Source organism: Rosa rugosa, chromosome 1 (assembly GCF_958449725.1).
Source record: "Rosa rugosa chromosome 1, drRosRugo1.1, whole genome shotgun sequence".
Lineage (NCBI taxonomy): Eukaryota > Viridiplantae > Streptophyta > Magnoliopsida > Rosales > Rosaceae > Rosa > Rosa rugosa.
In genome coordinates, this window is record NC_084820.1 from 59,250,201 (window position 1) to 59,393,558 (window position 143,358).

The window sequence follows — 143,358 nt, forward strand, 5'->3', positions numbered from 1 at the left end:
ATCGCGTGCATATGTGGAACGCAATATTCGGAGTTCGTATGAATAAGTTATGAATATTTAAAAATTGGGATTTTTCTATAAATAGGTGGAAAATCTGATTTATTTCGGAAGGACGAAAGTTTCTCAAAATTGCATTTTGGTCCCTGAAACTCTCCGTTCTCTCTCCTCCCTACGCAGCCGACCCGACTGACCCGACCCGGACCCATCTCCCTCCTCCGGCGTTCTCCGGCCACGACCCGGCCATCCCTGGCTTCGCCGTGAGCCGTCCAGTCTCCTGGTGCCATCGCCTTGCATCGACGCTGCCCCCAGACGTGGATCGAAGCCCCCCCCGAGCCTAGCTTTTGACCCGATCGGATCTTGGCCGTGCCGGCGTTGCACGGGCCGATCCTCCCCATTTTCGTGATCTCCTCCTCCCCCTGATCATCCCCATATAAGCCTTGCATGACGATTTTGGGTGTAGAGCGCTTGATCAAGGTTTGACTTTTTTCGACGGCTCTGATTCAATCTGGAATCAGATCAGACGCTCTGGATTAATCCAACTTCAACGCTTGATCTAGGACGATCTAGGCCGAACCAGGCTTAGCTCCAGGTATGGAAGTCGATCACCCTTTCATTTTGAACCAGTTTGTAGTTGGTCGCTTTGCCATCGGAGGTGGTTGACCCGGAGTTGACCGCCGCGTTGACCGCCCACTGACCACCGCTTGTGGCGGAGCGTCAGACCATATTTCGAGTTTTCATTATCTAGGCGATGATCTATGCATCCATACGAGCGTTTTGATATATAACTTGGTCATGTTAGAAAAAGTTGATAAATAGTGGATTTACGTTTTTACGTTACTATTTACAGTTTTTACGTTTTATCTTCGGTTTACGATCTGCGAAGATCAGACCATCGGTTTTACTTCAAATTTTAATATGTTGATCGTATGACTGTCCCGGTGACTTTGTGAGGTCACGGGCGAAGATCCGACCGTTGGATCTTCGTATAATTGAGAAATAGTGATTCGGAAAGCGATTCGTGAGAATCCGACCGTCGGATTTTCATATAATTTTGTGGAGATGTTAGTAAGGGCGATTCAGGAAGATCTGACCGTTGGATCTTCGTGATAATTTTGGAGGATGATCCTAAAGGCGATCCGTGAGGATCCGACCGTTGGATCATCATTAAATTCAGATCCAACCGTTGGATCATCGTTTAATTTGAATCTGACCGTTGGATCGTCGTTTAATTACATTTATGAGTTGTTGGCTAAGTTAAGATCATTATTGGATTAGGTTATCGACGGATTGATTTGGCGGACAATTCGGGAAAATTGTTGTTTTAGCTGTTAAGAAGACGCAGCTGGATTAGAGGTGAGTAAACCTCACGTGGTTCATATTACGAACCGAATAAATTTAATTACTTTATTTTTGTCGCAATTGTGTGAAAATATTTGTGGAATAAATATTTGTTTTCAATCATATGGACTTGATCAACTACGGTCCATAGGTAAGTAAAATGATTTTATTATACAAATGAATTTCACGGTTTTTATGCTTGAACTATAGTTGGTATTAGTGGTCATCCCTGAGCGGATGATTACGTATATATATATTTACGTGGAATATATATATTGGTTGACGTGTGATTGGTGTGATGAAATAATTGAGAATGAATTGGATATTATTCAAGCTATTAATCTCGCATTTAATTGTTGAATAATGAAATGTTGATCATGTGGTGTGAAAGCTATTTTATATGCCCAATGGTGAATATGTGGAAATTATTTTAAGAAATAAAGATTTGTCTTGAAATAATATGTCTCTTTATGTGGGTGTACATATACATATATATGATCTATAAATCATAAAGATTGTATTTTGGTGATTTTGATTATGTCTGAGAAGTACAATTGTGAAGTCGGGTGTTATCTACTACCCCGTGCTTAAGTGAATTACTGGTAAATGTGTTTTGGTGATATGTGGAAGTTAGCCTTGGGCCCTAGTCCCTACAGATAGTGCACTATTATACTCTTAGGAAGGTTGCTTACTTTGAGTATACATACTTGGGTATAGTACGTTGGACCCTAGTATGCTGCGGCTTTCCCGTACTTTGGGTATAGTACGTTGGACCCTAGTACGTGGATTTATGATTTGTTACCAGTCAACCTGGCTTACTCGTGCTTTGGGTATAGTACGTTGGACCCTAGCACTTGTATTTATGATTTGTTACCAGTTAATCCGAAAATTCACTAAAAAGAAAAGTGTACTTATATTATTTTGATCAAATATCTATTTGTGATATATTGTTAATATGTGAAGGTGTTAGTGGAAAGAGAATCAAGCATGCTTTGCTTTAATGTTATTTCACATATTAATGTTGCAATATTTGTTGGTGGTGATCAGTCAAATGCTGAGTTTTAAAAGAAGTATCGAGAATAAATATGCTTATATATGTTTCTGTGATTTTTGGAATTACATTGTGAGTGCGTCGATTGTTTACTTGAGTTATAATAAATATAATTGAATAAATCAACAGTTCTTTCTTGTTTACTCATACGGGCTGTCAAAAGCTCACCGGGTTTTGTGTTGTTGCAACTCCCGGTACACTATTCAAATTGTGTAGCGGGTAGTCTTACAGGTCAGGAGAATCAGGGCAGTGATCGTGCGGTTTAGAATATTAGTATTACATTTATAGCATTTGTTTTGTGAGGAGAATTGTGCTCTCTTGAGCTTTATAATTTGTTTTGGTGAGAGTGTACTGTAATAAGTAGCTTGAGGATTTGGTTTATGTAATTATCGAGAGGTGTAATGTGCAGTTGATTTTGAGAAAAAAATTCTGAGATTATAAACAGGGTATTTGAGGTTCATGCTTCGAATATGAATTACTTAAATTCAGAATTCGGGGTGTGACATCCAGCTGCTGCCATCAAATGGTGTCCAGCAAACCATGTCATCCTACAACCATTTCCCATGCAGATCACATTATTAGTTTACAACACATATCACATTATTGCTATTAACATGATCGATCAAGTGGTGACTAGAACAATTAACTTTTCCATATATTCTTGTATGATTAACATGGTGAATGTCCATTTAATTAAGCTTGTAAATGAACCATAAAGTCATCCAGAAGGAGAGATGGCTAGACATATGTACTAACATATCATCCCCACAGACCATACTCATGGTTCTCTTTTCTATTAATAATTATTAGGCACATAACAATTATCATCATACAATAATTCATTGCCTAACTCTCAATCTCTTATATACAGAAGAGCGTACTAAAAGTGTCATCAGATCCGTGGGTCACAACTTCCATATATCGTATAGTTGTGAAGCACCAATATCTGCTAGCTTTTATATACATGTGGTGTTTATTCTATAAATGAAGAAGCTAATCCAATCGACAAAAACATGGGAGGGACAACAATGGTAGACCAACCCCAATGTGGGTCGAAGAATATATAGATGAGAAGTATGCGTGGTGCCAATAAAAACAGCAGGTATATGAACTTTCTACTCCTCAAAGCATATAAATCATTAGGAAGGTCCACTGATATGCAGGTATATGAACTTTCCCACATGTGACACAATTCAAAGCATATAAATCATTAGGAAGGTCCACTGGATGACTTATTGTAAGCATATAATTCACAATTGTAAGAGCCAACCCAACTTTGACAGCATGAATAAGTGGAAAATGCACCCAAAGCAAGCAAGCAAAGATCACAATAAACCGGAAAATGCACCCAAGCAAGCACACAAGCACAAAACAAAGTTTAAAATGAACCTAGCAAGCACACCTTTAGAAGTAGATGTTGCTGTCCTTGCAGCCTTTGGGACCCTAGGATGCTTTGGAGGCTTTGAAGTTGCCACAGCGGGAATTGGGGCTCTATTTTGATAATCTGCAGGTTAATTGGCAGAATGTTATGAACCAGAAAACAGTCCAAATATTGAACAAAAAAGAGGGAGAGTTGTACCTTTCTCAATATCTTCATACAAGTTCATCTCCTCGATGGTTGGAACATACTCTAGACCCATTATTTCATCACTCTTAAGCCAGTTTTGCAAGCATATAAGGGCTTCAACACTTCTAGGAGTTAAGGAACATCTATGAGGATCAATTACTCGCTTGCCTGTGCTAAAGCATGACTCGGAAGCTACTGTGGAAACTTGAATAGCTAGCACATCCCTTGCCACAGCTTGCAAGTTAGGATATTTCGATCCATTGAGCCTCCACCAAGTTAAGATATCGAAGTCATCCCCTTCTTTTGGCTTTTCAAATGGATCAAGAATGTATCGATCAACTTCACTCTCCACAACAATTTTGTTTGAGTCCTCGGCTTTTCAAATGGATCAAGAATGTATCGATCAATTATCCATCATCTCGGCCATTTTTCCACTTCTTCCTTTCATAGCAGATGGCTTTTTACTCTTGACACAGTCTTGTTTTTTAGTTGAACTCACCGTAGATGATTGTGCATAGATATCAGTCAAAGCAACAAGCAGATCTTTCACTTTTGCTTCCTTTTGTCTAACCAAATACTCATCCATCTCCAACATTTCCCTCATAACATGGCCGACATTGCGAAGTTTATACCTAGGATCAAGAACTAAAGCAACTAGAAGAAGTTGATTGACATCATCAACGTTGCCAAAGTATTTCTTAAACTTATTTCTCATCCTCACCGCCATCCGAGCCATTAAAGCTTCTATTTCACTTTCATAGTTCATTTCCGGCTTCAAAAACAGCGCGTTAATCTCACACTCTATCGACACAATGTCATGGAAAGCTGAAGCTGCAGTAGACTTCGTTGTTGCGCTGATCCTCAATGTAACCTCGTAAAAAACTCGTAAAAACCTAATAAAAATAGCAGCCTTTTCCCAATCTTCATCTGTAGGTGGTCCGATCTAGGGGTGGGCATTTTAGCCCGAAAACCCGGGCCGGGCTTTGAGGAAAAAATAGACAAAAAAAAAAAAGCCCGGACCATGACATTTTAAACGGGCCGGTCCCGGGCCCTGGTGTCCATAATCTCCAAAGCCCGAAGATAAGCCCAATATTAATAACCTAATTTCAGCCTCTCTTTGTGCCTTTGTGGTGACTTCAGGTCTTCAGTCAACATTCACTCATTCAGACACAAACTTTCCCAACCATCCCCGAGACATCGACCCTTTCCCAAACACGACCCTTTCCCTCAGTTCTTCGAACCCAGTCGAATCCAGTCGATCCCAATCAAAGCCAGTCGCAATCACTCGAACCCAGTCGCAAAGACTCGAACCCAGTCGCAATCACTCGAACCCAGTCGATCCCAATCAAAGCCTCGAAGCCTCGAACCCAGTCGCAATCAGTCGAAGCCAGTCGATCCCAATCAAAGCCTCGAAGCCTCGAACCCAGTCGCAATCACTCAAACCCAGTCGCAATCAGTCGAAGTCTCGAACCCAGTCGAATCCCTCATCAGTCAATTGATTTCTACTCCTTCTAACTTTCCAGATTTCGAATTGGATCGAGAAATCTAATTTTCATAAACCCAGCAACAATCGACATCAAATCCGGGTCCAATCGACAATGCTCTAGTACGGTGGTACCTCCCCAAAAGTCTCAGTAAGTCTCTCTCTCTCTCAAACTGGGTAGCTTCTGATCTGGGTCGTAATTGATTTGACCATTTGGGGTTATCTGATTCCAATTTGTTGTTTCTGGCATGGGTACAAGGATTCAAGATTCAAGCTATGATGTTTTGATTTTATTCTCTTCATTTAGTAGCTTAGTTTGTGATTCACTGATTTGTATGATTTTATTTTGTTTCTAGGTACAAGGATTAAAGAATCAATTTTGATAATGCCCGAAGTAGCAATGGAACCCGAAGCAGCTGCAGTTATTGGGGCTGAGTTGGTGGTGGCTTCCAGCCAGTCGGAGGCCGGTGATGATAGTGAGCTGGCAGGTGGTGCGAATGGCACAAAGAGGAAGAGAGAGTCTGGGAGCAGTAGCAACAGTCGTTGCAGGTCACAAGTCTGGGAGCATTTTGATAAATTTGATGTTCCAATTAAAGCAACTAAAGATGGGGAGGAGGTTGAAGTCGGCCACACCAGCAAAGCTCGCTGTAAGTATTGTGAAACAGAGATTGGTGCCGATTCGGGCTATAGTGGTACTAGTACTCTTAGGCGTCATATTGAAAATGTTTGCAAGAAATATCCCGGTAGAGTAGATTTGGAAGATGGGCAGAAGGTGTTGACTAGTGATGGGAACAAAGGTGTAGTTATGAGACAATGGTGTCCAGATGCTTGTACAGAAGCTTGTGTTGTGATGATAGTTCTCGACGAACTACCATTTAGTCAAGTAGAAAAGGCTGGGTTTCAGTACTTCTGTTCGGTTGCCATCCCTCGATGGGAAATTCCAAGCAGAAGGCTAATTGTACGGAGATTTTTGGAGATGTATGATGCTAAGAAAGAGGAGCTTAGGGGTGAGTTGGCCAAACACAGAGTGTGCTTGACTACCGACACTTGGACTTCGATGCAGAATGTCAATTACATGGTGGTGACAGCGCATTTCATCGATATGGGCTGGAATTTGCACAAGAGGATATTGAACTTTTGTGTGATTCCCAATCATAACGGCACCACCATTGGGAAGATTTTAGAAACATGCTTGGTGCAATGGAAGATTGATAAAGTGATGACTGTTTCAGTTGATAATGCTGCTGCCAACAAGCATGCAGTGGAGTATCTTAGGAAGAAGATGATGAATTGGTCAGTTCCCCCTGTTTTGGACGGACATTATATGCATGTGAGGTGCTTGGCTCACATTTTAAACCTTATCGTTAGATCCGGCTTGCATATTTTGGACAAGTCAGTTGCAGCTATTAGAAATGCAGTGAGGTATGTGAGGTCTTCTGCTTCAAGGTTGGATGAGTTTAAGATGTGTGTTGAGAAGGAGAAGTTGGATGTTAACAAAATATGCATTCTTGATGTTCCAACTCGATGGAACTCTACATTTCTAATGTTAGATACAGCGATGCAGTTGAGAAAGGGGTTTGATCGGTTAGCTGAAGAGGAAGATAGCAAATACTCGGGTTATTTTGGTGAAGATGAGGATTTGATAGAGGAAAATTTAGAAGTGATAGAGATTCAAGAGGATGCTAAGTCAAAAACTCGTAGGAATAGGGTATTCTAATCTCATATGTGTTCTAATAAGAAGAAAATAAAAAGGCCTGCAGCTGCCACGTCGACTAGCTATACTTTTTTGTTTGTTTGTTTTTTTTTTTTTTTTAGGTTTTATATCAAAAAAGACTCAAAATTATGGAACATGACCAACAAAAGAAAGAAAAATCTTCGTTGAAAAACTTAGGAAATATAAGAAATGAAAAAACATTGGAAAAAAATTAGAAAGACACAAGAATCAAAATATACAAGAATCAAGAGTTTTTTTTTTCCATATTAATAGATAGCATTTAATACGGTCAAACATAAATAAGGGTAAAACATGGAATGAAATTAGCTGTTTTTTTTTTAAGGTAGTAAATACGTAGATTGTAATTATAAATGAATTCACATGGTAGAAGATAAGTGGGGAATGTAGAAAGGGAAAAGTTAGAAGGGAAAGTTGGTAGTATTCCTCAGTAGTAGCAGTTGAAGTGGTAGAAAGTCTAACTTATTGTGATATTTCATTAAATGAAGTGGCTGTGAGCAGTAATTTCAAATAAATACAAAAACATGATGATTGGCGCTTTCACGATTTCATTTCCAACAATAATTACAAACTTATAATTTCATTTTAACTTCTTTTAAATTCTAATTAGAGAAAATGACTGGATTTAATGTTTGTCACTTTAATTGTTGACCAGGTTCGAACCCTAAGATTAATGAATATTTCTTTGTACACATCGATCATTATAAGTTTTGATGCTAGTATAAGTAATTTTAGTAGGGAGTTTGGCCGTAATTTTTGTTCTTTCACTCTAATATTTTATCATTTTGGACTTTCTCCAGTCACGACTTTAATGGAACTCAATACTTTCAGATATTAGTTTTTGTAAAGCTTCTCTGGTAGCAATAATATTTACTTTTTCGATGCAAAGATCTAGCTAATTAAGTTAAATGATGGATACTCAAACTGCAGGGAGACTCAGTTCAAACACAAGGCAAACAGGGGAGATCCTAATCAATGGACATAAACAAGCACTGGCTATTCTACAATTTGGTGTCAGCCTACACACAAAAAAGAGAAAAAAGAACGCGCCTCACGCGCCTGGTTTTCCTGACAGAGAGTGATGCTCCGTCCGGCGGCGCGTCCTTGGGACGTCGTCGTCGGACGGGTCTGTGTTGATTTTACGCATTCCGGAGGGGGGCTCAGGCGAAGACGTGGCCGTGGGAAGGTGGCAGGTTGTGGTCGGTCTGTGAGTTCTCGATCTGCACTTCGCAGCTGGTGGACGTCTGCAGGTGTGGAGCGGAGGAGCGGCGCTGTTGAGCGGCGGCATGATCTGGTGTCATCTTTGCTTCTGAGTTCTGGGCGTGGGCGGCGATTTGGTGTTCTGGGCAGAGTCGATCCAGATCTGGATCTATTCTTTCTGAGGATCAGGATGCTGTTGCCGATCAGACTCAAGCCGGGGTGGCGCGATGCTTTGCGGCGCAGCTGTGTGGCGTCTCGGTGGTGGGATGGGTGGACTCACGGTGATCGGAGGGCTGAGAGAGACGGTGCTCCTCGCAGGCGGATTCATGCCAGTCGGACGGTGTGGATCTGGCTTGCAGGACGGCGGCGTGCGGCTTGCAGTCTGAGCCCCTCTTTGGTTGGGCTATGTGCGTTTTGGGCCTGGGCTCTGGGCCCAAATTCGCTTTATTGTTTTAAGTTTTATTGTTGTTTGTCTTTTTCAGGTAATGGTGGCTTTATGCCGGTAATAAGTCCCTACCGAGTTGTGGTAGGGCGACGTGGGCTTGGTCCCGGACTGCACCCTTTGTGTGCCTGGTCTGTCCTAGGTAGGCAGCGAGTTCCTTGCGTTAGCAAATGGTCGCTGTCTTCTAGTGGCAGTAATGTTTCTGCTCTAGCTAGGCGGCGAGTTCCTTGCGTTAGCAAATGGTCGCTGTCTTCTAGTGGCAGTAAAGTTTCTGCTCTAGGTAGGCGGCGAGTTCCTTGCTTGGTCAAATGGTCGCTGCCTCCTAGTGGCAGGGTGAAACTGCGTGTCGTAGGAGTTCTCTCCCGACGGCAACATATCAGAAAAGCTGTGCCTATGGTAATTATGCTTCGTAGTCATCGAGTTATCTTTCTGTTATGTCACCGCAATGTTAAAGCAAATGGAGAAGCCAGTAGTGCGCTCTTTGCTAGTTGGTGCTTATTTGAATACATGTTTTTTGTAGAGTTTCCTGATATCAGTTCGGGTCGTACTCTTTATGCCTATTGTAATCAGGGGTTTAGGCTAAATGTCCCCCCCATGTATTCGACAGTTTCATTATTCAAGGCGTGAGGGCAGCCGCACCGGCCCTTTTCAAAAAAAAAAAAAAACAAGCACTGGCTTATGGAACTTCTGTACGTACAAAAATGACAAAAACTCCTCTTTTTTCTTACATACGCTTAGGGCTAATAATGAATAAAACAAAATAAACAGGCATATGTGACACAAGATGATACTCTAATCACAACATTAACAGTCGAAGAAGCCGTATACTACTCAGCTCAGCTGCAATTACCAGACTCCATGTCCAAGTCGGAAAAGAAAGAGAGAGCACAGGTAACGATAAGAGAGATGGGTTTGCAAGATGCCATGAACACGAGGATCGGAGGTTGGGGAGCCAAAGGCCTCAGTGGCGGCCAAAAGAGAAGAGTCAGCATTTGCATTGAGCTTCTTACGCGACCAAAGCTTCTCTTCTTGGACGAGCCAACAAGCGGGCTTGACAGCGCGGCGTCTTATTATGTGATGAGCCGAATTGCAAATCTTGGTTGTCATAAATCCTCGCAGAGGACTATTGTTGCTTCCATCCATCAGCCTAGCTCTGAAGTCTTTCAACTCTTTGACAATCTTTGTCTTCTGTCTTCGGGTAGAACTGTGTATTTCGGTCCTGCTTCTGCAGCCAATGAGGTGAGTTTGTCAAAGCTTTCAGAATTAATGATGTAGAGTTTTCAGAATTGATCGAGTAGTTAGTAACTAATTTTACTACTGCTGCTCCCTATCTTCAATGGAAAACAGTTTTTTGCTTCAAGTGGTTTCCCATGCCCAACTCTTCAAAATCCATCAGATCACTTCCTGAAGACCATAAACAAAGATTTTGAGCAGGTAAGCCATCTCGTAGTGTTTTCAAAAATGGTTTTAGCACGTACCATACTCTAATTAATTGTACATACAGGACATTGAGAAAGGCATGGCTGGAACCACACCCGCAGAGGAAGCCATTGATACTCTAATAAAGTCTTACAAATCATCCGAAAATTATCACCAACTTCAAAGACATATAGCTGAACTACATAAGAAGGTATAAGCTGAGAACATAATGCAATCAAATTCACCATACCTATAAAATCGTCAATTGCAGCTAACAGAATGATTTGATTTACATGAAATGAATATAGAATTGTGAAGCATTAGAAAGAAGAAGCCATGCTGGCTTTCTTACACAATCTTTCGTGCTTACAAGAAGATCGTTCGTGAACATGTACAGAGATCGAGGGTACTACTGGTTGCGCCTTGTTATCTACACCGGCATAGCTGTAGGCTTAGGCGTCATCTATCATGATCTTGGACATACTTATAGATCGATCCAGGTAAGAAATTGATCGAGAGAGAGATATCTATCTGTGTGCGCGTGTTATGGAAGTGATTTTGGGACCTCATATTTCTTCATATTTGGAAAAATGCACTCCATTTTTAACTACTAGCAAAGTTAGATTTGTCCAAAAATAAAAAATAAATAACTATTTACAGAGTTAGAGGTGAAGTGCAACTGTGAAATTTGAGTACCAAAATCACCCTACAAAAATTAATGACGCCATGCATCTTATTATCTTAAGTAGAAGAATTTGATTCATTTCACGGTGGCAAATTATTTACTCTCTTTTTTTTTCAGGCAAGAGGCTCGATGCTCTCGTTTATAGCTTCATTTTTAACTTTCATGGCCATTGGTGGATTTCCTTCCTTTGTGGAAGACATGAAGGTATTCGTTTTCGCATTTAGCACAATTCAAATGTGATGCAAATCAACTTAATTAAATGGAATATTAATTCGGTGTAGGAACATTCATAAGTTCTCTTGTATTTGAACCCTTTGATTGTAAATTTAGGAGTAGGTTTGACTCATACTCTTGTGCATGTCAGGTATTTGAACGCGAGAGACTAAACGGGCACTATGGTGTTAGTGCATTTGTTTTCGGCAACACATTTTCCTCGGTCCCTTTCTTGATGTTAATTTCACTGATTCCTGGAGCAACAGCATATTACCTTGCCAGGCTTCACAGTGGATTCGAACACTTCTTCTACTTTGCTTCTGCACTATTTGCTTGCATAATGCTGGTTGAGAGCCTAATGATGATAATTGCGAGCATCGTGCCAAACTACCTGATGGGCATAATAGCTGGTGCTGGTATCCAAGGTGTAATGATTTTATGCGGTGGATTCTTCCAGCTGCCAAATGATCTCCCGGATGTTTTGTTCAAGTACCCATTATATCACATTGCTTTCCACAAGTATGCATTCCAGGGAATGTTTAAGAATGAATTTTCACGAACAAGATTTCCAAACGACAATCTTCTCGGAATGAGTTCCTCTAAATGGCTCAGTGGTGAACGCATTTTGAAAGATAAATGGCAGGTGGAAATGGGTTACTCCAAATGGGTTGATCTTGCTATCTTGTTAGGAATGGTAGTTCTGTATCGAATTTTGTTCTTCGTTATCATCAAGACCACTGAGAAAGTGAAGACTATTACCTCAGCTCTTCTGTCCGTGGCTCCCAAGCGAAGCATGCAAGTACTGGTGAATCCCTCCTCTACTCCACTGCATGGATAGTACTGTTTGAAGTAATGCTCATTGGAGTGTTCTAAATTGTTCTCAAGTTAACTAGATTAGTCTAGAATTATCTTGTAATTGAGAAGTTGTAGAAAAGTCTAGAACGTGGTTTGACCACAAATGAAGGTCGGTGGTACTAGTAACTTAAGTCGGTGGAGGTGGAGATAATTATATGTTAGGTCGGTGAACAAGTTGTTTAAATATGTAACCAGCCTTGTTCATTAATGTATGAATAAACCATCAAGCATCAAAAGCTCCTCTCTGTTTTTCCTTTCATACAGCCTGCCTCCTCTGTTTTAAACTCTAACCATCTCCTCTGTTTTTAACTTCCAAGCTCTTACTCAAACACTTTGTCCTAACAATCTTACACACATTGTCCTAAGAACTAATCTTCTTTACCTTCTAAAAAACCATCAGAATTTATCAGAGCAACAAATTCTAACAGTGGTATTAGAGTTTGCTTCGATCAAATTTGGGGTGTTGATTTGTGTCTTTCACCATGTCTACCTCCATGTCTAACACTCTAACCAAACATCTATTCCTCTTCCCATCTTCTAAGGGAGAAAACTACGATTTTTGGAGTATCAAGATGAGAACCTTCTTCATGTCTCAAGATCTGCGGGACATAGTAGAGAAAAGATTCTCAACTCCAGAAAATCCGATGGTGGAGCAGTTGAGGCAAGAAAAGAAAGAAAAACTAAGAGATGCTAGTGCTCTCTGTCATTCAACAAGCGTTGGACGATACAAAGTTTTCAAGAATCAAGAAGAAAGTTAGTCAAGTGAAGTAAGCTACTAAGCAACCTTTCCTCCTCTATATTTCCGTCTCCTCTATTTCAAAGTTACTGTCCTACAAAACTCCTTCTCCCAAACTCTTGCTCCTAAAACTAAAGTTCGAAACACATTGTCCTATCCCACTACTATCAAAAGCTTCCGCACCAAGTTCCAACAATGGTATTAAAGCCACAAATTCTAACAGAGGGAGCCATTAGAGTGGTTACAACGTAATAGCTTATAACAATGCACTAGAAGAAAATTGGAAATAATTGGTTCATCTTAAAATTCTGTCTTTAGAATCTTGCAATAACAATCAAGTTTGTAGCTAGAAGAAGTTCTCACCTTGCCAAGTTTGCTCTAGAACTTGTAATGTTTCTTCTCCCGAAGTTGTCGAAGTGTGTGTTGGTCGTCAAGCTTGCTATTTGACACTTCAATATGGTCTCTCTCCGGTTATGTATGAATCAAATTCTCTCATGTTGGTTTAACATACTGAATTAGTCGTGGAACAGACATTGTTGCTAGGCAAAGTGTAAAACACCAGATGGAACAATGTCTCTAAGTTTTTGAGAGACAAGCAAGATCTTGTAATTCAAGCTACATAAATAAGAGGAACACAAAAGTTACTGACGCAGTGTAAACCTCACTACTGAGGAAACATCACTGGGTGGCTTTTAACGTAGCCAACACGAGGAACAAATCCAATATTAAATCAAATTGTTACAAATTACAAGTCGTAGTATTCAACACAACTACGTTACTAGCAGCACAGCTAACTTGCATACAATTTGAAACGCCTGCACTACGATTTAATCGTTCCCTTCCTCTTTGTATCAAGAACTCACTGATCTTAAGAATGATATGTGAGAAAGGTTGCTGTGAAAATGAACCAGTAGATATGAAGAAGAGTTTTTCAGAAATCGGTTTGTGCAACACATGAAAACATGAAACAAAGAACAAAGTATTCAACGCTGAAAAAAGCTCTCATTCTCAATGCAGTTTTAAAAGACCTTTTATAGAGGAGTACAACTCCCCCTCAATCAAATCTTCTCTTGTCACCAAAAATAAGATTAACACAGAAAGGTTTTTAAAACTGTTTTAAATATGCAATCGATTCTTTCCTAACCAATATCAGTCAATAACTCAAATTGATATGCATGTAGAAAACTCATTAATGCAGATGAGAATATTGAATCATTCTAGCCGATATGCATATCAATTAAAATCATGCAGAATGATTTGAAATGAATACCATATTTAACTTAAGATCAGTGAGGTGATTTTCCTTGATCTTCTCTTCATGATCTGATTCTGCAATCTTCCTCTTTGTTTCTTTGAGTCACCGAGAAGGCAGGAGAATAAAAATCTCCAATTCACTGCATCTTTTGTTTTCCTTGTGACCATGGGAAATCATGTGTTGAATGGTAACTACACAATATACTTACAATCTCCCCCTTTGGGCATTCCCATTCAACACATGATTTTTTCTTCTTTTTACCCTGCATGTTAGTTTTCACAGATAGACACTTATTACTAACCAAGGGGTGCTACTTGGATATAGAAATCAGTTTCCATCCTTTTCCAAACCCAAGCAACCAAGAAACAAAAATCACATAGTACTAATAAGTATTAAATAAGCATCCCATCAGTTTGTGCTTATGCACTTACAATTCAAAAACAAAAATAAATATTGTCCATCAAAGTTTAAAATGCAGAAGAAAAAAAATTAAAAAGATGAAAAGAAAAAAATGTTACTTCTCCCCCTTTGAATGGGAAGGCGCAAATTCGTCCAACAGCTTGGTCACGGTATCTTGTAACTCCTCGCTATCCATGGAAGCAGTGTTGTCCTCCGGTGCATCTGCCTCCTTAGCATCAGTGGACGGACCAGGAGCGTCAAACCCGGGAGGGTGGCGCTGCATGTTCCGGATCTCCTTAGTGAGGTTGGTCAGGGCATGATGAGTACGAACAAGAAGAGAGTGCATGTCGTCCATGTCGGTAGTGAGGCTTGCAATCCGCCAGTCAGCCACTAGAATGAGGTCACGAAGACAGTCCAGAGAGACAGGAGGGGAAGGGACATCAGTAGGTGCACCAGAAGAGGATGGACGAAGAGGAGGACTCCGACTTCGGTCACGTTGCATGCCGGGATGGAGAACGCCATCTCCAGCAGCGGCCTGACGGCCCTCCTCTAGAGGAGGAAAGCGCCGGTGTCCACCAAGGCGAGTGGTTTTCTTTGTGCGAACCATGGTGAGAGAAATAGGATGAGAAAGAAAAACCTACACACTTAGACAAACCAGAGTGAAATCCGAAAGATAAAGCACATGATATATATAACGAACCAGTAGGGTTAGGGAAGACTCAAGAGACACATCGATTGGAGATAGCGTCTCCAAAGGGAAGAGAATTTATGACAAGGTATAAGTCTGAGATTAAGTCCATGTATGACAATCAAGTGTGGGAATTAGTTGAACCAGTTAAGAACCACAAACCAATTGGCTGCAAATGGGTATTTAAAACCAAGAGATGTGCAGATGGCTCAATAGAGAGACATAAGGCCAGACTTGTAGCCAAAGGATTCACCCAAAAAGAGGGAATAGATTTTAATGAAACATTTTCCCCAGTTTCTACAAAGGATGCTTTTAGGATCATAATGGCTCTAGTAGCTCATTACGACCTGGAATTGCATCAAATGGACGTTAAAACAACATTTCTAAATGGTGATTTGGATGAGGAAATTTATATGAAGCAACCAGAGGGTTTTGTGGAACCTGGGACTGAACACTTAGTATGCAAATTGAACAAATCAATCTATGGTTTGAAACAGGCTTCAAGGCAGTGGTATCTTAAGTTTGACGCAGTTATAAGTTCTTTTGGTTTCACAGAAAATGTAGTAGATGAATGCGTTTACATGAAAACAAGTGGCAGCAACTTTATTTTTCTTGTTCTCTATGTTGATGACATTTTGTTGGCTAGCACTGATTATGGATTGCTGCATGATACTAAAATATTTCTATCAAATCACTTTGATATGAAAGATTTGGGGGAAGCATCATACGTTTTGGGGATTGAAATACATAGAGATAGAACCAAGCATCTCTTAGGATTATCTCAGCAAAGTTATATCTCTAAAGTTTTAAAGAGGTTTGATATGCATAGCTGTTCACCAGGACATGTTCCAATGTCCAAAGGTGATAAATTAAACAAAATTCAGTGTCCTAGAAACAAGCTTGAGGAAGAAGATATGAAAAACAAGCCATATTCTAGACTTGTAGGCAGCTTGATGTACGCTCAAGTTTGTACAAGGCCTGATTTCGCTTATGCAGTGAGCATCCTAGCTAGATTTCAATCCAATCCAGGTCATGAGCACTGGATTGCTGGAAAGAAGGTATTAAGATACTTGCAGAAAACCAAAAATTATTGTTTGGTTTATCGAAGGGTGAATGAGCTTGAAGTAGAAGGCTACTCAGATGCAGATTTTGCAGGGCAATATTCTGATTCTGGAAAGTCTACCTCTGGATATGTATTCATGTTAGCTGGAGGTGCTATAGCCTGGAAGAGTGTAAAACAAAATCGAACTGCTACTTCTACTATGATGGCAGAATATATTGCAATCTATGAAGCGACTTGTCAAGGTCTATGGTTGAAGAACTTTCTGCAGCAAACTAAGTTAGTTGATTCTATAATTTCTAGACCTTTGAAAATACATTGTGATAACTCTGCTGCAGTGTATTTTACAAAGAATAATAAGAGGTCAACTAACTCTAAACATATAGACTTGAAGTACTATAGTGTTAGGGAAAGAGTGAAGCATAAAGAGTTGGAGATTGCTAAAATTCATACACTGGAGCAACTTGCAGACCCTTTCACAAAACCCCTAACTGTAGTAGCTTTTCAAACTCATACTGAAAAGATTGGCATCCTCCCAACCTTGGATTCTGAAGTTTAGTAGGAGATTTGCATTTTTAAGTGGGAGCCATTTTTCATTCCAGTAAAGCTGAATTTTCTTTAAAGTTTAAACTTTCTTTTGTTTTAGTTCTGTTTTCTCAGAACTATTTTGATGTAATCTTCAGTTGATTTTATTAATAAATCATTCGTATTTTCTGATCAATTTTGTTAATGCAGTACCTTTTGTTTGTTGTTTCTTTTGATCCTTATGACATTTACAATTCACGTATACATTCTGGTAATTGGTCATATTGAATCAAATATTTATGAGATGTTGTTTATATGTTTAAATAACAAATTGATGAGGTTCTGGCACATTGAACCATTCTGTGGATCATATGTAATGCATTAACAGTTGATTCTTTTTATATTGGCATTACATATATTAAGTGATGTTTAGTGTCTCATGTAATGTATAACTATAGAGTCTGTAATTGCAGAGTAATCAAAATTTTCAAATTTGAAATTTTCTGTAGTTCTTCTTTATAGTGCTGCATTGATAGAGATTTGATTAGATTTTTGGAGCTTGTTTTGTCTCAGTGCACACTTCAGTGATTGTTGTTTCTGATTAAGATGATATCGTTGTCAAAGTAAATTGTATGAATGTTCAAGTGGGAGATTGTAAGAATAGAGTTTAAACAAAAATACAATTTGCATTATGATTGATAACTTATCATAGATTGCAAAAATAATTAATCCGAGACAGAACACTTTTCGTAGTCCTTGTATAATTATGTTGTGATAAGAATCACACTTCATAATAGGAGATCTAAATATCTTGGAAATCAAGTAATAAACATCGGATATAATTGTAGTAGATCAGTTTCGATAGAATTCATATGCCTCTTATGGGGAGGACTCTATTTACATTGATCACTATATAAACAAGGTCCCTGTGACCTCTCTATTCACGAGCTTTCAGAAATCTAGCCCCATAGATAGTTGCAAGTAAACAGAGAGAGGATCACAGAAGTTCTTGTTTCTTAAGCAATGGCCTCCTTTTCATCGTCTACTGGTACGAGTCATTCTGCAAGTTATGAAGGCTCATGGGACATGTTTTATATATATGCTGCACTCTGTTTGTAATGATATGTTTGTTGTGTTTATTCAATATGCAATTATGTGTGCTTTAGTGTTTTTAATCTTTCACCGTCTTCTACAACAGATCCGGCATCAGACCAGATCACCGTCAGGTTTGTCGTTGCCCAGACCCGTCGTTCACTTCCTCAGCTCAGGCCGACGTTGTTCCTTGGTTTCTTGAGAGAGAAAGAAGAGGAGAAGAAAAGAAGAGGACGCAGGGTGTGGGACGAAGCAAAAGCCATAAGCAACAAGTTTATACCGATTCACTTACCACCCCAATCTGCAACGCATTCTCCTCGGTATTTGCACGTGGCTGCTTCACCTCCTTAAAGCAAGTTCACCCGTTGGGTCACCAGGTCACCTACTATTCACTGCTTTTTAGTGTTAATTTCACCATCTGGGTCACGAGCACAGTGTATTTCGTGCCCTGGGTCACCCTGTACAGTGTTTTGGGTCACCATGGTGACCTGCACAGTGTATTTCTTGCCCTGGGTCACGGGCACAGTGTATTTCGTGACCCAGAGAATGAAAATATACACTAAAAAGCAGTGAATAGTAGGTGACCCAACGGGTGAACTTGCTCTTAGCACTAGAGCACGCCTGCTGCACTTCCAGACCATCCTGCACTTCCAGCCAAAAAGAAACAGAAAAGCTGCACTTTTCTTGTACCCACAGTCAAGTGCACCCCTTTTAGTCCTTCTTTATCCTTTCTCCATCCAATACCACTTGACAACCCACTTTCCACCTCCATTTTTTTTTTAATACCCCACACATCCTTTTTTCTTTTACCACCAGATCGTCCCTTCACTTTCTTTTTATTTTATTTTCTTGTCTACTTTGCTTTATCTCAAATAAAAACAAATCCTTTCTCCATCCAATACCACGTGACAACCCACTTTCCACCTCCATTTTTTTTTAATACCCACACATCCTTTTTTCTTTTACCACCAGATCAAATAGGAACAAAAAGTTCGCAAGAAAAAAAAAATCAGAACAAAAGGTGGTAGCAATTCCACCAAAAAAAAAAAACCTATTATTATTGAACGATCTGTTATTGTTATTCCGCTGCATACTCTGTGATTGTGTGTTTTTTGCTATGGCAATGGGTGGTGATGACAGTGAAGGTCAGAGTTCCATGATTCATGAGGTCCAGAAGATTGAGGTTTCTGTCCCACAAGGCTTCACCAACCGCCTTCGTCCTCAATGCTCTTATTGCAATGACCTTGGACATGTTTGAGAGACTTGTTGGAAACTGAATGGGTACCCTAAAGAGAAGGGTTATCGTCCTAAAGCGAAGGCAGTTGCGGTTCAGCTAGTCCACAAACCAAACTTCTATGGTGTGGCCAGACAGGATCATCGTACGACAGGTGGGGCTACTCCTACAGCCTCTATAGCTGGTAGTGGTACGATTAGTATGGCTTTAAAGGTTTCTAACTTTGTTGGTTCTGATACATGGATTATTGATTCTGGTGCCTCCGATCATATGACTTATGATAAATCGTATTTTACTGACTTATCTTCCCCACCAGTGTCCTATGTCACCAATGTCAATGGTGAGACTTTTCATGTATTAGGGTTAGGGTCAGTGCGTATTACTCCCACTTTAGAGCTTCATAATGTGTTATATGTATCTGACTTGTCTCATCTCTTGATATCTGTTCCACAGTTGAATACTGAGTCTAAATGCTCCGTAACCTTTTATCCTTTGTATGTGATTTTTCAGGATCTTCTCACCAGGGAGATAGTAGGTCGGGGGTATATGAGGGGCAGGTTGTTCCATCTGGATCAGACATACGCAAGAGAGAAACCAAGAGCACAGTCCCGAGTCGCTTTGACTTCGAATTCTGATAAATGAAGTGAAATTTGGTTGTGGCATCGTCGTTTAGGGCATCCTTCTTTTAGACTTATGAAAACAACCATGCCTACTCTGTTTATTGGTGTGAATGAGTCTGCTTTACGTTGTGAAACATGTGTTTTGGCCAAGAGTCATCGTGCTACTTATTCTCCCAAAGTGTCTAATAAAAGTGTTATTCCTTTTGAGTTGATTCATTCTGATGTTTGGGGACCTTCTAGAGAGCCCACTGTATCGGGTATGAGATATTTTGTGTTGTTTATTGATGATTGTACGAGATTGTCATGGGTTGCCCTTCTTAAAACCAAAGATGAAGTCTTTCCAGCTTTCCAAACTTTTCGTACTCTTGTTCAAACACAGTACCATAGCACCATTAAAGTCCTTCGTTCTGACAATGGGGTGGGAATATGTTAATCATGTTTTCCAAGAGTTTTTTCACACCCATGGGATTGTTCACCAAACCATATGTCCACAAACACCTGAACAAAATGGAGTGTCTGAAAGGAAAAATCGTCATTTACTTGATATGGCTCGTGCCCTTCTCTTTAGTGCCCATATGCCTAAGTATCTTTGGGGCGATGCTGTATATGCTTCCTCCCATCTTATCAATCGTCTTCCCTCTAGTTTCCTTCAGGGAAAAATTCCATTTGAGGTTCTTGCATCTCATGTCTCCTTACCTTCATTTCATAATCTTCCAGCTCGTGTCTTTGGTTGTGTTGCTTTTGTCCATGCTCCTAAGAACCAGAGGTCAAAATTGGATGCCCGGGCACTTAAGTGTGTGTTTGTTGGCTACGGAGGGTATCAGAAAGGGTACAAGTGCTTTTATCCACCTACCAGGAAGTACTATGTCACTATGGATGTTACTTTCTTTGAGGACATGAGTTATTTTTCCTCTTCAGATACAGCTCTTCAGGGGGAGAATTCATTTTTTGAAGAGCTGTATCATGGAGAGGGGGAGGAATCAGAAGGAGGAGAAGAAGCAGGTGGAGCAGGTGGTTTTTTTACGGATCCAGTTGAGACCATTAGCTCGCCGCCTCTAGAAGCAGAAGCTCCAAACATCCAAGTACCAGTTTCTATGGCAGAAAATGATGTTGAAGACACAACTGTCCCTCTTACCATTGCTTCTACCCCTGACCCACAGCTTCCTGGTACTGAAGATAACTCATTTGAGGTATGTCCACCCACTAGTACTAGTAGTAATGAGTCTAATGTTGGGCAATATGTGTTACCAAATAGGACCACTCGGGGTCAATCAGCCAAACGATATGAACCTACTCTTACTGCCAAATCAAAATACCCAGTAGCCAATTATATGTCAACTAGGAGGTTGTCTAAGTCATATGAATCTTTTGTGAATCAAATATCTGCTGTATCAGTACCTAACAAAGTGTAGGATGCATTGGGAGATCCAAAGTGGAGGAAGGCAATGGAGGAAGAGATGGAGGCGTTGCAAAAGAGCAATACTTGGCAACTTGTGCCTCTACCACAAGGCAAGAAGGCTGTAGGTTGTCGTTGGGTGTTTACCGTGAAGCATAATGCAGATGGATCAGTGAATCAATACAAAGCACGCCTTGTAGCAAAGGGGTTTACTCAGACGTATGGTATAGACTACGATGAAACGTTTGCTCCTGTTGCCAAGATGAACACTATTCGGGTTCTGCTCTCATTCACTGCTAATTTAAACTGGCCACTCCGACAGTTTGATGTCAAGAATGCATTTCTTCATGGAGAGTTAGCCGAGGAAGTGTACATGAGCCTTCCACCTGGGTATGTAGTTACTTCTCCTAGTGATTTTGTATGCAAATTGAGAAAGTCTCTGTATGGTCTTAAACAATCGCCTCGTGCTTGGTTTGGGAGATTTTCACAATTCATGTGGAAGGTTGGTTACAAACAGAGCAACTCAGATCATACCTTGTTCCTCAAGCATCAACAAGGGAAGGTAACAGCTCTAATTATTTATGTGGATGATATGGTAATCACCGGCAATGATACTATTGAGATGGATAGACTGCAGAGACAGCTAGCTTCTGAGTTTGAGATGAAGGACTTGGGTGAACTTAAGTACTTCTTAGGAATTGAGGTAGCCAGGGGGAGAGAAGGGATCTACATGTGCCAGAGGAAGTACGTTCTTGACTTGCTAACAGAAACAGGTTTGTTGGATTGTAGACCTATTGATACTCCTATTGAGCAAAATCATTGTTTAGCTGAGTATCCAGATCAGGTACCTACTGATCGAGCTCGCTATCAGAGGTTAGTTGGGCGCTTGATTTATTTGGCTCATTCTAGACCAGATGTTGCATATGCAGTGAGTGTGGTGAGTCAGTTCATGCATAACCCAAGTGAGAGTCACATGGATGCTGTTATGAGAATTTTAAAGTACCTAAAGTCAGCTCCAGGAAGGGGAGTATTGTTTTCTAAACACAACAACATCCTTGAGGTTTGTGGCTATACATATGCAGATTGGCCTGGAAATATTACAGACATGAGGTCAACATCAAGTTACTTTACCTTTGTGGGAGGTAATTTGGTTACATGGAAGAGTAAGAAACAGAAAGTTGTGGCACGATCTAGTGCTGAGGCCGAGTATAGAGGTATGGCTCACGGAGTGTGTGAATTACTGTGGCTAAGCAATCTGTTACGTGATCTGGGTTTCAAACTCAAAAGTTCTATGCAGTTGTATTGTGACAGCAAGGCAGCCATTGACATATCCCAGAATCCAGTACAACATGATCGTACTAAGCATGTGGAGGTTGATGCCAAAATTATTAACTTTCCTTTTGTTCCTACTGAAGAGCAACTTGCAGATATACTCACCAAAGGAGTTTCCAGGAAGGCGTTTTATGACTCACTAAGCAAGTTGGGCATGGTTGATGTGTATGCGCCAACTTGAGGGGGAGTGTCGTGAGTGGTAGATATCATTAGTATAGTTAGCACTATCATTAGTAGAATTAGCACTATCATTAGTATAGTTAGGTTGTAATGGTAGCATCATTAGTGTAGCACTTGGAAGAGTTTTATATTTCTGTAATCTTCTGTAAACCTTCTATATAAACATATGAAAAACATATGAATATATCATCAGACAATTAAGTCTCAATCTTGTTATTCTTGACTGATGACGCGATGTGTGACCTTATGCTGCCAGTTTATAGGAAACGTAAAGAAAATTGCCCATTGCCCTCATTATTATTACCTCAAGGTTGTTGAAGTAGAAGGGTATATATCGGGGTAGACCATGTGTTAAGCATGTCATATATGTGATCAATAATGCCGTTGCATTGGAGAACCTAGATATTCTGGATCTGCCTAAAGTGGAGAGGGAAAAAAAAGAAGTTGAGGCAAGAAATCATGCTATGCAACGCATTCAAGGAAAAATGCCTTCATCTATTGAATTTGTATGCATATAGTAATTGTGGTGCTTATATTATTTAGGATTAAATGTAATTTTCCTCATGTATTCTAAGAGCATTTTCAATTACATAACTTTTATATTTTGTCAAAATTTAAGTTTTTAGCTTCTTTTAGGGTTTAGTGTTTAAACTTAGCCTAATTTTGGTAATATATAATTGAAAGTTGTTAGTGCTGTTTTTGTCCGTTTTAGTTATGTTCGCTTCATTATTAAAGTTGAAGCTCTTTTTTTTTCTTTTTTCTTGAGAAAAAAAATTACAAATAAGAACTTCTGCTACAACCGATTTGAAGCGAATCAAGGTTGTAGGCAGAGGAAGCCCTCGAAGGGATCATACCAAACCAAATCCTAGTGTTCATGAACTCATGGCCTAAGTTAGCTAAGGCATCAGACACATCATTGGCTTCTCTAAATACATGTTTGAAAGAAACAAAATCAAAGATTGCAATGAGAGACTTTATATTATCTATAGTAGTAGTCTTGATTCTCCAGGGAAGGGGGAAAGTGATTGTGTTGTCGTTAGCATATTTGCTAGTAGACTGATGTATTTTTGATACAACATTGAAGATGAAGTTGTTTGTACACACCCGCTTGGTACTGTTAAGGAGCTCAGGGGGTATGTTCTAGAGGTCTTCGTCAACAGGCTGAGGAGATACTTAGACTTTTTGCCCGTCCACACTCAGGAAGAGAAAATTAATTACTCCCATAAACCAAATAGTTCGTGGGAAACCATTTAATTTTGTGACATTTCATTTATGAAAGGAAAGCTAATGCCAGACAACACTTGATTTTTTTGATGATTATATTATTATAAATATTCATGATATGCATTAATTAGAACCATATGCTCACTTGACCTCATATATGAATGAAAGAAAAACTTGGTAGTGTGAAAGAGCTAAGGGGGTACGTTGTATATATAGGTCTTCGTCAACAGGTTTGGGAGGTACTTAGACTTTTTGCCTGTCCACACTTATGAATAGCGCCCATAGACCAAATGGTTCGTGGACAACCCCTTAATAATCAAATTGTGACATTTCATTTATGAAAGGAAAGCTAATACCAATAGAGTGAGTAGACCAAATTATCATAGACAACACTTGATTTTTTGGTGATTATATTATTATAAGTATTCATGATATGGATTAATTAGAACCATATGCACTTGACCTTGTATGTATGAAAGCAAAACTTGATAGTGTGGTTCAGGGGGTATGTTGTAGAGGTCTTCGTCAACGGTCTTGGGAGGCACAAGTGTTGTAGAAGAATGTGAGCTGAATCAAACTAAGTTCTGTGTTTGAAGGAAAAAAACAAATTCACTAATCAATTTTATGACATTTCCTTGATGAAAAAATAAATTAGATCTTATATTAGAATTCAATGCTAGACTCTTAATTGAAAAAATGATAAAATTGGAGAATTCATTTATTTTGTTTTGGTCTGATAGAGAAGTCTATGTTAGATGAACCGGAAATGACTAAATACACAAGGAAAGAAAAAACTAAGAAAAAAATCTCAAAAGATAACTAGAGATCAAGAATAGAAGAAAATGAATTAGAGATGAGAGAGAGGGAAAGACCTTTAAGGGATATTGGCGAAAGACTATTTTATAACCTATACCATTCATGGCTGCATATATTTCTCTCAAAAATGGGGTGGGCTACAGCACACCTCAGCCACCCCCTGGTTCCGTGCTTGGATCCTTGTTCGATTTAGGATGCTATTCTCAAAACTTTTTAACATGAAACATTATAGTTTTTAATTTTTTATTAAATAACAAAACGTATGTTTGGTATAATTCTAGTCACTAATAATATATACAATTTATAAATGTTGCAATTGAATTATTTGTAATGTACCAAGTTGACTAAATTGTACCAAGCAGATATATGATCAAAAGATTGAAACTATCAAGTTTCTCTTTACAAATTTTGAAAATTAGAGACTTGTATCTAAAACTTTTTTTCTTTCTTTTTTAATTTTATTCGAAAAAGTAACTGTTTTAAAGATACTCTCATGTATGGCACCATACATCGGCTCCCTATATATGTACGTACATATCATATATACATAAATACATATATATGCGCAGCTTCAAAACATCATTACCTGCTAAAGCATCAAGAAGAGTAGATTTGCCACAACCAGAAGGACCCATTATAGCCAAGAGCTGCCCTGGTTTGGCATAGCCAGTTACCCGTCGGAGGATTGATCTGCAGCTTCTTCCATCACTACTATGCTTTTCTCCCTCATTTAAATTTGAGGCTACACTCTCACCCACAAATCTTCCCATGTCAAGAAAAGACCCTTATCATTTTCGATTAGTGGAACCTTTATATGGTTTCGGTTTTGAATGGAGTCTTCCTTCACTGCGGCATCTCCTTTAGCAACTGTTTCAACCTCCGCAACTGCTGTGGGACTACTGGGATGGTAACCATTTTCACTTTCATGATCGAATAGCACTAATAATAAGCTTAACATTAGAATGAGATGTAATTGAAGCCATAAGCTGAGCTAGACAGTGCGTAATTAATGAGCTCGATAGACGCACATATATAGTAGGGAATACCGTCCAAAGTTAATCCAAATACAACTGCTTTTTTTGTTAACCTGGTTTCCTTCCCGTTCTCACCAATTCCCAAAGGAACAATAGCGTAGGGAGCAAAGGCGGACTGTTAGTGCTTGTTCTGAGCCTTACCCTTGGACAAAAGCCTAAGAAACTTCAATGAAGATTCTCTATTGGAACTTAGGCTGTGTTTGTTTCACAGATTTTGGGCATTGGAAACCTGTGTTTGGGAGTGACAATGGAAGGGAAAATGCTTCCCAATGGAAAGGAAAAAGAGGTGGAAAATGATTCCCCCCAACCCACCCCAGGATCCACTTTCCCAATGGAAAGGAAAATGATTCATTTCCTTTCCACAAACCAAACAGAGCCTAAGGGGCATTGGAAACTCCGATACTTGCTCCGTATTGGCTAATGTTTGTCATCAGTATAAGTCTGACTTTGAACCCATGGTGGCTTTTGACTCTATTACAGCTGCATATTGGGCTTCTCTCAATCTCCGTTTAGTTTCTCTAAATAATCGAGGTGATCTAATTCCTAATATATGGCTTCTCTCGAAAGATACCTGCATATTTGGAGCGAGTTGTTGGATATTCGCCCTCGGACACAGGTGCCTTGGATCAGGTACTTATACTTTTTGCCCTTCCACACTTATGAAGAGTAGATTTAATTACGCCCATATGGTTTGTGGGCAACCCTTAATAATTATTGTGACGTTTCATTTATGAAAGGAAAGCTAATACTAGGAGAGCGAGTAGACCAAATGATCATAGACAACACTTGATTGGTGATTATATTATTATAAATATTCATGATTTGCATTGATTAGAACCATATGCTCACTTGACCTCGTATGTATGAAAGAAAAACTTATATTTGTAGATCAAATGGTCATGAGCACACTTCATTTTTCTGTGGCTTGATTCATGAATCAAAACCATCTGCGCATTTGACCTCGTATTTATGAGTGTGGCTAAATTTATAATGGGAATTGAAGTGAAATTCACACTCATTCTTATCTTTTTTTTATTGAAATTCTTATGAAAAGACAAAATTAAGTTACTAAAAAATGAAACATAAAGTGTGGATTGCAACTTAATGTTGTCTTTATATAAGAATTTCGATAAAAAAAGAAACTAGTGGTTTAGTAGGCCAGTACCATTTGGTCTAGTGGCATAAGTCTCCCATTTATAGGGGCCGTGACCACTTACCCATTTTCAGCTTAAAAATTGCCCACTTACTCCACTAAGGGCACGTTTACTTACTTGGAATGGAATGGAATGTAATGGAATGATTACGGAGTAAAAGTACCTCTGTGTTTACTAACACATAAAGGAATCATAATGATTCCAGGTAAAAGAATTCATGTGTTTACTAACACATGAAGGAATGAGAATTGGTGTAGGTCCCACCTATTTATCAGGAATCGATTCCTGAATACTCAGGAATTCGATTACGAAGGGGGGAGATGGGTTTAGGAATCATTCCTCCGGAATCAATACCGATTCCTTTCTTCTCCCATTCCACTTGTCTCCGATTCATGATTATTTTCCATTCCAAGTAAGTAAACGTGCCATAAGAGTTTTTTAACCCCATTTACCAAATCTAAAATCCATTAACAGTGTTGCCCCTATCTTAATTAATAAATTACATCTCTTCTCAGACTCTCTCTCAGATCTATTTTCTCTCTCTCTCTCTCTCTCTCTCTCTCTCTCTCTCTCTCTCTCTCTCTCTCTCTCTCTCTCTCTCTCTCTCTCTCTCTCTCTCTCTCTCTCTCTCTCTCTCTCTCCATGTATGTGTCCCATTACCACTAGTACACATCGGAGCTCGCCGACCCACCTCAAATCCTCCATGTATACAACACCGTTTTCCATGGCTTCTCTGCAACTCTCACCTCTGACCAAGTTGCCTCCCTCAGCCAACACCCTGCTGTTCTCCACGTTTTCGAAGACCGCCGCCGCCAGCTCCACACCACCCTCTCGCCGCAGTTCCTGGGCCTGAGAAACCAGAAGGGGCTGTGGTCGGAATCGGACTACGGCTCCGATGTCATCGTCAGGGTTTTCGATACTGGAGTTTGGCCGGAGCGTTGGAGCTTTTCCAATAGGAATGTCGGTCCGGTTCCAAAGCGGTGGAGAGGGGTCTGTGAGACCGGAGTTAAATTTACAGTTGGGAATTGCAATAAGAAGCGGCTGACGAGGTCGACAATTGGGCCTCGACGAAGAAGCCTATATAGTCAATCGATTCCGGTCGATGATCTTCCTGGGTGCCCAGATGGGTGCCCAAATCATTTTTTTTTCATTGTATGTTTACAATTCAGCTTGCATTGTATATGTGTTGGCAATAATACGATTATTGGGGGGCATTAACACGGTTATTGAGGGCAATAATATGATTACTGGATATTATTATGGGCAATAATATGACTATTGGGGGGCAATAATATGATTACTGGGTATTATTAGGGGGCAATAAAATCGGCCGCCGTAATCCGGTCACTGGTTCGGTAACTGGATTCGGGATTCCGGTCGCCGGAGTCCGGCAAGGTCTCCAATGACTTCTCTCACTAAGTGACAAAGAAGGAGAGGGCAAAATTGTCCCAAAAAAAATTTAAAAAAATAAATAAAAATACATAATTGGGTAATAGGGAAATGATATTTTAGAGTGTTTGGGTAAGTATGCAATCTATAAGAGTGTTTGGGTAAGTGAGCAATTTTTAAACTAAAATTAGGTAAATGATCATTTCCCGGTTTATAAGTGGGAGGTCGTGAGTTCGACTCAGAATAGACTAGTTGTTGTTTATGTGATAAAATAAAAAATAAAAATAAAAATAAAAAAAAGGGTGAATTTCACTTCCTTTATAATATGTATTAATTAATTAGAACCATATACTTAAATTTGTGACCTAACATTGATGAAGGGAATTATGAAATGATAATGGTGACATCTACACATTTTTTAACAGTAATACTATTCTTTGATTTCTTTCTAATTCTCAACAAAAAAAACTTAACACTATTCTTTCTTATAGTTTTAAAATTCAAAGATAAATTATATTTTAATTATAAAAAATTGTTTAAAATCTAAAAACTATAAGTTTGATTAATAAAATATGTAATTTAAAAAAAAATGATCTTCTTTAGTATACAAACATATTGATCTTTCCGTAACCTTATTCTAATTTTTTACTTTTATTAAAATTTTGATATATTTTAAGTTTCAATTTTTTTTTTTTAAACTTTCGAGTGCTCCACTTAAAATCAATTTCTGGCTCTGCAACTGATGATGTCGACAATGACACCTACACTTTTTGGAGGCTAGCTTAATATAAATGTTCATCGTCTAGAATCATCCGAACATGGGAAGAGAGAGATACATAGAAACAGCAGAAGCTCTCCTTTTTGGATACGGTTTGGCAAGGTGCAGTTACTTCGTAATTGGTTGAGAAGTAAGTAAACCTTATATATTCGCTCTGTTTGAAGTTAATTCAGTGGAGTAATACCTGGCAAAACTAAAGGAGATCGATGGTAACCCAACTGTCGTTGCTCTCCCTGCTCTTTTTTTTGTTCCTTTAATTCAGCATTTGTTTAAATTAGTAAGTTAATCATTTTAAATAAGCTTGAAATATTTTATGATTTTTATTTTTTAATTTTTTTCTAGCTCTCCCCACTGAGTCGATCGATCTCCACTACCTACACTTATGGCTTCTGTAACAGTCGAATCAGTCATTGTGTTATTTTTCCTTCCACTTGGTGTGATCGGAAATGCGACTGGACAGGAGGCCGGACAGCCGTATTATGACTACCTGCAATTTGTACTGCAATATCCCAGAACAGTGAATCCAATATCAAAATTAGACAAGGTTTTCACCATTCATGGCCTATGGCCTGCCAATTGAACCAATCCTTATGTTATAGATTGTGGTCCAAATATCAGCGAGGCTACACTTTTTTTTTCTTTTTTTTTTAACAAGGGCCGGTGCGGCTGCCCTTAAGCCTTCATAAATGAAACCAGAGAATACAAGGGGGGGGCATTGAGCCTAAACCCCAGATTACAATCTGCAACTAGAGTACATCCAGAAAATAATTCATGAGACGACTCTACTAAATACTTGTACTCCAATCCACACCAGCTAGCAAAGAACGCGCTCCTGACGGTTCTATTTGCTTTCCAGCGGTGACACAACGGAAAGATTACTCGATCTGCAACTTTAATGCAGCAAAGCGTAATTTCCGTTCTACCAGCTTTCCTATCATGTTGCCACTGGAATTTACATCCAGTGGCATGAAGTCTCACACTGCCACTAAGAGGCAGCGACCATTTGACAAAGCAAGGAACTCGCCGCCAACCTAGAGCAGACAAGGCACTTTGAGTGCACCCACAGGCAAAAAGCCCGACAATCCCTACACAACGAATGCAGGGACTTATTGCTCGCAAATTGCGCAAAACAAACCAATGACAACAAACAACAAAATAACCCAAACAACAACAAGCCAAAACACAGAGGCCCGGCCCAACAAAAGCAACAACAGAAAACAAACAAACAACAAAAGCAAAAGCAACTATAAACATGAGCCCGTCCAAGCAGTAAGGCCCAATCACTGAGGCCCGGTCCATCTTCCACCTCCAGCAAGGAACCAGTGCCGCCCTCCGCCATTCTTGCTGCCAGCGCCCACCCTCGTCACCACCTCTCCGGCTTGCACCGCCACGACGCCGCAACGCATCTCCACGCCACGGGATCGCCGCACCACAAAATCGGCCACCCCTAACCTGGACGAAGTCTGCAACTGAACCCCAGAAAGGGGCGAGCCAACAAACAAGCTCGTCACCGCCCTGGGAGCGAAGTCTCACCCTTCGCCGAGCACCGTGACGCCACGATCTGTCGCCGGCGAGCACCCGAACGCTGATCCTTGCCAGATCTCACCCATGACCGACTAGAAGGAGATCTAACACGATCTGCCCCTTCCGTCGACAAATCTTCTGCCACCATCCCTGAGCCAAGCCTCCGCCAGAGAACCAAGCCGCAAGCCCGAGCAATCCTCCTCTCCCGGGCCGGAACGCAGCGGCAGGGAGCCGGCGGCGTTCGGCGGGGAGAGGTCACACTCGAATACTCTCTCTCCTTTTCGCCGTGCGTGAGGCGCGTTCTAAAATTTAGGGGAAACGCATCCTGACATACGTTTTCTTTAGCTTTCTTGCTCCGTTGCGAGGCTACACTTTTAAAGCAGGTGAGTTTATTGGTTTTCCATTTTTTTTCTATTAATTGATGCATTTTTTTTTAACTAATTAATTTCTTCCATTTTTTGTTATTAGCTGAGCGACGACCTGAAAAAGAATCTCCGTAACTCTTGGCCCAATGTAAAGACTCCAAACAATTGGAAGTGGTTTTGGAGCCGGAGACTCTCCACCTGGTGAGGGTCACCTGCTGTCTGTTAACAATGGCATCTCCTCCAATTCTCGCCGGCGCAGGAGGCCCGGGCCATGTCCGCCGTTCTCCTCCGCAAGCAACTCACCCGCGACGACTCCTATCTCTGGCCCAGGCTCTCCCTGACGATGCAGTCCAGCCTCAAATCGATTCTCCTGTCCTGTATTCAACGCGAGTAGGTCAAATCGATTTCCAAGAAGCTCTGCGACACCATCTCCGAGCTCGCCTCAGGAATCTTGCTGGACAACGGCTGGCCGGAGCTCCTCCCGTTCATGTTCCAATGCGTCTCCTCCGATTCGCCGAAGCTTCAAGAATCGGCGTTCTTGATATTCGATCAGCTTTCTCAGTACATCGGCGACTCCTTGGTTCCGTTCATCAAGGAATTGCACACCGTCTTCTTGTACTGCTTGAGCTCCTCCACCAACTCTGACGTTAAGATCGCCTTCACCAAACCCGTGTGTAAGCAGACGGTAACCGCGGCTGGAGTCAGATTGGGTCGGACCGGACCCTACAACTACCAATTCGGCCTATGTCGTTCTACCACGTCACCAGGTGACCCTCACCTAGGTGGATAGCAGAATTTTCGGTTTTGGAGCTACCAATACAACAAGGACGGCACCTGCACCAACCTTACATTCGCAGGGCCGCAGGTTTACTTTAAAAAAGCAGATGACTTGTATCGCACAAATTTCTTTGATTTCTTCACCCGCATCAACATCTCCGCGGGAAAGCTAGTCGACAGGGGAATATTTATGGAACACGTAAAAAAGGCAATTGGAGAGAAGCTTCCACGACTGTGGTGCAATGAAACCAATGAAACCCTACTGCAGGAAGTAATTATTTGTTACGATAAAAATGCAATTAATGTGACTGATTGTGGTTCAGAAGTAGAGCGGACGCGGAATTGTGGGAGGAAAATATCATATCCAACAGGAATAGCCTTGGGGCAGAGAAGTGTGGAAGCAGAAGAAGCCAGAAGGGGTCCGAGCTATATGGTATCCATGGTATTGTTGTTTAGTTTAGCCTTGGGGCTAATTATCTATAAATATGGTCCAAGCTATATTAAATCTAAGCTAGCTTGATATGTATGTGGTAAACTGGGTCGGGGAGGCTTTGCTCTTTCCAATCCTGTTTTAATTACCCTAAATAAAAAAAAGCTTAGAAGTGTGTTTGTATGAAAACATTTGAATTGTACGTGCATTGAAATCTCTATCAGTGATTGTATTGTAGCTCATTAACACGTATAATCAAGGTTCTAAAAAACGCTAGGCGCTAGTCGGGCGGTGACCCAGGGACTAGCGCCTAGGGGCCTAGGCGGTTTTTTTTTTTTTAATTTTAAATTATTTTTATGACATATAATAATATAAATAACAATATTTAAAGTCTAAAAATTAATTATAAATATAAAAAAAGTCCAAATATAGAATAAATTAGGGTTTACGACCGCCTAGGCCCCGCCTAGTCCCCGCCTAGCCCGCCTAGTAGCCCAGCGCCTAAGGGAAACGCCTAGGCCAAAATCGGAGCGGTTCCTTGCCGCCTAGCGCCTAGGCGCCGCCTAGGCCGTTTTTTAGAACATTGCGTATAATAATGTTACTAGGCTACTGTGGTGAAAGTCTAGCTTGTTGCAAACATTTCTGTGGTTTTGGGGAAAATACAATTATCTCCCAAACTAAGAACTACAATCGAGCTAGTGAGCTCGAGAGCCGTATAGAGTGCATAATTCTTGAAAAAAAAAAAAAAACCGTGTTTTTAATTTCTTTCCCTGATCGATCACTATAATTAGCTACTTGTACAACACAAGACAGAAGAATATTCAACCCATACTGTTTGGGAGAAACGACATCCCTACTATGTAGCTCCATTGCAGTGTCAAAGAAGAAATTTTGGGGTAAGGCATGATGAACAATATACAACCCCCACTACAACAAAAAACCTCATTTGCGAGAAACAAATTCCTCGCTAAAAACAGACATTTCGTCGCGGAAGTACTTCCGCGAGGAAATTCTTTTCGTCTTCAATTCGTCGGAGAATGCTCGTCAAGAAAAGGTTCAGCGACGAAAAAACAATGTCCTCGTCAAACCCTTTCCGTGATGAAATCTATTTGTCTCGCTGTTATTCTATAGCGACAATTTCTTTCCTCACTCAAACCCATACTTTTTTCTCGTTAAAAAAGTTCAACGATTAGAAAATAGTCGTTAAATATATTTTCCGACATACTAGATTTCGTCGCGAAATTAATTATTTCCTCGCCAATGATAACTAAAATAAAAAAATGTAAATAAATAAAATATTTAAACTACTTTTTCTACGACGAATTTTCGTCGTTATAAGCTTTGGGTGAGGAAGCTTTTTCTCGATGTAAACTTTTTTTAGCGAGGATATTTTGTTTCATTGTACCATGTATTCTTTCAGCGAGAAAAAGTTTTCTCGTTAAAGATACTTAACAACGAGGAATATGTTTTCCATCGGCGTTGGAACTACAGTTTTTGGGACGAAAATATTTTCGTCGTTATAAATAGCTTTGGGCGACCAAGTTTTTCTTCGCTATAAACTATTTTCAGCGAGGAAATTTTGTTTCTTCATAAAATGTATCTTTTCAATGAGAAAAGGTTTTCTCGATAAAGATACTCAACAATGAGGAATGTGTTTTTCGTCGGTGTAGGGACTACAGTTTTTGGGACAAAAATATTTTCGTCGTTATAAATAGCTTTGGGCGAGGAAGTTTTTCCTCTCTATAAACTGATTTCAGCGAGGAAATTTTGTTTCATCGTAATATGTATCTTTTTCAAGAAGAAAAAGTTTTCTCGATAAAGATACTCAACGAGGAATGTGTTTTCCGTCAGTGTAGGATCTACAGTCTATAGTGAGAAAATTTATTTTTGTCGTTATTGATTTTAATCTATAGCGAGGAAATTTATTTTTGTCATTATTGATTTTAATCTATAGCGAGGAAATTTATTTTGGTTGCAATTGTCTTCTTATTACGATACGACCTGCCAGCGATACATATTATTTTATTCTAAAAAGAGGATTCTTATTCAAAACTAGTTAAACAATAAACAAAATAATAATTCATAATGTTGTCTACCATAACTACTAATTGGAATAGTCTAAAGTCAATACTGAACTAAAAATGATCCAAAAATCAATGAACTTGTTTAACTGATACTAAATCCTAGATACGCATAACTAACTTGATGCTTGTTGGTTCATAAAGGTTGCCATGAACTGCTCAAACTTTTTGCCTTGCTCCTGCAATTCTTGGATCAGCACGTTTTGTGCATCAATCTTTTCTTGTTGAGCCTTTATAGTATCTTGGGTCTCTTCAAGTTTATCTTCTAACTCTTTATTCTTCTCAGACATTTCATCTAGTGATGATCGAGAAGTGCTAGATGGTGGAGGCCTAGGGCCGAAACCACAACCCTTGATGTAGCCTGATTTTACTCCAAGAACCTTTGCACATATTTCATCATCATTCATAGTTCGATTCCCATCAGGAAGGGTTGTCTCAGTTCGCATCTTAACCATTTGATCCTGCAAATAAAAGAAAATACATGCAAGTGTGTATGCTTAGTTCCTAGTAAATCAAAATAATCTCTTGTAATCTATAGGTATATTCATCATCTTAATCTATGTAATCGTTTTTTATATAAATACATATCTACGTATGAATATGCATATATAGTTATACATCTATAATTCAAGTTATATTATATACATCAATAGGTCACTTACCCATAATTCTTTCGCTCCCAAGTCCCAACCTTTTTTAATGCTTTTGTACTCCATTTCAAAGCGTTCAATTGCACCTAGCATCTCCCCTGATTGTGCAGCCTATTGCATTAAACAAAAAAATGTTGTTGAATTTGGCGGGTTTTACATAATTTTCCGCCAAACAAATAATGACGAAATCTTTATTTTCTCGCTAATTGCTTCTTTTGACGAGGAAATAGTTGATCGTAAAACATGGACTTTTAGCGAAGAAACCATAATTTCGTCGTCGTTGAATTTGGCGGGTTTTACATAATTTTCCGCCAAACTAATAACGACAAAATTGTTAATTTCTCGTTGAATGTCTTTTTCGCGATGAAAAAATTCCTCACTGAAGTCTCCTATTTCCTCGGTAATAACATGATGACTTAGGAGACCAATTTATGGTCACCTTTAGTGATGAACTGAAATATTCGTCGTAAAAAGTGGTATATAGTGAGGAAAATATGTTTATCGCAGAAACCTACTGACATTTAGTGAGGAATCAACATATTCCTCGTAAAAAGTGATATTTACTGAGGAAAATAAATTCCTCGCAAAAAAATTGGTCGCTAAAAAGACTTTCTGTTGTAGTGCCCATAATATCCACGAAAGAAGCGGTTGAAGCTATTACTTGACAGCAAACATAGGGAGACAAGCATTTGGTTATAAAGCTATCAATCTGCACGCGGCAACCAGCACTACTAGAAATTTCCCCAATAGGGACTAACTAGTAGCCACTAAAACTAGTTCAGTGGGAAATGGAAATAGTAAGTGAGGAAATGCCACTGATGTGAATTATTGGTGGGATGAGTCCAAGTTCACACTGTACATCAGTGGGTAAGTGAGGAAATGCATATATTTGTGATTAATTCATAATTAAACCCACTGATATCAGTGTCAAACACGGTAGTGGAGCTGACGTGTGTCAGTTATCGGTTTTGACAATCATTTTTAGCCGTCGGATTAGTGATGGAAGAGCTGATCGAACGATGAGGGAAAACTTTCTTCAATATAACCCCTTCACCCCTTCAGAGTCCAAAACTTCAAACCAAATCTAGATCTGGAGGTTTCTCCCATCATCTCTCTCTCTCTCTCTCTCCGTCTCCATACCTAAACAAGATCTACTTTTTTTCTCCCGTTCTAATTTTCGATCTCTCTCCAAACTATTTAGTGTTTTCAATCCTCTGGGTGACTGTTGCAGTAAGGATAAGATCGTCTCCCATCACTTGTCAGCCAGGGATGGCCGATTCGTCGTCGTTTTGGAGAAACCGTGCTATATTCAGTTCGAGTACTTGGTGTACTACGAGACCCGCATCACCGGAAAGCTGAGCTACGGCGCGATCACGGATCTGAAGGGCATTCAGGTACAAAGTTTGTTCTTTTGGTTCGACCTGGATGAGATCAGGGTCGATTTGCCGCCGTCCGATAGTATTTACTTCACCGTTGGGATCATGAACAAAAGCTCGATGTCGATCAGTTCCAGAATGTTCATTCTTGCCGGGACGGGCTTTCGGGTACGGGTTCGGTTTCTTGCCTCGGGTTGTTGAAACAGGTCATTCTGCTTTGATTAAAGTTTGATGCTTTTTGATATTTATGGTTAAATTTGGATCTTTATTTTTCTGGGTTTTGGATTGTTAATATGCATTTTGGATTAATATCCTTCTGCATTGTGAAAATGAATCAAACTTTTCTTTGTGCATGTAAATGTTGAAGCTTGTTCTGCTTGAAGCTTCCTCTGCCTCGGTTTCGTCGATTCTTTCGATATATATAAACATCAAGGTAATTCACTCGTACCAAGTATCATCTCTAATATCATCAAAACAGATTCTTGATTCATTTTGCATTGGATTCTGGGCCTTTTGATAACTGGGTTTCTCTCTGATTTTGCTAAGGAGGTTTGTTCTTTTTCATTTTTGACTTTGATTAGAATGTGATTGAACATTGAAAATGGAATAAAGGAGAGATCTTTCAATGTTCCTTTTTAAAAGCAAATATTGGGTTCCTTAAACATGGTCCTGTTATTACTATTTTTTTTTGTGATTTATGATTGTGATGCATGAGGTTGACGAACATGTTTATCTGAGATGTATTAGCTTGTTGTTTCCCTTAGCAATGTATAAGTTTGTGGGTTGTTGGGAAAATTGTATGATTAACATTCATCTAATGTGGGATTTGACTTACACACATTTGAAGGGATAAAAGTCATTGAGAGAGAAATGTTATTATTCCCCAAAGCTTTGATCATTTGTATATTACAAGTTTCTTTGTTCCCATTTGTGTAATCGTTGTACTTTTGTTATTTACTTGGGATATTTATGATTGTTCAGAACGGCTACTGCTGTGTTTCACCAATCCATTGGAACTCACCAGTCCCATGGACATCTGTAGAACTCTGGCATGTTTATTTTTCATGGGAAGGGGATTGCAATGCAGGAAGTTTTATGTTTGATATCTTAATCAGTTAGCATCTTTACTCATTAGAGAGTACCTGCATTTCATTTGTCAGGTTGAGGATGCTCAAGGCCATGAAGCACTAATAGAAGGGCTTACTGATTCAATAGCTGGATCTTTTGTATACAGTATAATGACTCTCAGCTACAATATTTGCTTTTTGGTATGTGGTGATTTTTCTTTCACGTAATACAAGTGTTTACAAAAATGTCATTATGGTGAACTTGAAGTTTTGGATAATTGTAAATGTCAACAGAAACAAAGGGAGGTGGAATCATAAAGGATAGAGAAGATGTCGGAGGAACATGCAGCCGTGAACCTGCTTTCTAACTGTGCTCGAGGCTCGACATGGTAAAATATTCCATCTACTAACTTTGATTTTCCCTTTTGTCTGCATGCCGTCAATTTCAATTTGTCTGCATGACTGTTGTTAATACTTGTAAACATGTGCAGTGCATTTGCTGTTGCATATGTGCTTAAAATGTGTCTGACATGGTTAATATGAGGCTTATTTTTAGGCAAGTAATTGAACACCACCACTTAAAGTAATGCTTTGTTGTTTTTATGCATGCAGAACATCACTGGCAGATTCATTGGCAGATATGGTATGATTGCAGAAAAGAATACATCTACCTTTGTTTTCTTTAAGGTACTAACTTCTACATATAAATATGTGTTGGGATAGTGATTTAGACTGTTGCTTGAAAGTGGCTATTAGTTGTCGATTGTTTGGTTTGGGGCTGGTATATTATTCTGAGTATCTTGTTTTGCTATCAATGTGGAGTTTTATAATCCTCCTGTACAAGAACTCATTGTTTTCCTTCTTGGACAATTTTTGTTATGTGTTGTTAAGATGTTAAATTTTGGATACTGATTGAATTGAATAAATTTGCTATGTTGGCTGCTTTATATCTCAGTTTCATTCTTGTGTATGTTGCGAGTATTTTATTGAGCTCTTCATTTGTTTGACAGAAATTATATGAAAGTTGCTGCAGGAGAGGTAGCATATGCAGCTATGGGGAGGAACATGAAGAGATTTATGTTTTTTTATGTTGTATTTTATTTGAAGTTATATATGGATTGTACAGTATATTTTAGAATTATATGAAGAGATTTATGTTTTTTTATGTTGTATTTTATTTGAAGTTGTATATGGATTGTACAGTATATTTTAGAATTATATAGTACATTTTGGTGGGCCAAATTGTAATTTTTTTTTATATATTCACCAAATTTTGCCACTGATGTTGGTGGCATTGAGAAAACACACTGATACAATAACAGTGGGAGAGAAAAAGGTTATATGCTGCATTGGATTTTGGTATGCCACTGTTGTTTTAACAGTGTGCACTGTCCCAATAGCACCTGCAATAGAGGGCACTGATATCTCATTAGTGGCTGCATAGTGGCTAATGGCATTAGCCACTATTATCAGTGTGATTTGTCCCAATAGGGACTAATTCAAATCAGTGTGCTTTGGGGAAATTTCTAGTAGTGCAGAAACTAAAGCCTGAGTTCTCACGAATAAGTGGCGGTCGTTCAACGTTAGAAATGTCTATTTGTTCCATCGACTTTGATAAGTCATCAATTGAAAATGGAATGCTGCAGTATAAAATGATTATCAAAGGTTGGTGTCAGTTACTTAAGTAACAACAAAGAAAACTAACTGAAATAGGATAGGAGAAAGGCCAAGTCACAGCATGTAGCATATTCAAAGTGTTGTCATAAGGGTGTTCCGTTTAGATAGCCCATCACTCCATTAATCACATTTGAGTTCTCAATTTGTATGCCAGGTTGAGCATCATTCAAAACTAAACTTGCATTATGCTCATTTCCTTCTTCACTAGAAATCTGCAACAATCTTTCTCCACTTGATCCCCTTCACGCTCTGTTGAAGGAACTTTCCTGATCTTTCTGACTTCTGAAAGTGCAGCTCAGCAAAGGGGACTAGGAGATGGGGAATCTATTTAGAGCTCTCTCTCTCTCTCTCTCTCTCTCTCTCTCTCTCTCTAATTCAAAGAGAGAAACTTATTCAATTTGTTGATTGGAGAAAGCAGCGATTGTTGGTATTCAAATGAGGGGAAAAAAAAATTAGTAATGCTAGGTGAACCACCTTTTGGGAAACTACCTAGAGCCCATCTTAGGTGGCAGCTTATGTGGCGTATCCATATCATTAAAGCATATATAATTTCTTATTTTTATATTTCTATGTTTTCTTAATTACAAAAATTCCTTTTTTTTTCTTTCTTTTTTAATTTCTTGATTTTATCTTTTAAACCCTATTTTTTTTCTTTGTGATATTATCTGGGCAACGTCTTCTCTACCAGACGTTGTTTTCTTTTCTCCTCCTCTCACCCCTCCTCAACCCTCTCACCTCTTCTTCAATTGATCAACGCCTTCTCAATTTCATCTCGGTTTCCTCGCAAGTATCGTCAACAAACCCTCTGCCTAAACATGGTTATTTTTTTTTTTCTTCCTGAGTATGAGACACAAATAGCATAGCTTGTTTGAAATTAGGGTTTAGGGGAGGAGTGGATTTGAATAGACAAAATTACTTAAACCCTAATTTCAAACAAGCTATGCTATTCGTGTTTCATACTCAGGAGAAAAAGAAAAAGAAAAGGAAAAAAAAACTAACCACTTTTAGGTAGAGGGTTTGTTGACGATACTTGCGAGGAAACCGAGATCAAATTGAGAAGCCGTTGATCAATTGAAGAAGAGGTGAGAGGGTTGAGGAGGGGTGAGAGGAGGAGAAAAGAAAACGTCTGATAGAGAAGACGTTGCCCAGATAATATCACAAAGAAAAACATAGGGTTTAAAAGATAAAATCAAGAAAGTAAAAAAGAAAAAAAGAATTTTTGTAATTAAGAAAACATAAAAATATAAAAATCAGAAATTATGATACGCCACATAAGCTGCTACCTAAGGTGGGCTATATGTGGTTCCCCAAAAGGTGGTTCACCTAGCATTACTAAAAAAAAAAAACTGGGTTTAAATTGGATAAATCTGAAATTAGCAATATTAATTACTGAAATAAACCCACTATGAAAAGAATCTTATCCTTTTCTTTGAAACCTCATTTCAATTCTTATCACCCGTCTTCTTTTTTCCATCCTCTCCACTCCTGACCTCAAATCTTTCATTTTTTTTTCCGTCTTTTTGTTTTGTTATCAAGTGTATCCATTCATGGAAGCTAAAAGAATTTGTCCATGACTATCAAGTGTATCCTCTCCAGTCTTGGATTTGAATGGAAATGCAACAGTATACAAAGGGAAGAGAGAGAGAGAGAGAGGTAAAGAGAAGAAGAGAATATGAGAGGAGAGAGATTGTTTTTGGTTTTCAAAGTACAGATGAGAGTTATTCAAAAAAAAAAAAATACAGATGAGAGAGAAGCTGCTAACTGCTGAGTTTCTCAATTCGAGGGTTGAAGATAAGGGTAAGATCGGAAAGAATGAAATAATGAAGTACTTATAGACCATTGGATTTAATAATATCCACGTGTCATCATCTCCTTTGAAGCTCAGGTAGGTCAGGTGAAAACTAAGCTCAAGAGAGGATCCTCTCCCCATGAAAAGACTAAAACATTTTTAGGTCAATGCTCTTAAATGCGTACCTTACGTACACTTCTTTACCTCCAGGCCTTACATGTTTTTTCTGCTTTCGATTTTGACACATCACGTTTATCACATGGCCCGAAAGGGAGATGTCTGGAATACGCAGGCTGCAAGTTAAAGCCCAACGTTGACCGCATTGTTGGAGCAAGTATGGCCACCAGTTTCTCTGAGATGGGGCTATTCAGTAATTGCAGTAAGACGGAGCCGTTATCAGTAAAAACTTAGAGCCTTTATGATAAAAATAGGAGGGTTTTATGATATTCAGATATTTCCTACAAACTGACAAAAGTCAGTCTTGTACTCGAGAATGGAACCTGCCTTTACCTTGTGATGGACTAGCTTGTTCTGGTATTGAAGCATTCAGCTCATGTAGGCGTAAAGCAAAATAACTCAAGGATTTGATCATTCAGTTCATGTAGACGTGAAGTATTCAAGGCATTGATGAAACGGAGTCCGGCAAGACCATTTGCCGGTCGACGACGAGATGAAACGGCTCTACGTATTAAATTTGAACCAATCTGGACTATGAGTAGTTATAAACTTTGTGTTGCTCTGAGTTTCATCTGGTAAAATGGAATTTAGGATTCCAGTGATGCCAATTTTTCATATTCTAATTTTCTTTAATTCAATTCCCAGAAAAGAATGGTAATAGATCCGTAAATGGTGTCCACACCTAGTTGTTTGATGCTTACATTATCATAATCTCGGAACCATAATGCTATTAAATATATAAATCTGAGTTGGAAGCAAATAAGAATATAATGGACCCAGTAGAACATTCAAATTATGATGAGTTAGAAACGAAGACTGAAGGGTTGAGGCCTTTGATAGCTACATTCAATTAACTAAGCCAAGACAAATTGACTCAACCCACAATTTAGAGATGAAGGGGAATTGGAATGGCAAACCAAGCACTTTGAATTTGAGGGAAATTACCTTATGCAGAAACCAATATTATGAACCAACGAGGAATAGATGAGTAATTGAAGAATGAAGATGATCTACTGTTTGTCATGTGAGAGAGGTTTCCCCAGTGAAAATCTATTTACCATATTAACGTTCTCTGTCGTTTAGCGCCATAGAAATGTCCAAATCGACCCGGACGTTAACGTCTGTCTAAACTGTAAGTTACATCATGCGCATTCCAGCCTCCTCCGGCCGGAAAGTTAGAAATGTCGTGATGCATGCAGGGAAGAGGACTGTTGAGGGACATGCATTAAATTTTGAACGTTAAGGCCACCGAATCTTTAGTACTATGTTTTCATTCATTGATTCATATATATACCTGCTACGGTCCTATACGTACCTAATATCTTAAATTGATCTCCACATAAGTCAATTATTATATACAAATTCAACCAAAATTATTGTTTGCTGGCATGAGTATTTCCACAAAGAAGTGAAATGTGTTTTAAAACACATGTCCCGGCCACCTGATGTCTACCCTATAAATACCGAACATGTGGACATTTTTGGGAACCCAACTAAAACCAAATAGTTTCCCTTCCCGCTTACTCCCTCTCCAGAGTCTAGATCTTGCTTATAGTCTTCCATGGCTTCTGGTAGATTCCATTCAAATGTCCGACACATCGATGCTACGTTTGAAAATGAATATGACACCAGTAATCCCACAGGATTACTGGAGATTGAAACAGTTGCTAGAGGAGCTTCCTTCCTGGAGATTGAAACAGTTGCTGGAGGAGCTTCATTCCGAAAACAAAACCGAAACCATGTAGTTCCATTAACTGTAGGTGATGTGGGTGTTTCCTTGACATGGCAAGATTTGTGGGTGAGAGTACAAGGAAGAAGCTGTAGATCAATCCTCCAAGGGCTAACTGGTTATGCCAAACCAGGACAACTCTTGGCTATAATGGGTCCTTCTGGTTGTGGCAAGTCTACTCTTCTTGATGCTTTGGCAGGTAATTTAATTAATCATATATTTCATAATTTTTTTTATTTTTTATTTTTAATTAAAGAGGATTAAAGGATTTCATTCCTATCCCCATGGTGACTCGAACCCAGTGGCGGAGCCAGAAATTAAACTCAAGTGGGGCACCTAGAAATCTTCGAATTTTTTTTTGCATATATCAAGTAATCAAACTCTAACCACGTGGTGTGGTGTGCTGGTCGAGCGGCCTAGTCTGGAACCCCCAGGTCTAGCGTTCGATTCTCAGCTTCATCTCGTGGCCATCAGATTTGAGGGACCTTTCTTTGTTAACACGAGGGTTTGTGAGTCTGCGGTGCAGTGATTAGTCTGGCAAAGCTGGGATACACTGCATGAGGGTGCGTGTGTGGTTCTATTGACGTCTTCCCTAAGGCTAAAAAAACAAGAAACTAATCTAATACTGCAAAAGGACTCGAACCTGAGACCTACTGCTACACTAGTAGCTAGAAAACAAGGGACTACCACTGCACCAACTCGACACTTACTTACCAATTGGAAACTCTATAATACTTATTCTCGAAAAATCCCAGTGGGGCACGGGACCCACTAGGCCCCAACGTGGCTCCGCCCCTGCTCGAACCCAGAACCTTGATTTTAGATAGTGGGCGCTCTAACCACTGAGCTAACACCACTTCGTCGCATATATTCCATAATATCAATTCAGTGCTATATCAATAGATGAAATCATTATTAAACCAAATAAATTTAGAAAAAAAATTAGTAATACTAGGTGAACCACATTTTTAGGGATCACTTCAGGCCCAAGAGCAACTTGGGTATTTAACCTTATTCAATGTAACCCAAAAAAAAAAAGACAAGTTTTTACTTCCCCTTTTTACCCTTATTTAATTTCACATGAATTTAATTAAGTAATTGATTATAGTTTCTCTCATTTTTTTTTGTGTGAATCCTTTTTATTTGCAATATATATTACTCTTGTGGACTTACAGTTGGAATTTTACATAAGAAATACGTACATATATATATATATATATATATATATATATATATATATATATATATATATAAGAACACAATTCAAATTTTTTCCAAAGAAAAGAAACAACAGAATTGAAACCCAAAAAATGTCCACATTTTTCCTTTATATACATATATCACTAGGGCTGCACAAGGATTGGGTTGGATCGGTTTTGACTCCAAACCATCTTTATGCCAAAGTGAGCAGTTTAGTCATTTTGGAGAACCGGTCATAAAAAAAAATAAAAAAAGCTTAATCCGACCCAATCCAATCCAATTAAAGATGGTTTGTTTCGGTCGGTTAGGCGGTTTTGACCTATATAATATTAACATGCTATTTATGAAAAAATTCATAGTAAAAATTCAATCTTGATAATTGACATTATGTTAAATTATCTAAATTTAAAATCCAACAATTAAAATCCAAAACATATAGTCAAAAACTAAAATCTAAATTAGATTCAAAGTGATTCACTTATTTAATGACTTAGCCATTAGTACTAGCTTAATATGATAGTATTAAAGGTCAAAGAATGAGAGATTGAAAGATCAGAGACGTGATGTGAGAGGATCAAAAAAATTGTAGCTATTATATACTAAGGTTTTAGGCCTTTGGGTCTTGAATTCAATATGGTAGTATATCATTTGAGAATAAAGTTATAACTGGAGATTTAGAACTTACTTAGAACAAACCGGACAAATGAATATATATTTATTTTGCGTATATATAAAAAAAACTTTTTCATTTATATTTCAAACATATCGATCGGTTCGGGTTCTGCGGTTTAAGCACAAGAGAAACCAAACCAACCCAATTCATAAATGGTTTGTTTCGGTATTGAACTGATTTTCAATTTTTAAAGTTAAAAAACCTTAACCAAACCATATTTTTCGGTCAGTTTTGGCCGGTTTGTACCATATTTTGCACACCCCTATATATCACATAGAATGTTAAAGAGAGAGAGAGAGAGAGAGAGAGAGAGAGAGAGAGAGAGAGAGAGAGAGAGAGAGAGAGAGAGAGAGAGAGAGAGAATTTATATAATCATCTAATCTTATATGTGTTCTAATAAGAAGAAAATAAAAAGGCCTGTAGCTGCCACGTCGATTAGCTATACTTTTTTGTTTTTTGTTTTTTTATGTTTTATATCAAAAAAGACTCAAAATTATGGAACATGACCAACAAAAGAAAGAAAAATCTTCGTTGAAAAACTTAGGAAATATAAGAAATGAAAAAACATTGGAAAAAAATTAGAAAGACACAAGAATCAAAATATACAAGAATCAAGAGTTTTTTTTTTCCATATTAATAGATAGCATTTAATACGGTCAAACATAAATAAGGGTAAAACATGGAATGAAATTAGCTGTTTTTTTTTAAGGTAGTAAATACGTAGATTGTAATTATAAATGAATCCACATGGTAGAAGATAAGTGGGGAATGTAGAAAGGGAAAAGTTAGAAGGGAAAGTTGGTAGTATTCCTCAGTAGTAGCAGTTGAAGTGGTAGAAAGTCTAACTTATTGTGATATTTCATTAAATGAAGTGGCTGTGAGCAGTAATTTCAAATAAATACAAAAACATGATGATTGGCGCTTTCACGCTTTCATTTCCAACAATAATTACAAACTTATAATTTCATTTTAACTTCTTCTAAATTCTAATTAGAGAAAATGACTGGATTTAATGTTTGTCACTTTAATTGTTGACCAGGTTCGAACCCTAAGATTAATGAATATTTCTTTGTACACATCGATCATTATAAGTTTTGATGCTAGTATAAGTAATTTTAGTAGGGAGTGTGGCCGTAATTTTTGTTCTTTCACTCTAATATTTTATCATTTTGGACTTTCTCCAGTCACGACTTTAATGGAACTCAATACTTTCAGATATTAGTTTTTGTAAAGCTTCTCTGGTAGCAATAATATTTACTTTTTCGATGCAAAGATCTAGCTAATTAAGTTAAATGATGGATACTCAAACTGCAGGGAGACTCAGTTCAAACACAAGGCAAACAGGGGAGATCCTAATCAATGGACATAAACAAGCACTGGCTTATGGAACTTCTGTACGTACAAAAATGACAAAAACTCCTTTTTTTCTTACATACGCTTAGGGCTAATAATGAATAAAACAAAATAAACAGGCATATGTGACACAAGATGATACTCTAATCACAACATTAACAGTCGAAGAAGCCGTATACTACTCAGCTCAGCTGCAATTACCAGACTCCATGTCCAAGTCGGAAAAGAAAGAGAGAGCACAGGTAACGATAAGAGAGATGGGTTTGCAAGATGCCATGAACACGAGGATCGGAGGTTGGGGAGCCAAAGGCCTCAGTGGCGGCCAAAAGAGAAGAGTCAGCATTTGCATTGAGCTTCTTACGCGACCAAAGCTTCTCTTCTTGGACGAGCCAACAAGCGGGCTTGACAGCGCGGCGTCTTATTATGTGATGAGCCGAATTGCAAATCTTGGTTGTCATAAATCCTCGCAGAGGACTATTGTTGCTTCCATCCATCAGCCTAGCTCTGAAGTCTTTCAACTCTTTGACAATCTTTGTCTTCTGTCTTCGGGTAGAACTGTGTATTTCGGTCCTGCTTCTGCAGCCAATGAGGTGAGTTTGTCAAAGCTTTCAGAATTAATGATGTAGAGTTTTCAGAATTGATCGAGTAGTTAGTAACTAATTTTACTACTGCTGCTCCCTATCTTCAATGGAAAACAGTTTTTTGCTTCAAGTGGTTTCCCATGCCCAACTCTTCAAAATCCATCAGATCACTTCCTGAAGACCATAAACAAAGATTTTGAGCAGGTAAGCCATCTCGTAGTGTTTTCAAAAATGGTTTTAGCACGTACCATACTCTAATTAATTGTACATACAGGACATTGAGAAAGGCATGGCTGGAACCACACCCGCAGAGGAAGCCATTGATACTCTAATAAAGTCTTACAAATCATCCGAAAATTATCACCAACTTCAAAGACATATAGCTGAACTACATAAGAAGGTATAAGCTGAGAACATAATGCAATCAAATTCACCATACCTATAAAATCGTCAATTGCAGCTAACAGAATGATTTGATTTACATGAAATGAATATAGAATTGTGAAGCATTAGAAAGAAGAAGCCATGCTGGCTTTCTTACACAATCTTTCGTGCTTACAAGAAGATCGTTCGTGAACATGTACAGAGATCGAGGGTACTACTGGTTGCGCCTTGTTATCTACACCGGCATAGCTGTAGGCTTAGGCGTCATCTATCATGATCTTGGACATACTTATAGATCGATCCAGGTAAGAAATTGATCGAGAGAGAGATATCTATCTGTGTGCGCGTGTTATGGAAGTGATTTTGGGACCTCATATTTCTTCATATTTGGAAAAATGCACTCCATTTTTAACTACTAGCAAAGTTAGATTTGTCCAAAAATAAAAAATAAATAACTATTTACAGAGTTAGAGGTGAAGTGCAACTGTGAAATTTGAGTACCAAAATCACCCTACAAAAATTAATGACACCATGCATCTTATTATCTTAAGTAGAAGAATTTGATTCATTTCACGGTGGCAAATTATTTACTCTCTTTTTTTTTCAGGCAAGAGGCTCGATGCTCTCGTTTATAGCTTCATTTTTAACTTTCATGGCCATTGGTGGATTTCCTTCCTTTGTGGAAGACATGAAGGTATTCGTTTTCGCATTTAGCACAATTCAAATGTGATGCAAATCAACTTAATTAAATGGAATATTAATTCGGTGTAGGAACATTCATAAGTTCTCTTGTATTTGAACCCTTTGATTGTAAATTTAGGAGTAGGTTTGACTCATACTCTTGTGCATGTCAGGTATTTGAACGCGAGAGACTAAACGGGCACTATGGTGTTAGTGCATTTGTTTTCGGCAACACATTTTCCTCGGTCCCTTTCTTGATGTTAATTTCACTGATTCCTGGAGCAACAGCATATTACCTTGCCAGGCTTCACAGTGGATTCGAACACTTCTTCTACTTTGCTTCTGCACTATTTGCTTGCATAATGCTGGTTGAGAGCCTAATGATGATAATTGCGAGCATCGTGCCAAACTACCTGATGGGCATAATAGCTGGTGCTGGTATCCAAGGTGTAATGATTTTATGCGGTGGATTCTTCCAGCTGCCAAATGATCTCCCGGATGTTTTGTTCAAGTACCCATTATATCACATTGCTTTCCACAAGTATGCATTCCAGGGAATGTTTAAGAATGAATTTTCACGAACAAGATTTCCAAACGACAATCTTCTCGGAATGAGTTCCTCTAAATGGCTCAGTGGTGAACGCATTTTGAAAGATAAATGGCAGGTGGAAATGGGTTACTCCAAATGGGTTGATCTTGCTATCTTGTTAGGAATGGTAGTTCTGTATCGAATTTTGTTCTTCGTTATCATCAAGACCACTGAGAAAGTGAAGACTATTACCTCAGCTCTTCTGTCCGTGGCTCCCAAGCGAAGCATGCAAGTACTGGTGAATCCCTCCTCTACTCCACTGCATGGATAGTACTGTTTGAAGTAATGCTCATTGGAGTGTTCTAAATTGTTCTCAAGTTAACTAGATTAGTCTAGAATTATCTTGTAATTGAGAAGTTGTAGAAAAGTCTAGAACGTGGTTTGACCACAAATGAAGGTCGGTGGTACTAGTAACTTAAGTCGGTGGAGGTGGAGATAATTATATGTTAGGTCGGTGAACAAGTTGTTTAAATATGTAACCAGCCTTGTTCATTAATGTATGAATAAACCATCAAGCATCAAAAGCTCCTCTCTGTTTTTCCTTTCATACAGCCTGCCTCCTCTGTTTTAAACTCTAACCATCTCCTCTGTTTTTAACTTCCAAGCTCTTACTCAAACACTTTGTCCTAACAATCTTACACACATTGTCCTAAGAACTAATCTTCTTTACCTTCTAAAAAACCATCAGAATTTATCAGAGCAACAAATTCTAACAGTGGTATTAGAGTTTGCTTCGATCAAATTTGGGGTGTTGATTTGTGTCTTTCACCATGTCTACCTCCATGTCTAACACTCTAACCAAACATCTATTCCTCTTCCCATCTTCTAAGGGAGAAAACTACGATTTTTGGAGTATCAAGATGAGAACCTTCTTCATGTCTCAAGATCTGCGGGACATAGTAGAGAAAAGATTCTCAACTCCAGAAAATCCGATGGTGGAGCAGTTGAGGCAAGAAAAGAAAGAAAAACTAAGAGATGCTAGTGCTCACTGTCATTCAACAAGCGTTGGACGATACAAAGTTTTCAAGAATCAAGAAGAAAGTTAGTCAAGTGAAGTAAGCTACTAAGCAACCTTTCCTCCTCTCTATATTTCCGTCTCCTCTATTTCAAAGTTACTGTCCTACAAAACTCCTTCTCCCAAACTCTTGCTCCTAAAACTAAAGTTCGAAACACATTGTCCTATCCCACTACTATCAAAAGCTTCCGCACCAAATTCCAACAATGGTATTAAAGCCACAAATTCTAACAGAGGGAGCCATTAGAGTGGTTACAACGTAATAGCTTATAACAATGCACTAGAAGAAAATTGGAAATAATTGGTTAATCTTCAAATTCTGTCTTTAGAATCTTGCAATAACAATCAAGTTTGTAGCTAGAAGAAGTTCTCACCTTGCCAAGTTTGCTCTAGAACTTGTAATGTTTCTTCTCCTGAAGTTGTCGAAGTGTGTGTTGGTTGTCAAGCTTGCTATTTGACACTTCAATATGGTCTCTCTCCGGTTATGTATGAATCAAATTCTCTCATGTTGGTTTAACATACTGAATTAGTTGTGGAACAGACATTGTTGCTAGGCAAAGTGTAAAACACCAGATGGAACAATGTCTCTAAGTTTTTGAGAGACAAGCAAGATCTTGTAATTCAAGCTACATAAATAAGAGGAACACAAAAGTTACTGACGCAGTGTAAACCTCACTACTGAGGAAACATCACTGCGTGGCTTTTAACGTAGCCAACACGAGGAACAAATCCAATATTAAATCAAATTGTTTTTTTGAGTCACCGAGAAGGCAGGAGAACAAAAATCTCCAATTCACTGCATCTTTTGTTTTCCTTGTGACCATGGGAAATCATGTGTTGATTGGTAACTGCACAATATACTTACACAAAGTTCACGAGGACATTACCTCTCTGTTGAACGATCTCCCAGCTCTTTATAAGAACCAACTTCAATATACTAGCTGCCTCATATTTGGGATCCAAAATCAATTCAATCCCTCGACTTTTAATTTGATCAAAAGCATCCTTCAGATGTCATATCATTGCTTACGGCAGCCATTGCTTTCTTTGCATTGGGGTAAGATCATCTGGTCTCGTTAAGTCATTATATAACGCCAAAAATTTTATTAGAACATCTTCCATAGTAAGGTAAACCCAAACTGAATATGCATGGCTTTCCAAAAGAGAATATACTAGGAACTTTTTAATTTGCCATTGCATGGCTTCCCACCGAAAGGAGAAAAAAGCCCTTGGTTCGAAGGCAATGACTAAAATCCGGTCACCCAAGAAATGGGGCTAACTGGCTAAGGTCAATTGATGAATTAAATAAAATCGACTGAATTGCTTTCTCCACAGATCTTTCCATCGGTCCTACGGATCGATGCCTGACCAAGGATAAAGGAGGCTATATTTCATATGCCATATTTAAAAAAAAAAAAAAAAAGAAAAAAAAAAAGAGAGAGATATATAGATATATATATATATATCAGATCCTATTCAGAGCAATGCTTCGCTCTGAAATTTTAGAGCGAGGTTAGGGTTTAGGGTCATTTTTCGGTCGCATATCCACATCTCGACCGTTCAGTTTTTAGATACTAATGTATAAATTATCTCTGCAAAATTTCAATCAAATTGATGGTCGTTAAGGCATTGATGATATGCTAAAAGTAAGCACGTGTCAATCCCCGATAACGGCGCCAAAAATTGACAAACTAAAAGCAAGCGCGCAATTTAACCCTACAAAATGTAGTTGTTAGTATAGAATAAGTAGGGATCGTTCTAGCCGGGGATTGAGGGTACACCTGTAATTGCAAAAACAAATAAAGAATTAAAATAATAAAATATTATTTACAAAAATAATATAAAGAATAGAAATATATACAAAAATAATATAAAGAATTGAAAAATATACAAGTGAACACAAATAAGGGGGTTTTGGGATTATACAATTGGAATTAAAATTAAATGAAATAAAAAAAATGTAAAAACACATATACAAGGGTGGAATGCAAGGAACAAAGATCAAAACCACAATCATATGAATGAAATCCAATTACAATTCCTATAGTTGATTATCTATGTCATGAGAAATAAGTTGACCAAGTGAAACGTTAGTAAGCAAACGATTTCCCATATTTTACTTTCCTTGAATAATTAATCTAAGTGAAAGCACCTAAATCAATCCTATTGAACATGCAATCATAGTCTAGAAAGCTAGCTAATCAAGAACACATTCAATGCATGAAGAACAAAGAAATGATGTCAACCAAAGTGCACAACCTAGTTATGAATAAGTTCACCTATTTGCAATCCTCCTTAATTGATTTCGACTTTTGTCCAAATCCTTTACTACTTAAATCTAGCTTCAATTACATGCATATATCCTAAGTTGGCCGCCAAAGAACACATACATATAAAAATTTTCTATAATCCAAAATCAATTAAGCAATCTCACATAAGCAACATAAAAATCAACACAAAGAAATCACAATTTTTATCCAAACATAGAGATGGGCTTTAAACTTTGCCCGTAACATTATTTGTTAACTAAAATTCATAGTTCTACAAATCCAAACAAAGAAAACCAAAAGAAGTTACAAGGAAAAAGATAGAATTACACCGTGAAGAGAGTGGATGATGAAGAGCTTGAGACGTTGGTCTTGAATCTTGAAAGCAAGACTTCACTATCACGACACAAGGTGGATGATGACGGCTAGGAGGCTTCTTGTCTTCTTCTTCTCTTTGCTTGAAAATGCAGAAACTTGAAACTAGAGAATGGAGAGAAAAATGGAAAGGAAATGGAGAGACAAAGAAGATGAAATGGATGAAGGAATGTCTAGAGAAAAATGGAAAGGAAATGGAGAGACAAAGAAGATGAAATGGATGAAGGAATGTCTAAAGGAAAATGGAGAGAAAATGGAGAGGAAATGGAGAGACAAAGAAGATGAAATGGATGAAGGAATGTTTAAAGGAAAATGGAGAGAAAATGGAGAGGAAATGGAGAGACAAAGAAGATGAAATGGATGAAGGAATGTGTTTTTCTTCTTTGTTGTAGCCTCTATTTATAGGCTACCAAGCAAAACTATTTGGCCTTAAACAAATGATGATGGGTTAGGTTTGAGCATTTAAACATTAATGGAATTTTTTAGGTTTGAATATTTAAACACTAATGGAATTTGTTAGGTTTGAATACTTAAACACTTAATGGAATTTGTTAGGTTTGAGTCACTTTTTGCTCATTTTTCCTTCAATTAATTCTCTACCATGACTTCATATTTTTCCCGTGACTTCTTCATATGAAATGATCCACCATGAGTGTAGATCATGCAGTCAAATTTTCAGAACTTTTTTCCATGTCTTTGGGCCGGAATCGCTGCTGGACTCCTTACAGTTCCAGTTTTCCAGTTTTGCTTCTGCATAAAATTGGGCTGACTGTTTGAAGGCCTTCCACTTCTATTTGGCTCTTGCACTCTTCATAATAAATGTTTTTTAGGATGTCTAGAATGGATCTGGAAGGTTTCAGCTCATTTGAAGTTCATTTGGTCAGGTGGTCGCTCCTTCTTCCTTGCTTGGCTTGGTTTCTCCTAGCCGGAGTAGGAAAATGTGTAAAGTTGACCTTTTTAGTGCATTTCCATTTTTCTCCATCATTTTATGGACCTAACACTTATTTCATCATCATCTACTCCAATGTACCTAAAAAAATAGAAATTGAGTTAAAAAAACGATTCGTTAAGGAATTAACTAAGCAAAATATGAGGAATTAACTATTAAAATACCACATTAAAATGCTCTTATCAATTGATAACTGCCTTAAAACCAGTACCGTTCAGGTTTGACAGATTTAGTTCGTCTATTGGTTTGAACGAGTTAAATACCTTATAGATCATCAATTTGGCTGAAATTTTACTGAGATGATTTATACATTACTACCTAAAAACTGAACGGTTGAGATGTGGATATGAGACCGAAAAGTGACCCTAAACTCTAACTTCGCTCTGAAATTTCAAAGCGAGGCATCGCTCTGGATAGGATATATATATATAAGTACGACATTAGAGAATATTATAAAGATTAGTAATGAAAAGATAATAAAAATAATAAAGCACACAAAAGGAATTAAACTCAATAAAATAGGAATAAAGAGAGGAAATAGGACTTGAGCTCGTCCGCGGCATTCTAACCAGTGCTGGCCTCCGGCCTCGCCAGCTCTTGAGATCTGCTACCGGACGGGTATTCGATCTGATTTGTTTCAAAGTTGCTCCATGGATTGTTGCACTCGAGGTAGGTCCAGACAGGTTCGGCCTGGTCTTTTGGTAACGTCCCCGTGGTTGTGCTAACCAAAACCGATGACATGGTTCTGGCTTGATGGTGGTGCAGACGGTGGGGTGCTGGACCGGCGAGATTTGGGATTGGGTCTTCACTGCATGCGCTGTGACGGCATGGAGCGCGACGGTTTGGGTCGAAGTGGTGGGTGGTCACGGTGACGTAGATCGGGGCGGCAAGGGTCGTGGCAAAGGGTGGAGGCGCTAGGCTTGTGACGTACGACATGTCGTCAGGGGTGATGGGTTAGGACTAGGCCTGCTTGATGGGCTCTGGAGCTGGACTATTCCATCTGGATGCTCTTGGGCTTACTATTTTGGGCTGGGGTGTTTTGCCTAGGCCTATCCTATGTTTTTAGTTTCGTCTAATTATAATAAATTCCTTGTATTAGGAAGCTAAGCACCGATGTGTACTCTAAGTATTTTTAGCGCTTTTGGAGTAGTACCAAAGGAGGGTCTCCGCTACTTCTACGTATTTGAATGTATAATGAGTAGGACTATTTATACGTGCCACTTATGGGTACTACTACTATCTTCATGTCTGTCTATTACCTTAAATGACAGCGAAAAGGTATGTAACGACATATTCTAACTTGTGATGAATATACAATTTCCCTGATTCAAAAAAGAGAAGAAATAATAAAGAACTAGAAAGATATGGCATATGAAATATGTACGCCATATATATATGGAGTTCATCTGGGTGATAAGGCAAAATATTTTTCTGGTTTCCGTGTATAAACTTACGGTGGGAGGATATCAAACCCCTTTTTAGCTTACCATGGCATATGGTCTTAGCGTGGAAAGTTTTACATGGTTGTGTACTTGCTGATGACTTTTTTCAAAAGAGAGGTGTATATATCTATGGCTTCAAGAATTAATCTTGGTTGCAAAGGTTCAGAGTCTCTGAATCATCGGATTTCAGTTTGAATTGGGTCCTCTTCCTAATTCATTAATTGAAGTCTTGCAATTTGGTCTCGAGGGTCGACGTAGTGCTGAATTAAAGGAACTATGGATTGTTTGTTTTACCACAGTATGTACTGTGGTTCATTTGCCTTAAAAAAAAATTGAGCACATAAAAAATTGCTCCAATTGCTTCTAAAATTCCAAAACGAAAACTCAACCATATACACTATTACTGCTGACGTTTTTGTTGTGGCTAGAGTGCTAGACCACGACGAAATATCCGACGTCCCTTTCACTTTTTGTCTGGCTTTACTACTGGTTTCTAGAGCCTTTGCCCTTCCCCTCGTTTTTTTTCTTTATTTTTTTTTTATTTTTTTTTGAGATAATTCCCTTTACACGTACAAAAACAATTGTTCGTACACGTATGCAGGTACGTGGTGCATGTGTCCTGTGATGTTGATATTTTATTCCCAATGGATAACTAAACAAACGCATGCAGTCAAAATAACACCCCGTGAAGCTCTTGGGTTTTGAGACAGCTGAGGGTCCATTTGAGGACAGATGCGCATATCATACGGTTCTTTAAGCTCAATTATTAACGCCAATGTAGGAAGTTAGTAATCCCAGATGTCAAGCGCATAATTTTTTTATTTATTTCCTATATTTGTTTTACATTGTAGCCTGCTATATATTTAAATGAACGGTGATATACTCTGTTTACTTTGGCAATTGAAGCTACAGTTTGAATTTCTAGTTTGAATTTCTGAAGTTGAAATTGGATTAAGGTTTGCTAGTAGATTACAAATTATATGTCTGCAATAGAACTTCAAATCGTTAGCTTATATGTCATTTTCAATTTGATTTTCTAGCTTTTTGTTTTCTCAATGAATACATGAAGACTCTGTTGTAGGAGACTTGCAACAACACTAGATTAATTGGTACGTGAAATAGATCGAGGAAGATCCCAACAAGGTTTATCTTGAAGTAGAGAAAGAAAACTACTATGTAAAGGTTATTATCTTGTAAACTATTGTGTAAGAGATTTATTCATTTTGTAACATTCATCAGAAAAAATAAAATTTAGAATATTCCCTTTTGTATATGCTTAATTCCTTTATGTACATCCATTCAAGATTTTTTTTTATTCATACTTGACCGTTTGCATGCAGTAGCAAATGACTTTTGACGACGGCAAAAAATTTTGATTGTCGTTGGTGGCGTCGCTAATAATCTTGTGGCAGTGCATTTGCCATCACAAATACCAATGCTTACATCATCAACCGCAACCGAAATTTTACTGTTGCAAAGGACTCTGCAACTGAAACTTTGTTGTCGCCAAAAGCCCTTTGCGATAGCAAATTAGCTTTTGATTTTCTGCCGGGTCCATTGCAATTTAATTTTTTTTGTAGTGTCAAGACGCATTTCAATATGACCAAAAACCCATCCATTTCCTTTGCCAAAAAAAAAAAAAAACCCATCCATTTGACCAAAGTGAAAGAAGTTCCAGCGGTGTCAAGGTGAGTGAAATCACAAAGAACAGTTGAAATTCCTGACAAGAAATTCAGTTTGGTAGATTACCTCCAAGACTGTTCATGAGCACCAACAACAGGCAATGCACATCCAAGGCACCTGTGTCCGAGGGCGAATATCCAACAAGTCACTCCAAATATACAGCTATCTTTTGAGAGAAGCTGTATATTCCTAATATATCACCTCGATTATTTAGAGAAACTAAACGGAGATTTAGAGAAGCCCAATATGCAGCAGTAAAAGCCAATATGAGGTTCAAAGTCAGACTTGTGCTGCTGACAGCAAATATTAGCCAATGCGGAGCGAGTATCAGAGTTTCCACTGCCCCCTATGTTCCGACAGTAGGGCTTAGAACAAGGCCTTTGCTCCCTACGCAATTGTTCTTTTGGGAATTGGTGAGAACGGGAAGGAAACCAGGTTAACAAAAAAAGCAGTTGTACAACTGTATTTGGATTAACTTTGGACGGTATTCCCAACTATATATGTGCGTCTATCGAGCCCACTTAATTACGCACTGTCTAGCTCAGCTTATGGCTTCAGTAACATCTCATTCTAATGTTAAGCTTATTAGTGCAATTCATGAAAGTGAAAATGGTTACCATCCCAGTAGTCCCACAGCAGTTGCGGAGGTTGAAACAGTTGCTAAAGGAGATGCCGCAGTGAAGGAAGACTCCATTCAAAACCGAAACCATATAAAGGTTCCACTAATCGAAAATGATGAGGGTCTTTTCTTGACATGGGAAGATTTGTGGGTGAGAGTAGCTTCAAATTTAAATGAGGGAGAAAAGCATAGTAGTGATGGAAGAAGCTGCAGATCAATCCTCCGAGGGGTAACTGGTTATGCCAAACCAGGGCAGCTCTTGGCTATAATGGGTCCTTCTGGTTGTGGCAAATCTACTCTTCTTGATGCTTTAGCAGGTAATGATGTTTTGAAGCTGCGCATATTATATGTATTTATGTATATATGATATGTACGTATAGGGAGCCGATGTATGGTGCCACACATGAGAGTTTCTGCTCTCCACTCCCTTTTGGTTGTTTAAAACAGTTACTTTTTAAAATAAAATTAAAAAAGAACGAAAAAAAAGATATTTGAGCTTTTAGATACAAGCTAGCTAGTCTCTAATTTTCAAAATTTCTAAAGAGAAACTTGATAGTTTCAATTTTTTGATCATATATCTGCTTGGTACAATTTAGTCAACATGGTACATTACAAATAATTCAATTGCAACATGTATAAATTGTAAATATTATTAGAATTATACCAAACATACGTTTGTTATTTGATAAAAAATTAAAAACTATAATGTTTCATGTAAAAAGTTTTGAGAAAAGCGTCCTAAATCTAACAAGGATCCAGGCACGGAAACAGGGGGTGGCTGAGTGTGCTGCATCCCATCCCATTTTTGAGAGAAATATATGCAAGGTATAGGTTATGGAATAGTCTTTCACCAATATCCCCTAAAGGCCTTTCCCTCTCTCTCATCTCTAATTCATTTTCTTCTATTCTTCTCTAGTTATCTTCTATGATGCTTTTCTTAATTTTTTCTTTCCTTGTGTATTTAGTACTTTCCGGTTCATCTAACATAGACTTCTCTATCAGACCAAAACAAAATAAATGAATTCTCCAATTTTATCATTTTTTCAATTAAGAGTTTAGCATTGAATTCTAATATAGGATCTAATTTAGTTTTTCATCAAGGAAATGTCATAAAACTGATTAGTGAATTTGTTTTTTCCTTCAAACACATAACTTAGTTTGATTCAGCTCACCTTCTTCTACAATTTTAGTTCCGTCCCTGCAAGGATCTAATCACAAAATCCTAGTTATATATGCAGCCATGAAGGTTATATACAAATTAAGGTATAATTGACATAAATGATGAACACTCAGGTAGATTGAGTTCAAACACAAGGCAAACAGGGGATATCCGTATAAATGGACATAAACAAGCACTAGCTTATGGAACTTCGGTACGTAAAATAGTTATAAAAACGAACATAAATTACTTTTTGTACATAAGGTTAATAATGAAGAGTTAAAGAAATATGACCAACTATGTGCGTGTATATATATAAACAGGCATATGTGACACAAGATGACACTCTAATGACCACATTAACGGTGAAAGAAGCTGTATACTACTCTGCTCAACTGCAGCTACCAGAGTCAATGTCTAAGTCAAAGAAGAAAGAGAGAGCACAAGTGACCATAAGAGAGATGGGTTTGCAAAATGCCATGAACACAAGGATCGGAGGTTGGGGAGCCAAGGGACTCAGTGGTGGCGAAAAGAGAAGAGTTAGTATCTGCATTGAGCTTCTTACACAACCAAAACTTCTCTTTCTGGATGAACCAACAAGCGGACTTGACAGTGCTGCGTCTTTTTATGTGATGAGCAGAATTGCCAATCTTGGTCATAAATCGTCTCAGAGGACCATAGTTGCTTCCATCCATCAGCCTAGCTCTGAAGTCTTTCAACTGTTTGACAATCTTTGTCTTTTGTCTTCCGGTGAAACTGTATATTTTGGTCCTGCTTCTACAGCGAATGAAGTGAGTTTTTCAATTTTCTTTATTGATAATTTGAGTATTAGTAACTAACTTCTACCCCGCTCTGGTTTCAATTCTCTATAGTTTTTCGCTGCAAGTGGTTTTCCTTGTCCAGCTCTCCTATATCCATCAGATCACTTCCTCAAGACCATAAACAAAGATTTTGAGCTGGTAAGCAATTTTCTGTTGATCTTTTCTGATCCTGCTAGTGCTAACAGTACTTGTTTGACTGTAAATACGGGAACAAGTGCTAGAAATAAAGTAAAGTACCATTTTACAGTTTGGTCACCAAAAATTACACTCCATCTTTAGCTATTTTGGTTTTGTCTAACTCACACTATAACGTGTATATTAATTAACGTAAAGAACACAAGTATAAAAGTTACATGCTTGAAAATGTGGAAAGTATGAAATTCACAGTGTGACACTACATTTTGAGTTTGAATTCCTGAACTAATTTACTACTCGACTAGGCTTGGAAATGTGGAAAGTATGCTTGAAAACGAAGTTCCTAAACTAATTTACTACTCGATCATTTTTGTTACAATTTAAGAGGGAAAAAGAAAGATTATCATTATAAATGTTTTTATCGTAAAATTTTTGAAAATAGTGATTTTAGCAAGTACTACTATTAATTAATTTCAAATGCAGGACATTGAGCAAGGTATAGCCGGAAGAACACCCACAGAGGGAGCTATTCATACTCTAATGCAGTCATATAAAACATCTGAAAGTTATCACCAACTCCAAAGACAAATAGCTGAAATATTCAAGAAGGTAATTAAGCTAAGTATGCAATAATCAAATTCGTTCATTAATTCTGTGCCATAAAATCTAATAAATGCCTCAATTGCAGCTAACTTTGTTTTTCTATATTTACATGGAATCAATTTAGGATTGTGAAGCATTAGAAAAGAGAAGCCCTAGATCCTTTGTGAATGCTGGCTTTGTCACACAATGTCTTGTACTTACAAGAAGATCCTTTGTGAACATGTACCGAGATCGAGGCTACTACTGGTTGCGCCTTTTCATCTACATAGCCTTAGCTGCCGGCCTAGGCACTATCTATTATGATCTTGGATACACTTATGCATCAATTCAGGTAAGATATCGATCGAGAGATATATATAACTCTTTTCAATTACTTGCTAGGAATGTATAATTGCCATCCGGAGAGTCTTCTTCGAAGTGTCCAGTTAAGGTTTACCCCCATATGATCCGCCATATGATATACCAACGAGATTTTCGGCGTTTGTTGCTCGGAACTTAATTGCGATTTCATTTACATATAATTTAATTTCATGTAAATTCTATATTAATTTGTTATTTTGGGGAACAAATTAATATAGAATTTCAAATGCTATCTTATAAATTTCAAATTATAATGCTATTTTGAAATGCTATTTTGGGGTTAATCAATGAGGGAAGAGTTGCAGTACTGGAATCCCTTTTTTATTATTCTTATCATAAGTCATTTCTTTAAACAAATTATGCGTATGTACTAATGAACGTGTTAGATATACATTAATTGTTTCAGGCACGAGGCTCTCTACTAGCATTTGTGGCTTCATTTCTAACTTTCATGGCCATTGGTGGGTTTCCTTCCTTTGTGGAAGACATGAAGGTATTCATTATCGATCTCCTTCTAACGTCTTGGCCGCAATGATTTAATGTGAACTAAAAATGATAACATTAGTTAGCTCTCACGAAATTTAAGATCTTCAGAATTTCAATAGATTTAGCAAGCTATTCCAATTACATTCTTAACTTTCCTTGATTCAATTTGTGACTACGCTATTATCTATAGGTTCATACATAAGAAATAGTTCTGCTCTTGTACAATGTCAGGTATTTGAACGTGAAAGACTGAATGGGCACTATGGTGTTAGTGCATTCGTCTTCGCCAACACATTTTCTTCGATGCCTTTGTTGATGTTGATTTCATTGATTCCTGGATCAATAACCTACTATCTTGCTGGACTTCACAGTGGATTTGAACAATTCTTCTACTTTGCCTCTGCACTATATGCTTGCATGATGCTGGTTGAGAGCCTAATGATGATAGTTGCGAGCATCGTGCCGAATTTCCTTATGGGCATAATAGTTGGTTCTGGATTGCAAGGGATTATGTTGTTATGCGGCGGATTCTTCCGGCTACCAAATGATCTTCCGGATCTTGTGTGGAAATACCCATTGTATCATATTGCCTTCCACAAGTATGCATTCCAGGGAATGTTTAAGAATGAATTTGAAGGAACAACGTTTCCGAATGATGATCAACTTAGAATCGGTAACTCTAAGTGGCTTAGTGGCGACAGCATTTTGAGAGATATATGGCATGTGGAAATGGGATACTCTAAATGGGTTGATCTTGGTGTCTTGCTAGGAATGATAGTTCTGTATCGAGCTTTGTTCTTAGTTATCATCAAGATCACTGAGAAAAGGAAAACTATTACCTTAGCTCTTCTGTCCGTGGCTCCGAAGCAAAGCATGCAAGTATTGGTGAATCCCTCCTCTACTCCACTGCATGGAGAGAGCCAGTAGAATGGTAACAACGTAATAGCTTGTACGTATGTGTGTCTGGTGATCTAATACTAGAATAAAATTGAAAATAAGAGAGTTGATACTCCAAAAAAGTATGAGACATGTCGTATGCACATTTGAAGTCCAATAAGGAAATACACATGCAAATTACATATCTTCTCAAACCGTCATGTCACTTATGTGGACTCAAGTCACAACTACACTCTTAGGTGATGTTTGTTTTGTGGGATTGGATAGGATTGGATTGTCTTATATAATAAAACAAGACTTGACCCATGTTTGGCAACAACATGGACTTTTTTAAATGAGACTATGGAGTCCCAAAATCTCCAAAACACCTTCTACCACAATCCCACCAAAAACCATGGGATTGTGGAAGCCTCTCTCACTTGTTCAACTCTTCCCTTCAGTTTGTCATTCTCTCAACATTCTCACCTAAACCTGCAATTCAACTCCACCCCCTCTATGGAAGAACAGAGCTCAAGGAAGAATGGGAAGCAATGATGAGTTGAAGTCGGAAGTGCTGGAGCAGATGAAACAGCAGCTCGCCACCGACGCCGGTAAAGTCATCGTCATGTGGATGTCTATTTTCAAGAGAGTTTTGAACAGAAGAATCAAGAAATTAAACCCAGAAAGTATGCAAGGTTTCCAAGAGTGGCAATCAGAAGGATACTTCCTCATAGCTCCGTGTCTTCCCAATCCGACATGATGGGTTTCAATTTTCGCGTGGAGAAGGCAGTCCGTCTCTAGCAGTCGAAGGTCAGAAGCAACTGCGGCTGTGCTTTGCACAGAAGGTCGGAGAAGAAGGACCGACAGGTCTGGGAACCGGTGGGAAGTCCGGCGGCGTCTGGCAAAGGCACCACAAGAAGGAGGTGCAAGGATGATGGATTTCGATTGCAAGCTTTACGCAACACCAAACATGGGTAAGATTTTAGAGTAACATATCCCAGGTTATAAGAGTCCAGGACAGTTATAGAAATTAAGGAGGAGCATCACAGTCCTGGGAAACAAACATCCCCTTAGGGCTTGTAGAAGTGGGTGTGTTGTGGAATGTTATATATGAAAATACTTGATGCTCATCAATTTCTAGAGTAGCTTTCTCTTTCGATTTGCTTTGGAGTAGCTTTGTTTGGAGTAACTTTCTCTTTCAATTTCGAGAAGAATTGTTTTGTTGATGAATGTAGCTTTTTTTGATTACTATTGTTGTAGTAGTTGTTTTGATGGTTAGGAGTAGATTCTGTATTGGTTGATAGTAGCGATCTCTCTGGTTGAGAGTAGGTTTTTGGTTGGTTGGCAGTTGCTTTCTCTCTAGTTGACAGTATGTATTTCTCTGGTTGGCAGTAGCCTTATGACTAGCTAATATAAGTTTCAAAATGACACTTATATGTAATTTTCTATTGATGAGTTAATTACATATAAGTGCATTTTAAGGTGTTATTTTAGCCTCAGGGCCACCCAATATTTTCTTCCTTCATAAGGCCACCAGATACAAAATAGGATTAAATTTTGAACATTAAAAATAAAAGAATTTACAATTCTGCCAGTCTCTCTAAACAGACCCAATTGTATCGATCTAGGTAGATTTCATTTTCAGAAACGTCTCTCTCTCTCTCTCTCTCTCTCTCTCTCTCATCACTGGCGCGCACATTCTCTCGTCGTCGGCGCTCTCGATCTCTCGTCGGCGGGACACTCTCTCGTCGCGGCTGATGGTTTTGAATTGAAAACCACCTCTCGATCTCGACCTCGTCACCGGTGCACGCTCTCTCTCGTCGCAACGACACGACCTTCCACCATGGTCCGGCGTCACTGAGTTGTAAGCCATTCCGATTTTGCTTTCGAGTAGCTTTGTTTGGCGTAGCTTTTCTTCACCATTCCGATTTGTTCCGATTTTGATTTTGATTTTGATTGTGGAGAGTGTTCTATTTTGATTCTGGAGTAGCTTTCTCTTTCGATTTGCTTTGGAGTAGCTTTGTTTGGAGTAACTTTCTCTTTCAATGTAGTACCCCGGAAATTCGTTATTATTTTCCGAGGACTTTCCGGAATTTAATTTGTGGTTATTGGACGGTTTCGTGGCTCATGGATGGAGCGGAAGTGTTTCGGATGAATAATTATTCGAAGAATTTGGTTTTAGGGGGGTTGCATAGGTTGACTTTTTATTCGTTAGGTTTCTCCGAAAACTTCCTTCACGAAAGTCGTAGAACGCGTCGATACGAGTTCGTGGATAAGCAGAACGCGGAAATCGAAGTTCGTATGAAGAAGTTATGGCCGTCGGAAAAATTTTCCATTTTGGTATATATGAGATTTTTCCGGAAATTATTTCAGAAAATACCAACTTTCCATTTTCGGAAAGTTTTCTCTCTCCTCTCTCCCGACCTCAGTTCCGCCCAGCCAACTTCGGCGGCTTCGTTCTCGGCCTTCCGGCCACCATAGGCCGTGATTTTTGTCCCTATTTCTTCGCCTCACTCCCATCTAGCACCCTGTGAAGTTTCACTGTGTGGGTAGACCTGTGCACGACGCTACAAGGCCGAGAAGTCGCACGGTGGAGCTGCAAATCGCCCAGATCGGAGATCACGTTTCCGGCCACCATAGCCGGTGATCCTTGGGGGCTTTTGAAGCCCAGAGGACGTAGGTACTCTCCACAAAACGGCTTGCAACGATTTGATCTGTGGAGATCGAATTTTGAAGTTTTTGAAACTAGGGTTCATCGGATCCGTCGACTTCCAAGGTAAAATTAGATCTTTTGGCTTATAATCTGACTTTGGTGTAGTTATGAAAAGTGAAATTGGAGTCAAAATGAAGAACTTTCATGTTGTGAGTTTTGTCAAATTTTGACTTTGGATGGGCGGCGGCGCCGCCACTGTGGTGGTGTTTTCCGGAGGCTTCCGGCCACCCTAGGGACAGTTTCTGTTCCTGATTTCGATCTACTCGTTGATACGAGCATTTCGATATATAGTTTGTAATTTTTGAAAATCGTATGAGCAAGTTATGAATTTTCAAAGTTTAGGGTTTTCGGTTCGATCCGTGAGGATTTGGTCGTCCGATCGACTTGTAGTTTTGATTTATTAATCGTAAGACTGTCCCGATGACATTGTGTGGTCATGGGTGAAGATCTGACCGCTGGATCTTAGTATAAGTGTGTTTTATGAATTGTGCGCTAAGTGAATTATCGTATTTGATTAGGTGATTGACGGATTTGTATTGGACGGACGGTTGTGATTGTGATTTTGTGATTGTCTTGGTTTGTGTGAAGACGCAGCAGGATTTGAAGGTGAGTAAATCTCACGTGGTTCATTTATGAACGAATTTATTTATTACTCAGAATTACTTGTTTAATTGTTGAATCATTTTCGAAACAGATTATTTGTTTTAAAATATATGAACTTGATCGACAACGGTTCATAGGTAAGTTAAAATAATGTTTTGATATAAAATGATTTTCGAGAAGTATAATTTATAAAATTATAGTTGGTATTAGTGGCATCCCTGAGTGGATGACTACGTATATATATATTTACGTGAAATATATATATATATCTTGGTGGAATTGAGTGTGTAGTTTACTATTGTTGTGCAATGTGATGTTGAGGAAATAAAAGATGGTTTTGTTGGCTTTGAGTTTTGAAAGAAATAGGTATGGTTTTGGTGATGGTTTGAGTTGAGAAACAATAGTTGGAAAATGATTTCATTATTGTTTGAGGCTGTTGGAGATGAGGAAACAATATTATGTGATGATCTATGTGATGATCTGCGTGATGATTTTGTGTAAATGATGTGGGTTGTTGTGAGATGATTTATTTGAAGTTGATGGGTGATCATCGACTTTGGTGTTGATGAGATGATCATCGACTCTAGTGTGAGTTAGTGACCTGTGTGGTGATCTGTGTAGTGACCTGTGTGGTGACCTGTGTGGTGACCTGTGTAATGACCTGTGTGGTGATCTGTGTAATAACCTGTGTGGTGATTGGCTTTATTAACGGATGTTTTTAGTAAATGTTTCTATTTATTTCTATTATTGAATTGTTTGTTTTCTTGGTAATCTCCTGAACTAAATTTTATGCAGGGATTACTATGATTTTATTGATTGTTTTAATGTAATTCCCTGAACTAAATTTTATGCAGGGATTACTATGATTTTTATTATTTGTTTTAATGTAATCTCCTGAACTAAGTTATATGCAGGGATTACTGCCTTTTGAATTGTTTGTTTTAATGTAAATTCTTGAACTAAACTATACGCAGGAATTGCTATGATTTGAATTGTGTGATTTTAGGTGATCTCCTGAACTAATTCTCTATGCAGGGATTACTAATTGTTTACCCCTAGTGTGATTGTATGTTTGGTTGTGCTTTGTGGAGTTAAATGTTGTTGCTTTAATTTATCTCATGAGTTGAGAAATTATAAGCATGAGTGACGTGAGTCATTTTAATTGAGTTTACTCATAAGGGCTTAAAAAGCTTACCAGGTTTGTTGTTTGCAATCCCAATGCACTATTCTATGGTGTAGCGGTTATTCCTGCAGGTGAGGACCACCAGGGCTGAGTACGAGGGCGTGGTTGCAGCAGTGTAGGTTCAGAACCTATTTTTGTTAGTGTACTGCTATTTTTGGTATGCTCCTAGCGAGCGTCTACTTTTGTATTTCTTTCTTTCGAGCCTTGTAAACACTTGTTGATGTGATATTCGACTTAAGTGATCGAGTCTTTATTGACGTTTTGTTGTTGCTTAGATTAATTTGAAAAAGTCTCTATGCAATTTCGTAAAGTTGGTTAAGTTATCGCGTTTCGGTTTTGAATTTATTTATTCAAAATTCAGGGCGTGACATTCAATTTCGAGAAGAATTGTTTTGTTGATGAATGTAGCTTTCTTTGATTACTGTTCTTGTAGCAGTTGTTTTGATGGTTAGGAGTAGATTCTGTATTGGTTGATAGTAGCGATCTCTCTGGTTGAGAGTAGGTTTTTGGTTGGTTGGCAGTTGCTTTCTCTCTAGTTGACAATATGTATTTCTCTGGTTGGCAGTAGCTTTTGTTTTCTTTGTCAGTAATTTTCATATTCATTCGCAATAGCTTTTAAACAGATTAGCAGTAACTTTTGTGTTTCTTGGCAGTAACATTCACAATTTATGGTAGTAGATTTTGTGTTGGTTGCTAGTAGGTTTGAAGTCTTTCGCAGTAGCGATTGTTTTGCTTTGAAGTATCTTTTAGAATGTTTGGTAGTATGTTTGATGATGCTTGACAGTAGCTTATCTTTAACAGAAACTTGGCTTACCAGCTTGCATGTTTAGCAAGAGCTTTCTAGCTCTATCTCAATAGCTTTATGGTTCTTTGACAGTAGCTTTACATATCTATTACAATAGCTTCTTGTTATTTGACAGTTGCTTTCCTATTCATTAGATGCAGCTTTGAAATACCTCATTATTGGCTGTTGTTTTCTTTGGTGGTACGTTTTGTATCTAGGCATGTTGAAGTAGCTTTAGCAGTCTTCCACTGTAGCTTGTTTGATCCTTTATAGTAGCTTTTTTGTTGTTTTTGTAAGTATCTTTTGTAGCCTTCCATGGTCGCTTTCATATTCAATAGTAGCTTTGTTTGTTATCTTTTGCTTTCCTAGTTTTTAAAAGTAGCTTTACTGATCCTTGGCAATAGATTTTATCTTTTTTCTTATCAGTATCATTCCTAGTCTCTGGGAGTAGTTTTTATGCTGTTTGTTAGTAGTTTTTTTTATTATTGCGAGTAGCATTGCTAATCTCTTGAATAGCTTTTGTGTTTCTTGGTACTAACTTCTTACTCTTTGGGAGTAGCTTTTGTGTTGCTTGGTAATAACTTTTCAAGTTTTCAATAGCCTTGTGATCCTTGGCAATAGTTTTTGTGTTGCTTGGTACTAGCTTTTGTATCCTGGCAATAACTTTCCGAGTTTTCAATAGTAGCTTTTGTGTTCCTTGACAATAGCTTTTGTGTTGCTTGACAGTAGCTTTTCTAGTTTTTGATAGTCGCTTTTGTGATTATTGTGTTGCTTGACAGTGACAATTCTAATTTGTTGGAGTAGCTTCCATATATAGTCTTTAACAATAACTTCTGTGTTGCTTGACAATAGTTTTCTTAGTTTGACAATAGCTTTAATGGTTAGTTTTTCTCACTGTTTTCACTTATTATGTGGTGTAGGTCTCTTCACAACACATGGCTGCTGCTCAAGAAGAAAAGGTTGCAGAGAGAAATAAGGAGAGCAAACCAACAACGAAAAGAAGCAAAATGGTATAGCTCATTCATAGTGCTGAAGAAGAACCAGTTGTAGAGAAGGAGTTCAATGGTCAATCAGATCAAATAGCACAAAAGGAAAGCAGTCTAAGACAAGGTTCATGTATGGCCTGATAAATGGAAAAAATAATCCAAAAAGAGGAAAGAAAGGAACAGGGGAAAAGCAGGGATAATATGGTTTTATTCTTTCTAAGTATTGCCAATAGCTTTTTAAAGTTTAGACAATAGTTTTTTGTAATGTAGACAATACCTTTCTTAAGTATTGGCAGTAGTCTTTAATATTGTTGGTAATAGATATCATGTTGTTGGTTATTGGATACATTTGCAAATGACATTAAAATGAATGTTCTATTTCAATTTCAGCTATAAAATGGATAGTGATGTCTATTTTCATTGTTATATTGATAATGCTATTATCCAGGTTATTGTCAATATTATATCAATTTTAAGTATCAAGAATGATATGATCCAAGTTCTTATTGATAAATGATAGTTATGTCGACGTTATATTGTTAATTTTATTGAAGTTATAGTGACAAAGAATAAGTATTGATAGTGTTATTGATGTTATATTGTTCATGAGTAACCATACATACAAAAAATGAATGCACGGAAAGACAATGCATAATGTCTTGAAAGTCAATCATTTGGAGATGTAAAGGACAAAGCAAAGATCAAAGTGCTACTACAGATCAAGAAAACTACAACATCCAATATAATTCTCATTATTTGGAAACTGCATTAAACATCATTGAAATTATCACGAAGTTTCATAACAATCTAGAAAGCTATTGCTAATGTTGTAAAATGCTACTACCAACGGTATACAAGAATACTTCAACTGTTGTACTAATATACTCCAACTCTGAAGTGTGCTACTGCCAGTTTTCATATAGTTGCAGTACATGGTTTCTTATTGTGGCGCTCCACCACACCACATCGACACACTTGATAGATCTTGCCTTTCCACTTTCTACAACATACTTCATTCGAACAGATTTTGGCCAACTAAATGACCTCTTGGTCAATGAAGGCTTCACAACAGGAATCGAGCTTAATGGATCCTTATAAACCACAACAAACTGAACTTTTTGCATTATGTCAGTTATCCACAAAAACAGTAACATTCTATATGTATATCATGAATCACTACTAGCAAAACGGGCAACTCACACAGATTTAAATCTGTGTGAAATACTACCATTTCACACAGATGTCAGTGTGTAAAGGGCTTTACCTACAGTGCAGCTACGGATTGTTTTTCGGTTGCCTTCGGAGGGGGCGCTAATGCTCTATTCACACGGTTTTGGGAGTCCGTGTGAAATTTTAAGTGGGTCCCCCTTGTCTTCCAGCATGCATAGTAGAATTTTATGTATTCCGTGTGAGATGAAAATAATATTTTAATAGTTTGTTCAGTGTGAAATACCATCTTAACACATAGATTTCTGTGAGAAATAGCTTCTTAACTCACACAGATATCTGTGTGAAATATGTTCTTAACTCCCACAAATAGCCGTGTGAATTGATTATTGTACTCACACAGATTTCAGAGTGAAATAAATCCCAACAAAACTTGTTATGAAATTTACTCATACTGAAATCAGTGTGAAATATGAATAGCATTAAAAAAAAAATTAGCTGTTAATTAACAAATACAAAAATATATACAATTGCATTTTATTTTTCCCAACAAAAGTATATTCAAACTCATCCACAATTACTGATAATAAAGTAAACTTTAATTACATTCCCAATATCTCTACATTGTTTTAATCCAGCTATATATCGTTGAGAAAGTGCCCAATATATACAAACTGGCCATGCCAGCAAGATCTTTATTTACATTTCTTGGCATACAAAAATGACATCTACTTCATACCTTAAATAAATTCTTGGCATACAAAAAACAAGGATATTTTCCAGAATACAATGTTGTTCAAGGTGGAATATGACTAAGATTTTCCCCCTTTTAACAACAAAATCCTTGGCCAAGAACATAGTTTGATAGAGCTTTGAGGATTAACTCAAAGTAGACAAAAACAAAACCATCAAAGTCAACAAATGACATCTACATAAGGTGAAACTTACCAGCTCACTTCAGCTGCTATTCTGGAACAGTTTGAGGCATTTCCGGGCGATATACATCATTGATGGCTGGGGTTGGGATCACAGGTCTACTACCTTTAGTCATTGGCTCAATATCTTGTGATAGTGTCTCAATCCCCGAAAAACCAGCTTCTTTCATCCATCTACCCATTTCAAGTGTTGCTAGTTCCTTCACCTTCCTTGCCATTATTGCCTCTTGTTGCATCTTAAACTGCTCCATTTGGGCTGTGAATTTTTTGTCCAGCTCAGCAGCTTCCTTCCTAATCCTTTCCTCCCTTTGGGCAGCTTCAATTCTCTCGTTTTTTAGCTTCAGTCCTCAATCTTGCAGTCTCCATGAACTGGGTACTGCATAATGCAGATAGTGTACATAAGAACGAAACTCAAAGTAGGATGACATCAATTGGGACATGGCTATAGCAATTTGTCATGAATAATAGAAGCGAAAAAAACGAACCAAACTCAAAGTACTCAAGCAGCAACTAAAGACAAGGCAAAATGATCATGTATGGATATCCTTGTTCTATAAGGCAGTACTGAAATTTGCATCTCTACGATTGCTTTTCAACTGTTTGGCACATGATGTACAATTGCTATTCCTAAGTACACAGAGGCATCTTTTCAGGAAACTCATTCAAAGAACCAGAAGATAATGAAAATGAAAAATGGGGTTTATGATGTACATGCATGTGACAGTTTTGTACGGTCAAGTTCATACTTCACAAAACTAAATCATAAGAAGCTGAACACAAGAAGCATATATAGTGTGTGAGTGCTTTAGGTTGCCAACTCCAGAAAATGTCAGCTGTCCTTTCAACTGCCGGGAATAATAAACCCATCAGACATCAATAATCCAAGACTACATTCCCATGTATTCTTTACCACCCAAAAGCCCTTTGTCCTCAAATATATATTATCAAATGAACCTTTTACTTTTCAACAAACTTTTAAAGAAGCACTCACTAGAGAAACCTTACCTTCACGGCTAACTTTTCCTCAACATATTTGCACGCTTCCCTCATAGCAAGCTGTACGCAATAAGATACATGGTTAAACATATTAAAATCTCTGATGCAGTTGTTGGCATATATTAGGACACAAACAAACAAGAAAATGCTCACCCTGTAACCACTAATAATGAATGTTAGGTGAATTTTGAGCTTCACTAGATCATTTGCTCGCTGCAAATTAAAGTCAAACCATAAATTAAACAAGTCCCCATCTTTTAGGCACATCAGATAGCTTTACTTTAGAACTTTAGAACCCACATACTGGATGAGAAGAAATCCCATATATCATTATCTTTAACAACTCTGCAGCAAGAATGACAACTGATGTCGTCCCATCTCCAGATCTTTGTCTTGAAGCTCAGCCAGAACAATTACGCTTCATCACCGCCCATGTGATATTAAATAAAGCCAACAGGTCCCACAAGAAAGTAATTTGAAACATTCTAACATAAATTAGCCTTTACCAGGAAGAAAAGAGTTCCTTAAAGCTAGTTCCGGATCTCCATTATCACAAGAAATTGGATCATGAATGGTGATTAACTTGGTCCCATCACCAAATGTCCCCTCAACCTACATACAAATCTACTAGTGAAAAACTGAAAATGGATTTAAATAACATGTTTCTGACAAATTTTTCAGCAGCACATTATATCTTTCTGGCTTCTCAAACTATAACAAAGATGAGAATGAGCATTATACCTGCACCATATCCAAAAGATATTGAACACCCGGAAGAAAAGGCTTCCTGTTTTGAAAAGAAATATGCACATAAATACGCACATAAATCCCAACAGTTCAACAAACTAGGCAATCCTTATAAAGGTCCACATAACTAAATAAGAGAAACTTGATAATGGTTACAATCTTCAAACCATTACCTCCTTAGAAGCTGTTTCCCAGTATCCATCAACTCTACCACAGATTTGTCACCATCTCTAACAAACTCCAATATCTACCATAACCTCTCTATATAAAACCAATTACCAATATCTCATACATCTCAAATATGATCAAAGTTTGAAACTCCAATATCTACCAAGAAAGCTATATCAGACCCAATAACCAGAATTAATTAGCTTACCAAGGCTTTTTCCCATCGATATCCTGCCACCTGGATAATAATTGATAACCAAAATCAGACCTGTGCCAAAGATGTACAAACCAAAAATTAGAGAGGCAGAACACAAACATTCTTCTTTGGACTCTCCATAACCAAATCAACATTAACAAAAGTCCCAAACACAAGCAAAAACCACAATGTTTCATAAAAAACAAACAGATTTCTCAAATTAGCAGTCTCAAGATTAGAGCAGTACCTGGAAGCCAGAATCAGAGGCTCAGCATGGACGACAGGTTACTCCAAGACTTGTTCAAAAGAAAAGGTAGCTAGCTAACTAGCTGTTGGAGAAGTATTGCAACTAAACTGTGAATTGCATTTCAATTATTATTCGTAACTGTGATTTTATTGGAAAACCCTAAAACCAATGAACAAGAAGGAGATCCCGAGAAGGCGAACCTGATCGTAGGTCTTGACGAGGCGGCAACGGAGGTAGGCCCTAAGCTCGTTGCCGAAGCTCGTCGGAATCTGGGCCGGTGGTGCTGCTCTGCGTCTCAGGCCTCTTTGTTAATGTTCTCAGGAAGCATCTCAAGCTTCCGTTTGAGAGGATTTAATGGCGGTAGCCATGGCGGCAACAAACTATTCAACTTGGCCGCCGACGAAGGCTTCGAATCCGAGGCCGTATAGATGAGATCTAAGGCGGAGGCGCGTTCTCCTTAAAGGCTTTATGCTTTCGTGGAGGCTTGCCGGACTAGGGTTTGGCGACTGGGGATGCTCCATCGTCTCCCGTAAGAAATCAAGGTGCAGCTACATAGATTTCATCTTCATCAATTTCAGAGAGAGTCGGAGGGGATTTTAGAGAGAGTGTGTGAGATTCGGGGGGAGAGAGAGAGAGAGAGGGTTTGGAAAGACAAGGGGGCGAGAGAGAATGAGAAGAGAGATAGGGTTCGAGAGTTTCAGACAAAGTGAAAAAAGTACGAAGTGTTGAACACACCATCATATATACTTGAAATATATAATCGGAGGGTAAGGGAAGTGAAAAATAATACCTGAAATCTATGAATCAACTGAAATCATTCACAGTCTTCTTGTTCATCATATAGGCAGCTCAACAAATGAAAACAATGACAAAGAATAACAATGGCAAACTTCTGATCAATCTTCTAGTTTTAAGAAATATAGCTACTGAAATCCGTGTGAAATGCACTTCCAACTCTTACTGATGTCTGTGTGTATTTACCTCAGTAATCTACTACTGTCGCGTTAATTGTCATTACAATTTTCACACGGAATTCCGTATGAAAATTATATTCTCACACGGATATCAGTATGTTCATTGTACACTGATATCTGTGTGATGCTCATTTCACACAGATATCTGTATCAAATTGTATTAGTTACTGAAGACCGTAGTTGTATAATACGTATAAGAATATAAAAAATTATGTTTAAATAATGAAATACTTTATTCACACTGACATCTGTGTGAACTGATTTCCCCACGGACAACCGTGTGAAAGTATCAACTCTTTCACACTGAAATCTGTGTGAATTGTTATTTCACACGGATGTCTGTTGCTATTGGTATGACAGAAACTCATGTGGGTCCAACTCAACTGATTTCATACTGTTATCTGTATGTAATTGTTTTTCACACGGATATCCGTAGCTGTAGAATATCTGTGTGAGTTGCCCGTTTTGCTAGTAGTGAATAAAACAAAGTGAAACAGAAAATATACTGTGAAACAAAGTACGTGAAACAGAAAATATACTGACAACAGTTCGAAAAACTACGGACATACATGTAAAAAACTGATATCACAGTTATCTACTGGAATAGTTATAGAAAGGTATTGAACAAAACTACTGATTGTGAAAAGTAAAAGAATTCCGTAAGAACAAATGTATGACAAAGTATTTTAATGAAAACTGAAGGCAATAGTGTGTTGTTGCACTGCTAACCTACTACTCTACCAACTAGATAGTCAAAAACAAAATTCAAAATTCAAAAACAAAGAAATACAAAAACTACTGAACACAAGCTACCTACAACAACTTGAAAAAACTACTGACATAAGTATAAAAAGCTATTCTCATAGTTATAAAAGACTGTTGGAATAGTTATAAAGCTACTACCATTCATCCTGATGTGATAAAAAATAAGAGAATTTTGTAATACAAAAAATATGAACAAGCAAGTATTTTAATGAAAACAAAATACATCAGTATGTGTTGTACCACGAACCTAGCACTCTTTCAACTAGATAATCAGCTTCTAGTTTTAATTTGAACAAAAGCACAAAAAGAAAACTACATAGAGTAGCTCACAAACAATCCACAGTATATAGGTTTGTTTAACTATTACATCAGCCTTTCTGTAGTGTATTAGTAACAATTCGCAATTATATCAGTGGCTTTTTCAACAATATGTCAATTGTCCACATAACACAATCAATTATTTCAATTGTCAAAATTGAAACAGAAATATATCCACCAAAGCAACATAACCGAAATGAAATAAAAAGAAACAGAGAACTTGAATTGGAATTGAATTGAAATTTTCAAAAACATGCTACTCAGTTCATCACTTCAAACATTGATCACTTAGATTAACAATCACAAAAGCTTGATAACAATTATAGAAGCAAAATCAGGAATCGAAGATGGAGATAAGAGACAAAATCGATCTTCAAACCCTAGATGATGAATTAGAAGCCTCAAACTCAAAGAAAGGAATGGCTTACATGCCTTCGAATTCTTGTTTTTGGATCCTACTGCGTGCGAGAGAGAGAGAGAGAGAGAGAGAGAGAGAGAGAGAGAGAGATTCGTCTTCGTCTGCGAGCTGGAGAGAGAGCTTCGTCTTCCTCAGCGAGCTAGAGAGAGAGAGAGAGTTTCATCATGGTAGAGAGAGAGATCGAGATAACTAAAACATAAATTTTAATGATAGACAGCTGAGGGTAAAATAGGTGTAGCATAAAAATGAGCTGATGGTTTTGGGCCCCAAAGTGGCCTTATGTGTACAAAACAATTTAGGTGGCCTTATGACTAATATAAGTTTCAAAATGACACTTATATGTAATTTTCTATTGATTTAGTCTCGTTGATGATCTAGGTCTTGGGCCCGAAATCCAAGCCCAATAACTTAAATCCAGGACAAAATGGTGAACATGAGAATTGGGTCAAAGTCTCTTTTAAAATCCAAAGCCCATATCAAAGAACAATCCTTTTCTATTTCTTCGTTCTAGTCTCACCTCTTTTTCCCACAGCAACCTAATATGCAGATGTAATATCAAAATCCTTAAGCGTGATTGATTCCTTCTGCTAATTAGTGAAGGAGAGACCTTGAGATCATCTAAGGAACATTCTCTTCTTCCTCAAACAATGAGTGTACAATTCCCAAGTCTCCTCGTCACCTCGTTCCATGTTTCATGTCACTGCGGTTGCGTTTGCTACAGCCATTGTCAACTATTGTAGCAACTTTCACTTCCCATATTCTTATCTCTCAAGTAAGAACATTTTTTTTTTTCCAGATTTTAGGGCAGAAATTGTGTATGGATTAAGGAGGAAAGGTTTTACCAAAAAAATCAAATGCACTGAGTCAGCATATCACCCTCTAAATAGAGTCTTGTAAAGGGAGATTTGGGACTAGAATAGGTATCCAGCTAGATCCAACAATACCCATAAACACTCAATATCAAAGCATTCAAGCATAAACTGATAAACCCAATTCTTATTCATTCTCAAACTCTTCCAAATCTTAAATTTCTCATAAACCATCCAACCATCCTTCCAATTCTCTCACTGCAATGTGTTTCTAGCTCCCACACCACACGTCATGCTATCAACTCTATTTATTTTTTTATATGATCTGAATCACATACAAAGTCATCCCATTAATTAAATTATTGAGTTGATTTTGACTTAATCATTGCTTAACTCTAAAAGGATCCTCACAAAGAGTTTTTTTTTTTTTTGGGAGAAGAAGTTGGGATCAATTGCCTGCTTAATTTATGGACGTCATGGGTTTAGGATAAGTAGCTGAACTTCCCACCAAAACAATGGATTTACATAAGTTAATTACAACTTACCTGTGAATCAAAAATCTTGTTTTAGAAATTATTAAAAGCATGATAGTAACTTCTAATTAGTGCTTAGAACTAAACATTATATTGTTTGAGAAGGTCATTCAGAAGTATTTGGGAGTGCTTATCTCAAAAGTGTTTTTGCTTGAAACCGCTTCTACTTTGAGCACATAAAAAATTGTTCCATATTTCAAAAAAAATTGTTCCAATTTCTTCTAAAGTGGCAAAACGAAAACTCAGCCATATACACTATTACTCAAGGTTCTAAAAAACTCTAGGCGCTAGTCGGGCGGAAGGCCGGGGACTAGCGCCCAGAGGCCTAGGTGGGGACTAGGCGGTTTTTTATTTTTTATTTTTATTTTTATTTTTATTTTTTATAACATATAATTATATAAATAAAAATATAAAAGATATTATAATGTTTGAAAATAGTGAAAATAATTCAAATATGGTTCAACAACAATGAGATAATGAGTTCTTAGAAATAAAAAACAATTGCAAATTTGATTCTTACAACCCTATTCCTCAAATCTTCTTCCCCATATCCCTCTAGTACTCCCTCCGTATCGGACTCAAACTCAAAACCCATCTCATCTAGTTCTTCCTCTTCATCCGACACAAAATCCTCCTCATGAACATCCTGAAATTAAGTGAAAAAAGGAAAAGCATTTAACATTAATTTTGAAAGTTCAAAACAGATACATAGCAAGGCAGTAAGCAAAGTCCAATCAACAAACAAGTCCAGAAAACAATCACCACAATACACACCCTCTAAACTAGTAAACTAGTACGATCGACAACATAAGATCCCTAGTTGACCAAAAAGGAACCTTTGCAATCTGGGTCATCCCCATTTTTCTCCTACTTACTACCAAACACAGATTTAGCATCCAATATGCAAACAAATATTCAATTCCCATCCAAAACAGATGCAAAATCCATCAAAAGTTCAAACAGATTGTTAGATACAGAGCAAGGCAGTAAGCAAAGTCCAAATTCTAGAACGGGAAAACACTCAAACAGCCAATTATCCAACTTGTCAACAGCTCAATAATACAATTTGATCATACTGAAATTGATACATTCATTATTCGAACCAAGAGAAACTGAGAAAGGCAGCGAACAACTTACCAAGCTTGAAGATTTTTGAATCGAACCAAGAGTCCAAGAGCAAGACGAGACTTAAACTGAAAACCCAGAAATTCATGACAGAGTGAGAGACAATCAGACAAATCAATTTTCGCATCAACTGAAAACCCAAACAGATCGATTGAAAAAAATAGGGCTAAATACTAATTACTACCTTGTACTTTAGGTCCAAAATCAATTCAGTCCCTAGACTTTTAATTTCATCAAAAACACCCCTACTCTACTATTTCTCATCTAATTGATCCTTCCGTGAGTTTGAGATGTTAAGTTGCTGACGTGGTATGCCAACTCAACTCTTGTGGGGCCCACATCCAAGGAAAATCCCCAAATTAACCCTGGCTCACTCTCACCCTTGATTTCACCAAAAACCTCAAAACCTATTACAATGGTTTCCCCCTAAACAGAGTCCCAAATAAAAAAAAATATAGGAAAACTAACTCTCTTCCTTTGAGATTGTTGCTGGGTTCAGTTTGGTGGGTTGTTCAATATTACTTGCGGGTAATAAAGGCAAGCCTGTATGTCGAGCACAAAACCTAAACCTGCTCTTGCAAGAACCTGATGTATCTCATGAAGAACTAAGGCTGTATCTGTCTGCACTGCAAATTTCATGACATTGGCCAACTTTATCATTGTGTTGAATTCAGATCAAGTCTGGGTAGCTTTTGATGAGAAAGATTAAACCTTTTGAAAAGGTGAAATGAGCTGCTGCAGTGCTAAGATTCTTTTTCCAATCTTCTCTCTACTCTAATATTTTGGCAGAAACAAAAAATACCCAAGTGATTAACCACACATGAAATTACACAAGAAAAATATACAGAAGGCAAGCAATTCCGATCTAAATTTCAAATCTTTCCGGTTACGGGTTCGTCCGTTTTCGGCTTCGTAGATCTTCTCTGACCGACTTGAGTGGTCATGCTTGCACACTGAACCTGTTCTTACACCACCCCATTTTTCTTTTTCTGCAAATAAACCAAGAATCATCACCAAAACAACCGCCTCATATTGATTATGATTCAATCAATTGCAAATTTCCAACACTTAGATAATTATTAGACTTGGACGAAGACAAGCCGGCCTTGGTCTTGGTGGAAGAAGCGGAGAAGGAATTGCTGCATGTCAATTCTGATTTCTGAAGAAAGCCATGGGTATCCACACATCGAGATCGTTGCTGGCCATGTCGGCGCCCCTCCAGATCAAGATTCACGCCTTCGTAATTCAATGAGCTTTTTGAATTTTTTTGATTTCGTCAAACTTCGATGGAAGAGAGATAGTTTCCTATTATTTTTTTTTTACTTGGGACCGTGTTTGGGGGAAAGCCACAGTAATGGGTTTTGGGTGAAATCAGGGGTGAGAGAGAGATAGGGTTAATTCTGAGACTTTCCCTTGTATATGGGCCCCACAAGAGTTGAGTTGGCATGCCACATCAGCTAGTTAACGCCTCCAACTCATGGAATACTGACAGAATGATCAATTAGATGAGAAATAATAGAGTAGGGGTGTTTTTGATGAAATTAAAAGTCTAGGGACTGAATTGATTTTGGACCTAAAGTACAAGGTAGTAACTAGTATTTAGCCCAAAAAAATAAACCCAGAAATTCAACTTACCAATTCAACCCACAAATTTATGAGGGAGTGAGTCAGTCAACCCACAAATTTATGAGGGAGTGAGTCAGTCAACCCACAAATTTATGAGGGAGTGAGTCAGTCAAGGAGAGAGCCAGAGAGGTCGTGCGTCCGCACCGGAGAGAGTGAGAGAGGCCGTGCGGCCGTGACGGAGAGAGAGAGAGAGAGAGAGAGAGGAGAGAGACGGCGACTTGAGTTTAGGTTTCAAGTTTGACCGTTTGAGACTTGAGTTCGATGTTTGCTATTGTACATACATGTACATTTACAAGCATAATTAGCTATAATGGGCTACGCTCATTGCACCGCCAGAGGTACTAATTCCCGCCAAAGGAATAACATGCAGATACACAGCCAAGCGAGCTACAGCCTGAGCCTCGGATCACCCCCAGATCACCGCCGACGCGCCGCCACGCGCCGTGCCAAGATAGCATCAGAAGCTCCTGAAGCTAGGGATCGAAGCACATCAGTCTCACATCGAAAGCAAGGAGAAGATCAGCCTCCTCCTCACCTATAAAAGGTTTTCTCCTCTCTCCTCATTAATTACGCATTTACTAATCATTTATTGTTATGCTGTCTATATGCATGGACTGACTTAGGCATCGGAGAAGTGAAGACCGCCCAATGCGGTCTCCCTCTGACGCCCTGTCTTTCATTTGACAGCTAGCGAAGATCACCAAGTCTACAGAGTAGCGGTCCGCCCACCGGACCCGCGTTAAACGAAGGTTCGGCTACCGCCGGACTTTGAGCATTAACAGCTATTTACCCCATTTGTTTAAAAAAAAAATGTAGCAGCGCCTAGTCGCCCAGCGCCCAACAGACCCGCCTAGGCTCTGCCTGCCCGACTAGGCGGCCGATTTTCAGCCCACCGCCTAGCTCCATCGACTAGGCCAAAATCAGAACGGAACTCAGCCGCCTAGCGCGCCTAGGCCGATTTTTAGAACCTTGGTATTACTACTGACATTTTTGTTGTGGCTAGACCACGACGATATATCCTGCGTCACTTTCACTTTTTGTCTGACTTTACTACTGGTTTCTAGAGCCTTTGCCCTTCCCCTCGTTTTTTTTCTTTATTCTTTTTTATTTTTTGAGATAATTCCCTTTATACGTACAAAAAAAAACAATAGTGTACTAACAAAATTCATATACGCATGCAGGTATGTGGTTAGGGCTGTCAATGGGTCATGTCGGGCTGGGTTAGTGTTGGGTCAAGGTATTTGTCGTGTCACAAGATATAAACCCAAACCCAACCCATTTAATAATCGTGTCAAAAATTTAAACTCAAACCCAACCTATTTATTAAATGGGTTACCTGTTTCCAACCCGCTTAACCCATTTAATAAATAGGTCGTGTCTTGTTAGACAAAATGACCCATTTAAGCGTTAACAATGAGACCCATTTAACTAAAAAATGCATAAATTGATTAAATTCACTAAAAACTCCACAAGACGAAGAATATAAATAATTATATATAATGCATAAATAATTAAATTCAATAATTAAAAAGCGAAATATTTCAAATTGTCTAATCCTATGATCAAATACTCCGAACGTCCAAAATTTCAAGAAGAAACATAGTACGATCGGGTTATACGGGTTCACTTCATATTAGCGGGTTGACCCGTGGCCGACCCATTTATTAAATGGGTCATGGCGGGTTGACCCACCGCAGACCCTCTTTTTAATCGTGCGGGTTCAACTAGCTTTTATTTTGTGCGGGTTTCGAGTCGTGTTATCGGGTCGTGTCGGAATTGACAGCCCTATACGTGGTGCATGTGATGTTGATATTTTATTCCCAATGGATAACTTTACAAATGAATGCAGTTGGGTTTTGAGACAACTGAGGGTCTATTTGACGACATATGCGCAAATCGTACGGCTCTTTTTTAAGCTCAATTATTAACGCCAATGTCGGAAGTAGAGGATTGTTACATCAATGTAGGAAGTTAGTAATCCTAGATCTCTACTCTCGATGTCAAACGTATAATTTGTCCTTTTGTTTCCTATACTAGCAAGAGTGCCCGCGCTTTGCTGCGGGATGTGAATTGTAACAATTATTCTTTTCCTATTTCGTAGGTTTAAAAAGGAGATGATGTTATCAGTGTAGCATTCAAAAAAGAGGCTATCTGAGTTTGAAGTTTACTTTGTTACAGTTGCTGCTGCTGGAACATTTTTAAAAATAGTTGGTTTAGTTGTTCTAGGTGTACATACAGAAAACGTGTTAGTCCAATACAAAAAATTGCTTGCTGCAATTCTATATGTACAAAAACTGCAAAGAGTTGCTTGGCTTATCAGGTCTTGGCAGCTTGCTCCAAAGAGTTGCTTGGCTTGTTTTGCTAGTAGTTTCAGTGTAGCTTCATTGTTTGGGTCCTCTACAAATCAAATCAATTCAAAACCACAAACCAAAATTCCTCCACATATAATCAAAAACTGACAAATACGCTCACCTTTTTTCAAAGTATAACCCAACCAATGCCAAAGATGCAAGAAAACCTGCATCAGAAGTGAATGACAAAATCTAAATCATAGAAGATCGTGGGATTTGTTGTTGTTAATAATCTTTATCTATGTAGTTAAGTATATAGCTTTAATCAGAAACTGAAGGACTTTATGATTGCTTAAATCACAAACTGAAGGATTAATGACTGTTGATCTCACCTTTTAACTATATATTTAAGCTGATTACTTCTTTGTCAAATAAATTTCCAATGTTGACTCAACAGAACTGGAAAAGGCAACAAAATACATACTGCTTTTGCTCCCGAAGCCTGTCTCGTAAACTTGATCACAATTTTGGCACACAGCTCTTCCGAAACAAACCCAAGTCTACCTCTCAGAGATATCCAACCAGTACTATATCCACCAGTAAAAGCACATTAAGTTGATTTATTAAATCAGAAATGTAATTGATTTACAACAAATGGTGACCATCAGATTGTCTACAGCTTCCCAAGCTTATAAACAATGGAGATCACTTAGATCTTTCATAGAAAATAAGGATCCAAGTTGGCTAATCATAAATTGTAAATATCTACTACATAGACGATGTCCAAGTATAATGCAGTCTTGACCCCTGACAAAGAGTAATGTATCTGGTTGACTGACTATCAAAACAAAGGTTTCTTAAGATCAATGCATAAATAAATAAAAACATCAAGGGATTTGATAGTGAAGTACCTTTCGTTTTATGTGCCAGGTTGGGTTGTGTTGCAACTGATAGTTGGAGATTGTGAAAAGAAAGAGTGAGTATGAAGGTCTTGAGGTTAAGTTTCGGGCTTTGGAAGGTGAAAAGCTTCCGGTGGAAGAAGTGATTAGGGCATTGAAGAAAGGAAGTGATGAAATTAGGGAGCAAATTAATGGTGCTGGAGATGAGAAGAAGAAATTGGAGACGAACTAAACTCATTCACTTTTAGAAGTAAGTGAGAATAAGTAAACCATTTGGAATTTCAATTTTCAACCCAAGAAGAAATTAGGGAGCAAATTAATGGTACTAAACAATATTCACTGTGATGAAATTAGGGAGCAAATTAAGGTCTTCTCATGTTGTTTGTTAGAAAAAGTCTAAACTCATGCAAAATTTGATATCTTTTAATGTTAGACTAAATATTAGTACCTTAGTCTAGCTATTAACATAACAGGTGAAACATGAAGTAAAAGAACATGCCCTCTATATGTGTATAAATGATCCCTAGGTGAAAAACAACTCAAATCATACATAATGCAGAATGGCTACATCAAGTTTTGTCCAATTGAAATAAAATCATGACCGTGGAAGAAAAAAAGTTTTATCAGCTCTAATGGAAGAGAACTATTAACCCGATGAAGAAACCAGTGTATCCACACCTCAATACAGCTAACTGTTTAATAAGACTATAAGAGGATTTTAAAAATCTTCTAAATGTTTTGAAAACAATACCTCCTCAATAAAAAGAGCTAGTGTCCCTCACTGATTACTATTTATTCCTACGTAGCACAGAAACAACAAAATGGGTAATAGTCCAGACGTAATTGCTAATCTCCTATGCTCCCCCTGATCTTACTATCCCCATTTATAAGGCAAAAAAAGTTTAGTCACCACAAATAACTTGTGATTTCTTTAATTTTGTTCAAGTGTCTCAATATTAGTAGAAATGCTACTCTTTCGTCATTCAAATACATCCCCATTACCAAACCACAGAAATCCATACTGCAACTATAAGCAAATTTAAGATGAAGTCTGGCATATATAATTGATTGATTTTAATTACGAAAATAAAATTTTAGAAATCTGTGATAATTGATTGAGAATCTCATATGCTCCCCCTGATCTTACTATCCCCATTTATAAGGCAAAAAAAGTTTAGTCACCACAAATAACCTGCGATTTCTTTAATTTTGTTCAAGTGTCTCAATATCAGTAGAAATGCTACCCTTTCGTCATTCAAATAGGTCCCCATTACCAAACCACAGAAATCCATACTCAAACAATAAGCCACTTTACAGATGAAGTCTGGCATATACAATTGATTGAGTTTTGATTGCACTTTGTCTGTGTAGTATAAGCCAATCAACTGCAATATGAAGCCATTGATTAACTTATACTACGCGCGCAGATAAAGTTACAGCCAAAAACTGATTCATCCAAGAGTATCCTTCTGCTCATTATCTCCCCACTGATTTCAGCTGGGAAAGCATAGCAACAAAGCATGTTCAATCGAAGCTAAAAACAGTGACTAAACAAAAGCTGCTAATTATATTTGCATCAACATAGAAGGCTAGTCAATGAAAACAAACAGCAAACAGCAACATGCAAACATATACGGCTTCTCAATTTTCCTCAAGTAACTTCAAACTCATACGCAAATTCAACCAATTTCGGAAACCAAAACAGATGAAAGATAATCTAAGAAAGAATTTAACCTGCAGCTGTCCTGCTCTCCTCAATAAAACTCCAAAACTCACCCTCCTTCTCCTTGTTGATGACAAACCAAATATGATAATCGCAAACCTCTGCATCATCGAAAACATAATACAGCGTTCACTAAAAATATCTATCATGAAAAAAGAAATCCTACAGCCATACAAATCCAGACCTGTCCATTTCCTATAAATCAACAAAACAGAGAAGAAGAAAAAAGTTTATGATTCAAACCTCTTTCGTCCTAACTTAACCGTTATTAAACTGAACCTTCACTCTAATCATTGGAATAACCTCCAGCTTCCAAAGAGAATTTATCCATATAGTATTGATCTGCAAAAACCAAAAGCATCATTAAGGCTGAGTAGTTTGCAAGCTTCACTTCATCCAAATACAGACTGCAAAATTGATATCTAAATTAGATAGACATTGATCTCTAAATCAGTAATAACACATGAATATGTTAGGCTTCCAAATATTGAATAATCACCAAACTTATGTATTGCAGGTTCTTCTCTAAGTCAATTCTTCTACATAAATCAGTTGCCAAAAAAAGAGTTTTTAGCACAGAAGTAATTAGTTCATGATTACTATTTGCTATCAGTTAATAATCACTGTCATAATAATATTCAAAGAGTGGAAATACTATACAAATTGATTCCAAAGTCAAAAACTATACATGAGTATGTAACTTTCTGCAAGAAATTACAAATCTTTACAACAATATCAATGAAAAAGTGCAGCTGCCTTGAAGAATTGATATGTACCATACCAATTTACACATCTGCTTTCAAGTAACCATATATGCTTTTGGTCCAAAAATTCATCTAACAAATCTCTACACAAATCTGTGATCCTCATACTTCATGGTCACTAACCATATTTGTTATTCGTGATATAAGTTATAAAAAATAGGATTAATTTCAGTTTAGTACCCTGTGGTTTGGGGGTAACATCATGTCAGTCCCTGCTCTTTCAATTTAATCAGCAACACCCCTGTGCTTTCAATTTCAATCAGCCGTGCCCAAATTTTACTGTTCCGTCCAAATTTTACTTTGTCAATCCAGCCAAAGTTAACGTTCAAATTGGACGGAACAGTAAAATTTGGGCACGGCTGATTGAAATTGAAAGTACAGGGGTGTTGCTGATCAAATTGAAAGAGCAGGGACTGATATGATGTTACCCCCAAACCACAGGGTACTAAACTGAAATTTATCCTAAAAAATAATGGTATTTACTGCATCTTAAGGTTTTGACAACGCTAAAAGCAAGCGCGCAATTTAATCCTGCAAAATATCATTAGTATAGAATAAGTAGGGATCGTTCTAACCGGGGATTGAGGGTACACCTGTAATTGCAAAAATAATTAATTAATTAGTAAAAGTAAAAAGTATTATTTACAAAAAGAATACATACAAATAACGAAATAAAAGGGGAGGTTTAAGAATTATAAAATCAAAAGTTAAAGTAAATAAAATAAAGAAAACGTAAAAACATATATACAAGGGTGGAACACAAGGAACAAAGATCAAAACCAATTCCATGTAATCAAATTCGATTCAAACCCAATAATTGTTCATCTAAGTCATGAGAAAGGAGTTGATCATGTGAAACATTCGAAAGCAAATGATTTCCCATATTTTACTTTTCAATGCTAATTAACCTAAGCGAAAGCACCTAGATCAATCCTATCAAACATGCATTCAAGCACTAGAAAGCTAGTTAATCATAACATGTTTAACGCATTACACATAGAGAAAGGCTATCAACTCAAGTGTACAACTTAGTTATGGAAAAGTCCACCTAATTGCAATCCTCTTCAATTAAATTCAATTCTTGTCCAGAACCTTTACTACTTTTGATTCAAGTTACACAAAGCAAAAAGTTGATTCATGTTCTTAAACCTAGCACCAATTACATGCAAATCCTATAAGTGTCGACCCAAATAAGATAAACATATAAAAGTTTTCTGTAAAGCAAATTTAATCGAACAAACTCACATAAGCAACTTAGAATCACAATTATAGAATTCGAAAACTTTATTTAAACATAGAAATTGGGCTTAAACTTTGCCCTAAACGTTATTGTTAACTAGAAACAAGTTCATACGAAATCAAACAAGGAAACCAAAAAGGTTACAAGGAAAAGGAACGAATTACACCGTGAGTGGAGATGGAGATGGAGAGCTAGATGGTTGGATCTAGAATCTTGGAAGCAAGCCTTCAAGGTGGATGATGGAGGATATGATCTTCACGGCTCCTTCTTCTTCTTCCTCTCCTTGCTTGAAAACGCAGAACTTTGCAACTAGAGAATGGAGAGAATTTTTCTGAATGAAGAGGTGTTGTGGTGTTGTTGTTGTGTGTTGGTGTTTGAATTGTGTAGAGAATGCTTCTATTTATAGGAGCTAGGATGGCAACTTAGTCTTCAAGATTGATCCACACAGCTTCAGCCAATCAAATAATGCCACGTCAGCTCTGCTTTGTCATCCAACCAATCAAAAAGCTCTAAAATCAATCCCTAATATATTGTTGCTGATTTTCCCAAGATTATTTCTGATTTTTCTCTTAATTTTCGGCCAAAATACTCTTGAGTGAAATTAGGAATGAATCTGGACTTGTTTTGGACCTTTTCTCTCTTAAATCTCTCCATGGCTTTATCCTTAATGTCCTCCCCTTGATTTTCTCTTGATTTCCACATTAAAATTGCAGATTTTATTCTCTAATTTCAGCCAACATATCTTGAGGGAATTAAGGAACGAATCTGGACTTGTTTTGAGCCTTTTCTTGTTGCACAATCCCTTGAAATTCTCCCTTGATTTTCTCAACGTAATCTCCTTGATTTCCCATGCAAAAATCAGATTTAATCTCCCATAATATCTCCCACGTCATCTTCAAGCCATGTGGTCTCCTAATGCCTTCAGGTTTCCTAGCCTCATCAGGATTCCTGCGTTGACTGGGATTCCTAGTCGGACCAGGAAAACTCCATTCCTTCATTTCAGCTCATTTCCTTGTCATTTATTCCAATGTACCTAGAAAATAGAAACTTTTATTAAAATTACTACAAATAGATACTTTCTAAAGATGCAAACTTTCCTAATCAAGACGGATTTATTTAAGGAAATAACTAAGTAAATATGAGGAAATAACAGTTAAAACGTCGCATTAAAATGCTCTTATCAGGTTTTCTTTCTTGAGTTCAACCATTTTTCATCAAGAATAACATTAGATAGCCATGGTATTTGTACACAAATTACATACTTCTGTTATACATCTTTTCCGCCAACTGTCTTCTACAACTAATCCATATACTCTAGTCCATAATCTCTTTCAGATTGGTAAGAAATTAAGAAAAAGAAAAGAAAATCCATATTTTTTAGGAGAAATTTCTATATACAGAGACTACCAAACTCTATATACCAACATTATTAAAAGAAAGCAGTTGCCAAACAATTCTTGACATAAATAGTGTGCAAATTGAACTAACATCAGTGCAAATTGCTCTAAAGTTTCGAAAAATGAAGGCAAACCAAAAAATGAGTCTGGTTATATTTCTGTTTTATTCAAATAGATTTATGAACTTTAGAAAGAGGTAACTAAAATTGCTCTAAAGTTCCGAAAATGAAGGCAACCAAAACAATAACTGCCCATCATCTTTGAAAACAAAAATACAAACATGCAGGTATGCTTTCATACAGAGTCGAGAATTATCATATAATAAACTAAAATGTCCTTTTATCTTCAATGTAAGAACAATTCATGGTATCACTACTGCTCATGAATTACAGTAAAACTAAATGATGCAAAACAGAAACAATAAGACACCCAGAATATTCACAAAAACCAAAGCAAACAAAATAAGCATATGTACTCAACTCTACTTCAATTAAATTTCATGCTATCAGGAAACAACTAATAATGCCGAACAGAAAGAAAACTAATCCAATCCATATCTAGAAGACAAACAAAAAAATATGCTACTCACTCAACTGCAGAAGTTTCTCTATGGAACTGTTGCAGCCCGTCCAAAATGTCTTCTCGAGCATTCTTGATTTACCTATATATGTATCAAAAAATGGGTACTGAAAATCATATTTCAATTGAAGCACATGCCCAATACTATGATTATATTGCACTAATGATGTCGTTGATTCCAAACCCCAAAACCATTTGCCTTAAGAAAGAAAGAAATTCACTTTTTGAATTGTTGTACATAAAATCATATCAAAAAACCAACCTTCACACTCAGAGTCTTCGGTTAAGGGCGGTGCTAAAGCAAAGCCGTCTTGAATTCCTCTGATTCTTTCGCACCCAGCCCCTCAGTCTTTGGAAATTCGATCACTCTCTTTCGTTGTGAATTCCTCTCCCGTTTCCTCCAGAATCGCCTTCCCTCGGAAGTCAGATATACACCCAACAATCTTTCACAAAAACCCTAAACCAAATAAGTGCTAAATCGAACAGAAACGACAACATGCAGAACCTATGACCCAGCAATTACACCATTTTTGATTACCCGCAAATCTCTCAGCCAACGAAGTACGTCTTTGTTATGATCTTCCTCCTTCTCTTGAATCCCTGAATACCCTTAGTTGAGGCCTTCTGCCTCCCAAAATGAAAACTTTCCCAAGCTGAAATCTCCCAGGAACGTACCAAGCCTTTCTACGCAGTCAAGATCGAATCCGAATCGTAGATGCCAACAAACAATACCACTTCCTTCGCTATCTCTCTCTCTTTCTCCACCTCTCTGTAGAGCGAAGTAGCAAAGACACGATATGACTGAGCAGTACACCAAGAAACAGCAGACATGGGCAAAATCGTCGATGAACAGTTAACTCACAAATAGTATATAGTAAATAAATTTGTTTCAGATTGTAGCCTGCTATATATTTAAATGAATGGTAATATAATGCAAAAATTGGCACATCTTTCTTTACTTTGGAAATTGAAGCTAAAGTTTGAATTTCTGAAGTTGAAATTGCATCAAGGTTTGCTAGTAGATTACAAATTAAATGTTTGCAATAGAATGCCAAATCGTTAGCTTATATGTCATTTTTTATTTTCTAGCTTTTGTTTTTTTTTTCAAGGATTACGTGAAGATTATGTTATAGGAAATCGACTTGCAAGAACACTAGATTAATTGCTACGTGAAATAGATCGAGGAAGATTCCTACAGAGTTTATCTTGAAGTAGAGGAAGAAAACTACTTTGTAAAGCTTATTATCTTGTAAAGTATTGTATAAGAGCTTCATTCCTTTTGTAACATTCATCAGAAAAATTAAAATTCCTTTTGTATATGCTAAATTCCTTTTTGTACATCCATGCAAGATTTTTTTTATTCATAATTGACAATTCACATGAAGTCGCAAATGACTTTTGACGACGGCAAAAAGTTTTGATTGCTGTTAGTGGTGTCGCCATTAGTTTGTCGTCGCTAATAATATGAGTCGACGGTGTATTTGCCTTCACAAATACCCATGGTGACACCATCAACTACAAACGAAGTTTTACTGTCGCAAAGGACTCCGCAACTGAAGCTTTGCTGTCGCCAAAAGTCCTTTGCGATAGCAAATTAGCTTTTGATTTTCTGCAGGATCCATTGCATCTTTTTTTTTTTTTTTAGTGTCAAGACGCTTTTCAATATAACTCAAAACCCATCCATTTGACCAAGTGAAAAAAGTTCCAACGGTGTCAAGGTGAGTGAAATTACAAAGAGCAGTTGAAATTCCTGACAAGAAATTCAATTTGGTAAATAACCCCAATACTGTTCATGAGCACTGTACCAACAACGGTATTAAAGTCACAAATACACATCCAAGGCACCTGTGTCCGAGGGCGAATATCCAACAACTCGCTCCAAATATGCAGGTATCTTTCGAGAGAAGCCATATATTAGGAATTAGATCACCTCGATTATTTAGAGAAACTAAACGGAGATTGAGAGAAGCCCAATATGGGTTCAAATTAGCTTAGTAATAGAGTCAAAAGCCACCATGGGTTCAAAGTCAGACTTATACTGATGACAAACATTAGCCAATACGGAGCAAGTATCGGAGTTTCCAATGCCCCCTAAGTTCCATTAGAGAATCTTCATTGAAGTTTCTTAGGCTTTTGTCCGAGGGTAAGGCTCAGAACAAACACTAAGAGCAAGTTCACCCGTTGGGTCACCAGGTCACCCACTATTCACTACTTTTTAGTGTTAATTTCACCCTCTGGGTCACGGGCACAGTGTATTTCGTGCCCTGGGTCACCAGCACAGTGTATTTCGTGACCCAAAGAATGAAAATATACACTAAAAAGCAGTGAATAGTAGGTGACCTGGTGACCAAACGGGTGAATTTGCTCCAACAGTCCGCCTTTGCTCCCTACGCTATTGTTCCTTTGGGAATTGGTGAGAACGGGAAGGAAACCAGGTTAACAAAAAAAGCAGTTGTATTTGGATTAACTTTGGACGGTATTCCCAACTATATATGTGCGTCTATCGAGCTCACTTAATTACGCACTGTCTAGCTCAGCTTATGGCTTCAATTACATCTCATTCTAATGTTAAGCTTATTAGTGCTATTCGATCATGAAAGTGAAAATGGTTACCATCCCAGTAGTCCCACAGCAGTTGCGGAGGTTGAAACAGTTGCTAAAGGAGATGCCGCAGTGAAGGAAGACTCCATTCAAAACCGAAACCATATAAAGGTTCCACTAATCGAAAATGATGAGGGTCTTTTCTTGACATGGGAAGATTTGTGGGTGAGAGTGTAGCCTCAAATTTAAATGAGGGAGAAAAGCATAGTAGTGATGGAAGAAGCTACAGATCAATCCTCCGACGGGTAACTGGTTATGCCAAACCAGGGCAGCTCTTGGCTATAATGGGTCCTTCTGGTTGTGGCAAATCTACTCTTCTTGATGCTTTAGCAGGTAATGATGTTTTGAAGCTGCGCATATATATGTATTTATGTATATATGATATGTACGTACATATATAGGGAGCCGATGTATGGTGCCATACATGAGAGTATCTGCTCTCCACTCCCTTTTGGTTGTTTAAAACAGTTACTTTTTCGAATAAAATTAAAAAAGAAAGAAAAAAAGTTTTAGATACAAGTCTCTAATTTTCAAAATTTGTAAAGAGAAAGTTGATAGTTTCAATCTTTTGATCATATATCTGCTTGGTACAATTTAGTCAACTTGGTACATTACAAATAATTCAATTGCAACATTTATAAATTGTATATATTATTAGTGACTAGAATTATACCAAACATACGTTTGTTATTTAATAAAAAATTAAAAACTATAATGTTTCATGTTAAAAAGTTTTGAGAATAGCATCCTAAATCGAACAAGGATCCAAGCACGGAACCAGGGGGTGGCTGAGGTGTGCTGTAGCCCACCCCATTTTTGAGAGAAATATATGCAGCCATGCAGGGTATAGGTTATAAAATAGTCTTTCGCCAATATCCCTTAAAGGTCTTCCCCTCTCTCTCATCTCTAATTCATTTTCTTCTATGCTTGATCTCTAGTTATCTTTTGTAATTTTTTTCTTAGTTTTTTCTTTCCTTGTGTATTTCGTAATTTCCGGTTCATCTAACATAGACTTCTCTATCAGACCAAAACAAAATAAATGAATTCTCCAATTTTATCATTTTTTCAATTAAGAGTTTAGCATTGAATTCTAATATAAGATCTAATTTATTTTTTCATCAAGGAAATGTCATAAAATTGATTAGTGAATTTGTTTTTTCCTTCAAACACAGAACTTAGTTTGATTCAGCTCACCTTCTTCTACAATTCTAGTTCCGTCCCTGCAAGGATCTAATCACAAAATCCTAGTTATATATGCAGCCTTGCAAGTTATATACAAATTAAGGTATAATTGACATAAATGATGAACACTCAGGTAGATTGAGTTCAAGCACAAGGCAAACAGGGGATATCCGTATAAATGGACATAAACAAGCACTAGCTTATGGAACTTCGGTACGTAAAATAGTTATAAAAACTAACATAAATTACTTTTTGTACATAAGGTTAATAATGAAGAGTTAACGAAATATGACCAACTATTTGCGTGTATATATAAACAGGCATATGTAACACAAGATGACACTCTAATGACCACATTAACGGTGAAAGAAGCTGTATACTACTCTGCTCAACTGCAGCTACCAGAGTCAATGTCTAAGTCAAAGAAGAAAGAGAGAGCACAAGTGACCATAAGAGAGATGGGTTTGCAAAATGCCATGAACACAAGGATCGGAGGTTGGGGAGCCAAGGGCCTCAGTGGTGGCGAAAAGAGAAGAGTTAGTATCTGCATTGAGCTCCTTACACAACCAAAACTTCTCTTTCTGGATGAACCAACAAGCGGACTTGACAGTGCTGCGTCTTTTTATGTGATGAGCAGAATTGCAAATCTTGGTCATAAATCGTCTCAGAGGACCATAGTTGCTTCCATCCATCAGCCTAGCTCTGAAGTCTTTCAACTCTTTGACAATCTTTGTCTTCTGTCTTCCGGCGAAACTGTATATTTTGGTCCTGCTTCTGCAGCGAATGAAGTGAATTTTTCAATTTTGTTTATTGATAATTTGAGTATTAGTAACTAACTTCTACCCCGCTCTGGTTTCAATTCTCTATAGTTTTTCGCTGCAAGTGGTTTTCCATGTCCAACTCTCCTACATCCATCAGATCACTTCCTCAAGACCATAAACAATGATTTTGAGCTGGTAAGCAATTCTCTGTTTATCCTTCCTGTCCTGCTAGCTAGTGCTAATTAACAGTAATTGTTTGACTGTACGTAAATACCGGAACAAGAACTAGAACTAAAGTAATGTACCGTTTTACTGTTTGGTCACCAAAAATTACACTCCGTTTTTAGCTATTTTGGTTTTGTCTACTTAAACTATTACGTGTGTATTGATTAATTAATTAATTAATGTAGAGAACACATGTAGAAACTTACTTGCTATATAGAAAATGTCTAAAATATGAAATTCACAATGTGACATTATTACTTTGAGTTTTGGATTAAGGCCACGTTTGATTCATGGAAAGTAAGCATCAGGAAAAGAAATTTGTTTTCATTTCCTACGTTTGGAATTCAAAAGGAAATGAAATACTTTCCTGAAGGGAGGGAAAATAAGGGGAAAGTGGTTCATTCCAAACATCAAAGGAATCACTTTACCCCTTTCTTTTCTTGCATTTATTAAACTCACAATATATTATTTTATTTTATTAATTACAAACTTTTTAACAACTTTCCTGATAACTTTCCAAATATTACTAAACATCGGAATGGAAAGTTCTCGGGAAATGTCATTTCCCTTCTCATAGGAAGACAAATGAATTACTTTCCTTTTCAGGAACCAAACGAGGCCAACTGTCTAACAAAGAATAATGAATGAAAAGAAAGCTATATAATTAACAATCCATTATTTGTATTATTTGTACTGTATTCTTTTTTTTTTTTTTGAAGATACAAGAAAGGGAGCTTCTATTCATACCTCCAAATTTTGACCTCCTTACTTAATAGACCTCCAACTTACTTTTACAAATAACCAATTTGCTATCTATACCTCTCTAATTTTCCTATAATGCCCATCGTCCGATAAAATCAATAAAATAACTTCTTTTTTTTTAAGATTCTATTCATACTTTCAAAATCAGTAGTTGGATCTCCTTCAGTTTTTGAAGATTTGGAACTGTAGCAATTGTTTTTTTTTTTTTTTTGGAAGTTCATCCTCCATATACAAGGAACAAATGTGCTAGCACTTTTTCAATGAATTGTCGACTCTTGGTTAGAGTAGGCAACAATATCATGTTTGCTCATCATCTCTGTTTGGACCCAAAATGAACATTTTGGCCTGACAAGGCACGTCTTGGAGAAATTGAGCCAATATCAGTGGCTCAAGCTATATATTGTCGACAAGCTCGAAATATATATTTAGAGGCTAAATAAAGCCTACTATGGAAGTATGACAAGTCAACTTTAGCATATTTTCCTACTTCGGCTAGGAAAAACCGAGCTAGACAAGGAAGGAGGGGTGGCAGACTAACCAAATGAAATCGAAATGTGCTGAAACTTTCCAGATCCATTCTAGACAGCCCAAGGATCATTTCTTATGAAGAGTGCAAGAGCTTTTTTTGAGTGGAAGGCCTTCAAACAATCAGCCCAATGTTCTACAGAAGCAAAACTGGAAAACTGGACCTGTAAGAGGTCCAGCAGCATTTTCGGCCCAACCACATGGAAGAAAGCTCTGAAATTTGGTCAGCATGATCTAGATTCATAGTGGAACATTTTTTATGAAGACATCATGGCCAGAATCTGAATTTCTGATGGAGATATACATGAAGGAATAAAGGAGCCGAAAGTGCTTCCTTATCTCCCAAATTCATCATTCCTATTAGTGCTCCACCTCCATCTCCACCTCCCTTATCTCCCAAATTCATCATTCCTATTAGTGCTCCACCTACACCTCCACCTCCCTTATCTCCAATTAGTGCTCCACTTTCATTTGTTTAATGCCAAAGTAGTTGGCATGGTAGCCTATAAATAGAGATTACATTGAAACACAATTCACACATTCACATTCAACAACAACATCTCTAAGATGATCTAAGTTCTCTCTAGAGCAAACCTCTCTAAGAGCAACTCCTCTCCTTCTCTTTCTCTTACCGGTGATCATACTCCTAGTCCTAGTCTTCTCAGAAGCCGACTTTCAGTGCCACCAAACCCTCTGTCAACGTGCTTCGGTCCTAGTCTCCTCGGGAGCCGACGGTAGTGCCGCGACCACAACGGTTACAAAACCAGCCAAGCAAGGGTAACGCCCTAGCAACCCAGCCAAGCTAAAGTCACGCTTTAGCAAGTTCTCTCTACTTCCCGGTGGTTCTCGCTCTGCTCGATCTACAACATCGAGTATCGATTTGGTGACGCAAGAAGATTAGCAAAAGTCCTCACCACGAGGCACAAAGAATCCCACGACGAGGTTGGTGCTCTCCTCGTCCACAATTGCTTGAAAGAAGTCAGGTCAAGGGACACCCCCGACGACCGCACCCGAACGGTGCTAGCACGCCCGCGCAGAAAAGAGACTGTTGACCAGCTGCAACAAAATTGGAGCCAAACATTTTGGCACGCCCAGTGGGACTACACTAGAGTCTTTTTGCATTTGTTCGCCATCATTGAGATGCTAGGGGAAAATCTTTACCAAAAGAAATTTCTAAAGTAAATAGATGGTCAATGTTGCCACCACTGGCGATACTGCCATTAATGATGAGTTTATGCCTATTCCCATCCCAGAGGGGGCAAGCATTGATGAACAGCTCGCGATCATCATGGCCAACATCGAGAGGAATAAAGAAAAGCAAGCCAGGGACATGGCCATTTTGATCGCAAAAACAAAGCAGAGGTTTCGCGATTGGGACCTAGAAATTGAGCAGAACGCTCGAGAAGAGGTCGTTTATGAGACTAACTTGCCTATAGGTGGCAATCAACCTAAGGGTCTCACTGGTGAGTCACAGCCTTACACAAAGGCTGTGCATGGAAAAGGTCATCAACAAGATTGTTCTTCTGACAATACAATTGTCGCTGAACAAATATCTGATTTCTCCACTGATCAAGCCAAATACGTGGCTACTGATCAGATGCATGGGGGGCAAGATGGAGCCCATGTTCATTATGTTGATCACCAAAAGGAATTTCTTAAAAATTCTAATAGCCAAGCGGTGATTAAATATGATCTAGGCGACCTAATCGTTGTTTTTGAGGCTCTTGATCATGAGAATTCAAACCAACAAGTGGTCGTCTATAATGGCCAATCTGTGGCTAATTCTATGCCAACAAAGATACTTGGGGGGCAAGATTACTCCTCCTACGAGCCAAATTGCTTCCAATTCTTCGACGAGAAGTATCTTTGTTCTTTTCCTACAAGCTCTCACAGGAGGGATTTTTACCCTACAAATTTTGATACATCAGAGCTTGGAATGAAGCATAGATGGCCTCCCCCGTGGTCTTCTAGAGGTTAGCCAAACATGGTGATGCTAGCTTCTTTCTTTCTTTGCTTTTAATTTTCTGTTAATTTTTTCGTTTCTAGTGAATTTGGTAAGGGGTTGTGAATCATAACGGAATAGGTGAAGTCTCTTTTGTTAATATTGGTGCCTAGTTCAGGTCCCTTAAGGTTAATGGCGGCTTTTATTAACACTTGTTGAACTGTCTTCACACTTATGACCTTTCTTATCTTAGTAAGTATAGTCTATGTGAAATGGTGTCTAGAAAGGGGACAACGTTCATGACAGGTTCTTGAATCCAGAAGTGCGTGCAAATGGGCCTAAACCACTATGTGGGAGTAGCTCATGCCAAAATGGATTCTGCCTCTCTTGTTCGCCCTCCCCCACCTGGCCATTTCAGTAAGGTTGCCCAAAGGATTTGAAAGAAAATTTGTGTCTAGGCGACTATACTTGGGCCGCATGTCTAAACCTTGATTCACATTGTCTTATTGAATTCAACTACTTATAAAAAAAAAAAAATAATAAAAAATAAATAAATAAATAAAAAATTAGTGCAATCCATAATTACTGAGGAGTCAAAACACTGAGGGATTAATTTATTAGCCAGTCTCTTCGCATAAGCCTTCGTGGGAAATTCTAGTGTTCCTACACTCGCGAAGCCCATTCATGAAGGCTTGTTTTTGAGGCCCATAATCGTTTCTTCGCTTTGCCTATCAACACTAGGGGGGCAACACTATACAATACTAAGCCGAGTCAGCGGCTCCGGAAATTTTTTTTTCAGCTTTGCCCTCGCAGGAAAGGCTGAGCTCAAGGGAAATGTGAGAGCCACCACCGTGACCGCCACCTCCATCGGAAGTAGTCTTCATGTTACCAAAGATGTCCTCACCATGCATTGGGAACAGAGGAAGGGTTTCAATCTCCATGTTCATAGATCCATAACCACCATAGTTCCCCTTCTGCCCGTTAAAAGCAATCACACCAGCTAAAGAAGCAGAAGCAGATGCAGAAGATTCGAAGTTAATATACTGATCCTCAGGTTTCCAATTGGTACCATTGTCATCACCAACAAGCCCTGATCTTTGCATGGGCACATGAACATCCGAAGTGGACCTCTTCTTCCGCTTCTCCCGAGCCCTTTGGTTCACGAACCAAAAATAGACGTTCTTGAACTCGATCTGGCCGTACCATTTCAGCTGGAGACAGATCCTCTGAATCTGCTCTAAAGTTGGGGACCTAACTCCCTTATTGTAGAAAAGCTCCTTGAGGATTCTTATCTGATCTGTAGTGGGATTCCACCTGTTCCGCCTACAAAGCATGTTAGCACTACTCTCGGCTGCTTTGTTGCTTCATCCATCCTCGGTTGGTTGCTGGGTTTGTGGTTCCATTGGTGAAGGGTTGAGAGAATGCGAGAATTGAAGAATGGTAATGACAAGTAATTAAGAAAGATTGCTGTTAGAATTATTGGGAAGGACTGAAGATCTGTGAGAGAAGGACTGAAATTGACAGAGAGATGTTCGTAAAAAAGGAAGGGTATTGTTGAGGATCTGAAACTCAAAGGAAAGTTTTTTTTTTTGGCGTGAACGTTCCCATCCCCATAATGCACCTATTTATAGGAACAGGGCATGCAAATCTCCACCCTTGGCCGATAGTCTCGGAAAAGCATTTCCACCTGCTGGATGGTTAAAGAGTCAAACCGATGTCAGTAAAGCGTGATTAAAGTTGCCTTAAATCTCGGAAAAGAATGGATTATTGGCACGAGGGAACCGAACGGTTTCCGAGGAGGTAACTGTTCTTTTCACGAGATTATTTTTCATGACTGTTGTTTTTCAACGAGTGATTAGTGCCTTAAATCTCAGAAAAGAAGGAGTTATTGTCGCTAAGAGTTTTGAGTTGGGAGCCAGCAAGTGGATCCAAAAGATACATATGTCCTCAAAAACCTCGCCACGAGGCTCTTTTTGACGCGGAGCATATTTTAAAAGTTCATATTATTTTCAATATACAACTATGGGGGCCTATATTTGGGGCCTTGCGAGACACAATTATTGGCTTCTCACGGATATTTGGATATCAGGATAAGAAAATATTATTGTATTCATAAAGTGGCTTTGCGGCCAAAAGCAATACATTCATTACAAAGCCAAAAGTGGCTAGAATACAAAACAAGAATCTTCGGATTATCTTCTAAATCTTTTCTCAAGTGGAAGCAGCTATGGAATCCAACGTCGGGTTGAGCCGCGCCATTATCTCAAGGAGGGGCAGACTTCAGGGAAGGAAAAAGAGGAGTAACGGAGCCCCCGCGCCCCTTTACATGGAAGTGGTAGAGGAATACAACATAGGCTTGGCCAACACCATTATTCATGAGAAGGGGAGACTCCAGTAAAAGAAAATGGAGCCTCCAAGCCCCCTCAATTGGAAGCAGCTATGGAATCCAACGCCGGGTTGAGCCGCGCCATTATCGATCTCCTGGAGGGGCAGAGAGTGAAGGAACCAAATATCAGCTTGAGTCTCTGCACCCCCTCTAGCCTTGGTAACCACCATTAGCTGGACGTGAAGTACAGGAACAGCCATTCTGTAGCTTGAACCCATTCCTTCAAAGAGTCCATCCCTTCTCATCCCTCCAAGATTCTATCAAGAAGAGAAAGGGGGAAAAGGAGGTGAGAACCAAAGCCCCTTCCATCTGGAGGGCACAACACGGGCCAGGTCCAGAAGAAAGGAAACAGAGGAGGAAAGATGAACCTCAGAGTGGCAGTCCTCCCTCTCCCCGTTTCGCTCCGCGTATGGGATTTTCTCAAAAAATGATCTTACATGACCGGAGATCCCACACTTGGAGCCTCCTCGTGTTTCTAAACCAATCTGAAGCCTGGCATTTTTGTTGCAGAACTCCAGAAGGACGAAACAAGGGGTTGCCTAAGATTACGCCATGAGGCCTAACCCAGGCTTAAGATTACGCCATAAAGCCTAAAATTTAGAGGCTAAAGGTCATTTCATGAGGGAAAGATTTGTGAAGAAGGAGAAAAAGAAGCAAGGATTGAAAGGCCATTTCTCGAATATTTCAGAAAAGTTGTTGTGAGTATTCCCTTCCTGAAATACAACTATTTATAGGGACTTCAGGCAAATCCCCACCCTTGGATGAAGCTCAATTTCAAAACCGATGTCAGTAAATCGAGATTAGTGATTCCAAATCTCGGGAAAAAAGGGACTAGCAGCATGTGAGGAGCGATTTTTTGAGGAGTTAGCTATTATTAGAGGATTAATAGCATGTGGGGAAACCGAACGGTTTCCGAGGAGGTAACTGTTCTTTTCACGAGATTATTTTTCATGACTGATGTTTTTCAACGAGTGATTAATGCCTTAAATCTCGGAAAAGAAGGGATTATTGACGTGTAAGGAGACCGAACAGTTTTCGAGGGGGCCTTCAGAGATTGGCCCATGAAGCTCAATTTCAAGCAAAGTTCCTCCACGCGGAGATTCGCCGCAATAGCACTAGCTTCGGCCTGAGTGGCCCGTTCTCTGAGATGGGCCAGGTTGCGGCCCATTTCTTCAGAAGCAGCCAGAGGTTCATCGAGTTGGGCTTCTTCTGTAGCAATCGCGTTTTCAACAAAGGCTAAACCTGTATGGAGGTCCTCGATCCGAAGTTTGAAGTCGGACCTTTGGATTTGTAGTTCCCGCAGGCGGTTGGTTCGCTCATTTAAAATACCGCGAGAGATGTCCATTTCTCGAGAGAGGCTATTCAAAGCCTCTCGAGTGTCGTGAGCCTGGGCGTTCGCAGCCGGTTGACGTTGGCGGGCCTCACCAAGTTCATTCAGCAGATCGTCAATGGCACTAAATTGCTGCAGGGTCAATGCCTTCTCCTGGCAAAGATACCTTAGGGCATCCAAGACTCGCGAGAGGATGTCAGTCTCCAATACCTGAGGACCCAGATGTTCGTGAAGCACCATCTTAGCCTCATCCACAGCAGAAGGAGGAGTTACCTCTAACACCCTCATCAATCTCTCGAATCTGGTAGGAGGCGGCGGAGGCGCCACAGGATCACGAACCACCAATGCAAAAGGGTGGACAACTTCCTCAGTTTCTTCATCTTCAATAGGTTGGTCTGTCCCTTCAGCCGCGGGAGAATCTGGAAACTCAACTCGCGGCTCACCATGGGCAAGTGGAGCAGATTCAAGCACAGGGCCCTCGGCTTCGACGGTTGTCTCATTTATTCGCAAGACTTGGGGGGCACCACCACCGTCAGTATCATTTTTCATCTCTTGGGCGACTGTCCGACCGATAGGACCCTCAGCGTTTGTAGCCACCTCCTCGGTACAAACAGAATCCTGGTTAGATTCAGAAATGTCAGAGAGTGGGGTTGGATCAAAAGGGAAATGGAAAGCATTGGCCAACAGTGGCTTACCTCTCGAGTTGTCGGGTCAATATCTGGTACGTGGTCACTAAGAGGAAGAGGCCTCACTTCATTCACCTCTTAGACCTTTAGTGCCGCGAGAATCTCTGTCGTCATCAGTTCCTCATAAGCGCCAGAATCCTCAGAGTGGCTTTCCACACTTTCATGCTCCGAGGAGTCGTCATCGGAGATCGTTATTAGAATGGTAGGACCTTGCAGATGCTCTGTAGATGTGGGAGACGGAAGAGGCGCCACAGGGTTAGTTGATGCTTGAACTAGCGAGAGAGTTGGCTTTTCTGCAGTGGCTGAGGGTCCAGCCTCGCTCAGGCGAGAGGGATTAGTGGTCCTTTGACGGACCTGTCAAAAGATACATAGTGAAGATCCTGCCCAGATTCTAAAATTTAAAAAGGTTAAGACGGGGTCGGAGTTTACCAATCGCATTCCCAGAGGTTCGTCATCTTCAAAACTCTCTTCGACGAATTGAGCTCGATCGCGTTTGCAAGCAAAGACAGCAGTGGCCTGTACGAGAAAAGAGTCATAACTCAAAAAGGGGGGAAGCACCAAATATACAAGTTTGGGATCATTCTTAACTAAATTACCTCAGCGGGATCTTCATCATGCGAAGACTCTCCCTCAGAAGTCTCCTCTGCTATTGCCTTTTGTTTCCCCGCCTGAACAGAGGCTATCCTGCTCCAGGTAGTTTGCTGCAAAACACACTCAGGAATAAGAGCGAGAAAATCAACACAAGAAAAAAGAATGGTGAAGAAAGAAAAAAACTTACTGTTGCCCTAGGCTCGTGGATTTGTATCCCTGGACGCGATGAGCGAGAAGGTAGAATAGGTCGCGGGGGTTGTGCTGCAGGGTTGGAGAAGCGCTCAAGAATCTTGCGGTCCTCCGGACCAGGACTACTCATCCCACGAAAGATCAGGACAAAGAGTTCGTCATGTGGCAGGTCCCAACAGTTCACGGACACTTCTTTCCACCAATCAGCATAATCATCGTCGACATCGTTGAGGGGGTACAGCGCTCTGACCCAAGGGGGAATCACTATCAAAGTAAACTGACTCTGAAAGGGGGCAGACCCAGGTGGGGATAATCTCCGCCAAGAGGTGTAGTAATTGGCAGAATCAACCAGAGGCCAGGGTACCAACTGGACCAACCCAAATTGGCGAGCAAAATGGTTAGGGGCATAGAGCTCATAACTTACGCGTTCAGTGGCAAGACGAATATCCAAGCAGGAGATGGCGCGACGAAAGGTCAGGAAGTCTCTTTCGCTATGATCCCGTCCACTGGGCAGAAAGCCATCATCAAGGGGAGGAGGGAATCGTCTAGAAAGGACTATTTTTGGGTCCGGCATCTCTCCCAGCAAGTACAAGTAAATAAAACACTCGGAGTAGGGTGGAGCTCGATACCTTACGTTGCGGCAAAGCCAGTTCCCGAAAAGGGAATCAACTGGAGGTTCCTTTGGAATATCACCGCAACGGAAGAGAGGGAAATAAATCTGCAGCCAAAAGGCAAGGATCCAGAAGGGGCCACTAATTTCGGTATCAAATGGGCGCATTACGGCTCTATAAAGGAAGCGATATAACGCACCCAATACAGGTTGCCCAAGGCCAACGCAAATACCATTGTAGAGAGCAGTGGCCAGAGAATTCCAAGGTCCAGTAGGTTTGTTGGAAGAAGTGCAAAAGATAAATTTGCAAAGCCAGAATTCCAGGAATGCGATACCTCCTGTATGGTCACGCCGAGTGCAGTAATATTCGCGCCAGGATGGGTAGGATCTGCTGTGATGCCCTCGACCAGCCATATCCATTCTCAAAGAAAATTGAGTGCCATCAAACTGACCATGCACATAGGGGTCAAAGTCAATGGGCAACCCCGTGATGGTAAGAACATCCAGCAGAGTTATGCTCATCTGCCCAAACCGGAAATCGAATGTATTGCTGGAGGTGTTCCAGAAGCAAAGAGCGGCAGCTAGCGGTGCAGGGCTAGTATTATTGGGAAGACAGAAGCATAGATCAATGGTTTGGGTGATACCCACCGCATCCCATCGGGCCAAATCTCTTGCTCGGACCTCCTGATACCAAATATTTTCCTCGGGAGCGACGGTAGGCCAGTAGCCCACTTTCCTCCTTGGTCCCAAACTGCTAAAATCACCAGGCACCTGCCGAATAGCCGCTATGGGACGGCGGATGGGAAGCCCATAATAGGCCATAGCATCATCTGGCAAACGATCGCGAGGTGTGGGACCCAGACTCGCTTGACTATCACCGCCACCAAAGCCCATCAGTCGACTTCTCTCCTCTCCGTTCTGACTTCTACATCGAACACTCATGTTAGTTCGCCAGGCGAATGCGGCTTTCTCAGTGATTTCATCTGCCTGATCGATAACGAATGGTTTCTTGGATGCCATTTCTAGGTCGCAAGGAATACTTCTCCAATACGCTTTGATTTATAGCTCAAATATGTTTGGAGATTAATTTATTAGCTGGGCCAGTGAGTGGCCCTAGTTGATAATTAATGAGTCATTATTCTATCTTGAGAATCGCATCTAAGGCGACAGTGAAGATACTTCTCCAATACGCTTTGATTTATAGCTCAAATATGTTTGGAGATTAATTTATTAGCTGGGCCAGTGAGTGGCCCTAGTTGATAATTAATGAGTCATTATTCCATCTTGAGAATCGCATCTAAGGCGACAGTGAAGATAGTCCACCTTTTTCTACCACCGCAGGGCCAGCATAGTGGCCTGATGTTTTTTAAAACATGATTAAAACCGATGCGGTTTTAGATGCTAAAGTTGTAGCAAAATATGGTGGTTTCAATTGGTCACACGTCATGATGACGATAGCCATGATCCAATCATCCTCTTTGGCATAAGACTCGCGAAGGATTAAATGAAAGCAAACAGTTTGCTATTTTGCATCTTATTTCGCCAAGTACTATAGGCCTTGATCTAGCCAGGAAAGCGGCTCCAACACCTACATTTGAAAAAATCAACAGAGAGCCAGCAAACAAGGTAGATACTTGTTGCTATACACATGGCGAAGCTACCACCAAGGAAGAGAAGGATCCTCATTCGCGATCAAAAGCAGTCTCCTTCGCATGGGGAGCACGCTAAAGTTTTGATTGCCTACAACCTGCCCAAGTTTCGCTAGATCCATGGGGGGCAATAAAGTTGGCAAAGGAAGCGTCAGTTCATGCCAAAGGCAATTCAGTAGTGGCATTCAAGCTTTATGGCCTATTTAGAGGCCTATATGGAAACAGTCAAGCCAATACAAGTGGCTTTGGAACAACGACTTTAAAGCAACGACATTATAAGAGTAGTGTTGATTCAAGACCTCTTTAGTCAAGACGAGGACCTTTGACTTCGAGGTCTGGGGGGCAATGTTTGGACCCAAAATGAACATTTTGGCCTGACAAGGCACGTCTTGGAGAAATTGAGCCAATATCAGTGGCTCAAGCTATATATTGTCGACAAGCTCGAAATATATATTTAGAGGCTAAATAAAGCCTACTATGGAAGTATGACAAGTCAACTTTAGCATATTTTCCTACTTCGGCTAGGAAAAACCGAGCTAGACAAGGAAGGAGGGGTGGCAAACTAACCAAATGAAATCGAAATGTGCTGAAACTTTCCAGATCCATTCTAGACAGCCTAAGGATCATTTCTTATGAAGAGTGCAAGAGCTTTTTTTGAGTGGAAGGCCTTCAAACAATCAGCCCAATTTTCTACAGAAGCAAAACTGGAAAACTGGACCTGTAAGAGGTCCAGCAGCATTTTTGGCCCAACCACATGGAAGAAAGCTCTGAAATTTGGTCAGCATGATCTAGATTCATAGTGGAACATTTTTTATGAAGACATCATGGCCAGAATCTGAATTTCTGATGGAGATATACATGAAGGAATAAAGGAGCCGAAAGTGCTTCCTTATCTCCCAAATTCATCATTCCTATTAGTGCTCCACCTGCATCTCCACCTCCCTTATCTCCCAAATTCATCATTCCTATTAGTGCTCCACCTACACCTCCACCTCCCTTATCTCCAATTAGTGCTCCACTTTCATTTGTTTAATGCCAAAGTAGTTGGCATGGTAGCCTATAAATAGAGGTTACATTGAAACACAATTCACACATTCACATTCAACAACAACATCTCTAAGATAATCTAAGTTCTCTCTAGAGCAAACCTCTCTAAGAGAAACCCCTCTCCTTCTCTTTCTCTTACCGGTGATCATATTCCTAGTCCTAGTCTTCTCAGAAGCCGACTTTCAGTGCCACCAAACCCTCTGTCAACGTGCTTCGGTCCTAGTCTCCTCGGGAGCCGACGGTAGTGCCGCGACCACAACGGTTACAAAACCAGCCAAGCAAGGGTAACGCCCTAGCAACCCAGCCAAGCTAAAGTCACGCTTTAGCAAGTTCTCTCTACTTCCCGGTGGTTCTCGCTCTGCTCGATCTACAACATCGAGTATCGATTTGGTGACGCAAGAAGATTAGCAAAAGTCCTCACCACGAGGCACAAAGAATCCCACGACGAGGTTGGTGCTCTCCTCGTCCACAATTACTTGAAAGAAGTCAGGTCAAGGGACACCCCCGACGACCGCACCCGAACGGTGCTAGCACGCCCGCGCAGAAAAGAGACTGTTGACCAGCTGCAACAAAATTGGAGCTAAACAATCTCGTACAAATATGTTTTCCAAGTATTATTTTCATTCCATTTAGGTGTCATTGTCCCTAAACTAATTCTCTCATACTTGTTTCTATAGCAACTTGAAATGAACATGCATGGTCCTTTTGTTTTAGATATGTATGGGATAGTGGAGGAAATTACAATAATCAACCATGAGACTAGTGCATTCTCCATAGATTTATATCAGATGGTCGAATTTTTCATCATATCTATAGAATAGTTCCACATAAAATTGTTCTGCACTGATGATGTGCGGGAAGATCTTGTGGACAACTACCCATTGTTGTGTTTGTCATATAAACGTGCTAGAGTACTACTGGTTTTTGTCGCCGCTCGTTCACATGTTTGATTGCATTCAAAATGAGTAGGGCTTCATCAACTGAGGTGTCTTTGTATTTCCCATTTTCTCTCCTTCTATTTTTTATTTTTTTTATAGCGCAGTGATAGATCTTGTAAATTGTCAGTTGTGTGAGCAAGGAAGTCTATCACTTTACGAGGACAAAGTCAAATTCAAAAATTTTTGACTTCAACGTTAAATAACATTTGGCGATATATATTTTAGGGTCTACATTGGAGGAGAAAATCTTTCCCAAGTTGAAGACTATTACTGTTTGTAGAGATAAGAAGAGATTTTTTTCTTTTTCCTTATTTGTGTCTTTATTGGTAATTTGACATGAGTTGACAAAGTCAACTATTACTTGGAAAAAGTGAGAGGTCCAAATACCAATTTTGGAGGTATGAATAGAAACTCCCTACAAGAAATTCTACTAGGGCCTCAATAATACTCATAAACTAATTTAGTAGTTGATCATTTTTGTTACAATTTAGGGGGAGAAAGGAAAGATTATCATTAGAAATGTTTTTATCATAAAGTCTTTGAAAAAGTTATTTCAGCAAGTACTACTTTTAATTAATTTCAAATTCAGGACATCGAGAAAGGTATAGCAGGAAAGACACCCACAGAGGAAGCTATTCATACTCTAATGAAGTCATATAAAACATTTGAATGTTATCACCAACTTCAAAGACAAATAGCTGAATTATACAAGAAGGTAATAAGCTAAGTATGCAATGATCAAATTCGTTCGTGTGCCATAAAAATCTAATAAATGCCTCAATTGCAGCTAACTTTATTTTTCTATATATTGACATGGAATCCATTTAGGATTGTGAAGCATTAGAAAAGAGAAGCCATGCTCTGGCTTTGTAACACAATGTTTTGTACTTACAAGAAGATCCTTTGTGAACATGTACCGAGATCGAGGCTACTACTGGTTGCGCCTTTTTATCTACATAGCCCTAGCTGCCGGCCTAGGCACTATTTATTATGATCTTGGATATACTTATGCATCAATTCAGGTAAGATATCGATATATATAGAGATATACATGACTCTTTTCAATTAATTGTACGTACTTGGAACGTGGGTATGCATATATAATTGCTTTCGTCCGGAGAGGCCTCCCCCAATTGTGTCCAATATAAACTGGACTAAGGTTTACCCCCATATAATGTATCAACGAGACTTGGGCGTTTGTTGCTCGGAACATATTTGTGATACATTTACATATATCCGAACAAATAATTAAGGATTTCATGTAAATTCTAAATTAATTTGTTCCTCTATGGGCTATCTTATAATTTGGATATGCCATTTTGGGGTGAATCAATTAGGGAAAGAGTTGCAGTACTACAATGCCTTTTTTATTATTCGTATTGTAAGTCATTTTCTTCACCAAATTATGTGTATGCACTAATGAACATGTTAGATATACATTAATTGTTTCAGGCACGAGGCTCTCTACCAGCATTTGTGGCTTCATTTCTAACTTTCATGGCCATTGGTGGGTTTCCTTCCTTTGTGGAAGACATGAAGGTATTCATTATCTCCTTCTAACGTCTTGGCCACAATTATTATAATTGAATGTGAAATAATAATGATCACATTAGTTAGCTCTCACGAAATTTAAGATCTCCGTAATTCTAATAGATTTAAGCTACAAATGTATAAAATTCACCTAATAACTTTTATTTTTGTCTCTCTGTTTTTTTTTTTTTTTGACGAAAAGAGGTCAGCCCATTATATATATTCAGCAAATAGTACAAAAACGAAACACTCCTATGTGGTCGACAGAAAAAATCGTTCCTTAGGGAACCCTAAAACCTATTCTGAAATAAAAATAAGACCCAGGAAACCCCCAGTTGACCCACCTTTTAGGAAATCCACGCACCATTATTTCAAACAAAAACATAGAAACTCCGAAGCAGGTAAATTAAAATGATCCTCAGAGCAACTGGTTTTTGCGACCTAAGAAAAAATTAAGCAATACTCTGGGCCATAGAGACCCTGTCACGCCCCGAATTTTGAATAATAAATTCAAATCCGAAACATGAATAATTACAATTACAAAATCCAAATCGCGAAACTTCGAGTTCATTATTACAATTCACTCTCACAAGCAATATTGTAAAGCTCAAATGAGCATAACACACCTCACAACGTACAATTGCTGTAAAACTCTAACAATTGCTCTAACCGCACGATCACCGTCCTGGTTCTCCTGTCCTGTAGGATTACCCGCTACACAATTTGAATAGTGTACCGGGAGTTGCAACAACACAAAACCCGGTAAGCTTTTTACAGCCAGTATGAGTAAACAAGAAGAACTGTTGATTTAATAAAATACATTTCCTTTAACTCAAGTATAGAAATGTAGAAACATCACAATTACAATGATCACCACAAAACCACTTCACTTTCTCACTCTCATATATATATAAATATATATATATATATATATAAATATTATACACTTATGAGTCACTCCCCGTTACCCTCATAAGGTCACTCAACATTTGGCAGACAGACTAGAGCTCTAACTGATCGTTTCCACCTACCCGGCGCGAGGGCGTGGTTCACGATTTAATGCTATTAGTTTCCACCTACCCGGTACAAGGGCGTGGTTCACTAATAGATGCCATGGTCACCCCCGTGACCTATTGATCTCCACAGATCAATATATCTCAACAAATCAACAATTTATTGTTTCTCAACAATAAATTTAATACCTCTCACAATATTGTTGCTTTTCAACAATAAACTCAACACAACCATAACAGTACATAATATCTCACAATTTCAACAATACATATTATTTCACATAAATAATATATATATAGATAGACATTCACACAGGAATGCCCATTAATACCAACTATAGCTCACACAATGACGACAAAAAATAAATTAATTAAAAGTACTCGGTTCGTAATATGAACCACGTGAGGTTTACTCACCTCGATAATCCCGCTGCGTCTTCAATTCCGCTCAAAATACGATCCACAATCGTCCACTAACTCAAACCGTCAATCACCTAGTCAGATACGATCTTAACTTAGCAATCATTCATAAACCACACATATACGGAAATCCAACGGTCGGATTCTAATTTAATGATGATCCAACGGCCAGATCGAATTTATATGATGATCCAACGGTCGGATCCTCACGGATCGCCCTTAGGATCATCCTCCAAAATTATCACGAAGATCCAACGGTCAGATCTTCTTGAATCACTCTAACAAACATCTCCTCAAAATTATACGAAAATCCGACGGTTAGATTCTCACGAATCGCCTTCCGAATCACTATTTCACAATTATACGAAGATCCAACGGTCGGATCTTCGCCCATGACCACACAAAGCCACTGGGACAGTCATAAGATCAACATAACAAAACTACAAGTCCATCGGACGGTCTGATCTTCACAGATCACAAATCGAACGATCGAAATCGATCGAAACTTAAAAATTCATAACTTAATCATACGATATCCAAAAATTATGAATTATATATGCAAACGATCGTATCGACACGTAGAACACAAAAATGGACAGAAACTGTCCTTGGGGTGGCCGGAGGTCGCCGGAAACCACCATCACAGTGGCGGCACCGCCACCCATCCAAAGTCAAAATTAGACAAAACTCCCAACACGAAAGTTCTTCATCTTAACTCGAATTGAAACTTTCATAACTACACCAAAGTCAGATTATAAGCCAAAAAGTAGAATTTTACCTTATAAGGTTTGAAACCCGAAGAACCCTAGTTTTGAATTCGTTCCAATTCGATCTCCACAGATGAAATCGATGCAATCCACCTTAGGGGAAATGATCTACATCTTCAGAAGTGCAGAATCCTCTCAAGAATCACGGCAAAAGGTGGCCGGAGGAGGGAGAACGACGGTGGGGAAAGGAGGTGATTTCCAGCTCGACTGCACCGTGTTCTTCGACTTGTAGCGGCTACCACGTTGGTTATTTCCCCTCGATGTCTTCTACAAAGTTGTAATATAGCTCAGGCCCAGCAAAATCCCTTTTGGAATCAACTCGATTCGAGGTTGGATGAGAGAGATATCGGCCGGTGAAGGAAGAGCAGCATCGGGCGAATTCCAGCTCGAGCTGTGCAGCTTCTCGGCCTCCTAGCACCTTCCATGGTTCTTTTCTCACTTTGATGTCTTCTAGGAAGTTTTAACTGACTTCAAGGCGAATGAAAATACTTTTGGAATCAAGTCGATCGGAGGTCTGTGGAGGGAGATATGGCCGGTGGAAGAGAGAGGAACAAATCTGGGCTCGGGAGAGAATTGGGGAGAAAATATAGGTTTCTGAAATTTCTGTCCTCCAATGCAATTTCCGGAACTTTTTTTTGTATTTATAGAATTTTCCCGATTTTCAATCGCTTATAACTTTCTCATACGAACTCCGATTTTCGCATTCCATATGTCCACGAACTCGTATCGACGCGCTCTACAACTTTCATGAATGAAGTTTTCCCAAATTCCCAATGTATAAAAAGTCACTTTTTGAGACCTCCTAAATAACGTTCGTTTTCGAAAATTAATCGTTCGAACTAATTCCATAACTTCTCCAAGCCTCGTACTCACTCCCACTATCGTGAAATCATTTCTAAAAATCCACGGAAATTAATTTGGATTTTTCGGGGTATTACACCCAACCCATCCAACCCCCTATCAAAGAGATAGTCCAAGCCTTGTACAACCTCAATCCAAGCCCAAGAATGAGGTTCACAGTCCAGTTCAAGGCCCAAGTGGCCCAAACACTTCAAGCCATGAACTAAATAGGAAACCCTAGAATCCCCAGTTTCCATGCAGTCCCCGACGCCGCCGACTAAAATGCCGTCGTAACTTTTATTTTTGTCTTGTTTGATATAATAAAGTGATAAGACTATAATTTATTACTTACTATAAATCTTTGTTTACATAAATTAAGAGCATCTTTAGTAATACTAGCCATTTTTCAGTCAAATTTTAGCCAAAGTAGCTAAAAAGTCATTTTGGCTAGCCACTTTAGAAATACGTCTGCATAAGTTGTCACGCCCCAAATTTTGAATAACACATTCAAAATCCGAAACATGAATTAAACAACTTAAACAAATAAACGTTCTGAATTCTTTTCTCAGAAACAACTCCACCACTTACACAAAATTTCCAAATCGGTAAACTTCGAGTTAATTATTACAATTCCCTCTTACAAAGTAAAATTGTAAAACTCTAAACGAGCATAACGAACCTCACAACATAAAATCAGAGTATCACAAGCAGCTACTCTACACAGCTCGATCACCTTCCTGATTCTCCTGTCCTGTAGGATTACCCGCTACACCGTTTGAATAGTGTACCGGGAATTGCAACAACACAAAACCCGGTAAGCTTTTTGCAAAGCTCGTATGAGTAAACAAGAAAGAACTGTTGATTTATTAAATTACAATTCAAGTAAAATTCAACAGTATTACGTCTGCAAAGAGACATCAAACCACTCATGGAAAACCACAAGGAATACATTTTCACAATCCTCAAATCACAATACACCACACTGGTCCTGCAAACACCCAACCCACATAACACCACTCTGGTCCATCCCAATAACACGTTAGAGCTCTAACTGCCTCGTTACCTCTGACACCTTGGCCTAGGGTCAAGCAACGGCAAAAATACTTCGGTTAACACTATAACCGTCGCGCTTTGGACATCCCCGTCCTCAGCACCATATACTTCGGTTAATAATAAACCGTCGCGCTTTGGACATCCCCGTCCTCAGCACACAACTTCGGTTAATAATAAACCGTCGCACCTTGGACATCCCCGTCCTCAGCACACAAACACTCCGGTTATCCTTAACCGTCGAACTTCGGACACCTCATCCTCAGAACCTTACATTCTCTAACTCTATACATCCTCCAATGTAAATCATGAATATTAACAAGAACTCATCAATCATGTTCATCACATATAAATATGGTAAGTCACATGTCAATTCATAATAATTTAATCATCCTAATTTCCACACTCTTCAATGTCACACCATTCACATATAATCACGTAAATATATATATATACGTAATTATCCGCTCAGGGATAATCACTAATACCAACTATAGTTCACATGCAATAAAACCGAGAAATTCATTTGTATCGTAAAAATCATTTTACTTACCCATGGACCGTAGTTGATCAAGTCCATATGATTTTAAAACAAATATTTATTCCATAAATATTTTCACGCAATTACGACAAAATAAGGTAATTAAATTTATTCGGTTCGTAATATGAACCACGTGAGGTTTACTCACCTCTAATTCCCGCTGCGTCTTCTAAAAGCCAAATATAAATAATACTGGTTGGCGACCACGAAAACGAGTTCCTTCATCTAGCCGTAGCTCGCAACATTGCCCTGTACACAATTATATTTCCGTAAACGGCAATCCGATAAAATAAATACGAACCTAAACGAAACCCGAAAATCCTTATCTCCATTACTTCTCAAATTCCACCCAAATCTTACATCTAATACCAATTCGTTATCTTAAAGGTTCCAAGTCAGAACCAAGAGATATCCGACGGTCGGATTCTCGTAAATCGATAATCGAAACCCTAATTCCCAGAAATTCATAATCAATTGAAAACTTCTCCAATTCCAACTAAATTGACATATTCAACCTCTACAAAAATTATAGGATTTAACTAGCTAAAAAAAAAACATAATATAATCACTGCTCATACACCGCACTATTCATGCGACAAACACTGTTCATGTGGCGGCCAACACCTCCTCTGGCCACCAAATTTCATCCACAGCATCATCTCAACATTTCCAATCACTTTCTCAACTGTGACAAAGTCAGAAAATACCTTGAAGTAGCCGAACAATTAAGCACTCCGATGTACAGTGAAATTTTCCAATTATGCTTTCTTCCTCCATGCTTCGATCTGGGTTATGAGACTTGGCGAGCATGAAGAGCGGCTTAAGGCGCTTCTAATGGACCTGGGTTTATGACTGGAGGTGGCCGGAAATCGGCGTTGACTAATTTGCTACAGTAAAAATGTTGGCTTCGATCTCCACATTTCCGGCCAAATCGTCGTAAACAACTCCCACATGCGTGATAAGGAGGAAGAGACGAGTCTATCGATGCTCGCAGCTCGCCATTTGGTAGTCTAGAGGTGGTGAAAGAGGAGGTTGCAGAAGAGAGAAAGAGAGAGTTGCAGAAGAGAGAAACTGAGAGAGCACGGGGGAAGGAGAGAGAAAAGAAAGAAAAGTTACCTGGCTACAGTAACATTTCAAATTTATACCAATCTACCAAAAACAGTAACTTTCATATTTCGCTTATAACTTTCGCATACGAACTCCGATTTTTACGTACCACATATGCACGCACTCGGTTTAATGTCCTCTACAACTTTCATGAAGGAAGTTTTCCCAAATTCCCAATGTATAAAAAGTCACTTTTTGAGACCCCCTAAATAACGTTCGTTTTTCGAAAATTAATCGTTCGAACCAATTTCACCACTCCTCCAAGCTTCATACTTTCTCCCATGACCACGAAATCATTTCTAAAATGTCCTCGGAAAAATAATTTAGATTTTTTCGGGGTATTACATAAGTGCTCTCTATTTTAGTTAATTTTGAATTTATATTATTTTTTAAATGAAGATTAAATAGTTTAAATATATTTATAAAATAACTCTAAATGAATGTTTTAAATTATAGAGAGCATCATCTCGTTCTCTATATTTAGGAGCAAGATTACTAAAAGTTATAATGGAGAGCCACTTAGGAATCTGGTGCAGCTGCTAAAATATCTAAAAATCTAAACATGCTCTCCAAAATAGCTAAGGAGCCAAAATAGAGAGTTTGTTAAAAATGCTCTTTGAAAACTATTATGTTTATATTCTTAACTCGCTTTGATTAATTGCCCTGTACCATTTGGTCTAGTGGCATAAGTCTCTCATTTGTAAGTGGAGGTCGTGAGTCGAAATAGGCTAGTTGTTGTATTTGAGTTGTTGATTTGATCAAAAAAACAAAAGAAAAAAACTCTCTTTGATTCAATTTGTGGCTACGCCATTCTACATAGGTTCGTAAGTAGTAAATAGTTTTGCTCTTGTACAATATCAGGTATTTGAACGTGAAAGACTGAACGGGCACTATGGTGTTAGTGCATTTGTTTTCGCCAACACATTTTCTTCAATGCCTTTGTTAATGTTGATTTCACTGATTCCTGGCGCAACAACCTACTATCTTGCTGGACTTCACAGTGGATTTGAACACTTCTTCTACTTTGCTTCTGCTCTATTTGCTTGCATGATGCTGGTTGAGAGCCTAATGATGATAGTTGCGAGCATTGTACCGAATTTCCTAATGGGCATAATAGCTGGCTCTGGATTGCAAGGGATTATGTTGTTATGCGGCGGATTCTTCCGGCTACCAAATGATCTTCCGGATCTTGTGTGGAAATACCCATTGTACCATATTGCCTTCCACAAGTATGCATTCCAGGGAATGTTTAAGAATGAATTTGAAGGAACAACGTTTCCGAATGATGATCAACTTAGAATCGGTAACTCTAAGTGGCTTAGTGGCGACAGCATTTTGAGAGATATATGGCAGGTGGAAATGGGTTACTCTAAATGGGTTGATCTTGGTGTCTTGCTAGGAATGATAGTTCTGTATCGAGCCTTGTTCTTAGTTATCAATTTATCATCAAGATCACTGAGAAAAGGAAGAATATTACCTTAGCTCTTCTGCCCATGGGTCCGAAGCAAAGCATGCAAGTATTGGTGAATCCCAAGAGAGCCAGCAGAATGGTAACAACGTAATAGCTTGTATGTATATATGTGTGTTTGATGATGATGATCGATCATCTAATTAAGGATTTAAGGTACTAGAAGAAAATTGAAAATAAGTGGTTTTTTTCTTTCTTTTTCTTTTTGGAAGAAGTTTGGATCAATTGGCTGTTTAATTTCTGGACGTCGGTGTGTATTTATATTGTGGAGGTTCATTTGAGGATAAGCAGCTGAACTTCTACCAAAACAATGTATATAGACAAGTGACAATATGATTTTTTTTTTTTTTTAAAAAAAAAACTCTGCCCTATCCGATCTGAAAAGTAAATATCTGAACCCCTGCAGACCGAACAGTGGTTCCGCCACTGAACCTACCTACGAATTAAAAGTATTGTTTTAGGGATCATTAAAAGCGTGGTATATATAGTAAATTATCATTAGTGTTCACGAATATATTGTTTGAGAACGTCATTTAGAAGTAGTTGGAAGTGCTTTTGCTTGAAACCACTTCTACGATGAGCACATTAAAATTTTAAATTTGTTCCAAGTGCTTCTAAAATTCCAAAACGAAAACTCAACAACCTACATATTATACTGCTGACATTTTTGTTGTGGCTAGACCACGAAATATCCTGCATCTCTTTTACTTTTTGTACTTTTGTTTTTGTTTTTTTTTTTACAAGAGGTATTTGGACGGGAGAGAGAACCCATCAATTCAGAAACATTATGAATGACCTTTACACTATTTGTCCGGCTTTACCACTAGTTTCTAAGTCTTTGCCTTTCTCCTTTACACGTTTTTGTTTTTATTTTTTGAGATAATTCTCTTTACACATACAGAAACAATACTGTAAAAACGAAATTCATAATGAAAGGTAGACATACGTACGTAGGTACATGGTGCTGTGATGTTGATATTTTATTCCCAATGGACTTGACAAACGAATGCAGTCAAAATAACACTCAAAGAAAGTAGTACACTCACGTGAAGCTCTAGGGTTTTGAGAGAGCTGAGGGTCCATTAGGACAGTGACGACATATACGCAAATCATACAGTTCTTCTCTAACCTCAATTATTAACACGCAGTCCCAAAATAGAACAACATATTCTGATTATAACAAATCAACATGAACACTTTTACGGTTTTGCCACAGTATATCGATCTGATACACAATGAGATAAACCCAAACGAAAACATAAACCAAAATACAGATATTAATTAACCTCATGAAGTAGTTTTAATTCCAAAGCTTTCATAATCACATACACACATGCTATTATTACCTGCCAAATATTACTGAAACCCTATTATTAATCAATATTTGAAAACCTCGAACGACGTCAGAGTGACTCAGAGAGCTTATGAAGGACACTTGAATCCATCGGGTGGTGTCTTCCCACAGTCGATGAGGACCTGAAGAGCAAGAGGTATGATAATGTTGATGTTAAGGAGCTTAAGCTTGATGGTGGTGCAGAGGCAAATGGCGGCGTCCAAGTCCAGCAGTCCTTGAAGCACAGGACAGCAAGTGTCTTTAGCACTTTCCCCTATCCCAATGTGAATCAGCCCACCAAGCACGTCCACACAAGCCCCTAGCTTGAGAGCGTCGATGGGACACGTGTTTTTTGGTGGCGGCGGTGGGTATGGTACTACTGAAGGTGGTGGAGGAGGACAGGGTGTTTCTGTTGCTGGTGGCGGCGGGCTAGGGGTCACAACAGGTGTCGGTGGCGGGCTAGGGTACACGGGGGGCTTGGGAGTAATTGGTGGGTTCACAATTGGTGGTTTAGGGATGAAAGGTGGGTGGACAATTGGTGGTTTTGGGATGAAGGGAGGGTGCACAATTGGTGGTTTTGGGATGAAGGGCGGGTGGACAATTGGTGGTTTGGGATAGTATGGTGGTTGTGGTGTTGGTACATAGGGAGGTTTCACATGTGGTGGCTTCACTGGTGGTTTGGGAATGTAGGGAGGCTTCACGTGTGGCGGCTTCACTGGTGGTTTGGGAATGTAGGGAGGCTTCACGTGTGGTGGCTTCACTGGTGGTTTGGGAATGTATGGAGGCTTCACATGCGGTGGTTTTACGGGCGGTTTGGGAATGTAGGGAGGCTTCACATGCGGCGGTTTTACGGGCGGTTTGGGAATGTAGGGAGGCTTCACATGTGGTGGTTTTACTGGTGGTTTGACATGAGGAGGGTGTTTGGGGGGGAACTTAGGAGGGTATGTCGGTGGTGCACAGTAGGGAGCGTTTGCAAGAGAAGTGAGGAAACTTCCCAAGTTGAGAATCAGAACCAAGAGCAAAGCCAGAACATAGTTCGTCCCCATGTTCAATACCTAGCTCAGAAGAGAAGGCTAGGCTAGATATTTGAAAACCCAAGACCATGCAAAGCCTTCTTATAGAGTTTAATTAGATATTGAATGTGCATGACAGAGTGAGAGTGAGAGAGAGAGATGCCAATCACACTCCTGTGCCTTTCTTTGTGGTACCAACTTTGTAAAATAACATTAAATTAGTTTCCGTGCATATATTAGGTTTGCCAAATTGTCATGATTCATTTGACCTAAAACTCTCCAAACTCCAACTTGAAGATCTTGCCAAAAATAAATAAATAAATAAATTAATTAATTTAAAAAAAAAAAAAAAAAAAAAACTCCAACTTGAAGATCACGGTTACCTTATATTTGGATTGATTTCGAGCCAAGTTGGGATACTCGTAGTTACAGTGATGTTTTGGCCAAAAATATTTGCTACTTTAAATTTTAGGACAAGAGGGGAAATCAAGAAAATCGCGTTTGGGATAGAGCAAATTTTAACATGTAGTGGCTATTCAGCCCGTGATTGGGTTCATGATGCCAAACATGCATGTGGAACTTTCAGTACTAACTAGCACAGTGTTCTTGTATTAAAAACTGGGTGAGGAAACTGTGTGAGGGGACAAAACGCGCTCAAGATTTTTCAACTTTAGGTTATGGATTTCTTCCCCGACGAATAGACCGATTAATCTTACCTCTTCTCTAGTCTAAGTGTCACCAAAGGCTAGAATAGACACATGTATTTGCAATCGGTGTCGGCCACTAAATTCCATAATTGTATTCAATACTGTAAACGTTTATATTTTTAGATAATAAAGAAAATTCCTAGCACCTTTAAAAAAAAAATAAAAAAAAATTCCTAGCTACCAACTATCCGCGACAAACCCAAAAAAAAAAAAAAAAAGGGTTAGAAGTAGGGCTGGCCTGAGTTGGTTCTACACTTTCAAGTCCAGAAACCGGAACCGGAACCGAGATGACATAATCGGTTCGGGTATGCTGTTTTTTTTATCAAGAACCGATATGGAACCGAACCGACCATATTCGGGTCGGTTTCTCGGTTTTTCGGTTCCAAGATCAGTTCGGGTCCTGTGAAGATTTTTCGGTTTCGGTTCCAAGTTCGGTTCGGGTCCAAGTTCGGTTCCTCGGTTTTTCCATACAGAAAAACTGTTTTTCAATACAGAAAAACTGTTTTTCAGCATTTTCTAGTCTGCAGCTTCCAGTTTTCCTTCCATACATACATTCAAATGATTCAATATTGCAAATACCATTCACTCATAAAACTCAACAATCAATATCAACATAACAAATTAGAAATTTCTAGCAAACTCCCAAACTCTCAAAGCATGAAACTGATCAAAGCATTAAACCATCAAACACACAAAATATTGAAACTGCATCAATTTGCAGCAAACTAAAATACTGAAACAAACCAACTAAAATGAATCAAACCAACTAAAATTGAAACAAACTGAAACAAACCAACTAAAATTGAAACAAACCAACTAAAATTGAAAAAGTTCATGAATGATCAATATTTCATCAAAGTGCATTACTGCAAACAATCAAACATTTCCAGCATGGCTTCCTCAGTTCCTCTTCATCAATGCAACAAGGCTTCCAGCCTTCCATCAATAGATTCAATACCAAATCTGCATACAAAATAACAAATCTAAAATCAATGATATTAGGATAACTTAAAAAAAAAAATTGAACTTCAAATGAAGCAAAAATGTTCAGACCTTTATGCATCCTTGATTGTTGATGAATTGCATCATTTTTTATGCCTTTTCTTCTTGATAAAGGCAGCAAGCTGCAAGCGTATGTACAACCTCAATACCTTCTGGCCTGAAATGAAGACACCAAGCAATTTTGGTAAGCAATATTTCCTGGCCTCAAAACAGATGCAATATATTTTTTTCATTAACAGTTAACAAACAAAAAAATTGAGCAAAACAGATGCAATATATTTTTTTCATTAACAGTTAACAAACAACAAAACTGAGCAAAACAGATGTAATATATTTTTTTCATTAACAGTTAACAAACAACAAAACTAAGCAAAACAGATGCAATATATTTTTTTCATTAACAGTTAACAAACAACAAAACTGAGCAAAACAGATGCAATATATTTTGAATTAATAAAAACAATTTCTTAAGTACAACCAAACCAAAATTTAGATCAATTTTGAAATCATAAAAAACAATGGATGAGCTTAGCTACCTGCAATGATGGTGGCTTGAGTTGAGCTCTAAGATCCCGTTTTGCAAATGTAACTATGAATGCAGCTTCCTTTTTCTTTGCTTTCTCCAACTGGTGGGAAAAAAAATTAAAAATTAAAAGATGAACAAAAGCTGGAGATTACTGATGACTAATAAAGGAACGATGAACACAAACCTGTTCTTTCAGTGAGTCCTCGGAGTTTTTCAGGGTCTGAAGATACATGTTGAATATCAAAAGGTAAGTTGATTCTCATAGAATAACAAGTATAATGTAAATTACATAATATAATGGTATGCAAAGAAGGAAAACACTGATGATATTGTGAAACTAACCAGGAGAAGTCCCCGGATTTATAAAGGGTTCATTCTGAAATGCAGAATGCCACTTCTGAACCTCAGATTTTGCAGCATCATATTCCATCTGTAACCAAGAAGATCATAATTTAATATATGAGAGAAGAATTAGAATGTAGGTACAACCATATAACACATATAATGGTGGTGCATGCATCAAGAGGTGCCATGAATCAAGCATGTGACTAGAAGGAATTACATTTGACATGATTTTTAAAATTACACACTAGTAAGCATTAGATTTTCCAACTAGATGGAATTTGATGTCACATGAGTGATATATCACTAACTGTAGAAGGATAATGAAGAGATAGAAACGAGGGAAAATGAAATATGATACATACTTGGCACTTTGCAAGATCATCCTTAGATAGTAATGAAGACTGCAAAACAAATTCATTGTCATAATCAATTTAGGCCCTCCTGAATATTCAATGCAAAACCAACTGCCCAAGGTATAGAAGTTTGATCAGTAAACTATAAACCATTCTAGATTTCAGAGTACCTCTCACGCAGAGACAAAATCATTCCTGTTGCAACACCGGGAGCAATTTCTTCGACTTTTGCTTTAACCTACATTGTAAATAAATCACTATCTTTCTCTAAGGGACTAAACAATAACCGAACGATAAGCAATGCATATATCAGATGTAACTTGTTAAAGTTCCCTTCCTATATATCCTATTAAAAACTATTTAAATTTCCAAATGAATGCCATGAATGAATATAAAGAATTAAAGATACCTGCTTTGAGCCAAAGAAATCATCTTCGTCCTCAATCTCCCCAAAGCTTCTCTTGTTACCTTAATTTCCACACATCAAAACGAGAACACAGAAATCAATAGCCAAATTCAATCACACATTAAGAGCCAGCGTTTGGTCAGGCAAGAGTTGCCAAGTAATTGCCTAATCAAATCGAATAAATGAATCTTGATGGGTGCTCTAACAAATTGGGTTGTTGCAAGAAGATATCTTTAGAGGCAGAGCAGAGTTGTCGGATCTCGGACTCCAATAGCTGCACGCCTGCACCTGCTTTCCGGGTCGGCCTCGGACTTCAAGAAGACGGCTGAAAGATCAAAGACTGAAACTTGAAGAGAGAAGAAGAAGAAGAAGATGAAGGAGAAGGATAAGATAGGGAGTGAAAGAAAAGCATGAGACTGGGGTCCAGACTTACATTGATGGAGGTCGAAGACGGGGATGCATCAACCAAATCGCAGATTGCTAACAGCCCAACACAAATCGAAGACGCGATGGTCGGGGCTACATCCGATCTTTGAGGGCGATCGTCTTGGTCGTCTGGGTTTTGAATCTTTTGATCGTCTTGGTCGTCTGGGTTAGAGAATGGAGAGTTGGGGTTTTGAGAGGCAGTGAGCGATAGAGAGAGGCAGTGAGCGATAGAGAGAACTAGAGAAATTTTAGGGTTTTGAACTTTTGATCGAATGGATAGATCGGAATCATCTGCGCCTGATCAAATGAGAATGGGTTTATTTTAGAGAAATAAGCTCGGCCCTTATATCCACTTATACACTGACATATGTATTTCGGTTCCAAGGGTGTTTTAAAAACAAGAACCGAAACCGAACCGATAATACTTCATTAGGAACCGAACCGAGCAAAATGTAAATATATATACCCTAAAACCGAACCGAACCGGGTTTTTCGGTGCGGTTCCTTCGGTTTTTCGGTTCGCCAGGCCAGCCCTAGTTAGAAGTAGAGTGTTTTTTGAATAGGATATTGATTTCATTAGATTTAATAGTCATTAGCAAGAGCTAAAGTCTGTAATGTACTTGAATAGAAAACAGACAAAATCTCGAACTCTATCAAGCAAAACAAACTCATTACAAGTCTGTTTTGAGCTCGCTATAACAGCGAACTTATAGTGTAAAGAACAAGTTCCGTGTCTTTTAGGGCAAAATCATTAGCTAGCCTCGTATTAGTCAATTGTGCAATTGTGGTACCAAAAGGAAGCCACTTCCTAACAAACAAATATGAGTTACTCCTCATCCATAAGCCGCTTGAGGTGCGCTTGCTATTCAAGATAGTCACCAACTCCACTAGAAGCCTTGATCCTAATAGATAAGCATTTGAAGACCTGTTTGCCTCAAAATCGTCTCGGCCAAAATTAGAGGCCAAGAGACTTGCGGTCCAATTGTCCTTCTTGATACGCAGGCGTGCCAACTCGTGGCTAATTGGCCAAGCGAGGTTTTGATAAGATTTGCGCTTGATCTGACTTCTTTCAAGTGATTGTGGGCCGACGAAGGAACCGTCTCGGCCGCTGGGTTCTCTTGCCTTTGTTGCAAGGACTTTCGGTGTCTTCACCAATGTTACTTCTCTTTTTGATTTTTTTATATAAGTTGCAGAAAGTAAAGTGCGAAAAGTGAAAGAGCAAGAATCTAAATGCGAATTAATTGAATTGCATGAAATTTAAAGAGACTGAAAAGTAAATTGTAGGAATGATAAAGTGCGGAAGGTAAAGAAAGCGATAAAAATTAAAGTAGGCTAGAGAAAGAATGAAAAGATTGATATTGTAGAGAATTTGATGTATTGATTTTGAGTTGTGTTGGTCGGGGACCTTTTACAATGACCTAGGAGGGTCGTATTTATGCAGTCACATACATAAGGTTTAGGAAATAAATTACAATTAAATTAAATGAATTTCGATCTTAATGACCGAAATTAAGATATGCTCCATATTACTTCATTCCTTAACCGCACTATTACTACTTCCTTCTTACGGCGCCATTATATTTGATTTGTTTTAATTTCTGCAATATTGTCTTCAATGCCTTCAAACTCAATAACATCTCGGCATTAATTATATCAAAGAATAATTATCGCCGTTATTTCCTTCCCTTCTCATTTCTTCTCCAAAAGTTAATATCTAATAAAATCTCATAAATATGAAATTTATCGAGTATCAACAAGAAAAGCACTATATTTTCCTCATCTATTGGCCAATTGATTTACGGGCCGGTTTACCAAAAAATAGGTACAAACATAGCCCCCCCAGTTCCTTGAGCCTCGGCTTGAGCCGAGTGGTTAAGGAACTAGTGAATAATGTCGGCCTCGTTGTCGAGTGAACTCTTGGGCAAGAGAAGAAAATTACTCTTGGCCTAACATCAAAAATATTTTCCAACCATAATCATAGAGAACCATGGCCTTTTACGGCTGCCGAATCACAAGACGGCTGCCGACAAACAATTCTTTCTCCTCTTGGTGGTATGCTTATAAATGTTTAGCTCCAAAACTTTCAAATTTACAAATGCTTGCTGCATGATAGCACTTTTGCAATTGAAAATTAAAATGAGATTCATACCTTTATTGGCTACACGTCTCCATTCCACAATTAATAAGCCATCAAGGTCACCATTCACCTTTAAATATCGGCTCTAGTTTTGCAGCAGCATGCTTACTGTTTTTACAACCATGCATCACCAACTTCTCCTTTTTATAAAAGCTCTCGGCCGCTTTACTTTCTTTTGGCCGTAAAAAATCGCTTGTATTTTTTTTTTTTTGGAAACGAAAGCAAGAAAACAGAACGTAAAAATTATCGTGGCCAATTTGGAGAAGGCCAACGATGTTTTACTGCAAACTTGGAATTTCTTTTGTTTGTGGCCTTTGATTCAAGCAAATGGAGGCACTGTAACATTGAATTTGAATAACTTATATCTTCTTGATCTTCAACCACTAAGTAGGCTGAATGTTGAAGCTCACCAAGTGTATTTAAATAACCCACTTCGGCTTTCATTTCAAACTTGGCCGATTTTGATTTTTCTAGGTCGGTTTTATCTCCTACAATCATGTCAAAGTGTACAAGCTCCTCACTTAAATAATCAACTTCTTGATGGTGCATTAGCCCTCCGAGTGGATCAAAGCTATGAATTCCGTCATCTTCATATGTCTCATAAATAGGCTCAATGTCGAAATTAAATTTGGGCTCACCATCTGGAGGAAAATCAACCTCCTTGTCGAAAATGCAACAATATTGAGGTTGTGTTTTGGGTGTTTGTAAATTCCATGCGGCGTGGCTATTGAAATCAACAAAACTTTTGCACGCAGCATAACTGTACCTCCCATTAACACCATATATTGAACTTGAGCCGTTTGAATTCGGCTCAAAGAAACTTATTGTGAATACGCCTAAAACATTAGTGCCCCACTGGACGTGCCAAAAGATGTTTGCCTCAAAATCGTCTCGGCCAAAATTAGAGGCCGAGAGACTTGCAGTCCAATTGTCCTTCTTGATACGCAGGCGTGCCAACTCGCGGCTAATTGGCCAAGCGAGGTTTTGATAAGATTTGCGCTTGATCTGACTTCTTTCAAGTGATTGTGGGCCGAGGAAGGAACCGTCTCGGCCGCTGGGTTCTCTTGCCTTTATTGCAAGGACTTTCGGCGTCTTCACCAATGTTACTTCTCTTTTTTATTTTTTTATATAAGTTGCAGAAAGTAAAGTGCGAAAAGTGAAAGAGCAAGAATCTAAATGCGAATTAATTGAATTGCATGAAATTTAAAGAGACTGAAGAGTAAATTGCAGGAATGATAAAGTGTGGAAGGTAAAGAAAGCGATAAAAATTAAAGTAGGCTAGAGAAAGAATGAAAAGATTGATATTGTAGAGAATTTGATGTATTGATTTTGAGTTGTGTTGGTCGGGGACCTTTTACAATGACCTAGGAGGGTCGTATTTATGCAGTCACATACATAAGGTTTAGGAAATAAATTACAATTAAATTAAATGAATTTCGATCTTAATGACCGAAATTAAGATATGCTCCATATTACTTCATTCCTTAACCGCACTATTACTACTTCCTTCTTACGGCGCCATTATATGGGATGAAATCTGCTGTCCCCAAAAATACTGTGCCAAACCAGTCCCCATGCATTCATTGGTCCACAAAGAATAAAATATGGAACAAAAGATTAAGAAAATATTTTCTTAATCTTTATGGACCAATGAATGCATGGGGACAGGTTTGGCACAGGGTATTAGGGACAGCAGATTTCTTCCCCCATTATATTTGGTTTGTTTTAATTTCTGCAATATTGTCTTCAATGCCTTCAAACTCAATAACATCTCGGCATTAATTATATCAAAGAATAATTATCGCCGTTATTTCCTTCCCTTCTCATTTCTTCTCCAAAAGTTAATATCTAATAAAATCTCATAAATATGAAATTTATCGAGTATCAACAAGAAAAGCACTATATTTTCCTCATCTATCGGCCAATTGATTTACGGGCCGGTTTACCAAAAATAGGTACAAACATAGCATATACCGACCTAAAAGCCCAAGAAGGTCCAATTCTGATGCCAGGCCATTCCAATCCACTAAGTGATAAATGAGGGTGGCAAGACACCTTCCTTGAAAGCCCATGGATTAGGCCCAGGAAACCCATATATGAGCCTAGGTCCAACAGCCCAAGTCCAAACATGAGCAACCCTGGCAGAAGCACAGGTCATCTTCTGCCACACAGCCACTGTTGTTGCCGCCTTCGTTCAGATTTTCAATAGTCGTCCTCTCCACAACATCAGTCGCCTCCAAAGTCTGGTGCAGCCCTATTGTTTTGCAAAATCACTCAATGTGGAGGATATGAGATCTATGAAATCGTCTCTACCCATCTCAAAGTGCAGGCTTGAGGGTTTGATTAGGGAAACATCTATTGTCATAGAAACATAGCAATTAGTTTAGGCTTTATTAGGTAAAAGGTCCATCTACTTTTTCACTCCAAGACATGATATATGTCCAATTCCAGTAGCTAAAGTTGTTATAATTTTACTGATTGCTAAAGTACTGTATTAGCCACCAAGTGCAAATGCAAACTGTCGAATCATATATATTTTTTTATATATGGAAGGGTCATATATTGTTTAGTGTTTACAGTTCGTGGCTTTCCTCTCCGGCTACATATTTTATTTAAGGAATATGTCATATTCACAATTTAGAAATTTTTTCGCAGTTCTAGTATTAAGGTATCGATCATGTCATCAGAATGTCAATTTCTTTACCATTTATTTAATGACCCAAATGGTATGTCATGTATGTCATTTGATCTCACTTTAAAACCCTTCATCGGATTGTGTTTGGCTCCAATTTTGCTGCAGCTGGTCAACAGTCTCTTTTCTGCGCGGGCGTGCCAGCACCGTTCGGGTGCGGTCGTCGGGGATGTCCCTTGACCTGACTTCTTTTCAAGCGATTGTAGACGAGGAGAGCACCAACCTCGTCATGGGGATTCTTTCTGCCTCGTGGCGAGGACTTTTGCTGAGCTTCTTGAAAATCACAATCGATACTCGATGTTGTAGACTTTTGCAGAGCGAGAACTTGCTAAAGCGTGACTTTAGCTTGGCTGGGTTGCTAGGGCGTTACCCTTGCTTGGCTGGTTTTGTAACCGTTGTGGTCGCGGCACTACCGTCGGCTCCCGAGGAGACTAGGACCGAAGCACGTTGACAGAGGGTTTGGTGGCACTGAAAGTCGGCTTCTGAGAATACTAGGACTAGGAGTGTGATCACCGGTAAGAGAAAGAGAAAGAGAGGGAGAGGAGTTGCTCTTAGAGAGGTTTGCTCTAGAGAGAACTTAGATCATCTTAGAGATGTTGTTGTTGAATGTGAATGTGTGTGTGTTTCAATGTAACCTCTATTTATAGGCTACCATGCCAACTACTTTGGCATTAAACAAATGAAAATGGAGCACTAATTGGAGATAAGGGAGGTGGAGGTGTAGGTGGACCACTAATAGGAATGATGAATTTGGGAGATAAGGGAGGTGGAGATGGAGGTGGAGCACTAATAGGAATGATGAATTTGGGAGATAAGGAAGCACTTTCGGCTCCTTTATTCCTTCATGTATATCTCCATCAGAAATTCAGATTCTGGCCATGATGTCTTCATAAAAAATGTTCCACTATGAATCTAGATCATGCTGACCAAATTTCAGAGCTTTCTTCCATGTGGTTGGGCCGAAAATGCTGCTGGACCTCTTACAGGTCCAGTTTTCCAGTTTTGCTTCTGTAGAAAATTGGGCTGATTGTTTGAAGGCCTTCCACTCAAAAAAAGCTCTTGCACTCTTCATAAGAAATGATCATTGGGCTGTCTAGAATGGATCTGGAAAGTTTCAGCACATTTCAATTTCATTTGGTTAGTCTGCCACCCCTCCTTCCTTGTCTAGCTCGGTTTTTCTAGCCGAAGTAGGAAAATATGCTAAAGTTGACTTGTCATACTTCCATAGTAGGTTTTATTTAGCCTCTAAATATATATTTCGAGCTTGTCGACAATATATAGCTTGAGCCACTGACATTGGCTCAATTTCTCCAAGACGTGCCTTGTCAGGCCAAAATGTTCATTTTGGGTCCAAACATTGCCCCCCAGACCTCGAAGTCAAAGGTCCTCGTCTTGACTAAAGAGGTCTTGAATCAGCACTCCTCTTATAATGTTGTTGCTCCAAAGCCACTTGTATTGGCTTGACTGTTTCCATATAGGCCTCTAAATAGGCCATAAAGCTTGAATGCCACTATTGAATTGCCTTTGTCATGAACTGACGCTTCCTTTGCCAACTTTATTGCCCCCCATGGATCTGGCAAAACTTGGGCAGGTTGTAGGGAATCAAAACTTTAGCGTGCCCCCCATGCGAAGGAGACTGCTTTTGATCGCGAATGAGGATCCTTCTCTTCCTTGGTGGTAGTTTCACCATGTGTATAGCAACAAGTATCTGCCTTGTTTGCTGGCTCTCTGTTGATTTTTTCAAATGTAGGTGTTGGAGCCGCTTTCCTGGCTAGATCAAGGCCTATAGTACTTGGCGAAATAAGATGCAAAATAGCAAACTGTTTGCTTTCATTTAATCCTTCGCGAGTCTTATGCCAAAGAGGATGATTGGGTCATGGCTATCGTCATCATGACGTGTGACCAATTGAAACCACCATATTTTGCTGCAACTTTAGCATCTAAAACCGCATCGGTTTTAATCATGTTTTAAAAAACATCAGGCCACTATGCTGGCCCTGCGGTGATAGGAAAAGGTGGAATATCTTCACTGTCGCCTTAGATAGTTAGATGCGATTCTCAAGATGGAATAATGACTCATTAATTATCAACTAGGGCCACTCACTGGCCCAGCTAATAAATTAATCTCCAAACATATTTGAGCTATAAATCAAAGCGTATTGGAGAAGTATCTTCACTGTCGCCTTAGATGCGATTCTCAAGATGGAATAATGACTCATTAATTATCAACTAGGGCCACTCACTGGCCCAGCTAATAAATTAATCTCCAAACATATTTGAGCTATAAATCAAAGCGTATTGGAGAAGTATTCCTTGCGACCTAGAAATGGCATCCAAGAAACCATTCGTTATCGATCAGGCAGATGAAATCACTGAGAAAGCCGCATTCGTCTGGCGAACTAACATGAGTGTTCGATGTAGAAGTCAGAACGGAGAGGAGAGAAGTCGACTGATGGGCTTTGGTGGCGGTGATAGTCAAGCGAGTCTGGGTCCCACACCTCGCGATCGTTTGCCAGATGATGCTATGGCCTATTATGGGCTTCCCATCCGCCGTCCCATAGCGGCTCTTCGGCAGGTGCCTGGTGATTTTAGCAGTTGGGGACCAAGGAGGAAAGTGGGCTACTGGCCTACCGTCGCTCCCGAGGAAAATATTTGGTATCAGGAGAACCGAGCGAGAGATTTGGCCCGATGGGATGCGGTGGGTATCACCCAAACCATCGATCTATGCTTCTGTCTTCCCAATAATACTAGCCCTGCACCGCTAGCTGCCGCTCTTTGCTTCTGGAACACCTCCAGCAATACATTCGATTTCCGGTTTGGGCAGATGAGCATAACTCTGCTGGATGTTCTTACCATCACGGGGTTGCCCATTGACTTTGACCCCTATGTGCATGGTCAGTTTGATGGCACTCAATTTTCTTTGAGAATGGATATGGCTGGTCGAGGGCATCACAGCAGATCCTACCCATCCTGGCGCGAATATTACTGCACCCGGCGTGACCATACTGGAGGTATCGCATTCCTGGAATTCTGGCTTTGCAAATTTATCTTTTGCACTTCTTCCAACAAACCTACTGGACCTTGGAATTCTCTGGCCACTGCTCTCTACAATGGTATTTGCGTTGGCCTTGGGCAACCTGTATTGGGTGCATTATATCGCTCCCTTTATAGAGCCGTAATGCGCCCATTTGATACCGAAATTAGTGGCCCCTTCTGGATCCTTGCCTTTTGGCTGCAGATTTATTTCCCTCTCTTCCGTCGCGGTGATATTCCAAAGGAACCTCCAGTTGATTCCCTTTTGGGGAACTGGCTTTGCCGCAACGTAAGGTATCGAGCTCCACCCTACTCCGAGTGTTTTATTTACTTGTACTTGCTGGGAGAGATGCCGGACCCAAAAATAGTCCTTTCTAGGCGATTCCCTCCTCCCCTTGATGATGGCTTTCTGCCCAGTGGACGGGATCATAGCGAAAGAGCCTTCCTGGCCTTTCGTCGCGCCATCTCCTGCTTGGATATTCGTCTTGCCACTGAACGCGTAAGTTATGAGCTCTATGCCCCTAACCATTTTGCTCGCCAATTTGGGTTGGCCCAGTTGGTACCCTGGCCTCTGGTTGATTCTGCCAATTACTACACCTCTTGGCGGAGATTAGCCCCACCTGGGTCTGCCCCCTTTCAGAGTCAGTTTACTTTGATAGTGATTCCCCCTTGGGTCAGAGCGCTGTACCCCCTCAACGATGTCGACGATGATTATGCTGATTGGTGGAAAGAAGTGTCCGTGAACTGTTGGGACCTGCCACATGACGAACTCTTCGTCCTGATCTTTCGTGGCATGAATAGTCCTGGTCCGGAGGACCGCAAGATTCTTGAGCGCTTCTCCAACCTTGCAGCACAACCCCCGCGACCTATTCTACCTTCTCGCTTATTGCGTCCAGGGATACAAATCCACGAGCCTAGGGCAACAGTAAGTTTTTGTCTTTCTTCACCATTCTTTTTCCTTGTGTTGATTTTCCCGCTCTTATTCCTGAGTGTGTTTTGCAGCAAACTACCTGGAACAGGATAGCCTCTGTTCAGGCGGGGAAACAAAAGGCAATAGTAGAGGAGACTTCTGAGGGAGAGTCTTCGCATGATGAAGATCCCGCTGAGGTAATTTAGTTAAGAATGATCCCAAACTTGTATATTTGGTGCTTCCCCCCTTTTTGAGTTATGACTCTTTTCTCGTAAAGGCCACTGCTGTCTTTGCTTGCAAACGCGATCGAGCTCAATTCGTCGAAGAGAGTTTTGAAGATGACGAACCTCTGGGAATGCGATTGGTAAACTCCGATCCCGTCTTATCCTTTTTAAATTTTAGAATCTGGGCAGGATCTTCACTATGTATCTTTTGACAGGTCCGTCAAAGGACCACTAATCCCTCTCGCCTGAGCGAGGCTGGACCCTCAGCCACTGCAGAAAAGCCAACTCTCTCGCTAGTTCAAGCATCAACTAACCCCGTGGCGCCTCTTCCGTCTCCCACATCTACAGAGCATCTGCAAGGTCCTACCATTCTAATAACGATCTCCGATGACGACTCCTCGGAGCATGAAAGTGTGGAAAGCCACTCTGAGGATTCTGCCTCTTATGAGGAACTGATGACGACAGAGATTCTCGCGGCACTAAAGGTCCAAGAGGTGAATGAAGTGAGGCCTCTTCTTCTTGGTGACCACGTACCAGATATTGACCCGACAACTCGAGAGGTAAGCCACTGTTGGCCAATGCTTTCCATTTCCCTTTTGATCCAACCCCACTCTCTGACATTTCTGAATCTAACCAGGATTCTGTTTGTACCGAGGAGGTGGCTACAAACGTTGAGGGTCCTATCGGTCGGACAGTCGCCCAAGAGATGAAAAATGATACTGACGGTGGTGGTGCCCCCCAAGTCTTGCGAATAAATGAGACAACCGTCGAAGCCGAGGGCCCTGTGCTTGAATCTGCTCCACTTGCCCATGGTGAGCCGCGAGTTGAGTTTCCAGATTCTCCCGCGGCTGAAGGGACAGACCAACCTATTGAAGATGAAGAAACTGAGGAAGCTGTCCACCCTTTTGCATTGGTGGTTCGTGATCCTGTGGCGCCTCCGCCGCCTCCTACCAGATTCGAGAGATTGATGAGGGTGTTAGAGGTAACTCCTCCTTCTGCTGTGGATGAGGCTAAAATGGTGCTTCACGAACATCTGGGTCCTCAGGTATTGGAGACTGACATCCTCTCGCGAGTCTTGGAAGCCCTAAGGTATCTTTGCCAGGAGAAGGCATTGACCCTGCAGCAATTTAGTGCCATTGACGATCTGCTGAATGAACTTGGTGAGGCCCGCCAACGTCAACCGGCCGCGAACGCCCAGGCTCACGACACTCGAGAGGCTTTGAATAGCCTCTCTCGAGAAATGGACATCTCTCGCGGTATTTTAAATGAGCGAACCAACCGCCTGCGGGAACTACAAATCCAAAGGTCCGACTTCAAACTTCGGATCGAGGACCTCCATACCGGTTTAGCCTTTGTTGAAAACGCGATTGCTACAGAAGAAGCCCAACTCGATGAACCTCTGGCTGCTTCTGAAGAAATGGGCCGCAACCTGGCCCATCTCAGAGAACGGGCCACTCAGGCCGAAGCTAGTGCTATTGCGGCGAATCTCCGCGTGGAGGAACTTTGCTTGAAATTGAGCTTCATGGGCCAATCTCTGTAGGCCCCCTCGAAAACTGTTCGGTCTCCTTACACGTCAATAATCCCTTCTTTTCCGAGATTTAAGGCATTAATCACTCGTTGAAAAACAACGGTCGTGAACAAATAATCTCGTGAATAGAACAGTTACCTCCTCGAAAACCGCTCCTCACATGCTGCTAGTCCCTTTTTTCCCGAGATTTGGAATCACTAATCTCGATTTACTGACATCGGTTTGGCTCTTTAACCATCCATCCAAGGGTGGGGATTTTCCTGAAGTCCCTTTAAATAGTTGTATTTTGGGCAAGGAATACTCACAACAAATTTTCTGAAACATTCAAGAAATGGCCTTTCAGTCCTTGCTTCTCTTTCTCCTTCTTCACAAATCTTCCCCTCATGAAATGACCTTTAGCCTCTAAATTTTAGGCTTTATGGCGTAATCTTAAGCCTGGGTTAGGCCTTATGGCGTAATCTTAGGCAACCCCTTGTTTCGCCTTTCTGAAATCTTGCAACAACAATGCCAGGCTTCAGATTGGTTTAGAAACACGAGGAGACTCCGAGTGTGAGATCCACGATCATGCGAGATCATCTTTATTAGGATCCCCCACTTGGAGCAAATCGGAGAAGGGAGGGAAGCCAAATTGAGGTTCGTCTTTCCTCCTCTGTTTCCTTCCTTTTGGACCCGGCCTATGTTGTGCCCTCCAGATGGAAGGGGCTTTGGTTCTCACCTCCTTCACCCCCTTTCTCTTCTTGATAAAATCTTGGAGGGATGAGAAGGGATGGACTCTTTGAATGAATGGGTTCAAGCTACAGAATGGTTGTTCCTATACTTCACGTCCAACTAATGGTGGTTACCAAGGCTAGAGGGGGTGCAGAGACTCAAGCTGATATTCGGTTCCTTCACTCTCTGCCCCTCCAGGAGATAATGGCGCGGCTCAATCCGACGTTGGATTCCATAGCTGCTTCCACTTGAGAAAAGATTTAGAAGATAATCCGAAGATTCTTGTTTTGTATTCTAGCCACTTTTGGCTTTGTAATGAATGTACTGCTTTTGGCCGCAAAGCCACTTTATGAATACAATAATATTTTCTTATCCTGATATCCAAATATCCGTGAGAAGCCAATAATTGTGTCTCGCAAGGCCCCAAATATAGGCCCCCATAGTTGTATATTGAAGATAATATGAACTTTTTAAAATATGCTCCGCATCAAAAAGAGCCTCGCGGCGAGGGTTTTGAGAAAATATGTATCTTTTGGATCCACTTGCTGGCTCCCAACTCAAAACTCTTAGCGCCAATAATTCCTTCTTTTCCGAGATTTAAGGCACTAATCACTCGTTGAAAAACAACAGTCGTGAAAAATAATCTCGTGAAAAGAACAGTTACCTCCTCGAAAACCGTTCGGTTTCCCCACATGCTATTAATCCATTCTTTTCCGAGATTTAAGGCAACTTTAATCACGCTTTACTGACACTCAGTTTGACTCTTCTCTTCGACCGTCCATCCAAGGGTGGATATTTGCATGCCTATATCTTCCTCCACAATCTCCAATCCCAAAACCATTTCATCAACTCCAATATTTCTAACATCAATCTTTCTTAATTACTTGTCACCACCATTCTTCAATTCTCGCATTCTCTCAATCCTTCACCAATGGAACCACAAACCCAGCAACCAACCGAGGATGGAGGAAGTAACAAAGCAGCCGGGAGTAGTGCTAACATGCTTTGTAGGCGGAGCAGGTGGACTCCCACTACAGATCATATAAGAATCCTCAATGAGCTTTTCTACAACAAGGGAGTTAGGTCCCCAACTATAGAGCAGGTTCAGAGGATCTGTCTCCAGCTAAAATGGTACGGCAAGATCGAGTTCAAGAACGTCTATTATTGGTTTGTGAACCAAAGGTCTCGAGAGAAGCAGAAGAAAAGGTCCACTTCGGATGTTCATGTGCCCATGCAAAAATCAGGGCTTGTTGGTGATGACAAAGTTACCAATTGGAAACATGAGGATCAGTATATTAACTTTGGATCTTCTGCACCTGCTTCTTCTTCCGCTGGTGTGATGATTGCTTTTAACGGGCAGATGGGGAACTATGGCGATTATGGATCTATGAACATGGAGATTGAAACCCTTCCTCTGTTTCCCATGCATGGTGAGGACATCTTTGGCAACATGAAGACTACTTCCGATGAAGGTGGCGGTCACGGTGGTGGCTCTTACATTTCCCTTGAGCTCAGCCTTTCCTGCGAGGGCAAAGCTGGAAAAAGTTTTTGGAGCCGCTGACTCGGCTTAGTAGCTTTGCGAGTGTAGGAACACTTAGAATTGCCCCCTAAGAGTTGTATTTATGACTTTTTAAATTTTTATTATTATTATTATTTTTTTTTTTTTTTTTTTTTTTTTTTTTTTTTTTTTTTTTTAAGTAGTTGAATTCAATAAGACAATGTGAATCAAGGTTTAGACATGCGGCCCAAGTATAGTCGCCTAGACACAAATTTTCTTTCAAATCCTTTGGGCAACCTTACTGAAATGGCCAGGTGGGGGAGGGCGAACAAGAGAGGCAGAATCCATTTTGGCATGAGCTATTCCCACATAGTGGTTTAGGCCCATTTGCACGCACTTCTGGATTCAAGAACCTGTCATGAACGTTGTCCCCTTTCTAGACACCATTTCACATAGGCTATACTTACTAAGATGAGAAAGGTCATAAGTGTGAAGACAGTTCAACAAGTGTTAATAAAAGCCGCCCTTAACCTTAAGGGACCTGAACTAAGCACCAATAAGGAGTTTAGGCCAATATTAACAAAAGAGACTTCACCTATTCCGTTATGATTCACAAACCCTTACCAAATTCAACTATTTTACCAAATTCCGTTATTATTATTATTTTATTTTTTTTAAAGAAAACTAGAAACGAAAAAATTAACAGAAAATTAAAAGCAAAGAAAGAAAGAAAGAAGCTAGCATCACCATGTTTGGCTAACCTCTAGAAGACCACGGGGGAGGCCATCTATGCTTCATTCCAAGCTCTGATGTATCAAAATTTGTAGGGTAAAAATCCCTCCTGTGAGAGCTTGTAGGAAAAGAACAAAGATACTTCTCGTCGAAGAATTGGAAGCAATTTGGCTCGTAGGAGGAGTAATCTTGCCCCCCAAGTATCTTTGTTGGCATAGAATTAGCCACAGATTGGCCATTATAGACGACCACTTGTTGGTTTGAATTCTCATGATCAAGAGCCTCAAAAACAACAATTAGGTCGCCTAGATCATATTTAATCACCGCTTGGCTATTAGAATTTTTAAGAAATTCCTTTTGGTGATCAACATAATGAACATGGGCTCCATCTTGCCCCCCATGCATCTGATCAGTAGCCACGTATTTGGCTTGATCAGTGGAGAAATCAGATATTTGTTCAGCGACAATTGTATTGTCAGAAGAACAATCTTGTTGATGACCTTTTCCATGCACAGCCTCTGTGTAAGGCTGTGACTCACCAGTGAGACCCGTAGGTTGATTGCCACCTATAGGCAAGTTAGTCTCATAAACGACCTCTTCTCGAGCGTTCTGCTCAATTTCTAGGTCCCAATCGCGAAACCTCTGCTTTGTTTTTGCGATCAAAATGGCCATGTCCCTGGCTTGCTTTTCTTTATTCCTCTCGATGTTGGCCATGATGATCGCGAGCTGTTCATCAATGCTTACCCCCTCTGGGATGGGAATAGGCATAAACTCATCATTAATGGCAGTATCGCCAGTGGTGGCAACATTGACCATCTATTTACTTTAGGAATTTCTTTTGGTAAAGATTTTCCCCTAGCATCTCAATGATGGCGAACAAATGCAAAAAGACTCTAGTGTAGTCCCACTGGGCGTGCCAAAATGTTTGTTTTGAAGCCCGGTGGTTGAATGTCTTCAAGAAAAGGAAACAAAATTCTAACCTTGTCCCACTGGGCGTGCCAAAATGTTTGGCTCCAATTTTGTTGCAGCTGGTCAACAGTCTCTTTTCTTGCGCGGGCGTGCCAGCACCGTTCGGGTGCCTTCGTCGGAGGTGTCCCTTGACCTGACTTCTATCAAGCGATTGTAGACGAGGAGAGTACCAACCTCGTCATGGGGATTCTTTCTGCCTCGTGGCGAGGACTTTTGCTGAGCTTCTTGAAAATCACAATCGATACTCGATGTTGTAGACTTTTGCAGAGCGAGAACTTGCTAAAGCGTGACTTTAGCTTGGCTGGGTTGCTAGGGCGTTACCCTTGCTTGGCTGGTTTTGTAACCGTTGTGGTCGCGGCACTATCGTCGGCTCCCGAGGAGACTAGGACCGAAGCACGTTGACAGAGGGTTTGGTGGCACTGAAAGTCGGCTTCTGAGAATACTAGGACTAGGAGTGTGATCACCGGTAAGAGAAAGAGAAAGAGAGGGAGAGGAGTTGCTCTTAGAGAGGTTTGCTCTAGAGAGAACTTAGATCATCTTAGAGATGTTGTTGTTGAATGTGAATGTGTGTGTGTTTCAATGTAACCTCTATTTATAGGCTACCATGCCAACTACTTTGGCATTAAACAAATGAAAATGGAGCACTAATTGGAGATAAGGGAGGTGGAGGTGTAGGTGGACCACTAATAGGAATGATGAATTTGGGAGATAAGGGAGGTGGAGATGGAGGTGGAGCACTAATAGGAATGATGAATTTGGGAGATAAGGAAGCACTTTCGGCTCCTTTATTCCTTCATGTATATCTCCATCAGAAATTCAGATTCTGGCCATGATGTCTTCATAAAAAATGTTCCACTATGAATCTAGATCATGCTGACCAAATTTCAGAGCTTTCTTCCATGTGGTTGGGCCGAAAATGCTGCTGGACCTCTTACAGGTCCAGTTTTCCAGTTTTGCTTCTGTAGAAAATTGGGCTGATTGTTTGAAGGCCTTCCACTCAAAAAAAAGCTCTTGCACTCTTCATAAGAAATGATCCTTGGGCTGTCTAGAATGGATCTGGAAAGTTTCAGCACATTTCGATTTCATTTGGTTAGTCTGCCACCCCTCCTTCCTTGTCTAGCTCGGTTTTTTCTAGCCGAAGTAGGAAAATATGCTAAAGTTGACTTGTCATACTTCCATAGTAGGCTTTATTTAGCCTCTAAATATATATTTCGAGCTTGTCGACAATATATAGCTTGAGCCACTGACATTGGCTCAATTTCTCCAAGACACGCCTTGTCAGGCCAAAATGTTCATTTTGGGTCCAAACAGATTGTATCAATTAAAGAAAATAATTAACACAATAATGACTTATTGTTTAGGTATATACACGATGTATATGATGAGATTAAGCTCAATGATCCCCAATATGAGTAGGGAGGTTTTACTTTGACATCCAAATTTGATACTTTTTTTTTTTTTTTTTTGAGAATAATAGTCAATAATTTTATTAATAATAAACATAAGAAAAATTACAACTTGAACATGTAGAAACTACATCAAAATATAAAATAATAAGAGAAATACTAGATGCAATAAAGCATCGGAAATAAAACCTAACAAAGGTACGAAGGGATGCAATTAAGTATTTGATGACGCAGAGGACAGAGTCCGGACTATGTAAAACGGTTCCAATAGCATGGCCGATCATACTTCCACGCATATAAAGATGTCGAATAGAGGGTAACCTTCTATCAAGGTAACCGCTGATAGTGTGACCGATCTTGCCTACTCCACGCAATAAAATGCGCTGAATAGAGAGCAATCTTCTACCTAAGTAACCAAAAAAGTCATTCCAGCATGTAGATAAATTTAGAGCAAAAAAAAAGTCTCCCGGATCCCAAATGCGAACCCGAACAGCTTCGGGCTCATTCACCAACTTCAAAACCCCAAGAAGGAAGGCCCAGCCCAAAGTCCTACTTGAGCAAACCAACAGAGCAGATACCCAGCCAACCCTAGTAAAGCCTCATCGTGAGGAGCCCAAACAACAAATGGCCCAGGTCCATAGTGGGGCACCCAGACCTGTCTTGTCCTCGACCCCAGTCGCTGAACCGCCAGTCCTCGCATGAGGAACCCCGTCCCAGATTTGTTCACACGACTCAAGATGTCGCCGCCTGCCTCATCAGTCTTGTGGCGGTGTCTGCGGCGGACCGAAGATTTCCTACAGCAAACCCAACCCCCATTGGTCAGATCTGTGGCATAGCAATCGCCGAATCCAGTCGCCGACTCCGGCTGCCAATATGTCATCTTCCCATCACCCGTGATCATGATCAAGCAACGGCCCGCTGTACGCTGCACCATCACCGGACCAGATCTAACCAATAAACCCACTTTCAGACGTGCCCTACTCGATCGGAGACGGTTTAGCCCGCTATACGCTGCACCATCACCGGACCAGATCTAACCAATAAACCCACTTTCAGACGTGCCCTACTCGATCGGACACGGTTCACATCCGGTGCTATTCCAACCCAACAAAGCAGCACAACCCCTTCTTCTCCCCACCAACCACGATCAGATAGAGTCTGGAACCAGAAAAGCATCGCCGGGAAGCATGCTTGCCGCGACTAGTAAGTACGCACGGAGGAAGCCGTGCGCCAAGGTAACGACACCGAGAGCGGTGCCGGAAAGTTACTCCATCGATGATGGAGGAAGGTACAGAGAGGCCAAGAACGGCGCTCTCCCAACCCTAGCAGAGCGCTAGGTATTTTCATTTTTTAAACTTCTTGTTGTTATCGAGCTGAATATATCTTTGTTCAAGCTCGGCTTGTTTTTTTGTCAAACAAGAGATCAAATAACTTCACATTAACCCTCCAAAGGAAAAAGGATCTGTATTTCCCTTGCAATGGTCACCGACTCGCTTTAAGTTAGCATCCAAATTTGATACTTGGACCTCTCCTACTTATTAAACCTCCAATTCACTTTTTTGAATACTTAAATAACTAAGTAGACCTCCTTAATTTTACAACAATTAAATATGTATCTTCAACAATGTGTTGTTTTTCTTTCTTTCTTATCTCTATCAATTCAATCATGAAAAATTATGTGAGTAAGCTGCCTATATTTTTAGTGTACTTTTAGTGACGGAACCAAAAAGTGATTCTTGGTGGATCCGAACAAGTAGACAATTACAAAGATTTTTCTATTAATCCAAATCATAGTTTTTTGTTTGTTTGTTTTGCAATATGAATGGTTCTAGAAAAGACTTTGGTTCTCAAAAAACATAATATATATACATGGATTAAATCTAATTAAAAGCTTGGATCTTAATTAGTAATAACGACACCAAGATTTTAGTTTAAGGAAATTTCAAACTCAGATTGTTTTTAATTTACTTTTATATTAAATGATAGGACCATGTATAAAATTTAATTACATTTATTTAATTATTTTAGATAAATTATAAAGTTATATAGATAATATCCTCATTTCGACCTCAATTTGGAGGTAACTACCTATATGAATATCTCAATATCATATATGAATATCTCAATATCACATAGACTCTGAAAAAAAAAAAAAAAAGTGGGTATAATAGAGAAACAGGTACATTCATTATACAAATAAAGTTACAAGTGGAGAGTGGAAGACAGGAAGATAAAGACAATTTCACTTAGCTTTCAAGTCCCCCATAGGCCAATAATATGTCTACATCCAAAATCGCAATTAGACAAATTCATAGGACCCCATCTAATTAAAGTCCGATGTCTGTTTGACAAAGACATCCGTCTTTGTTGAAATAACAAAGACATCTGTCTTTGAGAATCGAAATTGACATTGTCGATCTTTATTTTCTTTTGTCTAATCTAGCTAGTAGATACTCATTCTTGAGTCATCCATTGTAGAAGAACTGGCATCCATCAAAACCTGCCACCAAGTATGAATATAATTAAATCATGGAATTAAGGACTTGTTGGAATTCAAATGCAGGGTCAAGACTAACTTATAATACCTATAGTTTGGCCACAAATATACTGAAAAAGACTTGTGATCACAATAGTTAAAAGTAAAAACGAGCTATAACATTGATCAAGTTTGTTTATTCCTAACAAGATAATTAAGTTTGAAAACAAATGGGAAAAAAAGTGACTCGAGTATTTACGTAGTCCAAAAACAATTTATAAACATATTCAAAAAAAAAAAAAAACAATTTATAAATGAGGTGTATGACAGAGATATTGCATTCATGAGACTTATATACACCAAAACTTTTCTATTTGTCTATCCAAAAAAAAAAAAACTTTTCTATTTGGTTCACATTCAGATATGATCCAGATAGCAATCCAAAAACCCTAATTTAGGTTCGCTAATGGGGGTTCAAAAACGTTAAAAGAAATTGAATCGGTTCGCACGTCCAAATCAAAATGCAAAGTGATCCATGGTTTTTCAAGAAGATATATTATTTACTCGATAAACTTTGGAATTTGTCCAAACTCCAGAGTAGCTAATGCCTTGATTAACGCTTTTATCACCACCAAATCCCCATTATTTTAAGCAAACCATGGCAATGTGGCATGGTCTACCAACCCTAATTGGTCTGTCAGATTCCTATCATGTATGGGTAACCGGATAAACCTTTAGATCTCAGATACACACACTGTAAAGTGTAAACGTATCTTGGTTTTCTATCCAACACTCCACTTGTTCCTTATCGTCGTCCCTATTCCCTAACCCGTAGTTTGGTATGGTGGCTGTGTGGTCTCTCTTCCCTACAAATCCTGACCTTGTTTGTGTTATTTGGTTTCTGGGGAATCCAAAAACCGTAAAATAAATACACATAACGACGTTTCCGGTTGACTATGGAGACTAATAAATACAAATGAACGGGCCTGCATGAATTGTACTTACTTGGATCAGCAGTGACCAGCATCGCTGTCCCTCCAAAATCACAAGTCCCTCCGGCCACCTTCCTTCTCTGCCAGTAATTGTTGAACGCATACGATGCATGGGAGAGCAACGTGTCGGGTTGGTAGCACGACCCGTTTCGCTGGATTGACTTGCAGTCTGCCCCCGACCCGCACGCGTAGTCCATGGCCGCTTGGACTATCGGGTCGGGCACGGTCGGCTTGGCTACACACCACACTCCAGACTGGGGCTTTGTGTGTGGAGGAGTGTTTTTTGGTCCAGTTGGTGGTGGGGAGTTGACTGTAGGGGAGGGATTGACTGCTGGTGGGGTTAGAGGACTTATGGGTGGGCTTAGAGGAATGTTGGGTTGGGTTGGGGTATTGTTGGGTGGGCTTAGAATGATGCAGGGTTGGTGTGGGCTAGGCCCATTTTGAGGTGGGTATGTGGGAGATAAAATACTGGCAGGTGGTTGTGGATTTACACAATAGGGAAGATTAGGAGGGACAGCTGCAGTAGGCAATGGGTTTGGTGCTGGTGAATCAGAAGGTGGAGAAGAAAATGGAGAGCTGGCTTGTACTACTGGTATGTCTATGTGGTTTGTTACTTTCACCTTCTTCAGTATTTGAGTTGTACTTCTGTGTTGTTCTGCTTTCTGGGTTTGGGATAAACTTCTTGCATCTGTTCTAAAACAATTCATAGAAAAAGTTGTAGAATTTGATCAAAGACAGTAGTGTTATTTTTGCACAAAGTTAGTGAAATAATATCAGTAAATGGTATTGGAGTAAATTGCTTACCACATAGAGTGCTTGAGGTTGTGGTGGAAATGAGGATGTAAAGGATTAGTATTAGGGACTCCATCCAAGAGAAGCCAAACTGATGAAAGCTGAAAAACCCAGAAGAACTAACTGAAACTTCTGCTTGATTAAGTCATCTCCCAGGCAAAGACTTGGGTAATAAATAGATAAGGGAGAAATGTAGTACAGGGACGAAAATAGTAACCAAAGCGTAAGGCCGTAAAGTGAAATTATCAAACCAGAGAAACTAAAGTAGACTCCAGATTCCTTTGTTCTTGCTTTCTGCTATGACTCATATTTGTGTACAAGTGAATTTTCTGTCTTTGTGTCTTCCTTTGAATATATTCTTGCTTGGCAGTGGAGAAATATGAAAATTGGAATTTTCTTGCTTGTTTTCTACTCAAAGAGAACCCTCTCCCTGTCTATAATAGGTTCTAAATTTCACAGCAAGTCTTTATTTAAACTTAACCTAGACAGTTGTAGGTGCAGCTATATACTATCAATCTAGTAGTCTTGTTTAGCTCACCTCTCAATATTTTGAAGTGTTAACCTTTTTTCATTTAGATCAGCATGGTAAGCTTTAACAATGAGCACCTCAGATTGATGCCCCAGTATGCTAACATATTAATATATGAAGTTACTTCTAGAGGTTAAATCAAATTTTAAAATGTATGTTTGATGAGTGGATACAATACTGCCACGTCTTGAACTTGAAAGTATGAATCTTGGGTTGCATTTTACACTTCAGGAATCTTGGTTCATGCTTGTCTTCATACTTGACACCTAGGAGGTATTGTATAGAGACTGAAAGATTCAATACACACCTGTGCATCACCACTCAGACTAGATAATTTGGGAAGAGAGTGCTATAGAAAACTGTTACTGATTAGTTTTGATCGAAGCTAAATCCTAGCTAGTTTATGCATATATCTTGTACTTTGCCTATTTTGGTTGTCTCTTTGGAACTTTGCCTCTTATATATCCACTTATTTTTTTGACCACATTCACTTGGACCGACTTTCAAAGTTTTAACTAAGAACAACTAACTATTCATGTGAATACCAAGACACATATTCACATTCAGCATGAAATTCTTTGCTACATCTTTCCAGAAAAAGAACTCATATCCTTCATTCGTCAGGCTTAGTACAGTTAGCTCGTATTCTTGTGGATAACTTTTATAATAAAATCTCTATGTCAGCCTGTTTAGTTATTGTTAGCACAGCCCTTTGTCATCTATAATCTGACTCTTGTTAACAAGCAATTTGTAAATGAAATACCCTACTTGGTATTTAATTTATGATATAGAGTTCAAGTTTGAACAGAATCTTCAATCTTACTTGGACAATGAATTATCTTACTTTTGGCAATGACCCCTTGCCATCTATAAATTATGGCTTGAAGTGTTCTTGAACTTAGAAAGATACTTTTTTAAGCTTCATTCGTCAATACTGACATGTTTTTAGAACATCTAAATGCTTCAAAGTTGGATAAATAAGGTTACTGTTAGAAAAGCCCATTGCCATCTCTATTAATCCAGGCTAGTAGTGTTCTTGAATTTATAAAGTAGAATTATCTAGCTTCATTTCTCCCAAGGTACATTCTGTTTGAGTTCAATAAGACATTGCTTCTAAACTTGGATAAGATAATTTTACCGTTGGAGATGGTCGCCAACTCTCGTGGCATTTATAATCCAGGCTTAAGAACGTTTTTCTAAATGTAGAAAGAAATTTATTTAGCTTCATCATTCAAAATGGAAATCTTGTTTTGGCATTCAAAACTCAACATTCTAAACTTATTTAAGTAGTGTTACCGTTGGCAATGGTTACTGTCATCTACAATGATCTAGGCTTAAACTTCTCTTGAATTTAGACATCAATGTGATTAGGTTCATTATTACTCAAATTGTGAAGTCCAAATCTAAATCTTATCTTTGGTTTTGACTAAATAATGTGACCGTTGGCGCAAATGGTCTCTTGCCATCTTTAATTTTTATCATTATTGTCGTATATGGCCTGAAAAGGCATGAAATCCTGTGTTCAACATGACAATTAAGCTTGCTCGGTATATAAGTTCTGTTCAAGTGTTCAAATTGGTCATCAGTCTGTGATTGCTAAGCTGCAGCCTCATTCAAAGCAATAACGAAATATGGCTCCAGGACCTATCCAAAAGTTTATGGTTACTGAAAATGAAATATTTATTCATAAGATTGTATGGACACGTCCATTCGCAGGGTCATGGAAGTTAAACTACGCCTATGCTTATAACCAGACTTCAAGAAAAGCTTTTGTTGGCTGTGTTATAAGATCTGAAAATGCAGCGTTTAAAGCTCTCTTGGCAGGAGCGGCAGGTCAGGACTCAAGGTCAACTTCAGACGCTGCATTGATGGCCTTGACTGCTGCTGTTGGCTTAGCAGTAAGTCAAGGTGGAGACTTTCTCGAAATAGAGGGAGAGAATGAAACTACGTTCTCCTTGGTCACAGGCCAGATCCCTCCATCAGATGAACTGACAAGGGAGCTTATGTTTAGGTGCCTAAGGGAGCTGCAGAATTTCAGAAGGGTGGAGTTTCGCCATGTGAAACCTGACACCAATGAGGCGGCCAACCAGCTAGCCAGAATGGCCATGGAGACGGAGGAGAGCTGGTTTTTTATGCAGACAACCCTCCACCTGAAGTAGCTGCAATTCTGGATGCTGATGTCAATGGTCGTTATGTGCCATGGGAGCATCCTAGCGATCTGTAATTTCATTCTTTCAGTTAGTTGCATCTTTTTCATTTTCTTAATAAATTTTGAATATATTAAGGATTGTTGCAACAAGCTAGTACTTTCAGTGTCCCATTTATATAATCTTTCAAAAAATTCCTAATCCTCTACCATACCTGATTTACTGTACAAAAGTCTGATTTTCCTTTTCTTTTGCTATGTAGTACAATTGCATTAGGTGGCCTTTTCAATACTAATGGAGTTCTTTCCCCTGAACCTTTTATGGTTTTTGCTCATTAAATAATAGGCAAACTGCCTGTTTTGCCTAAAATCGGTAATGACTGAGTTGAAATTTTATATTATCTATCATTTGACGATAATAAATACAATGATTTGTATATTTTGGTCAGACCGTCATAATGATGCTAAAGATAATAAGGATTGTGGTCCTTGTGTGGAGCATTTGACCAATTTAAGTTCCTTTTTGTTTTGGAGAAACCGTATTTATTTCAGTTGTTAGATTTGGAGGTAATTCCGACTTGTTTAATAAATTGTGTTGTAACGGAAGAAGTTGCTGCCCAGTTACCGGTGACCATGTCGGAATTCGGGTTATGCGGCCTAGGCAGGCAGAGGGGGAGGAGGACAAAAAAAAAAAAAAAAAAAAACCTTGATTCTGGGTGGGCTCAGAAATTTGTTGGGTTTACATAGAAGAATCACATGGGGCTAAATTAGGTTTGGTCCTAACGGACGAAAAATATAACGACTTTAAAAAAACTACAAAGTCCCAATGCAACGGTAACTTTTCCATTCTGTCTTCTTCTTCTTCTTGCTTCCTTGATTAAAGACCCAACAAAACCAAACTTCCCCATCACAAAAGTTCATAGCTTTATTCCACAATGGCACTGGAAGAAGGAGATTCATTATTCAGTTCACTGAAATTACAACAACAAGAAGAACAAAGAGAGAGGCTGATTGTAGTGAGCGGTCCTTGCAAGGTGGTTGAGTATTTGCAGCCAGTAATGTCAAAAGAGCTTCTCTGTAAGTTCCCAGACAACTCTGCCTTCGATTTCGACTACACGCAGAGCTCGATATGGTCTCCGCTGGTCCCGCGGCTTACGCTCCGATGGATTTGGACTTCGATTTCGATTTCATGACCCCGAGAAAGCTCACATTTGATCAAGTGGAGTTGGAGTCCAACAATCAAAGTAGCAGCATCAAGAAAGTGGGTTCTAGTGGTAAGAAGAAGATGTGCACTGCTGGGTTTAATCTTAACTTGAGTGCATTGAAGAAGAAGAAGAAG

The 143,358-nt window shown here is 39.0% G+C and overlaps 8 protein-coding genes, 4 long non-coding RNA genes and 1 pseudogene across 20 annotated transcripts in view; 6 read left to right on the forward strand and 7 right to left on the reverse strand.

Moving 5' to 3' along the window:
* LOC133725759 (ABC transporter G family member 1-like) overlaps positions 1-12,244 on the forward strand; it is a 15,327-nt gene extending 3,083 nt beyond the window's left edge. The window contains exons 2-9 of the mRNA XM_062153137.1: positions 8,102-8,154; positions 9,476-9,502; positions 9,582-10,052; positions 10,161-10,247; positions 10,318-10,443; positions 10,541-10,732; positions 11,035-11,121; positions 11,282-12,244. Coding sequence (XP_062009121.1) covers positions 8,102-8,154; positions 9,476-9,502; positions 9,582-10,052; positions 10,161-10,247; positions 10,318-10,443; positions 10,541-10,732; positions 11,035-11,121; positions 11,282-11,968 — 1,730 coding nt within the window. The 3' untranslated portion in view covers positions 11,969-12,244. The remainder of the gene's footprint in view (positions 1-8,101; positions 8,155-9,475; positions 9,503-9,581; positions 10,053-10,160; positions 10,248-10,317; positions 10,444-10,540; positions 10,733-11,034; positions 11,122-11,281) is intronic.
* Positions 12,245-34,002: 21,758 nt separating this feature from the next.
* On the reverse strand, positions 34,003-34,845 carry LOC133743157 (uncharacterized). 2 transcript variants are annotated; one of them, XM_062170988.1, is made up of 2 exons: positions 34,737-34,845; positions 34,003-34,535 (listed from the first exon to the last, which is right to left on the reverse strand). In XM_062170988.1, exons 1-2 carry the CDS (start codon positions 34,815-34,817, stop codon positions 34,191-34,193), a joined length of 426 nt encoding a protein of 141 aa, XP_062026972.1. In that variant the 5' UTR covers positions 34,818-34,845; the 3' UTR covers positions 34,003-34,190. The 2 variants fall into 2 exon arrangements, with proteins under 2 accessions (XP_062026972.1, XP_062026981.1); XM_062170997.1 differs by having other exon boundaries at positions 34,003-34,520; positions 34,737-34,829.
* Positions 34,846-35,512: 667 nt separating this feature from the next.
* Positions 35,513-38,311, forward strand: LOC133731723 (uncharacterized). Its single transcript, XM_062159133.1, has 7 exons — positions 35,513-35,544; positions 35,926-36,268; positions 36,468-36,533; positions 37,261-37,368; positions 37,462-37,556; positions 37,780-37,854; positions 38,178-38,311. The coding sequence occupies exons 1-5, from the start codon at positions 35,513-35,515 to the stop codon at positions 37,483-37,485; spliced, it is 573 nt and encodes a 190-aa protein (XP_062015117.1). The 3' UTR covers positions 37,486-37,556; positions 37,780-37,854; positions 38,178-38,311.
* Positions 38,312-42,302: 3,991 nt separating this feature from the next.
* Positions 42,303-48,547, forward strand: LOC133725761 (ABC transporter G family member 1-like). Its single transcript, XM_062153139.1, has 8 exons — positions 42,303-42,738; positions 45,727-45,806; positions 45,885-46,355; positions 46,464-46,550; positions 46,621-46,746; positions 46,844-47,035; positions 47,338-47,424; positions 47,585-48,547. Exons 1-8 carry the CDS (start codon positions 42,372-42,374, stop codon positions 48,269-48,271), a joined length of 2,097 nt encoding a protein of 698 aa, XP_062009123.1. The 5' UTR covers positions 42,303-42,371; the 3' UTR covers positions 48,272-48,547.
* Positions 48,548-55,948: 7,401 nt separating this feature from the next.
* Positions 55,949-60,997, forward strand: LOC133725760 (ABC transporter G family member 1-like). Its single transcript, XM_062153138.1, has 8 exons — positions 55,949-56,667; positions 57,644-57,723; positions 57,833-58,300; positions 58,382-58,468; positions 58,949-59,074; positions 59,193-59,399; positions 59,835-59,921; positions 60,146-60,997. Exons 1-8 carry the CDS (start codon positions 56,232-56,234, stop codon positions 60,839-60,841), a joined length of 2,187 nt encoding a protein of 728 aa, XP_062009122.1. The 5' UTR covers positions 55,949-56,231; the 3' UTR covers positions 60,842-60,997.
* Positions 60,998-68,786: 7,789 nt separating this feature from the next.
* Positions 68,787-72,408, reverse strand: LOC133725762 (uncharacterized). Of its 6 annotated transcripts, none has more exons than XR_009854544.1 (10): positions 72,306-72,408; positions 71,716-72,063; positions 71,516-71,622; positions 71,281-71,340; positions 71,078-71,165; positions 70,899-70,944; positions 70,462-70,769; positions 70,311-70,370; positions 70,167-70,217; positions 68,787-69,537 (listed from the first exon to the last, which is right to left on the reverse strand). It is a non-coding gene; the product is annotated as an uncharacterized LOC133725762 (long non-coding RNA). The 6 variants fall into 6 exon arrangements; XR_009854543.1 differs by lacking the exon at positions 72,306-72,408 and having other exon boundaries at positions 70,462-70,575; positions 70,664-70,769; positions 71,716-72,290; XR_009854547.1 differs by lacking the exon at positions 72,306-72,408 and having other exon boundaries at positions 71,516-71,597; positions 71,716-72,293.
* Positions 72,409-82,111: 9,703 nt separating this feature from the next.
* LOC133743172 (uncharacterized) lies at positions 82,112-83,809 on the reverse strand. 2 transcript variants are annotated; one of them, XR_009862987.1, is made up of 3 exons: positions 83,240-83,809; positions 83,008-83,097; positions 82,112-82,147 (listed from the first exon to the last, which is right to left on the reverse strand). It is a non-coding gene; the product is annotated as an uncharacterized LOC133743172 (long non-coding RNA). The 2 variants fall into 2 exon arrangements; XR_009862984.1 differs by having other exon boundaries at positions 82,118-82,465.
* A 5,767-nt stretch (positions 83,810-89,576) lies between these two features.
* On the forward strand, positions 89,577-113,349 carry LOC133725764 (ABC transporter G family member 1-like; annotated as a pseudogene).
* Positions 109,506-111,585, reverse strand: LOC133743178 (uncharacterized). Its single transcript, XR_009862993.1, has 3 exons — positions 111,269-111,585; positions 110,710-110,810; positions 109,506-109,736 (listed from the first exon to the last, which is right to left on the reverse strand). It is a non-coding gene; the product is annotated as an uncharacterized LOC133743178 (long non-coding RNA).
* A 940-nt stretch (positions 113,350-114,289) lies between the features above and the next one.
* On the reverse strand, positions 114,290-115,619 carry LOC133725763 (36.4 kDa proline-rich protein-like). Its single transcript, XM_062153140.1, has one exon. The coding sequence runs from the start codon at positions 115,513-115,515 to the stop codon at positions 114,559-114,561; it is 957 nt and encodes a 318-aa protein (XP_062009124.1). The 5' UTR covers positions 115,516-115,619; the 3' UTR covers positions 114,290-114,558.
* Positions 115,620-116,994: 1,375 nt separating this feature from the next.
* Positions 116,995-118,958, reverse strand: LOC133743183 (uncharacterized). 2 transcript variants are annotated; one of them, XR_009862994.1, is made up of 8 exons: positions 118,825-118,958; positions 118,586-118,653; positions 118,425-118,463; positions 118,060-118,147; positions 117,902-117,937; positions 117,728-117,817; positions 117,243-117,348; positions 116,995-117,152 (listed from the first exon to the last, which is right to left on the reverse strand). It is a non-coding gene; the product is annotated as an uncharacterized LOC133743183 (long non-coding RNA). The 2 variants fall into 2 exon arrangements; XR_009862995.1 differs by having other exon boundaries at positions 116,995-117,172.
* Positions 118,959-137,249: 18,291 nt separating this feature from the next.
* LOC133725765 (glucan endo-1,3-beta-glucosidase 3-like) lies at positions 137,250-141,583 on the reverse strand. Its single transcript, XM_062153142.1, has 3 exons — positions 139,357-141,583; positions 138,566-139,240; positions 137,250-137,584 (listed from the first exon to the last, which is right to left on the reverse strand). The coding sequence occupies exons 1-3, from the start codon at positions 139,418-139,420 to the stop codon at positions 137,550-137,552; spliced, it is 774 nt and encodes a 257-aa protein (XP_062009126.1). The 5' UTR covers positions 139,421-141,583; the 3' UTR covers positions 137,250-137,549.
* Positions 141,584-142,855: 1,272 nt separating this feature from the next.
* LOC133725766 (uncharacterized) overlaps positions 142,856-143,358 on the forward strand; it is a 1,099-nt gene continuing 596 nt past the window's right edge. Inside the window, exon 1 of the mRNA XM_062153143.1 lies at positions 142,856-143,358. This exon is cut by the window's right edge and continues 87 nt beyond it. Coding sequence (XP_062009127.1) covers positions 143,149-143,358 — 210 coding nt within the window. The 5' untranslated portion in view covers positions 142,856-143,148.

Excerpts from the sequence above, each read along its gene's own strand:
- LOC133725763 (XM_062153140.1), bottom strand. The coding sequence starts at position 115,515 with ATGGGGACGAACTATGTTCTGGCTTTGCTCTTGGTTCTGATTCTCAAC.
- LOC133725761 (XM_062153139.1), top strand. The coding sequence starts at position 42,372 with ATGGCTTCTGGTAGATTCCATTCAAATGTCCGACACATCGATGCTACG. Across the intron at positions 46,747-46,843 it reads TAGCTGAACTACATAAGAAG|AATTGTGAAGCATTAGAAAG; the intron begins GTATAAGCTGAG and ends AAATGAATATAG. Across the intron at positions 47,036-47,337 it reads ATACTTATAGATCGATCCAG|GCAAGAGGCTCGATGCTCTC; the intron begins GTAAGAAATTGA and ends TTTTTTTTTCAG.
- LOC133725760 (XM_062153138.1), top strand. The coding sequence starts at position 56,232 with ATGTGCGTCTATCGAGCCCACTTAATTACGCACTGTCTAGCTCAGCTT. Across the intron at positions 59,075-59,192 it reads TAGCTGAAATATTCAAGAAG|GATTGTGAAGCATTAGAAAA; the intron begins GTAATTAAGCTA and ends GAATCAATTTAG. Across the intron at positions 59,400-59,834 it reads ACACTTATGCATCAATTCAG|GCACGAGGCTCTCTACTAGC; the intron begins GTAAGATATCGA and ends TAATTGTTTCAG.
- LOC133743157 (XM_062170988.1), bottom strand. The coding sequence starts at position 34,817 with ATGCTAGGTGCAATTGAACGCTTTGAAATGGAGTACAAAAGCATTAAA. Across the intron at positions 34,536-34,736 it reads TGGGAGCGAAAGAATTATGG|GATCAAATGGTTAAGATGCG; the intron begins GTAAGTGACCTA and ends TTTTATTTGCAG.
- LOC133725765 (XM_062153142.1), bottom strand. The coding sequence starts at position 139,420 with ATGGAGTCCCTAATACTAATCCTTTACATCCTCATTTCCACCACAACC. Across the intron at positions 139,241-139,356 it reads AACCTCAAGCACTCTATGTG|ATGCAAGAAGTTTATCCCAA; the intron begins GTAAGCAATTTA and ends GTTTTAGAACAG. Across the intron at positions 137,585-138,565 it reads GCTGGTCACTGCTGATCCAA|GTTTTGATGGATGCCAGTTC; the intron begins GTAAGTACAATT and ends ACTTGGTGGCAG.
- LOC133731723 (XM_062159133.1), top strand. The coding sequence starts at position 35,513 with ATGGAAATAGTAAGTGAGGAAATGCCACTGAT. Across the intron at positions 35,545-35,925 it reads AGTGAGGAAATGCCACTGAT|TGTTTTCAATCCTCTGGGTG; the intron begins GTGAATTATTGG and ends CAAACTATTTAG. Across the intron at positions 37,369-37,461 it reads GCTACAATATTTGCTTTTTG|AAACAAAGGGAGGTGGAATC; the intron begins GTATGTGGTGAT and ends AAATGTCAACAG.